We start from the raw sequence: 144,179 nt of genomic DNA on the forward strand, positions 1-144,179 counted from the left end.
CTCATTTGTTCATTGCTGTTGTGTGACTATGACTGACACTCTCTTACCTCAGGGACTTTGCACTGGCTATGCTTTCTGCTAGTATGCTCTTTCTCCCCAAAACCACTAACTCAGTCTCTTGCCTCCTTCACAGTTTGACTCAAATATCAGCTTTTCATTGAGGCCTTCTCTGTTTCTCTGTATATAATTTCAGAAGCCCTTCCAACTCACATACATACTAATCCCTTGTTCTGATTTACTTTTTTACTCTAGCACTTATAATTATCTAACTTGTTATATATTCCATCTACTTACTTTGATTTTTGTTTCTATCCATCACTGGAATCATGACCACATGATAAATACTCAACATACATGCCCCAAATGAATTTAAAAAGAGAAAGTTTGTAACACTTATGTGTCAAGAAGATCCTAATTATGACTTTATGATTAACTAAAAATAATAATTTTATTTTAATTTAACTAATAGAATCAGTAAAATTGAGATCTTGATACCAGAGGTATGTAAAGTGTATGCATGCGTGTGTAAGAGAGAATCTTCTGATATACTTAATAGCATTTTTGCATTTTAAAATCAAAGCCTTTAATACGCAAATGCATTTATTAAATCCCTAGAAATAACTTTAGATATCAAGTTCCATTATCCCAGTTTATTTACCAAGTGAATCCATTGTTCTCAGAATGCCAGTTTTAAAGGGAAAATAACAGTCTGAGAGCTTTTCAAGAAAATTGTCCTGAATATGGAAGAATCCTCTTTTTCAAATAATTTCACTTCCAATTTGTAAGAATAGAGATTGCAAATACTAAACAAATGTACCAATAGCATATCAGACATTGATGATAATCACAGTAATCTTCCTGGCTTTATCTCAGATTTGGCCTCAGAGTCATATTAATCACACTACTAATAGTTGATTAGAGCTGGTATGAAGATGAAACAAATTTGCCATGCCAGTGGTCTTAACTGTACCCCCAACCACAGTGTAGCCTCAAACTTCATTTAAAACTTACCTGTATATAATTAAGCCATACTGATCAAGTTTTTCTATACGTACACTTTCATTCCCATGGAACCAACTCAGAATCAATGTAATAGAGTGAGATTTCTGCTCTAAACATCTCATCATCTTATGCAAATGGGCCCCATTCTTTGCAGATCAGAGGGTCATGCTCATCCATCACTGCTGAGCTGAGCATGATTTCTCTGGATTCGCGCTGCTCATCACTGTTCCTTACATTCTGATTCACCTACGCTCCGTTCTCAGAGCCCTGCACACACTTTGCATATTGAAGGTGCTTAATATCTTCCATGTGGCTGCCTAGTAAAACTGTAACAGTAACTTCCTATTTGAATATTATATTCTAAACCTCTCTCTCTTTGAATCCCTTTACATATCTGCAAAGCCATTCAAAGCTGGTTCCATGTAATACAAAGAAAGTTCTCAGCGTGTACTTCAAAAGGCCACTTTGATCATTTGTAATTTTTATGCTGTGCAGTTTAGAGTTTTAGTTATATAACCAACGATTTTATTTTATTTATTTATTTATTTATTTATTTATTTATTTATTTATTTTATCATTCTCTGGCCTACCACCTGGGGGAAAAAAGAAAATACACATTATCTCAACCGCTCTTCTTGATTTCTTCTGGTTACTTTCATGTAGATAAAGCCCATCTCACTTGGATTATAAATTCTTAAAGATAGTAGCAAGGTTTTCCAGTGTATTGTTCCCCACTCAGCCAGGACAGACACTTTCTGTGAGCTGTGTAAGGAAGCTGCTGAATGTCTGAGACTTAAATAAGCTTGAATTCAGCCTTAGGTAAATTCTACTAAAATTTGAATATGAAGATTTATGTGAGCCTATAGCATATTCACAATGTGAAACTGCTCCACAGAAAATCAAGAAACCAAAGGACCTTTAACACCACTTTCGCAAAGTGAATATGAGTCTCCAGATTTGCAATGTAAGGATCTTTCGATGTGGAACTAAATAATTAGTCAGCTGGGCCCTTCTAGATACTAGACATCTTTAGCAAACTATCCCTCTCCACAAGAATATACAAAATATCTGTATTAACTCTACACAGCTCTGAACTAACTTTGCCATGAACCAAAACATAGTGAAGATGGGAGAAGCTATTGTGAAATCACACCTCTGCCTCTCTCTACCCTTCTTTCCATCAGATCCTGTAAGCAGGTCTGATAAGGCCTGTTCTACAATCCAGCCATTATCATCCACAAACCTCCAACCATCTCAACACAATATAACCAGGACCCTTAAATTCTGTAACTTTCTCCACCCACAAAGAATCAGGCTGTAATAATGGCACATCACCTTCTCCAGGGTAAGATAAACATTTTGTTATTTTTCAAGACAGAGCAGAGAATTATTGTCCAACATTGTGTGACAGACATGTTAAAAAATGTGAATACAAGATCCATCTAATAATCACTTTTATAAATTATTTAGGTTGACTCAGAACCAACTCTATACTGTCATGCCGACGTGGGAATGTATGATATACAAAATTGGATGAAACCAATAAAAATCACATAAAGTTGTTTACATCTACTTCTATAAACTTATCCAATTATGTTGAGCTATAAATGCACTCATGCTATTCTAAAAGAATAATATTGAGCTCTTTAAGTCCTATGCTGATAAATTAAACTATTAAGAGAACATTAATAAGTAGTGATTTGTTAAAAAATAAAATACAGCCCCAACCGGTTCATTAGTTGAACATTGACCTATGAATCAGGAGGTCCAGGTTTGATTCCTGGCCAAGGCACATGCCCTGGTTGAGGGCTCTGTCCCCAATGTGGGGCCTTAGAGGCGGCAGCTGATCAATGATTCTCTCTCATCATTGATGTTTCTGTCTCTCCCTTTCCTTTTCTCTCTGAAATCAATAAAAATATATTTAAAAAATAAAGTACATATAAAATATGAAACTTATTTTATATATTTTGGAGGCAGGTTGCCTTTTCTTTTCTTTCTCTTATCTTCTTCAAATATTGATGAGGAAACACAAGCATTTTCCATCTAAATAAGTTTCCTGGGAAAAGCCTGTCTCTAAGGTTTGATTAAAACCAGTTGAAGAAACATGATAAGCCCTGTTTCCTAAAAGTAAAGAAGCAGTGTGTTTAAACAGTCATATTTTAATTATCCCTTCATGCTTCACTCTGGAGAAATTTGCTTGGAGGAAGCAGTCGGGGGTTCCTAGTTTCAGACAAATTTCTTCATTCTCCCTTTGCTTTCTAAAGGTAGCTCAGTTGTTTTTTAAAATGAGCATGTGAGAAAAGAAGGAGATAAAATATAAAAAATACTACATAATATCTTCCTGCAATGACCTTTCAAGGGTACCAAACTCACTGAGGTAGATTCAGGTCTCCTCATGATAACAAATATCCCAAATTATGAGTAAATGCACTGTAAATATGTTGATGCTCTGCCCTTTTCCAATATCTTCTTTCTGCAAAGAGCTTGCCTGTAACTCTCCCATGTGCCTTACTATGAAGTCATTACACCAAAATCTGCTGTACATTCTCTTTACTTTGAAAAACAAGTTCATAATGGCATGGAAATGATGGTGACGAAATGCTGCTTTTCATAGTTACCACACAGCTGTTCAAGGACCAGAAACCCAGTGAGCTCTGAAATTCTGCACAAAGAGAGCGGAAATCCACTCCTGAGTCATCGATAGTAATTTTATATAACATTTATATTTTTTGCAAAAAGCTTGAAGACATAATACCAGGCATATAGTAGACATGAATGAGGTTTATTGAGTTGAAATATTGGTGTGGTTATCATTAGATGCCATTGGCATTGCAGATATGCTGTAAGAACCATATATACGCAAGGGCTGTAGGTGATCAATCTCTACGAGGTCAAGGTCATTAAAGTTGTGGTCCGGTCCACACACCTGTTGGACACTCAAATCACAGGCAAGTTGAGTTCCTAGACTATCGTCTGAGATCCTGACTAACACATCAAGGATTACACAACAGTCTTACACATGAAAGTAAGTCCCCAAAAGATTACATTTGACTTTAGCAAGTAAATTGTTGGCAGAATAGCCAAGTTGCCATAGGTGCAAACATTTGCCCAAATGGCCTTAGTGACAGTTTGGGGAAGTTCGTGGAAGTATGCTTTTTATCTGGTGAGCTTGTTTTGAGGTTGGTTCTCGGAACAACAATGTGGCATCTAGGCAGAGAGTGTGCACTGCCTGGAGCCCTCTTTGCTGGAGTGGCAGCAGGAACAATGGGGTGCACCTGTGCCCTTCTGAGAAGCAGCAGGTTCTGACCGGCAGCAAAATGGAAGAGCATCAGGAGAAAAACTAAATACTTCTAAGTGTGTTGCTTATTCATTCACTCACTAAGTACTTACTGAGTATGTACAGTGTGCCAATGCCAAATCTTGTTGTAGGCACTAGGGATAAACTAGTAGACTCAAGTAGTCTACAAGAGTGCAGGCAAAGCTCTTGAGACCATTAATTTTAGGGGGGCGGGGGAGGAAATAATAAACAAGTAAACAAATGTAAGCTGATTCAGATAGTGAAAAGTATTTCAAAGAAAATAAAGCAAGGGTTCCAACAGAGAACTCTGGGACAGAGTAGATTGAGTGGTTAAATAAAGCCTGGCCTGGCCAGTGTGGCTCAGTGGTTGAGCATCAACCTATGAACCAGGAGGTCACATGCCTGGGTTTTGGGTTCAATCCCCAGTGGTGGATGTGCAGGAGGCAGCAGATCAATGATTCTCTCTTATCACTGATGTTTCTTTCTCTTCTCTCTCTCTCTCTCTCTCTCTCTCTCTCTCTCTCTCTCTCTCTTTCTCTCTCCTCTCTCTCTCTCTTTCTCTCTCTCTCTCTTTTTTCTTTCCCCCTCTCTCACTCCAGACAGAAAGAACAGCATGTATAAGCTAGACATATTCAAAAAGTAAAAGAAATAGACAGAGATGACCACAGCACACATACCCATGGTGTATAGGAGTGTGGACAAGGCGAGGACAAGATTGGGTAGAGCCTTCGGGGCTGTGGTTAGAATTAGGGATTCTACGTAAAACGCAATGAAAACTCATTGGAGAGATTTAAGCAGAAGCATCACATGATTGGTTATGTTTTTAAAAGCTCACTCTGCTGCTGTTAAAGGAATGTGTTGCTCGGGACTGTGGAGGAGAGACCATCTGAAGGCTTGTGTGGCCGTTCAGGTGAGAGAGCACAGAGGCTCTTGGGCCACGTTTATAGCAACAGAGAGAGGAGAAGTGGGTGAATCGCGGATATATTTTGGAGGAGGAGACGACATTAATTGGATGTGGGGGTAAATAAAGGAACAAAATTAAGAATTTCTATGTTGTAAACCTCAAGTTAATATTACATTATATGTCAACTGTCATTGGAAAAGAAATTAATAAAAAAGGAGAGAAAGGGGAAACAAGGGTGACCTAAATTTCTGACTTGAGGAACCAGGTGGAACCGTTTGAAGAGGAACAGGTTTGGAGGAGGTGGATAGCTCTACTTCTGAGCTGTCTGCTACACATAATAATAGTATCCACCTCACACAAAAATAAAAAAGCTTATGCCAAACAGGTCCATACCTAGCATGCAGTACTTGTTCACTAAATGTTCACTATTAGTTACTCTTCAAGCAGAGTTGCAAAGGCATTGAGAACACAAAAGCCTTCTGGGAGCAATCGGGACAGATGCTCCACAGCTAGGGTTTTGGAGAACTCAGTGCTGCGGACAGCTTTTGGTGCATCATGGACCAACCCTTTGGTCAAATCCAACAAAAACGAATTATTTTACAAACAAAATAAAACGTACAAAGCGCAAGGGACTAATGTGCATGGATGCTCGGGCAATGTCAAATTGCTATAGACGTTCCCAACTTTTCTCTCCATTTCTTGCATGTCTCTCTCATTACAGACCAGTAAGGAACCATTTGCAGAGCACCAGCTCAGGAAAGACACTTTGAAGAGCACTAGGACTCATCATGTAACTAGAGAAAGAGGCCCTGGAGCAAACCCTGACACAGACTGAACTCAAGGGGGTAAGGGGCAGGGGGGAGGTGCAGAAGGATGTTCGCTAAAGGAGTCTGAAGCAATCCTAACACAGTTGGAATGCATGAGCGCACCAGCAACGGAAAATCGTATATATTTACGAGTGATCGGTTTTAAATAGATATAAGGGGCGGGGGGGAGCCTAATCATCCCTGCCAGGAACTCACTCCTCTTCCCACAGATGACACATCCGAAGAGAGCCACCCGCTTCCGTCACTCTCCCTCACACAAACACTTCAATCTAATCACGGGAGATGCAATCTAGCGCGCAGGACGCATTAAGCATCCACAGCCTTGGCCGCCCAGCGAGGCTCCGCCTGCGAATGGAACAATCCTCAGATGTGAGCTCCCCTGAGTCCCTGCCCCTGTCCCTGAAGGATGCTCCAGGCCCCGGGCGTCAACACCTCCGTCTGTCACTCTGGCTAGACTCTTACCTCTGCATGGCCATCCCTGTCAAAACTCTGGCCACCACAGCCCCACCCGAAAATAAACCTTAGGGGACGTGTCCGCTTTCTGGGGGAGGACGTCTACGAAGTCAAGAACTTTCCCCAAAGTTCAGCCTCTGATAGGGTGCTTCACGTCCCAAGTTCTTGACGCCCCTCCCTCCCCACTCCCATGCCCCTACCCCTCCCGGACCCGCCGCTGTGCTGCCCCTTAAGCGGCGCTCCGGTGCCGGGCGGCCACCTAGAGCGCAGGACGGAATAACGGGCTGCGGGGGAACTTGAACTTGGAGCAGCCCGGGCGCCAGAGCCTCTCATCGGGGCAGACGCCCAGGTTTCCAGGTTCCGAGAGGCTCTGGCCGGCGTCTCCCGGGGCCGGATTCCCCCCGGAGACCCTCCTCCCGCCACCCCCCCCAGACCCCCGCCCTGTGCGCGCAGAGCCGGGGGAGCGAGGGGGCCCGGCGGCCGGGGCAGGGGCGGGGCGTGACTCACGCGGCCCCACGCGGGAGGGCGGGGCGGGGGGCGGGGATGGGTGGCGGTGGGGGGATGGGAGTGGGGGGATTGGGGGGGGGGAAGAGGCCCCACGGACCCAGCCCGGCAAGGGGCCGAGCCCGCCCGCGAGACGCATGCGCGCTGCTGCCCGGGCTCCGCTCCCTCCTCCCTCCCCGCCCACCGCCGCCGCCTCCCGCCTCCCCGCCTCCCGCATCCTCGCCGCCCTCTCCTCTCTCCTGCCCGCCGGGTGCTGAAGTTGGAGGACGGATGGCAGCGAGCGGGCTCCGCTAGGAGGACCGAGCCGCCCGCCGCGCGCCCCGGAGCCCCCGCGCCCCCGCCCGCACCCCCGGCGCCCGGGTAAGCGGCTCCCCCGAAGCCGAGGCGTCCGTCAGTGACAGCAACATGTCTGCTGGGCACCGGGGGTGCCTGTGGCAGAGGGGGTGGGGGAGGGCGGGAGGCGGAGGGGCGCCCCGGGGGGCGGGGAGGCGGCCGCGGGGGCTCCGCGGCCCCCGGGCTGGGAGTGGGGTCCCACGTGGCTCGCCCGCCGCCCCCACCCCCGGGGCTGCGGGAGGGGGCCCGGGAGCGCCCTGCCGGCCCCGGAGCCCTCGGCGGGGTCCCTGGAGGAGGGGAGCGGGCCGGGGCGGGGGCGCGGGGTCCTGCGGGATCCTCCCGGTTGCAGCCGGGAGAAGCGAATGGGAAATGAACGGCGTCCGAGCGACCGATCGCCGCCTCGGGAGGTCTTTCTTCCTTCCTCTCCTCTCCTCTCCTCACCTTGGGGGAGAGGCTGCTCAGGTGGGGACGGTGGAGACAGGAGATGCCCAAAACGCACGGCCCGCCCGCCCCGGGTGCCGGTGTGTGCGGGGCCGGAGGTCTCTTTTGTTCCTCCCTCCGCCGGTGGATGCAGGGGGAGCGCCCGCGGGCTCGGCGAGGGCTGGGCTCCCAGCCGCCAGGGGCCCGAGGAGGAACGTCCCCGACCCCCGGCCCCGGCCGCTGCCCGGCTGCGGGCGATCCTTCCAGGCGGGGATGGCTCCCGGCTCCCCGGCCGCCTCCTCGCCCGCCCCTCGCCCTCCAGCCGCGGCGGAGGCTGGCTCCCCCTCTCCTGCCGCCTCCGGGCTCCGGGGAAGGGGAAGATGTCGGAGGGAGAGAGGCAGGGCTGGAGGGTGGCGGGGGCACCGCGGGGGCCGGGCCGAGATGCTGGCGGCGCCCGGAGGCTGCGGACCCCGCGTCCCGGGCTGCCCGGGCCACCCCCGGGGCGCGGGGCTCCCGCGGGCAGGGCCGGGGTCGCCGGGCCCCAAAGGATGCCCGATGGCCCGGACCCGCCCCGTGGGACTCCCTCCTCCGGCCGGGCTGCCCTGGCGCCTGGCATCCTTTTCCGAACTCCATGGCCCAGTGATCAGTGCTTCCTCCTCTGAGAGCCACGGGCTGGGCTGAGGGGCTTGTCTTGAGAACTTTGCAAGCTTCCCACAGCTGTCTTCGTCTTCTCATTGTTTTCCGGCGAGTGTTTTCCTCCCCGCCGTGGGATAGCTGTGGCAGATAACACAGGGAAGTCTCCTGGTGGGGTTCCCAACCAGAATAAGCATCTCGGAGGCTGCGTGTCCTCCGCATTTCCGGCATTCATCCATCCAGATGGGTTTGTGCCGGGCGGCGAGGAGCTCCTCAGAAGAAAATCATGTACTTGGGGAAAGGAGAAACCATTTTTGCTCTTGGAAAATAACGTGTTCCTCCTAGTGTCATAGCCGCTAGACACTGTGTCTGGGTTCTGAAAACTCCGAAACTAAGTAAATAGGTGTTTCTAAAGTCCTTTGTAGTCATCGCAGCAATTATCCGTGACATATACATTACAGCATTAAAATCTAATGAAAAGGCGATTTGTATTCATTAATTTTAAAGAAATGAAAGGTTTGACCTTCTCCAGTTAAGTTACCGTTATTAAGCTATTACTTCTGTTAGCATGAACTAAAACAGTGATTAGCATACTGGAGGGAGAGTCCATTTTTAAAAAATATATATTTTATTGAATTTTTACAGAGAGGAAGGGAGAGGGATAGAGCTCGAAACATCGATGAGAGAGAATCATCGACCAGCTGCCTCCTGCACACCCCCTACCAGGGATGTGCCCCCAACCAATGTCCATGCCCTTGACCGGAATCAAATCCGAGACCTTTCAGTCCACAGGCCGATGCTCTACCACTGAGCCAAACCGGTTTTGGCAGAGAATCCATTTATTCACTATTTTTATAGTCTTAAAAACTATATTGAGGGTCATGTAGTTGTGATTTTCGGAGAGGAGAAAACAAAAACAAGTGCGTATGACTACAGAGGGTGGTATCATGTTTTAAATAAGATGAATCTCCACGGAGGGACACCCAACCTCAGAACCATAGCCAACACATCCTTCCTCTTGAATCTGTAGTCTGAAATGTTACCAAGCTACTCGATTCACAGAACAAAGGACACACATTGTTGTGCCAATGTCTACCCTTTTTGGCTCCAGTTCCTCAGCTCTTCCTTGGTATTTCGTCCTCATGAGACAGAATTCACAAGGAGAGTTCGTTGAACCTTACTGTATCAGCTGAAGCTAAATCTGAGTCGGTAAAAATTCTAGTTGACCTACCTCGTAGCCTACAGTCTCAGATACAGTGGCCTTGGCATGAGAAGTCAATCTGCTGAGAGATCTGAGCTTCTCTAGAGCAGGAGGAGGTGGGCTTGGCCAAAGACTCAGGGAGCCAGAGGGCAGGGCCTCCTCCCAGCTGCCTTTCTGCTGAGAACCCTTTTCCTGGGAGTCAGGCGAAGATACTGCACCGCCCAGAATGCAGGCGCCCGGACCACTGTGTCCCCACGGAGGACAATAGCACTGTGGGAGGTTCCAAAGCATTTGTTTTACCTGGTCGGTTTGGGTAGGAATGCATTTGTTTATAGGTTTTAAGTTGTATGACATTTCCAGAGGGATGTCTGGGAGCCTCAGACATATTAGAAGTTCTTGTGGAAGGCTTAAAGACGGACACAGTCCTTTGATGTAGGGAGCCAGAACCTTTAGGGCTATGCTGATGGATACTTTCTCCTGCCCTCTCTCTCCCTCTGTACACATCCCTCAAAGACTTTCCCGGCTGTGGCCTTCGGAGAAAGTCCTTCAGACAGCTTCCTCCCATGTGCCAACACCTAGCACGTTACCCAGCAAAAAGCAGGTGTTCAATAAGTATTTCTCAGATGAATAAATTTTGCACAATTTACAAGGCTCACAAAAGTTTTCCAAGACTTAGGATTATATATATATATATATATATATATATATATATATATATATATACACACACACACACAATATATATATAATTTAAAGAATGCTCAAATACACCAGCTTGAGATCTTAAAGGTCATGTTCATGGTCCTGCATCTTTTGAGGAAATAGTCTTCAGAATTGTCACTTTGTGAATATGTATAGTATTTTTAGTATAACATTTATATTGTTGATTTGTTTCCACATTATAAAAGCGATATGTGCTGATTTTAAATCCCCTAGACCAGTGGTCAGCAAACTCATTAGTCAACAGAGCCAAATATCAAGAGTACAACGATTGACATTTCTTTTGAGGGCCACATTTTTTAAACTTGAATTTCTTCTAATGCCACTTCTTCAAAATAGACTCGCCCAGGCCTATTCCAGTATTTTGTGGAAGAGCCACATTCAAGGGGCCAAAGAGCTGCATGTGGCTCGCGAGCCGCAATTTGCCAACCACGTTGCAAACTGCGAGTGTCTGTGTGCACTGTGCCTCCCTAGACCAATGAGATATTGTATAAACCTGAGAGTTTAAGTGACCTGTGGGGAGGCATGATGTGATGAATGCTTTGGGTCAAGCTGACCTTAGCTTGTGCCCTGGCTCCTCCATTTAATACCTTTGTCACAGAGGTCCTGTGAGCCTCAGTTTCCTCAGATGTCCAATAGAGATAAAGATCTACCTCCTAACATGTGTCCAGCAGGGACTGAGTACTTCTAACTATCCCAACCCCATGCCTTAAGAACTGCTATTGAAAATACTGGTTGCCAAAGCCGGTTTAGCTCAGTGGTAGAGTATTGGCCTGCGGACTGAAAGGTCCCAGATTCGATTCCGGTCAAGGGCATGTACCTTGGTTGCGGGCACATTCCCGGAGGGGGTGTGCAAGAGGTAGTTGATCGATGTTTCTCTCTCATCGATGTTTCTAGCTCTCTATCTCTCTCCCTTCCTCTTTGTAAAAAATCAATAAAATATATTTTTTTAAAAAAGGAAAAAGAAAATACTGGTAGTTTACCACCAGTTCATATTCTATGCATAAATGGACTTTTTTTTAAGTTAGAATCATATTGTAGAATGTCATACTTGCTTTTAAAAAAATTGCCGAGACCGGTTTGGCTCAATGGATAGAGCGTCGGCTTGGGGACTGAAGGGTCCCTGGTTCGATTCCGGTCAAGGGCATGTACCTTGGTTGCGGTCATATCCCCAGTAGGGGGTGTGCAAGAGGCAGCTGATCTATGACTCTCTCTCATCGATGTTTCTAACTATCTCTCTCCCTTCCTCTCTGTACAAAATCAATAAAATATATATATTAAAAAAATTAACACTTTCCTGGTGTTTCCCAATAAAATGAAGCTGGTATTTTTTTTTAATATAATTGAGTGACTACAACATAATTCATCTTATGGATGACTTAATTACTTAACCATTCTTTTATTTTTGAAATTTTATTTCTAGTATTTTGTTGTTGTAACTGATGTACATCCTTATGCTTAGGTTTGGTTTGTATTAGCTGTATGGCATTTTTCCCCCTTTTACTGATTCTTAGGACATTTGGTACTTACCAACATGATATCATCTTTTAAAAAACCTGTGCTAACTTGATAGGTGAAAATTATACTTTTCAAAATTTTACTTCTTTGGTTACCAAGAATGCTGATTAAAATTTTGACTTGCTTATAAGAAAAAAATTATAAGGATGGCTTAAGTCTTTTGCCTTTTTTAAAATTGGTATTCTGCTATATTTTTCTTATTTATTTGAGTGCTAATGCTATTTTTTAAATATATTTTGATTTTTTTACAGAGAGGAAGGGAGAGGGATAGAGAGTTAGAAACATCGATGAGAGAGAAACATCAATCAGCTGCCTCTTTCACACCACCTGCTGGGGATGTGCTCGCAACCAAGGTACATGCCCTTGACCGGAATCAAACCTGGGACCCAGATCCTTGACTCTGCAGGCCAGTGTTCTATCCACTGAGCCAAACTCGTTAGAGCATGTTATTTTTTTTTTTTTAAGGCAAAAGAAAACAAAGGAAATGCTTAATGACAAAAAATATGTGTGGCAAAGACTACAGAGTTCATGTATCTGAACCAGGCTCCACCTCGGATGGAGCAGAGCAAATATCATCAGAGGCTGGAGATGAATGAGCCTTGGGGTTAGGGCGCCTATGTGTCTATTCCTACAGCCACCTGCCCCGCTGCTGGGCTTTCCCAAGTGCACAGTTCCTTTCAGAAGCCCAGAATTGCTTCATGGTTGGGGGAAGCCATTTTCTGCTTGGGCACCAGTGTACACACATTCACACCTTACTCTGACAGCATGTACAATATATGAGGAGCTCCCAGATTTTCATGGAGTGTTTCTATTAGTTACCAATATTATAGACTAGTGGTCAGCAAACTGTGGCTCATGAGCCATATGCAGCTTTTTGGCCCTTTGAGTGTGGCTCTTCCACAAAATACCATGGCCTGGGAGAGCCTAGTTTGAAGAAGTGGCATTAGGAGAAGTTTAAGTTTAAAAAAATTTGGCTCTCACAAGAAATTTCATTTGTTGTACTGTTGATATTTGGTGCTGTTGACTAATGAGTTTGCCAACCACCGGGCTAGACTTTTTGAGTTTTCTTGAAATAAATGAAGTGGAAAGACAACATGGGAGTACATGGAGGTCCTATAAAGCATTAATTGCAATGTCTCGTCAGAATGAAACCAATTACATTTCATTATAAAACCATGTCAGATAAGAATCATATCTCCAATTTTAAGATAACGTGAAATTTAAATACTTAAAAGGTAAGAATCTAATCTAGTGTCTTAATGAGGTCTGTGTCTATAGTACCTCACCTAACTCAGTGCTCTTGTAAGCTCCTGGTTTTGACAGTTTTATTTCCATGACTTTGGACAAATTTGGTTTCAATAGCTTAAATATTTAGCTTGAGAACATTATTAAAACCCCTTAGATATTAAACTACCTAGACAATGTAACATTTTATAATTATTGCTAGTTTCAGTTTATCCAATGTAGTAAAGCCCTCGGTAATTCAGAATCCAGAGCCTGGAGTTTATAGTGAATGGGAGGCTCCAAGAGAAGCCCTGAGTCATGGTGGAACTCAAAATCTCGTTTCAAATAGACCTGGATTTGAGTTCTTGCTCTGCTGTTCACTAGATGTGCAGGCTTTTGAAATTAAATTATATGAGTGCTTCCTACTTGAAATTCTAGCATGAGTAATAAACATCTAAAATCTCTTTAAAATTTGTAAACGTTGTGCCTGAGATTTTTAAAATAGCGCTGTGTCAATACACAGTTTTATTATAGACAATGAATTATATTGTTTCACAAAGCAAATATTTACTTCCTTGTATTAGGTCACAGGCTCTTCTCAGTATTGCTGATTGGCTATTGAAATACAAAGGTTATAATTCAAGAGCCATGCATTACAACAAAGCATTCACAACCCAAGGGAAATTATGACATACATGAAATGAGCAGGTAAATTTATTTCATTTCTTCAGTTAGTTCAGCTCTTCCTAACGGTATATTGGGATAAATTTTATGGAAAAATGTTTTGTGAAAGTTGACAACACTGTCCCTACTTATTTCTAGACTCAGTGAGAGTTGGGAGCTTGTTTCGGGTGTATTGTGAAAGACTAATCTAGAGATTTTTATGAGCCAGTGTTGGTTTGGGGAAGACTACCTTATGAACCCATCTGTTTCCCTCAACTCCCTCCCCTGCTTTTGCCAGCTTCAGTTAATCAAGATCGACAACTATCCCAAAGTCTTCTGTGTGAAAAGTAGTATTCTACATGATTTAATTTAGAGACTATGAAAAAGACTATGGAAAGTTGTCCTTGAAAAAAAAAAGGGACTTTAAAAGCAGAAAAAGAAATTTGGTTTAAAAAAAAAAAAAAAAAAAAAAGCCCAATTTTTGGATTCGAATAACCAGGATTTAGCTTTTACTTTGTTGAGCCTTGGTATCATCATCTGTTAAATCAAAAACTGTATGTACCTCAACAATGTTGAAGGATTCAATTAAATTTGGTTTATAAAAATACTTCCTATACATGCAGTCACTGTGAGATTGTTAGATAATATACAGGAATTAAGTGATTAAATCCAAGAAACCCTATGTAGGTGGTGTGCTCAAAGGGGTTTTAATTTCTTGCTAGTATTTGTCTTAACTAATGGCCCTTACTAATGTTGAAGTTGCCATATTATCCTTTCTGACCAGCTTGTTTAACCGACCAGCCACCGACCAGTCACATGACTCATTCATAAAAATTCTGAGCACCTACTATGTGTTAGGCTCTGAGATATAATTTTGCATGCAAAATTTAATTAAATATGGCCTCTTTCCAAAGGCTTCTTCAACTTACTATTGTTTTGCTTTTATCTAGTGAGCACTGGTCTTCTAACTTTACAAGCCATAACTAATACACCTTGGGGGTAATATGCAAAAAGGTCTCTTTAAAATTTAGCATTTTCAGGCGAATTGGTCTACACAGACCTCTACAGGTCTTTGCCCCTGACAAAGGCTGCTAAGCAGAGATTCAGATAAGGGGAAGGGAAAGCAGGAAGTGGTTCAGCTGGTGGATGGCCTAGCAACCACCACCACAGACAAACAACAAAACACCTGTGACATCCCTCACTGTCAACCCAGCCCGACTCCCACTGCTCCCTCATTACTGTAAAGAAAACATATACATACACTGTGTCTATGTGTACTGTGCCTCCCCCTCTGCGGGACCATTATAATTTGATTGGTTGATTTTATTTATTTGTTAACATATATTTTATTAATTTTTTACAGAGAGGAAGGGAAAGGGATAGAGAGTTAGAAATATTGATGAGAAAGAAACATCAATCAGCTGCCTCCTGCACACCCCTTACTGGGGGATGTGCCTGCAACCAAGGTGCATGCCCTTGACCTGAATCGAACCTGGGACCCTTCAGTCCCCAGGCTGAAGCTCTGTCCACTGAGCCAAACCAATTAGTGCTAGGGACCATTATAATTTAAAGTATATTAAAATGTTTGGGTATGGGTGAGCCAAGGGAAAGAGAAAGAGATACCCCCACGCTTCCTTAGGATCCACAATTCCCATGCAATAAAAATATTAGTTTTCTTCCAATACTATTGCAGTTGCTTCTTTGATGATAATCTTTTTGTACTAGAGTAAACTGAGCAGAAATCCAAAGTACTCTCCACAGATATTTCTTTTTTCTTTTTTTTAGAGAAAGAAAACCATTTCCACGCCTACTTGAAATCACTAGGGTGAACTCTAATTCTAGCAACTGCCAGATTGATTGTGATATAGGAAGATTAGATATCACTTATAAAATCACTGTAAAGACTTCGGTCCTTCCTAGCAAAAGGCTGTAATATACAGCTGGTTTAGCTAAATGCAATCATGAGTTAACTTGAAGGTAAGCCTAACCCTCCTTTCAGCCACTAAATTCACTTGCTTATCATGAAACCGCTGGCTGGACTGTTCAGAAAGAACTGTACTTGCTAATTTGAGGTATGAACCTATTTCTCCATTTATTTCTTCCTCTTTGTTTTTTGTGTTGTTTTTTGTTTGTTTGTTTGTGTGTGTTTTTTTTGTGTGTGTTTTATTTATTTATTTATTTATTTTTTAGTTTTTGTGAGTTTATTTGAGCCAAACTGTCAATTGACCTCTTCGTTTATTTCTACTCCACACTACCATACAATACTTCACCTGTGACCTGTGAGGTGAATATGATCAAGACTCACTAGATAACAGCAAAGGAAAACAAACAACCTTTTACGAGGGCACTAAAGCACAGACATGATATAAAGCAAAAGAGTGACCTATGTAATTTGCAAACTGTTATGACTACCCGAATGCTGTATTTTGAATTGGAGTATTAAATACTCTAATTTAGAGCATTAGATACTTCACTGTGAACTGGAGTTTTATTCTTTTCCTACCTGTTCTGTGGGGAAAGCTTCATGCTTGATTTTTCCTTTTCTGTCTTTTTACTAGTAGTATTATTAATATGTGTATTATTTCTCAAGTAAATTGAAAAGAGTATCAATTCTTTTTGTGCATCTAACATTTTACATAAACTAGGTGTTTGTGTTATATTTTTATAATTTTAGGAGAAAAATTTAAGACACATCAGGAATTCAAATATTATATCTGTCAAGGAAAAATTGCTGTTTTATCCTCTTCTGGTAGTCAGAAATAGACTGGCCCGATTGTCATATTTCTTCCAAATTATGAGTAAACAATATTGTCAATTTTTATTCAAGCTATTGAATCCCATGTTTTCCTTATCTGCTCATGTCTGGTAGTCTGCATTTTTACTGAAGAAATATTTTGGACCAAATTGCCTTTAGTAAACTCAATATCTAATGACTCACCGATATTTAAATAAATGATGGGTTTAGTTGAAGAATATGTTTACATATCATTTCAATGTTGAAAACAAAGAGATAGAAAAAATCCTTGTACACTAACATTGCCTCCAAAGTTTATTATTTTGAAAAGAGGATTTTGTGTGTCAATGTCTGAGTGTGTGTGTGTCTCCCTATGTTCGGGGGTTGATAGCAGGAAACAGCGGACTGATGCCTGAGTAATTCTAGCCAAGCGTATCGAAGGGAAAGGTGCACCCTGGAGGGGCGGTTCCAGTGAGATATGAGGAAAAGCCAAGCAAAACGCAGGAAGGCTGGGCTCAGGACACCAGACGATTAGCTTAAAACTCATTATATCTAAGAGTATAGCATCACTCAATGCATTATTATATAACTCTGCTGTATTATGTAACCACTTCCAGTTTTAGGAATTCATGTGACCTAATCTTAGGAAGGTAATTTTTTCCCATTAATTCAGTAATTTCATTGACTGAACATCTGAGTAATGCAAGTGGTGTTTTGTGAAGTAAAATTTCATTAAATAGATGTTAACTCCAGGAAGCAAAAAATGTGAGGCACTTTCCTTGACCTGACACAGGTTATGGTAAATAATTAAAAATTCTAGCCGAAACCGGTTTGGCTCAGTGGATAGAGCATCGGCCTGCGGACTGAAGGGCCCCGGGTTAGATTTCGGTCAAGGGCACGTCCCCGGTAGGGGGCGTGCAAGAGGCAGCTGGTCGATGACTCTCTCATCTATGTTTCTAACTCTCTCTCCCTTCCTCTCTGTAAAAAAAAATCAATAAAATATATTTTAAAAAAAATAATTAAAAATTCTTGTAGGTGATAACAAGATTCGATCGCATTGATTTAAAAACACAAAAAACAATCGTTCTAAATATTTTTTAAAGTGTAATGACTCTTAACTTCATCTTATAATAGATAAAATCTATTTGATTTTTGTGTTGTACACAGACTTCTGTATTTTGCTTTAAACTACCAGTCTCAAATAAATGCAGATGCTAAGCTGTGTTTTATTGAGCAGTGAGGCAGTTCAATGACTAAATGTCTAAATTATTTATTTTATTAAGACTTTGCCCTGGCTGGTGGTTAGAGCATCGGTCCTCAGACCAAAGGGTGCCCTCGGTTGCAGGTCCCATCCCTGGCCCTGGTCAGATGTGACATTTCTCTCTCTTCTTTTCCCCTCCCTTTCTCTCTTTCATTCTCTCTAAAATCCAATGGAAAAAAAATATCCTTGGCCCAGCCAGTCTGGCTCAGTGGTTGAACATCAACCTATGAACCAGGAGGTCATGATTTGATTCCTTGTCAGGGCACATATTCTGGTTGCAGGCTCAATCTCCAGTAGTGGGGCATGCAGGAGGCAGCCCATGAATGATTATATCTAATCATGAATGTTTCTAACCCTCCCTCTCCCTTCCTCTCTGAAATCAATGAATATATATATATATTTCAATATATTTATATATCGGGTCTAGTAATAATTAATGTCGTTTTTCAACATTCGTTTAAAATCTTGCTTGGCGTTGACTTGTATTGACATAACCTTCAAACACGTGGTATCTACAGAACATGTGAAGTGCAATTAACAAGTTTTGCTTGAAAAAGTTTGTGTTTGGTTTGGTTTTTGTTGCAAAACTAGGGCTAAGAAGATGGTGGATGAAGAGCATATTCGGCACTGCATGCTTTACGAGTTCCAATTAGGAAGAAAAGCAAGTGAGGCTGCAAAAAACATCTGTAGTGCTCTTGGTCAAGATGCAGTTAGTGCCAGAAAATGCCAGCGTTGGTTTGAGAAATTTCGCGAGGGAAATTTTTCGTTAGATGACAAGAGTGGTCGAGGCCGTGTGTCCAATTTTGATCAAGAAGCTCTTCAAGCTCTTTTGGTGCAAAATCCTCAAATTACCCAACAAGAGTTTGCGACAACTTTAAATTGTTCACAAGAAAAACAATTTCCAATCAATTGCGTGCACTTGGCAAAGTCCAAAAGTTTGGAAAATGGGTTCCTCATGAGTTGACCGACAACAACCGCAATCAAAGAGTCACAATTTGCAGTTCCCTCCTCTCTCGTCAAAACCGTTTGCCGTTTTTAGAGCAAATTGTTACCGGAGATGAACAGTGGGTGCTGTATGTTAATTTGAAAAGGCAGCCTCAATGGTTAGACAAAAATGAGGCTCCACAGCCCACGCCAAAACCTGACTTGCATGCGAAAAAAGTGATGTTGTGTGTTTGGTGGAATTTTAAAGGAATTCTTCATTATGAACTTTTACCATCTACCCAAACCATTACAAGTGCAGTGTATAGTGCCCAATTGGAAAGGTTAGCCCAAGCTTTAAGAGAAAAAGAACCCGCGCTGATTAATCGGAAGGGCGTAATTCTTCACCACGATAACGCACGACCGCATACTGCAAGAATCACTGCTGAAAAACTGCGCCAGTTGGAATGGGAAGTTCTCCCTCAACCTGCATATTCTCCTGATATTGCCCCTTCCGATTACCATTTGTTTCGTTCTTTGCAAAACTTTCTTCTTGGAAAAAAATTTAATAATGAAGAATGCCTCAAAAATCCATTGACCGATTTTTTTGCATCAAAATCACAAGAATTTTACAACAGAGGGATTAAAATGCTTCCTGAGCATTGGGCACAAGTAGTAGAAAACAACGGCAACTATATTGTTGATTAAATTTTGTTGTATTTTTTAAATAAATTCGATTTAAAAAAGTATTAGAAAACGACATTAATTATTACTAGACCATATATATATATATATATATATATATATATATATATATATATATATATATATATATATATTTTTTTTTATTTTTTTTAAATAAAAGAATGCATCCTTGGGTGAGGATTATCAACAACAACAAAATAGAGTGATATGTATATGTGGAGAAGCTTGTCTGCTAATTGTCATGGAGATTCCTTTTAAGGGAAGGTAGATTTATTGCTCAGCAAGGTCACTGAAAGTAGTTACTCAATAAAGCTGCTGATTCCAACCAAAACCAAGGTTGGCTCTTGGTATGTTGGCCTCTCACCACTGGCCCCAGGAGAGTTCTAGTCTGGTTAGACCTCAGGGGAAAAGCACGCCCTGTGCCTGAGAGCAGAGCCCAGAGGGTACAATCCAAACATTAAGTTAGGGGCAAGCAGAGCAGAGGAAGGAGAGCGGGGCCTTTCTGGTGCATCTGGAACCATGGCCTGTTGGTCTGATTTCCCAAGTGTTTGCATTAGATTCCCATGTTTTCTCCATCGCCTCTTTTGTTTTCTACTTTCTCCTTCATCATTCATGCATCTCGCTGGAGCCCTACTCTGTAACTGGGAAGAGCAAAATTAAATAAGACATAGCTAAGGCTTCAGGATCCTAAAAGCTAATTGAAGAAAGAAAATACAGATGTAATTTGCTATTACTGTTCTATTCTAGGAGAAAAGTAAAGCGCTGTGAGAACTCAGGAACTTCAGACGAGTTTTAGATGGTCAGGTCTGGCACAAGTTTCATAGAGTTTGTGACATTTTCTCAAATTATTGAAAAACAGAAATTTGACAGGCAAAAAAAAAAAAAAAAATAAAAAAAAGTCTCCCAGGCTCAAGGATAATGTAAATAAAGGCACAAAACTAAGAAAATTAAAAAAAAAATACTTGATGTGTAGTTTTCCAGGAATATATAACACATCCAGGAAATCCTAGGATGATCAGGCCAGAAAGGAGACAGGTGCTGGTGGGTGTTAATAATGAGATGAACAAAATAGATCCAGAGGCATAGAAGCATGAAACAGACTGATGACTCTCAGAAGGAAAATGGGGTTAGGGAGTGTGGAGGTGGGTGGGGAGAGATTAACCAAAGAATGTATGTGCATATATGCAAAATCCATGATATAGACGATAGTGTGGAGAAGGAAGGAGTTGGGATAAAAAAATCAATGGGGAGGGGGGGAAACGGACATCTGTAATATTTTCAACAATAAAGATAAAATTTAAATAATAATAAAAATAATCCAGATGAATAAAAAGAGATAAAATATTAACACTAATTATATATATATATCAAGGTGAATAGCTAGAATTGCCCTTGGTAGTCATGGAGTGCCATGCATGCTATGTTGGTAGGGATCATAGCCTGAGATGAGTGCTCCCTCAGGTCTGTGCAGTGGGCGGCCAGGGTGGGGGCAGGAACAGAATTTCAGCTGTCCAGGCCTGACCTGGGAAGGTCCAAGCTAAGGCAGTAGGAAGATGACCTTGTGGGAACTTGGTCTGACTCAAAGCCCTCTGGATTTGGTCACCAGTGAGACTTAGAAGATGTAAAAGGACCCTTAAAGTTCATGTGGAGCATCTGAGCCTGCATGTCTGGTTGCTCCAGATGCTGTGAAGATCGGGAGAAACCGAACTGATGAAGAGGTTAGGGAAGAAACAGTCCGAGTTCAGTTTGGGAAGCAGTTTGCCCTTCCGTCAGAGTTCTGGCAGATGGTCAGCAGGCTGTCCTTCAAAAGTCTAGTGGGTTTTGTAGAAAGCAGCAGGTGTGGTTTTAGATTGTTGACAGAAACACACCCACCGTACCTAGTGTAATTGGTGACAGTTTGGTTCTATTCTGTGCAGTCAAACCACAACGGGAATGTTCATTTGAACTGTGTTTTGTTATTTTTTTTTTTTTACACCATGGTTAGAGGTTTTCAATACAGATGGTAAAACTTACAAAGAAACAATAATTCATAGCAGAAGTAATTGGAGGAATGTGTACTTTCTGAACTTGGAATAGAGTCAGTTCCTCTAAAGCAGGGGTCTTCAAACTTCTCTCATTATGAGAATCACCTGGTGGAGGTGTTAAAACACAGATTCCTGATAGCACTTCTTATAGATGGGATCCGGGGATCTGTGTTTTAACAACTCCACCAGGTGATTCTCATAATGAGAGAAGTTTGAAGACCCCTGCTAAAGAATACGAGTGCTTCGCCACTTGGAGAAGGGCTGTGTGAAATAATTAGACTAATATTAAGTTGTCCCAATGATATAATCTATACTAATATAAGGGCGATATGCTAATTAGGCTGGGAGACCTTCCAGGAGACCTTCTGGACGTTCTCTGGACAAAGCCATGGTGGTGGGGCCGAGGTAAGGCAGTTAAGGGCCAAGAGGGGAGGGGAGATTAGCCCAGGATGAGATGGCAGTTGTGGGTGATCAAGGTGGTGGTGAGGTGATAAGGCTGGCAGGTGGGGGGTGGAGGGTATTGAGCAGGCCAGCAGGGGGGCAGATGAGGGGGGCAGTTGGGGGCGAGCAGGCCAGCAGGCAGAGTGGTTAGGGGCAATCAGGCAGGCAGGCAGGTGAGTGGTTAGAAGCCAGCAGTCCCGGATTGCGAGAGGGATATCCAACTGCCACAGGGATCAGGCCTAAACCTGCAGTCACACATCCCCCGCAGGGTCCCAAATTAAAGAGGGTATAGGCTGGGCTGAGAAACATTACCCCCCAACCCCTTGCATGAATTTCGTGCACCGGGCCACTAGTAGGAATAATAAAACTACATGGCAGGCTTGTCAGGAGATCATATGGGCAATGCCCCTGGTACACATTTGGCATTTCATGTGTCTCAGCTCTCATCCTTTCTCTTAAGAGCATTAAAACCAGTGGGCACACATCAGAGAGATAGATTTTGCCATTCTATTGGAAATAGGTTTTTACTCCTCAATGCTGACTAGCTAGGTGGGCTGCCTTGAAAGGTGATAAACTTGCTGACCAACACTTTGTGGACAAGAAATGGACAGAGATGTGATGGGGTAGTTTAAGGACTGGGAGGGTAAAGAACTTGCAGGTGCCATCTGAACGCTGAGCTTCAGATGGTTCCAGGGAATTTGGAATGCGAACTCCAGAGACAGGCTGGGACTAGAAATAAAATCTGAAAATCTTTTCCTGAGAGGTGACAGTGGCAGGTGATTGCCAAAGGAAGACGTGTAGAGAACACCCAGGCCTAGAATAGAATCCTGGGCATGCGGGGAAAGAAGGAAACTAAACTACATTATATGCGTGGAGATACTGTTGTATGCCATGAAACCAAGGAAGGGTTGTTTTTCAACCATTTTATTCATCTGAGCGTTAATTTTGCAGAAGATGTTGGAGAGGAGAGACAGACTTAAGACAGAAGAGCAGCTGAGCTTTGCCATGCGGCAGAAAGGGTAAAAATAGGACCAAGGCAACACGCTGGATTTTGCAATGAGGAAGTTCCTTGTGATTGTCTAGAAAGCACTCATGATTAATGATTTACACATCATCTATTCCCAAAGGGTTGGGGCAGCTTAATAAAAGCACTCTTCACACAGGGCAATGAAAATGAAACAAAATAAAGATAAGCCACAGACAGAAATAAAAGGAGGAGGTGGGGAGTGGGGGCGGGGTTTGAACACAGCACAAGCCATGGAAGGTATTGTTATTGTAGCAGGAGCACAACCTTTTAGCTCTGGGGTTCCAGCAGCCAGAATAAAAGGATTACAGGACAGGTTCCTTACTAATTGGTTCTCGAAAGGAGACAGATTTTCAGAAGCATTTTTGTTTCTTGGCACTAAATTCTATGGAGTGTGGCCCATGAATTTTTAGATAAGGAAGGTGACATATTAGACAATTGGGTCTGCAGTGGTCCTGTGAATTTACAGACTTGCTTCTTGCTTTGAATTGCTTTTTCTTTCTGAACCCATTGAAGATCAAATGTGAAGTATTGAAATGAAGGCTGTGAGCATCCGACTACTGCTGAGACTGAAATCTCAGCCTATAAGACAGCCTGAGAGAGGAGGACATCCTAGATAGTATATTCCAGGGTACCACCAGGAGCTCAGGGGAGAGAGGACACCAAGGACCTTGCAACCTCAGGTCCTTTGCACTTGCTGCTTTATCTGCCCCCTGGTGGTCAGTGTGCATCATAGCAACTGGTTGTTCCGCCATTTGGTCGATTTGCATATTAGCCTTTTATTATATAGGATCAGTGTCCCTCCTCCCACATGGTAGAATGTAAGCTAGTATATCAAACAGTGCCAGAAGCAGAGTAGGAGCTTAGTATGGGTAAGGAATGGATAGTTTATGTATGGGGAAGAGCTCAGCTCAGGGCCCATGTGATAATTAAACACATGGTTGTGCTGAGGATGGAGTTAAGTTCTCCCTAAAATGTTAACTGGGCAGAGGATGAAGATTCTGATCATGAACAATTTCATATTGGGGATTTAAAACCATTTGGGTTGCCGAAACTGGCTCAGTGGATAGAGCGTCAGCCTGCGGACTGAAAGGTCCCAGGTTCAATTCCGGTCACATCCCCTGTAGGGGATGTGCAGGAGATAGCTGATCAATGCTTCTTTCATTGATGTTTCTAACTCTCTATCTCTCTCCGTTCCTCTCTGTAAAAAATCAATAAAATATAATTTAAAAAAAATAATAAAACCATTGGGGTTTGGAAGAGGACCACACATTCTCCATACCTTTTCCCTTTCACTCACAAAGATACTATTATAATAGGAATGATAAGTTTATGGATACTCATTGATTAGGTTTCTAAGGGGTGGAGCCTAAGTGGGAAGAGTATAAAGAACCCCACATTGTGGCAAAGGCCCTTTTCTCTCCTTTTGGAAATTTTGTTTCTGATGACCCATGAAATGTTGGAAAATGGCTATTTTAACATAAATAATGTTGCAGGACTCATTCTAAGAAGAATTTGCTCTTAGTTGCAAGTCCCTTTGTGATCCCTCCTGGCAGCTAACATTAGAACTCTATTGTGTTAAAATGTATGTGTGTGCACAAGCTAGTGTGCTGTGTGTTGGTGGTAAGAAATGCATCCAAATGGCCTACAATCTAAATCAAATCACTGGCACATCCATAGAAAATTGGAGGTACCAGAGGAGAGAATACCCTTCAAGATGGCGAGGAAATGAACCAGCGGTTTGAGACAAGCCAGGAGTAGGGCAGCCAGAGGACACTGGGTGTAGACTGGTTGTTGAACAAACTATGGGGAAGTGAGGACTCAACAGAAGAGAGGTGACAGCAGCCTCAGGTGGGGAGCAAAGCCAATAAAAGCTTTTGTTAAACATTTACTTTAAGTTTAGGGAAAAGGAAATTTGTTGGCAATGGGAAGCTGACTCATCAATGGAGACATTGGGGGGAGGGGGGGAAGTGCCGCGGAATCAGCACCAATTGTATTCATTCTTGAGCAATTGTACATGTTTCTTTATCAAAATTAAAACAAATGTTAGGAAAAAGCATATGCTATTTACTTTTTATTAATTAATTCATTCACTTATTTTAGGTTGGACCCGGTGCTTGGGAGAAATTTTGATTAATTAGGCCCTATTGTGGGCTTTGTCTGCAGACTTCAGGATACAAGTTAGCACTTCAGAGATAGTGGAATTCCCCAAGGCTATGGACAGGTAAGGCCTCTTAGAACCATTCAGCCTCATATGCACTAAAGGACCTTGAAACCATCTGACTCCACAAAATAATGGGTCCTTTTCCCCTCACCTCCTCATTATTCACATTTTAACTCATCGCCAGAAAAGAGATGTTTTGGGAAAAGTATACAAATTGGGGTTTTTTTTCTAATGACTCTACTGGAAGCATCCAAAATGACAAAACGTGCTTTCCATTTAGAAGAAGACAAAATTAAAAATAATGTAGTTCTTTTTCTATGCTGAATGAGGAGATCTGGTCATAATAGTAACTGAATTACTTGTCAAATGGCCTATGGTTGGCGGTTAAAACAAACCAGGAGGGGAAAAAAAAACACAAAACTCTCCTGATGACACTGTGTCACATGGTGCCACAAGAGGATGTCCTATCTAATGTGTTCCTTTGTGTAATGGGCAAAAAAAAGTAAACTACCAAAGTTTCAACCTTGTAAGAACGTAAGTTTCAAAAATGGAAGTGAACGTTAAAAAGGAAAATAACCGCCTCACGCCTCCTTTGAAAAAGCAATCTTTGAATTCCCGGTGAAATAAGGTAGATGTTTATATGCTCGTTCTCTTATTTGAAGGATGAATAGTGAACTGTCACTCCACATAAGGGGGTAAATTGGAAATGGAAGTGCAGATAACAAACATGAAAGAAAGAAATCGGTGTTTAATGGCAAATCTTTCAAATCGCGAAGCAAAAACTCAATTCATAATGCGATGTTTTATTGTTTGTTTCTGATGCTCCACTGTACTTGGCTTTTATAGCGACGATCTGGGAATGGAGAAAAAGCGATTTGGAAAACAGTTGTAAGTTAAAGGGCTTCTTGCTTACTGTTTGAGAGAGAACATTTTTGCGTATGGTGCATCCAGTGAAATTGCTCTTTTAACAAATACTTATCAAGCACCTACTATGTGCTGGGCACTGTTCTGGAAGGTTCCAACTTATTAATGGACAAAACAAAAATGCCTCCTTTCGTGAAGAATCTATGTTTGATCAGTGACTTTTTTTTTTTAATTGGCTTGTAGGGGGAATCCCTTTGTACAGCACTTAGCGTCCTTGGTGAAACAGCTATTGAAGATAGGTAGTATCCAAATTTCTGGGCCCAAAAGGGAGAAGTAGGCTCATGTGTCTCGGGCTGGAAATCTGACTTCCCTCCAGTCATTTCCCAGGGAGAGCGCCTGTTTTATCTCCATCCCTTAGCTGTTTGCTGCATTTGCCTGCCAAACTCGCTTCCTCTTCCTCGTGATCCAGGCTCTGAGGCACATTTCTGAGAATTTAGAGCACAATTAGCAGAAAATTGAGATCGAATTTAGCAGAGGTAGAAAACCAAAGGGAGTGTGTTCCTGAAATGCGCATTTAGGCAGTCAGAGAGGAAAGTGGTTTTATTGCATCTAAGCCCTTGGCAAAAAAATTAGGTATGGAAGCTGTACACCGTGCACAGCCAGTGCGGCAGGGAAATGAATGAAAATGAAGGAAGCTGTAAAAGGGAAGAAAGGCAGAGGCGGCTTAAATTTACAAGGAAGGAAGGACGTGGTCCTTCTTTTTGTTGTTTTTGACAGGCGTTTAGCAGTTTGCCCCGTAGCAGCTGACGTGAGCTCAGATTGTATTATGGGAGAAGCAGGATTTCCTGGAAGAGCTCATCTGTGTTACCTGTGATCTGTCTCGGTTCCTAAGGACACGGACGGAGCTCAGGATGGCTTTGTTTTCCAGGGCCGCACTGAAGCAAAAAATGATGAATTATCAGCGCTGTTAGGGATTCGGTGGTTGCCAAGGGGAAATGAAGGGGAGAGATGTGAATGTATTTCAGGAAAATACTTAACTGTAGCTAATGCTCTGGTTTGTATTTTTTTTTTTCCTTATGGACTTGAAAAGACATTACCAGTATCCCACCACCACAGGCAATAATTTCAGACTAAGCCAAGCAATTGATATTTTTTTACAGCTGAGACTTCTATTTTATATATATATAAAGTTAAATTTACAAAGTTAAATCCAAGTTATGTATTATTTGGATAGAGTTGAAATTTTTATTATTACTGTGTCTGATCGGCTAGACAATACAGGATAGACTAAAAGTTTATTTTACTTTATATATTAGCATTGTGAAAAATTCATTACAGAATTTATTTCGTTCAAATTAAAAGAACAATGAATGCTTCATAGTGAAAGGAAATCAATTTAGATAAAATGTTAAACTTGTTTTTTGACACTTAAAATATAACTAATGTGTTTGGAGGAAGAAAGAGCAGTGGTCATGAATAGTAAACTACTAACACGTCTGCTTAGTCTTGAGATGGGATTCAGGAGAGCTGAGTTCTGGCTAGAGCGGCCCAGCTGCTCAACACCAACCAAGTGTAGTTGTATGAGATCACTAGCAATACTAGCAGGACATTTATGGCTACTACTACTATTAGTCACCTAAGGATGCCAATCAACAGTGGGCCTAGGTGCCTTCAGAAACAGTGAATTCCCTTTCTGAAAGGAGGATTTCAGATGCAGACTCCTCAGCATCCAAGGACCATCCTCTTCATCCTTTCCTCCACTGCTCTCCTGCTTACAAAGACCCATGTCGTTACCCTGCCATATCTGTGCCTTTGTTCATTTTTTTTTTTCCTGCCTGGAATGCTGTGTTTCCTTCCCTTCTCTATTCCACATCCTGACCATCTTTTAGGTCTAAGGTAAAGCCCTAAGACCTCCAAGAATCTTCATCTGGACACTTCCTAGTGATCCCCTCCTTCCACTGAAACTGCCTGCATCAGAACAATGATACTTGTTTTCTTGCCTTCTTCATGAGCAAACCTTTTCCTTCCCATATTCTTAGGGAAAGATGGCATCCACACAGTCACCCATGCTGGACCACCACAGTCAACCTTGACTCACCTCTCACTCACACACTGCTCATCTCATCTTTCCCTAACCTAGGATTGGTCCATCTCTTGGGTACTTCTTATCTCTACCCCATTTTTCCATTTCTCCTCTCCCAGTTCACCGTCATCATTTTGCCTGGACTGCTGTAACAGCCTCCTTGACTTCATTCTCACTTCACTCCACCTGTCCTTCACAATGGGGGTGGTAGAATGACCAAGCATGTGAGTCCGGATGCTTTTCTTAAAATATCCAGCACTGATCATAGGTCTCTAATACATGTTTATTTATTAGCTGTCTACTAATCTGGAAGCTAGCCTATCAACACGCTCAAGATAGGTCATGTTTTATAAAACAGTAACAAGGTAAACACAGAGTAACATCCATTTGCCAGGTAGCCCAAGACTAAATTGGACTGATGATGTAGACATACTTGGAAGGCCTAGAACTGGTTCATTCAAGCTGACCAGATTCCAAATTCCATGAGGCTGCTCTGCCCAAGGTCAGCATTTTGCTCTGTTCCGGTCTTTACATTGGCCTACAAGGCCCTGTGTGATTGATATGTCAGCACACCCACTTCACCCTATGCCCCCAGTAGTTCTCTGACCTCTTTAGCTGCTCCTGCAATAGACCAGCACATTACAATTCGGGTCCTTTGTTCCTTCTGCCTGAATGTTCTTGTCACAGCCGTCCATGTGGCTTACTTCTTTATTGCCTTTATCTTGGCTCAAATGTCACACCTTTGCAGGGCCACCTTCCTTGGCCACTATTTGAAATTGCAAGCTCCCCTTTCCTACCCTCTCCTACCTTATTTCTCTCTATAGAAATTAGAAGTTCCATGTGATTTTTGCCTTTTATTCACTACTCTTTAACAACCTACATCAAAGTAGCCATTCAATAATTCATTGAATAACTCAATAAATTCATCTGACATGTGCGACATCTCTTCTTAAATGTCCAATATATTTCTCTTTGAATAATCTTTATGCATGTGATCTAATTTCAAGCGTGGTAGCTGGTTAATGTCTTACCTTAGTCAAACATGGTTTGCATGAAGAGTCATTTATCTTGGGTTTCACTCCTGGCTCTGACACTTTCTAATTATGTGACCTTGAGTGAGTCATTCTGTCTTCCTGGGTCCAGCTTTTCTCATTTGAAAAACAGGGCTGATGATGCCTAGCAGATTACTAGGCCTATGACAAACACGGCAGCTATAAAGTTCTATAAACATGTTAGTTGGTACCTATTTTTATTTCTTATCTGTACAAGGAACTGCAGAAACAACATTGCATAATGAAGAGTTTGAACATAATAGTCAAGCAAATATATACTCGAGTTCATTCTGTCTTTACTTATTAGCTAAATGACCCTGAAAAACTTACCTCCTTTTTACATCCTTTTCTATAAATAGGGAACAAGTTTTATCTCAGAATTGATCAAAATTCTGAATGAGGTAAATAGTGTGTTATTTTAATAAATCCACAACACACACATTTTTCACCTTTTAACATTTCAGAAATCTGTATGTCTTTTGCAATCAATAATGTCTTCTGTTAAGTGAAATGTGATATCTACTTCCAACTTTTTTTTAAATATATATATTTTATTGATTTTTATAGAGAGGAAAGGAAAGAGAGAAAGAGCTAGAAACATGGATGAGAGAGAAACATCGACCAGCTGCCTCTTGAACACCCCCTACCAGGGATGTGTCCCCAACCAATGTACATGCCCTTGACTGGAATTGAATCTGGGACCTTTCAGTCCGCAGACCGACGCTCTACCACTGAGCCAAACCGGTTTCAGCTACTTCCAACTTTTTGTATGTGACACAAGATGGTAATTATAATTCAGGATCTCTCAGATCATTCTGACAATTATAAAGACATTTTCCTCTCTTCCACTGGGGAAAAAGAGTGGCTTTCAATGAATAATAATAAGGTGGTGAATTGTCCCTTAATAGTTTAATACCATATTTTTTGGCAGGTTGTCATTAAGAATTGTTTTTCTGATTTCCCCTCAAAGAAAAGTTATACGTTATGTGAAAGCATTAACCATGAAGTTACTCTTCAGTGTATTTCTTTGTTAAAGAGGAGGGCACTCTGTTTTCCTGGGTCCCCATCCCTGTGTCTTCACTCTAGTTTGGCTGATACCCGTATTTTTCGGACCATAAGACGCACTTTTTTCCCCCCAGAAGTGGGGGGGAAAAGTCCCTGCGTCTTATGGTCCAAATATAGCCTACACATATACTTTAAAAAAAAAGTTTTTTTACTTGCCCGGCTCTGTGTGGTCTCTGTGTGCTTGCCTGGCTCTAAAATGGTTCTAAATGCTGCTGTTTACAGGGTTGATTACATGTGTTTATGACTGTGATGTTGGGTTTTAATGCACATAAAATATTTTAGGACACTATTTGTTTTAGAATCTTTTTTTCTTCATTTCCCTTCTCTAAAAACTGGTGCGTCTTATGGTCCGGAGCGTCTTATGGTCCAAAAAATACGGTACTTTCTCTTCTCTTTGGCGTGGTCGTGGAGGACAAGAATAGAATAATATCCTGGCAACCGCAGCAACCACACTTTAGCAGAACTCAGTTGCTAGGAGCAAGGGGTAGTAGCTACACTCAAGAGGTCACGTGGCACTGCCATCCCAGAGGAGCCAGTGGGCTGTGGCAGAAACCCACAGCCCCGAGCAGCATTCTCCACCCCGCCTCATGCGGGAGTGCATGGGAATATAACCATCCTATTTGCCTGCCCCAGGGGGTGGTAATATATTATGGCCCTTTTAAAATGAAATATGTACACAAAGGGAATTAAAAAGTTACTACTAAAGAAGCCATCATAAAGAAATGTAACATTTCAGCCCATTATCCCTTAAGCACTCTTCTATTAGACGGAGGTTACTAATGCCGTGTTATGAGCTAGTAATGGGTCATTACTCTAATGTGACAGCCTCCTATACATCTTGTGGTTTGCTACAGTTTTTGGTTAAAAGAATTGGGGGGAAAAGTAACTGAAGAATGCTCTGTGGGTTCTTACAAGAAATTCGACACTCCTTAACCATATCCTTTGTTCACTGAACTATAAAAGTTCTGAGATGGATGTACTTAGCTTCCATAATGACTTTCAATAGAGAAAACTCATTGCACAATTCATTTCATGCATTCAGCAATTAAACTAGTAGTTGAGATTCTACCCAAGTGCCAGCCACTGAGTACCAGGGCCACGGCCAAAATTAAATGTTTTAGGATGGAATGCATAAAGCAAGACACGTACACCGTGACTATAGAATGCCTAATGTTTGCACTGTACTTTTCCTTTTTCTGAAGAGGGCACCACCATGTTTTGGGCTCAGCTCTTATTAGCATTTGAAAGACAGTAATCAGAAAATAAATTATTTTTTGATTCGTTCACATAGGCCAGTCCTCTGCTGGCCCCTGTGATTAAATTCTGCCACATGCGCAGAGGGTCTGGAGGAACACTAAGGGCCCATCACTGTCTGTGGCCTTGTCTGGTTTATAGCCACGGGAGTGAGACAGGCGACAGAAGATCGATCCCTCTCCCTGGACAGTCTTAAGCACACTCAGTCATCCATTCCCTACTCTTTTCATTATGTGCTTAATGGGTTCTGGACAAAGTCTACGACTCACATATACATCTGTTATGTTCTACGTCTACATTTCTCAGAGTAAGGAACATATGATTCAGTTCATCTAATTGCAAGGCCTGTGTAATTCAGCTACCCTCATTTTCCCCTTCTCTGAAGAATTGATTAACAGATTGACACTTAGGAAACCCTTTTATCTCATGAGCCTATGCCAACTGATTCTTTGATTCTTTTTTTCCCTTTGATCTGAGCATTAGAAAATGAGATCACTGGCTTCCATTTGAGTGTACTTCCAGCCAAAAAAAAAAAAAAAAGGAAATAGGTTATAGAGTGATGTGTCTCTGACTTCAGTTTGGAACTAAAAAACATTATTATCTTTGACTAGGAGAGTACAAATTTATATCAAACAAAAAGTTCCAGTATAGTTCATCATTCTACTCCTTTATCATCCAAATCACATCTCTAGGATGTAACAACTACGGAACTAGTCTTTCTGTGTGTTCATGTATGTTTGTGTCCATACACACACAGTATCTTTTCAGTTTTACTTCACTTGGAAGATGTGTGAGATTGGCCAGTGTGTCTCTGGCATGCTGCCTTTCCTATCCTCCCAACTGGTGTCCCACCAAACATGTGGCGTCCACTGTTAGGACTTACCACAGGAGTTGGGTGATAAGTCTTAGTAGAAGGCTCTCAAGGAGAAGAATGCCTTCAAAGCACAAAGGCTAGTCACCATACTGATGAATTAAATGCCAGAGAATGAGTTTGATATCTTGCTGGTAGTAACCACTTCATAACCACCCGCCACCAATATTCACCAAGGGTGGCATACTATTGACCGCTAACATCAATCCTACCAGTTTCCATTTCCATTTTATGAAGAAATTTTGCTGTTTATGGAAAGGAAATCTATCAGTACTTTTAAGTCAATAACATGCAATAGAGTCATGGATTTGGTAGGGTAGGATAAGATAGGATTGGATTGAATAGAATAGGATAAGATAATAGCATGTAATAAAATGGACATAAATGTTAAAGTCTATAAGACCAGATTAAAATCTTAATTCCAGTGCTTAGAATATGGGAAAGCTGCTTAAATTTTTTGGAGCTCAGTTTTTCATTTTAAAGTGGGGGGGGGGGGGGGCGGAAACTTTACCTAATAGAATTATAAGGAATAAACTAAGTAAAACATCTAGCAATAATGTCCAGCATATATTAATACTTGAACTATTATTTCCATTCCTTTTGCTATCTGAATTCTAATCTCAGGATTCTAGTGAAAGATCAAGATGAAGAATTACATCCAAATATAAAAAATTACCTAGTAGAAATAAGTTTTTAGAGGAAAGAACAAATAAACTGTGACAAATAGGAGCTTAGTATTGCCTCTTACACAAACAATATATAATGTCTACAAGAAGAATGTGGCCATGTATGGCACATAAATAAAAGCATTTCATCTTTAAATACATATGTTGTGTCATATTACCCTCACATAAAAAATTTGATTAATCAGAACACCCAGGGAATAGAACTATGAAGTAAATAATCCACCAGGTTAATTAAGGTTCAACAAGTCTTAATTTCTTGGGGGAAATTCTTGTCAAATTGAAAATGCTTTGATTTACTTTCCTGCCTCATCAAGAGAATGTCCTGAATTTGATTTAGAATGTCTTAAATCTTTGATTTAGAAACTTGGAGGAACTTGAAAATATTTTTCAAACTAGTTTCTCTTGAAGGACTATAGATTCAAAGAGAAGAAGCTAAAAATGAAGTTGCCAAGGTATGTTTGAGGCAACCCTAAGTCCTTTCAGACATATTTTTTTATTTAATTTTCTCAAACACTCTAAGAAGTGTCATTCCTCTTGTGGAGTGAATTTGGGTAATATACTCACAGTTACTGAGGTAGTGAGTGGCTCTAACAGAATTCTAAAGCAGTACTTCTGATTGAAAAGCTGAACCTCTTTTCTTTTCCCTCTCCAACACCTCCTTCTTGTTCTTCACAAAGCGACTCGTGAAATCCAGAGTCACTTGGATTCCAGGAAGAGAGTAACTGAGTACAAGGCATACTTCCACTAGGACGGACAGGCCATCTTTTTTATTTATGAATAAATTTTAGAAAGGAGTTTTTCTCATAGTTATGTTTCTCTAATAATAGCAGGGTGGAAAAATAATTCAAATTGAGTCAGGATTATACTTATTCGAACTTCATTTTTCCCACAGAGGTATTTAAAATTTAGTCCAAATTTCTCCACTCAATCTTTTTTTTAAAGATTAAAAGTTCTGAGTAGCTGAAACCGGTTTGGCTCAGTGGATAGAATGTCAGCCTTCGGACTGAGAGGTCCCAGGTTCGATTCCGGTCAAGGGCATGTACCTTGGTTGTGGGCTCATCCCCAGTGGGGGGTGTGCAGGAGGCAGTTGATCAATGTTTCTATCTCATTGATGTTTCTAGCTCTCTATCCTTCTCCCTTCCTCTCTGTGGAAAATCAATAAAGTATATATATTTTTTAAAAAGTTCTGAAAGTAACTAAATTTAAATTAATAAATATTAAATATTTTTTAAAAGGAGACAAAATCACTTTTCACAAACTCTGCTGGAAGAGAAAAAGAAAGAAAGGTAAGAAAGTCTTAGCTTCATTTAAAAAGTGAGTGAGGGCCCTAGCTAGTTTGCTCAATGGCTAGAGCATCAACCTGCAGACAGAAGAGTCCAGAGTTTGATTCCGGTCAAGGGCATATTCCTGGGTTGCGGGCTCCATCCCCAGTGGGGGGCGTGCAAGAGGCAACTGATCAATGATTCTCATCATTGATGTTTCTATCTTTCTCCCTCTCCCTTTCTCTCTAAAATCAATTTAAAAAAAGTGTGCAAGGGAGTGTAGGGATTTCACTTTTATTTCCATTAACTGCTGTGTGTGTGCGTTTACAACTAGTGTGTTCGTTTTCATTCTGCAGTCCATTATGTCTAGAATGATCGTATAATTTATCACCCAAGTCAGTTTCACATGAGAAAGTGAAAAAGGCACCGGCAACATTCACCTGAGCTAAGAGATGTGAATCTGAACAATTCCATGCAAATAGAATGGACTTCCTAACGGTGGCCCCAAGAACCTTCCCTCTGGCATTTTTGGTCCGTCTTCCTCTTTCACTCCCTCTGTTCATCTTCTTATAATTATTCCTTGGGACATTATTGCTAGCAGTCCTTCTTGCTCCCTATTGCCCCTTCTAGACCAATCTCTCTCCCTCCTCCCTAAAAATCTCCTAACGTAAACCTCACACCACTCATTGTTGCTGTCATCTATCCAATTCCTGGCCACTCTCCCTCATTTCTCGCCAGGCTGTGCTCTGGGCACACTGTCCCTCTCACAACCTTACTCCTATTCTTAATGATATCTGAGATGCATCCTAGCATCCCTTCACCTCCTCCTTCCCACTAATCTTATTCTTTATCTTATGCTAGACGTTCGTTCCCCTCTCATGCCTCCTTAAACTGACACATGATGAAATTCTATAACTCTTCCATAACTTCCATATTGGGCATCCCATTATCTGACCTTACCCATATTATTAACTCATCCTTTTCCCACACAGCTAAAATCTCCGGGACTACACAGGGACCTAAACTCTGGTAACTCATTGTCCTTCATCCCCTGGTGTCTTCTCACTCCTCCTGGGTGATAAATCTTTTTAAAAATCCATCTGTACTTTGCTATTGTCTAAACCACATGTGTCAAACACAAGGCCCGCGGGCCAAATCCGTCCCGCCAGGCCTTGCAATGTGGCCCGCACCGCGCCGTCATCACTGCACTCCGCTGCGTTTCCATCACAATGACAGTTTATGACTGTTCAGTAAACCATTCGGCCCGTGATTTAGGCTGGATTTTAGATTTTGGCCCCTTCTCTGATTGAGTTCGACACCCCTAGTCTAAACCCTACTAAGCATATAATAGTTGGTCAATAAACATTTGTTGAATTAAAAAAGAAAAGTTTGTAAAGTACGTGTTAACCCACAGGGCTTCCCCCCACCCCCACCCCTGCTTTTGCTCTTAAATTTCTGACCATTCTCTGTGCCATTATAATACATATATCAAAAAACACAAATACCAGCTGAGTAGTTCAGTGCTTTTTCCATAGTAATTTGTCAAGGAACAGATAAGTCATAGTGTCTGTTAAGCTATTACATTTTATTCTTAAGTTACAATCCAACAAGAGACTGAGTTGAAGCAGCCACAAAACAAATAGGTTCTAATCAGTCCCCCCTTTGCCAATATTATATTTAGAGGATGAAGCGCTGTTATCAAGAAGGGGCAGTCTCTACCTCTGGCCATGTTTTTCAGATACTTTCTATCATGTTTCTGATGTCCTTCAAAAAAAGTTAATTTATCTGAGACAAAGTCAGGGGTTTTCACTGTTCAGTGAATCAACCTGAACACACGAAGGACAGTGTTCTATGACTCTTATTCATCAAATTTAACACCTTAAATTTTTTTAATGGGACATTTTCCTTATATAAAAAATCATTCCCAAGCTTTAGGGATAAATAGGACATAGGAATGTATGTGGCAATGGCTTTTCAGCAATAAGAGTCTATGAGCTGCAAGAGACTTTAGAAGATCACCTGGTTTGATCCTCCTCAAGATATAGATAAGAACAAGGAAACCCAATGTGATTAAATAGCCATTTAAATGTGATGAGGTCACAAACCCAGGATGTCCAGTGCGCAGCAGCTCGTGCTTATTGAGTGTTCAAGTGGGGAGCAAACGTCACCAGCATTGCACACGCACCACACCATCCTCCCAATGCAGTAGTCCTATTATCCTCCCATCTTTTCCCAAATGAGGACGTAGCCAGAAGAAGCTAAAGACTTTTCTATGTTACACAGCAACTGAGGGACAGCAGCTGACTCCAGCCTCTTTGAAGTCACTTTTCCCCAGAGCTCTAGGCGCGTTCCTAACCCTCCAGAAGCTATGTCTGCTTCCTGGCCACCCGATTGTCTTCCCCTCACCGTTAATGCCCGCCCTATTGCAGTGATGGGCAAACTCATTAGTCAACAGAGCCACATATCAACGCTATTGACATTTCTTTTGAGAGCCGAAAACCGACTTCTGTGCATGGGCCATGAACTTTCAATCGCACTGTATTATATGTGCGTGCCCACACGTGGTATTTTGTGGGAGAGCCACACTCAAAGGGCCAAAGGGCTGCATGTGGCTCGCGAGCCGCGGTTTGCCAACCACTGCCCTATTGCAATGTCACTACTTTGGGAAGCCACTCCAGCCCTCTCTGCTGGATTCCAAGAAGACTTTGTTCATACTCCATCAAACTCTTGTGACAGGATGAATTATTTATTTATGTTTCTTTCTTCTCTCAAGACGGTTAGCTCCATGAAGACTCTTATTTTTCCCTTAGATTTCTTGGACTTCACATTTATAGATAATGTCTAAACCTTGATAGCTGGATGATGATAAGACAAACTATATGTTTTGGAGAAATGAAGCTGATATATTCAAGTTTTGAAAGCAGTTTGCATCCTAAGTATTGTTTGTAGTTATTTGCAAACCAAGCTATCCATATTTCTTACAGAATCTAAATTATCAAGTGCCTCCTTATGTGGAGAGTTCTGCATCCTTTTCACAAATCAGCAAATAGGAATAAAATGTAATTAAATCATTTTTTTATAATCTGTTAATAAAGTTGGAGGAATGGCATTCTGGTAACCAGTTTGAGGTTCTTCCTGTTAAAGTGTTTATTTCAGAGACTCATTTGCAGTAGTTTTAGAAATTCAATTCTGTACCTCTGTACAACAGTGCATATGATTTAAAAGTCTGCTATTCTACAGATTCAGCTATTAAGTGGATGGGTATTTCTAGAGTAAATACATCTGGTATTCAATTTCAAAATTATTTAAATTGCAGCATTTTCCAGAACACAAAGTAAAAATATCTAAAATGGTGAACATAACAGACCACTTCAGAAATGTATCTCCTGTTTTATCCATGCTGTATTCGTTTGATACTTCTTTTTTTTTTAAAAATATATCTGTCACGTGGTGGGCAAGATACACCCCCCTTATATTTCTTTTAACAGACTTTTTCATATAAGAATGTTTCATTATGAAACAAAATGATCTCTTTCTGCTACTCAAGATCTCTAAGTAATCTGCGAATGATTGAACAAAATTGAATTTTATTACTGTTGTCCACCCCCAGTGAATGTCCCTTAGATTTCTATTTTTTCCCAAATTATTTAAATTATTTTTCTAAAAAAAGTGATAATTATTAGTAATCAAAATTATAGAAGCAGAAAGTAGAATAGTGCTTGTTAGGGACAGAGGGGAGAGAGAATCTGGAATTTAATGGACATAGAGTTGTGGCTTCATAAGATGAAAAAAGTTCTGGAAAAGGATTATGATGCGAATAATACATTATGAATGTATTTAATAAAACTGAACTGTACACTTAAAATTACTATGATAAATTTTATATTATTGCATTTTGCCACAATAAAAAAATGGAAAAAATAATTGTAATAGTCACCTCAAAGTCTGTTCACCCTGGGAAAATGCCAACATGAAATACGAGTTGTTCAATGATATTTCACCAAATTGTTGGCAGATCTCCACTGAAAGCAATTCAAGAGCATGGTGCTCCAGTATCAGCCCTGTCACCATTAACTCAATATGTTTATTGAATGGCCACTATCCATGCAGCTTTCTGCTTAAGTCTTAGATGACAGTTACTATAAAACATGATATTTACCTCATCGACCACAAACTCCATGACAGGCACATTAATGGGAACATAGGAATCCATACATAAAAATAAATAGCATATCCATTATGTATGAATAAAAATGATATGAATATTCTAAAACATTATAATGTCTATTTTCAAAATTTCCACAAACACATACCAAACAAATATAAAACTCTTACTGGACCTATCTGAGGTATTGCATTGCTAATAAAATTGTTATGTTTTAGAGATAAATGCTCATCTTATTTCTTTTATTTATGAAGATTATGTTATAAATAACATAACATTATGTTATACATACATAAACCAGAAAGTAATACTCATTTGTGAATGTGGTAATAAAAAAAAAAGATTTAAAAAATTTTAATTGAACATCCTAATTCAAATATATTTTACTAGAGGCCCAGTGCATGAAATCTGTGCATGGATTGGGTCCTTAGGCCTTCCAGCCATTAGGGCCAATAGGGGCCTTCCTTCCCCCTGCTGCTGGCTGCCAGCCAGGACTTTCCTTCATTCTGCACCACCCCCTGGTGGTCAGCACACATCATAACAAGTGGTCAAACTCTCAGTTGGTCAAACTCCCGAGGAGACAATTTTCCTTTTATTGTATAGGATAGAGATGTTATTTATAACAAAATTGGGTAGTCTGTTTGGGAGAAGGTATAAAAACCTTCCAATGAAAATGTAGGGGTTGGCAAAAGTAGGTTTACAACTATTGTATGGAAATAATACAAAGAATATAATAATTAATAGATAATAATATAAGAAAAAACTGGGTTTCGTGTACTCATAACTGTAAAACCTACCTTTGCTCACCCCTGTATATGTCTGTATATAAATAAGGAGAGGGGCAGAAAGAAAGAAGAAAGAAAGGAAGAAAGGAAGGAAGGAAGGGGGAGGGAGGGAGAAAGAGCTGGGGAAATTTTGAGACCTCTGCCCTTCTCTCATGGATTGCTTATGAATTTTCAAGTAGCTATATATTGAAAACACCTCAAAGAACTACAGGAATTAAAAATTATGAAGTGAAACTCTTCTATTTCCTTGCAGCATAGAACCAACCTTCTTTAATGCGTTCAGTGTTCTGAATTTCCTATAATTGTTTTTTGTTTGTTTTTCCATCTCTGCAGTAGGTCTTGCTTTTTGTTTTTGTTTCTTTGTTTTGTATCAAGGTAGCATTCTCTCTCCTGATACAAAGAGAGCGGAAATTTAGTATTCTGAAGCTTTGATGATGTCAGGAGCTGGTCAGTCCATTTTCCCTCCTTTTCTGGTTTTCAAATGAAAGCAAGTCGTAGAGGGAAATTAAAACCATCACAGCTTCTCTAACACTTTGTTCCTCAGGGCACTTGGACTAAAAGGATCACGCAACAGCAAAACACATCTATGGTACAAGTTATATGAGTCATCACATGCTTTTTGTGTAATTCCAAAAAACTCATAAGCTAAATTGTACCGGGATAATTTGTGAGCAATGTTCTGACCTCTAGCTTTTCCAAGTCTCACTTGACATTGTAGCCTGGAGGCATTTTGATAAGTGATATCCAAAGCGCGTTCTGCCCCAACCCATGCATAATTGTACATTCTTTATTAAAAGGAAGAATGAGCCGAAGCTGGTTTGGCTCAGTGGATAGAGCGTCAGCCTGTGGACTGAAAGGTCCGAGGTTTGATTCAAGTCAAGGGCATGTACCTTGGTTGCTGGCACATCCCCAATAGGGCATGTGCAGGAGGCAACTGATCCATGTTTCTCTCTCATGGATGTTTCTAACTCTATCCCTCTCTCTTTCTCTCTGTAAAAAATCAATAAAATATATTAAAAAAATAAAAATAAAAGGAAGAATGAAGGAAAATGGGGTTGGAGGTTGGTAAAGACAAGAAGCACTCTGACGAAACAACCAGATTTCTGGGGCATTACTTTAGAACACAGATACCCAAATACCATTGTTTCTAGGAGAGAAACATCAGCTTGTGGTGAAGAGCACAGATTCCTGGGCTCTCATCTGGCATCTTTATGTTTAGTCTAGTGCAAGTTATATCATTAACCTTTAATCTGGTTTCCAATCCTTTATAGGATGGAGTTAAATACTAGTACCCACTTGTTGGTGTGTTTGTGACAATTAAAACATTTAATACTATATTCCATGTGTTTTGAATATTGCCAGTCATGCTTAAGCATTCTGAACTGAAAGAACGTAGCCCATCAGTAGGGGACAAGTAGGAGTGAGTGTTTCCCTCAGGGTAGCTGTACATATGTTTTCTATTCCAGTGATTGTGGCATTACTTCTTCCTCTAGAGATCTCCAAACAGGACTCATCATTTCTTTTCAGCATAATTGATGTGCAGGCTGATTTATAAAGTGGGAAATGAAGTCAATGATAATTTTTACCCTAATGATTTGATGGTAATTTTTCTCAAGCTTAGAATTAACTTTCAGATAGCCTATTAATTACAGAATACATTTTTTAAAGCACCTTACTCAAATTTGTCATTTGTTCTAAAAACCAGTTCCTATTGAGTATGGAGAATCATGGTGTCCTGCATTCTGCATCATTTTCTTTCTTTTTTCCCCCTCTCTCTCTCTCTTTAGTATTGTCATTTTCTCCAGGTTGTGGACCAAAAAGCAAAAACAGTATACAATTACCATGGTGCATTTGGTGACTAAATCCATAAAAGAATTCTAGAACCAGTTAGTTTAGTGTTAGTTAGGAATAGCTGAAGGCTGGGAATAAGTAGAGATATGATTATCCTTCAAAGGTTTATTTCTCTCAGGCAAACACAGACAGGCCTAAGAATTCTAAATTACCAAGCAAAAAGTTGACCAGGTTAAAAATACAGCCACTTCCTCAACACTCCACTTTCCTGTGGGACTCCCTCTAAATAAAGTCCTGTAAACCTGCACAGTAAGCTTGTCCTGTTATACTTGCAGCCCATGTATGTTTGCTCTGTTTCTGGAAGGTCCATATCTTGGGCACTTACATTATTTTGTTAATGAAGAAAATGTAAGGGTGATGAAGTCAACGTGGCTATGAAACTCCAACATCATATGTACTCGTAGGTAGAGGGAGAGCCAGACATTTTGGGAGTGATTTTTCCTCCAATTAGACCTGTGCTGCTCCAAGGCTAGACCATGGATTAAAGCTGGTCTATGAGCTAAGAGTCACAGAGTAGAATTCAGTGCATAGCTTCCCTTCTTCCTCTGCAAACCTCTCATCTTAGGGTGGACCAACAAGAAGCCTTTTACAGACTAGAACCTTGAGAAGCACTGAGCTAGAGTAGTGCAGGTTCAATCAGTTCTGCTAACCTACCCTCTGTCCATGTTAGGGTGCAGAGTCTGGCCTTGCTTCTACTGCTCATTTGCTGTGTGATCCTGATGGAATTATTGGCCTTCTTTGTATCTTGGTCTTCTTCATATGAAAAGAATATGACACCTGATAACCCTGAGGTCCTTTCCAGAGCTATAATTCAAATCTGTGCAATGACTGAGATTAGGTAAGCCATGGCTAGTAAGAGAGAAAAGGCAAAGTCAATTGTGGCAATTAAGTATTATACTATTACAGTGATGTCTGTGAATATTGTATAAGATAGAAACAAAAGTATCATAAGTGTAACAAACAGTGGGTTCTACACTATTTGCATGTATATTCTATTAGAGGCCTGGTGCATGAAATTCGTGCACAGCTAGAATCTCTAGGCCTGGCTGGTGATCAGGCCGATCTGTGCAGCGATCAGCTGGACAATCAGGGGCCCCCCGCTGGCACCCACCTTGGCTGGCCTGGCACTGCCGGCTTGCCGGGTACCCCCGCCCCTCCCCCCGCAACCCTTGCTACCACCAGTCACCTTTCTCTGCAGGGGCGACAGGCAGGGTGATATGGGGGAGCCCCTCCTCACAACTACCTTCACTGGCCTGGGGCCTGCAGGTTGGGGGCAGCCCCTGTGTTGAGCGTCTGACCGCAAGTGGTCAGTGCGCATCATAGTGACCGGTCATTCTGCCAGTTGTTCTGCCATTTGATCGATTTGCATATTAGGCTTTTATTATTTAGGATTGCCGCTAGTAAAAATGCCTTACAGAAATGACTGAGCATGACATTTTTTAAAGACATAATTTTAAAAACATTGAGAAATTGCCAGGCCTGTGCATTGATTTTTTTTCTATGTTATCTAAATTTTCATAACATGGTTATATTGTTCACATATCTAAATGAAAATAGCACATAAATTCAATTAAATGATACACCAATGATTTTGAGTCTTTTTCTATATAGCTCTCTGCATGTAACTTCTACATACTCACCATTTGGAATTCCTTAGGCCCATGGTCAGCAAACTATGGCTAGCAAGCCACATGCAGCTCTTTGGCCCCTTGAGTGTGGTTCTTCCACAAAATACCATGGCCTGGGCAAGTCTATTTTGAAGAAATGGCTTTAGAAGAAGTTTAAGTTTAAAAAATGTGGCTCTCCAAAGAAATTTCAATCGTTGTACTATTGATATTTGGCTCTGTTGACTAATGAGTTTGCCGACCACTGCCCTAGGCATTTTTCAGCTCCTCTTCTTGCACCAGTTAGAGCTCTTTCAGAACAAACATCTCCAGCCACTCCGGAGTTCTGGAAGCTGCACACTGGACTGTACCTACATCACCTTCTATCACATTCAAGGAGGCCCAGCTTCTCCTAAAGTGACCTCCGCGGGTCCTTTGTCTTACATCCTTACATCAGGAACCTGAAATTACTATCATCTTAGATAAAAATAAAACTTCCCTCCATGACTCTACATCCTTTCCCAGCTTTTCTCCATCATCCTTCTCCCCTTCACAGCCAGACTTTTCTGAGAGTGGTTTATGGCAGCTGGCTGCTGCCCTGTACCTCTCCTTGGTACCTCACCCTCCTCCCGTTAGCCCCACATTTCTGACTGTGTTCATACAGCCCATCCTCTGGTTGCCACTGACCCCCGTGTCATTGTCTTGATTTCTGTGTTCAGTCAGATATAGAATCTACTCTCGTATAAAACAGAAAATACATTTGTTAAGGGCCTGTAGGTAGCGCACAGATTTCTAAGGGGATCATGGACGTGGTATCTATACCTAAACATCCAGGAGCAAGGCCTGACAGGAATGCAGTAGAAAAACAATGCTGCTAATTCTGTTCTGGAGCTTTATCCAGGCTAGTGTGTGTGTGTGTGTGTGTCGTGTGTGTGTGTGTGTGTGTGTGTGTGTGTATGTGTGTGTGTGTGTGTGTGTGTGTGTGTGTGTTATGCCCAGGTTGTGGGTTCAATCCCCAGATTGTGCAAAAAGCAGCTGATCAGTGATTCTCTCTCACCATTGATATTGCTATCTCTCTCTCTGTCTCTTCCTCTTTCTCTCTGAAATTAGTAAAAATATATTTAAAAAGTAAAAGTAAAATAAAAATAAACCCTTTATCTGGAAAAGCATGTTGTAGATCTTAACATAGTAAAACTAACATTGTGTTCCCAGATAAGTTTTATGGTTTGCAGCATCAACAAAGATAAGTAATTTTGGGCACTTATTATTTTTGGGCACCTGTAATTTTAGCTTACAATATCAGGTTTTCTTTGTTACAGTATGGTTCTTTGAGTTTAAATTTAGGTCTTGTTGTAGCAGTTCTTATGTTTCAATTCCAGGATCTAAGGCTGGAATAATAGTTACTGGTTCTGTTTCTTGTTTGTTTCTCCTTCTCTCCTCCCCACCAGTATGGTCCAAGAATTAATGAATTGTGTTCATCAAAGATGGACTAATGGCCTTATTTCCATAAAAACAGACTTGCCATTCTGCCAGCTTTTCTTTCTGCAAACTTGCCTGAAGGAAATGGTCCATTTGTTAAAATTTTAAAAGAAATAAAACAATGTTTATCTCCCAAAAATCTGATTATGGCATAGACCTTAAGCTGCTTTTGTTTTACCAGAAGAGAACTTTTGTAAAATCTGTGATGGAAACTGTAATCACCTATCCCCTAAAACCTAATGGAGGAAACTTACTTTCTTAACATCCTGACATATTCATTGTAAACGAGACATATGTTTTCTGGCCATCAAAATTCAAATGAGCTATTAGTGATACAAGCTTACCTTGGGGAAGATGGAGACTGGAATTTGTAGGGGAGGTTTCTAGAAAGGAAGCTATTTTTTCAGATAAAGAACTGCAGAAATCGCCCTAGCTGGTTTGGCTCAGTGGATAGAGTGTTGGCCTGGGGACTGAAGGATCCTGGGTTCAATTCCAGTCAAGGGCACATGTCTGGGTTGCAAGCTCTATCTCCAGTAGGGGGTGTGCAGGAGGCAGTCGATCAATGATTCTCTCTTATCATTGATGTTTCTACTTCTCTCTCCCTTCCTCTCTGAAATCAATAAAAAATATATTTTTTAAAATGCATGGTTCAAAAGTCATAACCATGTACAAAGTGATAACCTGAAAAATCTGACTTCTAGTTGTCCCTATTCCCTCTTCTTTATCCCTGTCCTCCCTCTCACGAAACCACGATCACATCTGGCTTGTCCTCCTCTTGTCGCTCTTCTGTAAAAGTACATAACTATGTATGCACATACATACATGTAGGTATGTGTGTGTATCACATTCACATGTATCCTATTTCCTTTTATACACCCACACCAAACGTGATTCTGCCCGTTTATTTCCTCATTTAACACAGATGTTCTAGAAAAATTATCTTATCTCAGTTGCAGAGATAGTTATTTTCACAGGTGCCTTGTTTTCCGTTTTATACATACGCCCCCTGGTGAGTTTTCCTAACCATTCAGACCCAAAGACAGGAACCCCAAGGCAGCCCCGTGTTCCTCTCAGCAGAAGTCCATAGGGGAGGCTAAGCTGGTGAAGGCTCCAGGGCAGCCCAGCAGCCCATTCCCACATGGCACACCTCAGGGCAGGGAGAGGAGAGCCACAGCAGGTGGCATGGGAGGAGTGAGGGGGGACGGGTGGGGAGGTGCCATGTTCTCAGGGAGCCAGTATCTCTAATAACATCTGCATAGACATCGTTTTCAGGGTCCCCATAAGGCAGAAGCTTAGTTACAAAAGTCACCATCCTCAGAGAAGGTATTTATAATTTATTTACAATTTCCCTCCCCCCGCCACCAATCTAGATGCAGTTTACCAGCCACGGGTCATTTTCATCAGAGGCAATATTGTGGGGATATGTGGGGATATTTATCAAGTTGCCAGGAGCACCAGTAGTTGGACAGTGAGCCAATCCTCGAGCAGAAGGGAAAAGATTTGACTAACACTTTATCCACAGAATGTTTCCTAATTTATCCTGCAATGGATAAACTTATAACTATGGATTATAGTTATTAGTATGGATAAAATAATAACTATCACTGTGACTGACACGGCCCATCTTCATAGACATTTTGGTTGCTTCCCATCTTTTTTTTTTTTTGCTCTGAATTACATTGCAATGTATGACATGCACGTGTTGTTTCATTTTAATAGAGAGGAATCTTCACTGTAGATTTTTGAAGGTGGGATTCGCTACATAAAGTATAAACGTAAATGTACTTTTGTTGGATATGGCCAGATTACCCTGTGTAAGGGAAGAATGATTTTATTTTCCCTCTAGTAGTAGAGGGGAAGTAAATCTTTCTCCATTGCTTTTTACTAAGTGTAAGGTTAAAGTTTGTTCTCTTATGTTAAAGTGCAATTCTATGTTTCTTTTTAGTGAACCATATATGTATATCTTTTGCCCATTTTACTCAGTTTTTGCTTCTTTTTAAAAAGAACTCTTTATGTGGAAATTAATCATTTAAGCTATAAATTAAAAATATGTTCTTCCCATTGATCATCATCAGTCTATAGATTGTGCTCATGGTGGTGTTTATATTTGTTTTCCGTGTTTTTCTGCCATGCAAATAGTCTTTTATTTTTTTTCTAGAATTTGATAATCATTTGCCAGACTTTCCCTTCTCTTGGGTTATAAGATTTCACATGTATTTTCTTTACTACTTGTATATTTTTAATTTTTTGCATCTATGTCTGGAATATATTTAGAGTATATTTTGGTATATATTTGGAGAATTTAATTAATTTTAATTTCTCTCTAAATAGTTATTTATTTCTTCTAACACTACTCAAAAGAATCCTTTCCTTGTTGTTCTGTACTAAATTTCCATTTTCTCTGTATTTAGTATCAATATTGAACTAGTTTACCTGTGAAAAACAAATAAGAATGACCTTTTACAAAATAAGTCAAATTATTTTCCATTTATTTAAAGCTAAATTACTTAATTTGATCCATGTAAACCATCTTTAAAGAGAGCATAGGATGAAATGCCTGAACTCATTTATTTGTATTATTGCTCACTCATCACTTTGTAAATTCATGTAGTTGAACTAATCAGCCTGATTCTGCTCTCTATTCTGATCAGCATCCAAGCCGGGCAGCTCGTGACTTCATGCTGAATTCCACGTTCTGAGGAGCAGGCCCTGCCTCCCCACGCTTCTTTTCTCTTAGCAGAGTATCTCAAAAGGAGAGCTCAGAGAATGGAGTTGGGTTCTTTTCCCAAGCTGAGGTTGCTACATCAAAGGAGAACAATCAATCAATCAATCAATAAATTATCTTTGATACTAGATTGCTGTATATGCAGAAATTCTTTCTTTTTCCCATTTCTTTTAGAGGAAGGTGAGGGAGAAAGAGATAGAAACCTCAATGATGAGAGAGAATCATTGATTGGCTGCCTCCTGCTGGAAATGGAAACACAGACATGTGCTCTGACCTGGAGTGGGTCCCTGACCTCCTGGTTCATGGCTAGATGCTCAACCACTGAGCTACACTGGCCGGGCAGTACAAAATCCTTTCAAAATGTTACCGACCCAATTAATGATGAAATTAAGGGTTGCTGACAACATCTAATTTGCTAAGGCTAAGGAGGAATTTTTAATAAGTCGTATCCTGTTTATAACAGCTTTATGCCTGGTCACTGGAAAAGGCAGCCTTTTCTGGCCAATTATAGCATTAAGGAAACATTCCTTTTTCCCTCCACTCCACAGTCGTTTTCAATATGGTAACTAGAGAGTTGCAAGGCCTTCTGATATCTATTCTGCTTTTAACAGGGAGCTTTGTTGTGAGGAAGCTGTTGAAAATGAATAGCGCTCTTAAGAACACGTTTTATGTGACAAGTTTAAACAAGGGATGCAGAGCTGAACACAATGAAGGGGGTGTGTTATTAGGAGCAATACTAGTCATGTTGAATCGATTTTGTCTGCCTGGTAAAACCCAGAAACACCAGCCTTAGCTGTGCTGATTATATGGAATTGAACAGCCAGAAGGAAATTATTATACAACAAAGCCACTGAAAACACTGTCGGCTCTCAGCTTCGGAAATGTAGGAAGTGTGTAAATGTCTGTCACCAGGAGGGACAACTCTTTTCTTGGGGTCCGTGAGGCTCGTTTTTCTCCACAGTCATTTTTATATGCTGGGGGGGGGAAAACACTCCTCATTATATTTCAAGAGTGACATGAGACCCAGCTTAATATTCCTAAAATACATATGCATTCTAACACACCTCTTGAGTTTCATTTCCATCTTATTTAACCTATATGTTTTCAACTCTGGATCAAGTCTCTCATAGTTCATATCTAATGGAAACAAAGTAATGTCAATCTATTGGTGTAATACACCACCAGCAGGTATTTAAATAAGTACTTAATCTTAGAATCTCCCTACTGATAGAGAAATTTAGCTGTAATGATTCCAGGTCACTTTGGGAATGTATAGAAGCCTACACCATCAGGAGAGATGGACAAAATCCAGTAATTATGTGGAACAGAGCGATGCAAGTCATTTTCCCAACAGCATGTGAATGGCTTACACTTTCTCACCCTCCTGTGCATACTAATATTTCTAATAAACCAATGTAATCCACATTCACTGGGTGGCCAGTGACAAGAGGGTTCTCTCTTAGATGCTGCAGATGCAAATAATTCTATAAGTCCCCGTATCTTCCAAACACTTGTACAGAAAAGACAAACACATAAAAATAAGGATAATTAACATAAATCGAGAGGTTGCTGTGTTTCCAGCACTATGCTTATTACAAGGATCTTTTCATTTAATCTTCACACATCCTGGTGAATCAGATAATTCTATTATCTTCATTTGATAATTAACTGGCCCACAGCATATGAGGTAGAGCTATAATTTAAACTCTCAACTACTATATTAGACTACAAAATGCATTTTCCGACCTTCAGTACAGACAATGAGTATTAGAACATTGCTACTCAGTGTGTGATCACACGCGATCCATGAGCTGATGGCCAAAGCCTTTGTTATTGATCCATGACAAAGTAAGTAATGACATTGAGGCCAAGCAGTTAGAAATGTTAAAGCAATTTGACGGTAATTTTATGTCTATTAAATCTAATAGCAAAAACTAATTGGGTCTTGTATATTCCATGGAGTCTTTTCATTTTGTTATTTATTTTTATTGTATGTAACCAAAGTATAGCTCCATGGCTGCTTGGAAATTAAAAAAAACAAAACAAAACAAAACACACACAAAAAAAACCAACAAAAACACAAGATAAAGCAAACCCTGGTCCTTTACCACCAACAGTGCATCCAGAGCATTAGTGTGATAGGAAAGTGTCATAGATTAAGTAGGAATTATGATGACAAGGAAAATAGCTGATGATCATTGAGTACTTGCTATGTGATCATCATTGTGCTTAGTCTCTCTCTCTCTCTGTATGTGAGTGTGTGTGTATATGTGTGTATACATATATACTAGTACACATATACAACATATATTTATATACATATAAACTATATATTCAATATCATAAATATACATATATGTATATCCTGTATAATAAAAGGGTAATATGCAAATTGACCAAACAGTGGAATGACTGGAACTGGCAGCTCCTTGGCCCGCCCCCAAGCGGACACCCAATCAAGGGCGGGGCCAGCCAGCAAACTGCTTACAGCCCCTTGCCCCAGCTTGTCCCTCGCCCAAGAGGGTGCCCCCACTCCGATTGGGGGCGAGGTCAGCAGGCAAATCATTCACAGCCTCTCATCTCAACCATTGGGGTGGACTGTCTGGACACCACCAGTGCACAAATTTGTGCTCTGGGCCTCTAGTATATATATGAAAGGCTAAGTGACCAACCATATGTCTGTCCAGCTGACCAACCAACTGGCCAGTACATATGACATGCACTGACAATTTAAAAGTAAATGTTGACTAGCATATGCATGATATTTGTCCCCATCTGACACTGGCCTCCTATTTAAATTAATTCAAAGAGTTTCCTGTGATGCTAGCATTTGCAATAGCTATTAATAAATCACAAGGACAAACTCTAGGCAGAATGGGAATATTTCTACCTGAACCCATTTTCGGACATGGTCAGTTATATATTGCTTTCTCTCAAGTTCGAAGAGTGTGTGATGTTAAAATTAAAGTTGTAAATACTTCATCACAAGGGAAATTAGTCAAGCACTCTGAAATTGTTTTTATGTTTAATGTGGTATACAGGGAAATATTAGAATAAGTTTAATCAATTCATCAGTGATGGTTTGTATCCATTTTTTTAATTTCATGTTTTTGTTGTTTTTATGTTATGTCTTTGTTGTTATATCATGTTGTTATTGTTTACTTATTAATCAATTTACATATTATTTTCATATACGTTTTACTAATTTTCTTTCATCTCTGACATTTCTATTATAGAGAAAGGGCGAATAGCAATATTAATATATTTCTTCTAATTAATTTCCTTTCAATGTGCATAAATCCATGCACCGGGCAACTAGTACATATATATCTGTGTGTGGAGAGAGTTATTTAATATCTCACAACAATTCTAGAATTCTGAGTACATATTTATTATGCCTGGTATATTTGATTATGTTCTGGATATTACTGCCAATATTCACTTCTCCCCCAAGAGTTACTTTTTGAAAGAAAACAAAAACAAAAACAATAGGATTCCTTATATGACCAACTAGAGGCCTGGTGCACAAAACTCATGCATGGGTAGGGTCCCTAGGCCTGGCCAGCCATGAGGGCCAATCAGGGCCTTCCTTCCCTGGCTGCTGGCTGCTGGCCAGGGCCTTCCTTTGTTCCGTTTCGCCCCCTGGTGGTCAGTGCACATCATAACGAGCAAGAGAACTCCCAGTCTCCTGGTCAAACTCCTGAGGGGACATGTTGCATATTTGCCTTTTATATAGAGAGATGCTTTCCATGCATACATAAGGGAGGAGAACACTTATGGTTCCTTAACCTACACCCCTCCCCCTTCCAGAAAAACAAACAAACATAGCAACCTATCATTTTAATCCTTAGCCTTTTCTACTTTTCAGATAGTACTTAGTGAGAAGTGAATAGCATATCAGAGGCTTCTGGGTAGAGCCTTTATCCCTTCATCTTCCCACACAGCCTTTCTAATAGCAGCTCCCACTCTTCCTGGAACGAGGAAAAACGTTTTACTGTGTGAGTGAAGAGAGCTGATTGAGTGGACTGCATCGCTTGTGTACTGTCTGGTGTATTTATGAAAAAAAGGGAAAAGATTGAGCTGCTATTAACTTTATAACATGGGCCAGTTGGCTGAAAACACTTATCTGAAAAGCAGATGGAAGGGAAGTAATAAATTTGGCGAAACAGACATAATAATGTGCTCTAGGGAAACATCCCCATAAGTCCTCTTTGACCATTTTTTACGTTGAATAGAACATGGGCTTTGGAAGGAGGTTCCCGGTTACGTGATTATATCTTTAAATGCTCTCTTTTAGATGTCTGTTGGTGTAAGACAAACTATACAGAATGTAGCTTTGGAAATAATAGGCTACAAACTCATTCAGACTCGGAATATACCTGAGGAGGTGGCATGTGAAGATCTTCCTCGTGTAGAAAGTACCATGAAGGGCAAGTGCAAATCAGAGGCTTAGTTGTAGAAAAAGACTGAAGAGCATCCAAGGATATTGCAATGAACACAGACATAAATGGGTTATTTTTGCGCTTTAGCTCCTTCTGGGGATACTACCACATAGTATTAATCTCTATCCCCATTGAAGGAAATATTTATATGAACATTTTTCTGTAGGAAACTTCCACAACAATTATCCCTGATTTTGTAGCTTCCTTAAATCTGTGTATGAATAATTATTATTGAGAGAAATGGTCTCTGGCACACCCTTTTTCAAATACTGTGGTTTTGTTCTCTCTTCTAATTTTTTTTTCTTTTCCCATTTGAAGTCTTTATTTATTTTTTTTTTCTTTTCTTTCCTTATAGTAACATGCTTAACTTTATGTGAATTAAAATCATGAGCATACCTACTCTCTGAAAAAGCCGTTTGGTGAACCTGAAAATGAATATGTCATGCAGGTGGATGTGCAGTCAGTACTTTCCTGAGTAAACATGTATGGCTCTCCCCTCATTGTGGCATGTTTTAGAATGGACAAGGAAAGTCCTGGGGTTATGCATTGTCCCCAGGCAGTGGTTATGCCAAAGAGTGCTCCTACTGTAAGGTATTTTGGGTCCAATTTCTAAAACATTTACCCTAAGCTAATGCTGCCTTTCTAAACTAAAGCAAAGAAAGGATAAGCCAGGTAAAAATTGGATTTCTGAAAGGCTCTACTGTATAAGTATCGGTCTTCTTGACTCTCTAAAATTGACGTGTATTTGAATGACCTTCCCCTTTATCTCAGGGCAAATGTGGAGTCCCTGAGAAAACCTGTGCTAGAAAAAAACCCTCCATCACTCTCATTTCACTCATTTAGCACATATTGACTGAGCTCCCTGGTTCTCAGGCTCATCCATGCGATAAAGTTCCTGGAAGTAATGTGCTTTTGTACCACGTATCGTTTTGATGCCATGGCCATCCGAGTGACTAATTTTGTATGTATGTGTACAATTACATAAATGCTGGTGTATACGTGGTTCCAAACTGCAGAAACATTAGCAGATTCCAACATTTTCAGAAGAAGAAAAAAAAGTGATAAACTTTATGAGAGACATTTCTCCCCATTAAATGAACTTCTTTCCTCTGAGCAAAGTAGAGGAATGGTTCTCTGTGGCATAAAAGACTGGCTCCAGCTCACAAAACACCGCTGCTTGGCAGGAGCTTAATTGAGACACATAATTACCCCTCCATGCACCCTAAGAACACGAAGATGGACGGCTCGGCCTCCGCACTCAGAGAGGCCTGGTCTGGTAGGAAAAGCACACGAGGCCCAGCTGTAGAATCATATGGATTCCAGGTCAGAGATGATGGGACAGAGCCAGGTACCCTCCCACCCAGGCTGGGAGGGCCTGCGGACTGCCTGGAGGAAGTGCCTCCACCAGGTGCTGGGGACTCCAAAAGGGAGGAGACTCTGAGGGTCAGGGTTCAGTAATTTAAGCAGGCTTGTATGCAAATTACAGTAGTGGGTGCACAGTGCTCTGTAGCAGTGAGAGGATGCCCAAATGAGAAGAAAGAAGAAAGAGTAAGATGAGCATTGAAAGGGTAGAACAATGGTCCCCTCTTATCTGGGGGATACATCCTAAGGTCCCCCGCAGATGCCTGAAACTGTGGGTAGTACCAAGCCCTGAGTATACTGTGTTTGTTCCGATATATGCCTGTGATGAAGTTTAATTCATAAGTGAGGAACATGAAGAGATTAACAACAATAATTAATAATAAGATAGAACGATTATAACAATATAGTGAAATAAAATTGATGTGGATGTGATCTCCCTCCATCTCAAAATATCTTACTGCACTGCACTCACCCTTCCTATGATGATGTGAGATGAGACAATGCCTACGGACTGAGATGAAGTGAGGTACTCAGAACAATACACAATTTAAAATGAATGAATTGTATGTTCCTGGAATTTTCCATTTAATACTTTCAGACCACCATTGACCATGGGTAACTGAAACTGTAGAAAGTGAAACTTCAGATAAAGAGGAACTACTGTATCACAATTTTGAAAATAGCACATTTGCCCCGATTCCACCTCCCTCTCCCCCCAAAAAGAAGCAAAAACTGGTTTGGACATAACTCTTTTTGGCTGAATATGCTTGAGACAAGAAGTCACATTGAAAGCTTGCTTCATTGCAAAGACATATGCTGGCTTGGCTAAAGCAGAGTAGTTACCACACATGTAAGACTGAGCAGTGAGTTATTTCTGTTCAAAGGGAAAATACATCCCAAGGAGGCCTAGATACCTGTACCTGGTGACTGGCTTCAGTGCTAATGAGAGCCTCATAGGGTTGGCTTATTTAGCAAATACCTTTCGGTGGGCTAAACTCCAAATCAACAAGTAAGTATATGGCAAACTGAATGCTTTCACTAAACATGACAAGATGGCTGCAGTTATCATGAAGTTTGTTGGATAGGGAGTTGATTGTGGGTACTATGAGTCATTTGAGAGTCAGTTCATTTTACATGTGATAAAAATTGCAATGTTATGGTGAAATGAAAAACCAAGCCATCAGTCTTCTTTCATTCATCAAGACTTTGTGTAGAACCCTGAGATAGGAAGGTTCCACCCAATGGAAATAAAAACCCAATAAGAAGTAAATGACGTCTCGACAAAAAGACACTGGTGGGAATCTTCAACATCCCAGTCTAAAATCATTGTATCACACCAACTTGTTGGCAACATTATGAGTGATTCTCTCCAGTATTACCTTGAAATACACACACACACACACCACACATACACTAGTGGCCTGGTGCATGGATTCGTGCACATTGAAAGGAAAATATAAGAAATATTTTAATTTTTAATATTGGATTTTTGTATTCCACATAGTCCATGTACTATATTTGATTTTACAATTTGAAAAAGTCAAAGACACTGGTCTTCATTAGGAATTTCTGCCTTAACTATATGATCAATGTTGTTTCTCCCTTACATAGTGGTGACCAGACTTGAACATAACTATTTACCAGCCCAGAGAAGAGCTGTCACCACCCACTTATAGAAAAAAAGAAATGCTTCTAATAATACATTCTAAATTCCCATAAACTATGTTTACATTTTGTTTACAGTTGATTAATACTGAATTTGTCCAGGAAATAACTTAGAATTTCTAATATGCTTCTGTAAACCATGTTTCTCTCAACCTACTCATATGCAGTTGTTGTTGCTTTATTATACAAATTCATATCCTTATAATTAGCCTTTTATTTTTCAACTTGTTTTATTTTGTTCATTCCTCAAATTGTAAAGATTCTCTTAACTGAGATATAATTGACATATAACATTCTATAAGTTTAAGGTGTACAATGTGTTGGTTTAATACATTTATATATTGCAATATGATTACCATTGTAGTTTACTAACACCTCCATCATATCACATATTTGTGATTTATTTTTTGTGACGAGAATATTTCAGATCAAGTCCCTTAACAACTTTGAAGTATATAAACCAGTATTATTTATTATAACCACAATGCTTGTCATTAGATCTCCAGAACTTATTCATCTTCTAATTGCAAGTTGGTACCTTTTGACTAGGATCACCTCCCATCCCCCCAACCCCAGCCCTTAGTAACCACCACTCTATTCCAATCAATGATGAGGGAGACTCATTGATCAGCTGCCTCTTGCACACTCCCTACTGGGGATGGAGCCTACAACCTGGGCATGTGCCCTTGACTGAAATTGAACCCAGGACCCTTCAGTCCACAAAGTGACATTCTATCTACTTAGCTATACAGGCTAGTGTTAATTCACAATCTGCTTATGTGCCTTATTTCATTTAGTATAATGCCATCAAGTGCATTCCAAGTTGTCATAAATGACAGGTTTCCTTCTTTCTCATAGCTGTATAATACTCCATCACATTGCAATGCATAAATAAAAGGGTAATTATTTTATATTTCCTAACTTTAAAAGGAAAAGAAGGTTCTCATATCTTCCTTTTTTTTTTTTTTAAATTTGTCAATCATAGTGGACTATCCTATATAATAAAAAGCTAATATGCAAATCGACCAAATGGAGGAATGACTGGTAGCAATGAAGCACACTGACCACCACGGGGCAGACGCTCAATACAGGAGCTGCCCCCTGGTGGTCAATGTGCTTCCACAGGGGGAGTGCTGCTCAGCCAGAAGCCAGGTTCAAGGCTGGTGAGAGTAGCAGTGGTGGCAGGAGTCTCTCCTGCCTCCATGACAGCACTAAGGACCCCTCAGGGGTCCTGGACTGTGAGAGGTTGCAGGCTGGGCTGAGGGACACCTCCCTACCCAGTGCACGAATGTTGTGCACCGGGCCTCTAGTTATTTTATATTAGTTTCAGGTGTACAGTGTAGTGATATCATATATAGACACATATATCACTTGAAGTGATCCAGAAAAGACTGATAGTTGCCAAAGTAGATTTCAGCAATGATTTAAGAAATAAATCAGTTTATATATCATAAATCATCTTCACTCTGGAATTTGCATTTTAGCTCACTACAAAACTATAGGTGATGGTTTTCCTCCCTCAGCACATGGAAAACACTACTCTCTTCCTTCATCTTCTGGCATCTAGTATTGCTCCTGTCCTAACAGGCTATGCCCCAGGGGGAATAATTCAGCTTACTCCTTTATCTTGCAGTTCTGGGGTTCTATTAGAATGCATGTAAATGTGGCTCTATATTTTATTGGTCCTGGGCAGCATGTCATGTGTTCTTCTAATGTGAGGCTTTGTTTTGTTGTGTTTTCTTTCAATTCTGGAAAGTTCTCAGCCGAATTCCCTGAAAATAACACTTCTTTGGTAATCCGTGAATTTCCTGCTTATGATAAAAATCTTATTGGGCATATGTTGGAGCCTTGGACAATGCTACACTGTACTTGTCTTCCTTGCGTTTTATCTCTTTATCTTTCCCTGGATTCTGGGCACAGCACTGTCTCCTATTCTCCCTGGGAAGATATTATTCCCTTTGAATATTTTTGATGACTATGTGTTTTTGTTTTTACCTTTGTTTTTCATTCTCTCCTTTTGTTTTCCTGCTTGTCTATACTTGTTTTTATAATTCATTGTTCTCTTGCATGAGTAGCACCAATGTTCTCATAGTCTTTCCTTTATCACATTGTTTATGTTAAATGTACGCATATTAAACTAGTTTTAGATGATTCTGTTTTTGAATTTGATTGGAGATGCAGCCATCTCCTGGTTGTTGAGTTGGCTCTCTGTTTTTCAGTGTTGTTTAGATTTTTTATTTTTAAGAAACACATCAAGTGAGAGGTATATTTTTCACTCTTACTCGCTCTTCATAATGTGATGCTTTTCTCTTGTCCCCACTAGTCCCTCAGAAGCTTCTTTCATCAGCATCTCAGGATCCCTGCTCTCCACCCCCCATCCATCAGTGGTTCTGGACAGGTATCTAACCCATGTCACTGAGCCTGTGGGCTACTCTGCCCAGGGCAGGGCTGGATGCATTTGTCTGTATCCTCTCCCTCCTGCAGCCTGACACTGGATAGTGTTTTCAGCATCTTTTTGTGAGTGGCAGACCCACAGCCCCTGACTATGCAGGTGCACTAGAATCTGGTCTCCCAGTGGAGAGCTTACAGTGGAGCACTTGATACCACCTGGGGTAAGGGGCCTCTGCATCCTTTTGTTCCCACACCTGAACTGCAAAATGTCTGTGGCTTTAGCCCTCATTTACTGACCATTTTGTAAGTTTTCTGGACTAAAGAGATCCTATCTTGTTTTCTAGAATACAGTAGTTTTAAAAAGTATCTATCATTGCATTTAGAACTAAAGATGTAATGTATAAAGTATGAGGTCGCAATGCCAAAATAACCTGAAGTGCTTTACATTCTCCACATGTGTTGCTCTCAGTTACACACATGACCATGTGTGTAATGTGATTTACATACATTGCATATATCTGAATATACTGAAACACCATTCAATAGAATTCATCCCTTTTCCAAAGAGGTCATAGTAAATTTGATATTATTGTACTAAAACAAATTTTTTTTTATCCTCAACTAAGTCCCAGATCAGGGTTGGGCTTATACATACAAATCAACTCACATGATCTACTATTTAAGGTCACAGGTATGGTACTCGGTACCCCAATGGTTTTCTTGTTTGCCATGATATGTAATATAAGTTCCACCAGAGCAATTCTTGATTGGATCCCATTTTATCTTTTCACAATTCTCTACAAAATGAAAATATATCTGGGTGGTGAAGGGGAAGGAGGTGATGTGTTTGCAACAAGGTTATGTAACAGAGCATAAGGTACGTGGCCAATATTATTAAGATTAGCCCGGGAAGGTGCACCGGAAGTGCCAGATAGGAGACTGAATGTTTAAAAAAAAATGTGAGAGTACACCAAAAACACACTTGATCTTCCACACAATGTTATGTCGTTGAAAACCTTGTATAGTGGTTTATGGAACTCCATTAACCTTACTGTAAACATCAGTGGAGACATGAGAAGTACACACCCCCTTCAATCACTTAAAGGTGTTCACGCTGGAAAGCAGATGTAATCATTGAGCAAAGAAGGAAGTTAAAAATACACTTTCAAGCCTCATATTTACCTTCCCAACTGATTCTGATTAAGTGGCGATATTGTTGCTATGGTTTTATGCAAGCAGGTCATGATAGAAGTTGGTCCCCAAAAGCTTTTAGGATATCCTCTTAAAACTCTTCTGGAGAAATTTTAACTTGACAGCCCAGGCCTATGTGTTTTCACCTTTTCTTCCCTCCCTCACCTTTTAATCAAATTGTGCTTCCTTACTTCCTTATCTTTATTGTGATTTTTTTCCTCCCTACCTTATGTTTTCTCTCTCTTTCAGCCAATCCGGGACTACCGTAGCTGAAATGCGAAAGAGGCAGCAGTCACAGAATGAGGGAGCACCTTCCGTATCTCAAGCACCTGGAAACCAGAGGCCCAACAACACGTGTTGCTTCTGCTGGTGCTGCTGTTGCAGCTGCTCCTGGTACGTCCTGTTATCTGTGAGATACCCTAGCTGTGTGCGGTCATAACGTCATGTCAGTTCTGAGGGTCATACAAACATCTCAATCTGTCTTCTTCCTTTAAAAGTAAAAAGTAATAGAGAACATCTTTACTTTAATGCTAACCTTTCTATATGCAGAATGCATTTCCTTAGAATCTATCCTTAAGTTGATAGTAAGGAATGAAAAATGTATCTTATATCATGTGTGAAAGTAAGATTTTGGTGGTATATTTATTTAACAATAAACGGTGTTCTTTAATGTTACAGAAGGTGCAAGAACATTGAGTTGCTATCTAGTAGTATTGGATGTGTGTGTTTTAGTTTTATGTGATTGTACAGGGTGTTGCTCATTCAGTCCCAGAGTCAGAAAACTGAGTTCGGGTGGCCGCCTCAGCCTCAGAGGCCTGACAAAGGCAGGAAAAGGAGTGTCGCAGACGCGTGCTGACAGCTCTACAGGCCAGGGGCGATGATGGGCACGGAGGCCACATCGGTTAATTAGAAACTCTGCACTCAGAGCCAGAGAATCTGCTTTCCGTTGTGATTTTATCACTGACTGGCTCTGTGACATTCAAGGTGTAATCTCTGCTCCTTGGCTTCCTTGTTGGCAAAATGATGAAGAGTTACACAAGTTGAACCCCAAGATTCTGTCTAGTCCATGATTCAGGCACTTCAAAAAACCTGCTCCAGTTCCAAATTCCCAAAGGTTCTTTAAATAAGAAAAGCAGCCAGGACCGGTTTGGCTCAGTGGATAGAGCATTGGCCTGCAGACTGAAGGGTCCCGGGTTCGATTCCAGTCAAGGGCATGTGCCGTGGTTGCGGGCACATCCCCAGTGGGGGTGTGTGCAGGAGGCGGTTGATCGATATTCTCTCTCATTGATGTTTCTAACTCTCTATCCCTCTCTCTTTCTCTCTGTGAAAAACCAATAAAATATATTTAAAAAAAAAGAAAAGAAAAGAAAAGAAAAGAAAAGCAGTAAGACCCCGAGTCCCCAGATTTGTGCAGATGCGTCTTCTCAAGGAGAGGTGAGACTAACAGAACTTTCCAAAGAACTATAGGTTTCGAAGTCCTCTAAGACCCAACTCACCAGGCGACCTTCTGGGTGAGCAGTGGTTTTCTGGAACCATCCCTCTCCCCTTCCCCCGAACTATTTCAAACACTAGAGAAAGGGCCAAATGTCTGTATGATCTCCACTGGTTCCCAGCATCCATTCAGGTTATTGTTATGATGTAGTAGCCTGTTGTTCTAGCATTGTGGCCAAAGTAGAAGATGAAATGTGTCCCAGTGCAGTGGTAAACTTGGTGTAGAACAAGCTCTGGCCATCGAGAAAATTTTGTTGCAGAAAACCATCAGATATTGTGATTTGGAAGATTTAAAGTAGGTGTTATAAATATCTAAGTTGCTGCCCAGATGATGATTCTTTGTTAGGGAAAGTAAAAAAATTATTCCTTTTATTCCATTCTTAAGCCTTGACTATTTCAGATGGAGGAAATAGAGTTCTAGAGGAGAGAAATATTTCAATAAAAACGTAATTTTTATTTCTGTATCACTCCTAAAAGAGATCACCAACCTCTGGTCTTAACCCATGAAATGCAGGGGATTATGGCCTGGTGCAAATGAGACTTAATATGGTGGCTCTGAACTTGAACTGCCTGGGTTCAAAACGCATCCTCATCCATCATTCTGCTTGACCTTCAGCAAGTTCCTTAATGTCCTCAGATTCCTCATCTGTCAAATGACAGCAGTAAGAATCCCTACCTCATAAGGTTCCTTAAACATTAAATGAAATAAAGCACTTAGTAGCGGAGAACAGTGCTTGACACATTTAAGCATGCATTTAATAAGAGTTAGCTCACTGGGCTATTGAACACTTCATATTGGAAACATAAAATCTCTTTAAAGAGGAGTTGGTTTGAAAAAACATCAGCTTGGCCCTAACCGGTTTGGCTCAGTGGATAGAGCATCAGCCTGTGGACTGAAAGGTCCCAGGTTCAATTCTGGTCAAAGGCATGTACCTTGGTTTCGGGCACATCCCCAGTAGGAAGTGTGCAGGAGGCTGCTGATCAATGTTTCTCTGTCATCAATGTTTCTACTTCTCTATCCCTCTCTCTTCCTCTCTGTAAGAAATCAGTAAAATATATATATATTTTTTAAAAACAAAAAACATCAGCTCGTAGTTATAATACAAAAATACATTGAAAAGGAAAGCTATTTTATTTAAATTCTATATAAACATCTCAAATACATTGCTACACATTTCTGAAAATTATACTTCTATTTCTCACTTGTACCAGACCATGTTCCAATAATTAGTATCTGATTTTACTTGCCAAATTCAATTCTGAATTGCTTCATGTTTAATACACCAAAACAGCCCTAGCTGATTTGGCTCAGTGGATAGAGTTGTCGGCCTTTGGACTGAAGGGTCGTGGGTTCTTTTCCAATCAGGGGCACATACTCAGGTTGTGGGCTTGATCCCCAGTAGAGGGCATAATCAATAAAGAAGGCAGCCAATCAATAATTCTCTTATCATTGATCTCTCTCTCTCTCTCTCTCTCTCTCCCTTACTCTCTCCCTTTCTGAAATCAATAAACACACACAAAATACAAACAAAAAACAACACCACCAAAACAGATCAAGTACTGAAAATTCATTGCACTGTATTCATTTGCCGTCAAACAGATATTTAGCAAGACTTGCTTTTATTAATTTTAAACATGCACATTAAATAACAAAATATTCAACATGAATCTGTGAACATAAGATTGCCGTAGAGCACAGACTATGGATCTAGAGCAGCTTTTGGAAATTGCATTAACTCTGCATACCTCTATGGTGAGATGTATGTAAACCCCAAACACATGGTGCATTAGGTGAGTTCTATTAGTTCTAGAGAGTCATTGTCAAGAACTGTGTTTGTTAGCCAGGAACCATAAGCATGTGAGCGTAGGCTATGAGATGTATAATCTATACATTTATAAATCTTCTATCTATCTATCATCTATCTATCTATCTATCTATCTATCTGTCTGTCTGTCTGTCTATCTATCTATCTGTCTATCTAAAGTCTAAGCAACCATAATGACCCAATGACCGGAACAACTGGTTGACCTGTTGCTGTGACATGCACTGACTTCCAGGGGGCAGACACTCACTGCAGGAGCTACCCCCTGGTGGTCAGTGCACTCCCACAGCCAACCTCCTGGCTGGCCCCGATTGCCCCAATCAGAACCTCCCGCAGACCCTCCTTCCCCCCCCTCCACCAGCCAGCCTCGATTACCCAGATCAGAATCTCCCACCGGCTGGCTCCTTTCTTATTACCACCACCAGCTGGCCCTGATTGGGAATGGGCAAGATGCCCAATTGGCCCCATCGCTGGCCAGTCCAAGGGACCCCACCTGTACACAAATTCATGCACCGGGCCTCTAGTATATGATAAAGAGAGGTAATTTCTACAGTAAACAACTTGATGAAGAAAATGAAAGTTAAACTGTCTTGAACTATGGCTGTTATCTCATTGCAAATGAAAATGTCCTTTAGGCCGGGACCAGTTTGGCTCAGTGGATAGAGCATCGGCCTGGGGACTGAAAGGTCCCAGGTTCGATTCCAGTCAAGGGCATGTACCTTGGTTGTGGGCACATCCCCAGTAGGGGGTGTGCAAGAGGTAGCTGATCGACGATTCTCTCTCATCGATGTTTCTAACTCTCTATCCCTCTCCCTCTCTGTGAAAAATCAATTTAAAAAAAAAGAAAAGAAAATGTCCTTTAGCCGAAACCAGTTTGGCTCAGTGGATAGAGTGTCGGCCTGTGGACTGAAAGGTCCCAGGTTCGGTTCTAGTCAAGGGCACGTACCTTGGTTGCGGGAGCATCCCCAGTAGGGGGTGTGCAAGAGGCAGCTAGCTGGTCGATGTTTCTCTCTCGTTGACGTTTCTAACTCTCTATCCCTCTCAATTCCTCTCTGTGTAAAATCAATAAAATATATTAAAAAAAGAAAAAAAAAGAAAATGTCCTTTACACATGCATTTTCAAAAAATTATTTTTTTTATACTTTGAGTTGAGGGGGGGGGGGGGGAAACTCGCAAAGGCTTATTAGAGTGAGAAGGAACAAGAAAGAAAGAAATGCTCTTCAAATTTTCCAGGCTAGGTCAAAGGAACAGAACAAAAAGAAACACTAAAAAATGTAATTTACGGACCAAAAAAAAAAGTTAGAAATCAAAATATGAGTAACTGTCATTTGTAAATAGAAGCAGTTGTCATGTAGCTGGCTTTTCCTCCTTTTAAGGAAAGAGAGTGCTAGGAAAATAAATGTCTATATCTAGTAATAAATATAAATACCTCAACCTAGGCTCACATGTTACATTTGAAACAATACAGCATTTCCCTCAAATTGCATTTCTCTTAAGTAGTCAACTCTTCTCCTATGTTTAAAGTTATCCCTTTCTTTATAAAATTACCACCACACTTTATTGGGGGGAGAAGGGGAAGATATATACAGAGAGAAAGTGCATAGCTGCTGAATATTTCCAGTTTCCTTCAAAACTGTAAAAAGTTGGGATTCTGGTCACAGTGACTGATTAAGTTGATCTGCTCTCTGCCCCTGTCCAGGGGCCGCTTCCTTCACCAGATTGGTCTCTCTGTCTCCTTCTTCTCCTCACAGCCCTTGTTTCTGGAAGAAAAAAACAAGGGAATGAGGTGTAGACCATTTTACCTGTGTTACATACATGGGTTATGGGAGCCTGAGTCTTGGCCACAAAATGAAGACTCTATTGTACATTTGCAAATTCTATACGATAGACCAAGCTTTTCCTGGAGACGAGGTAGTTTAGTCAGGACTTGTCTACAGATTCAAGGTTCATTGTCAAAACCTAATGTTCCTCTTACATCAGGATTCAAACAACATGACACCTCCTCTTCAGGTGGTTAATGCTTTTCCCCTTCTTCATGAGAAAGGAACATTTGCAGGATGACGGGATCATCACGGGGACAGTGTGAATTGGGAAGTCATTCAGATAGTCGCACATGGAGAACAGTGTGAAAGCACCTTGCAAACCAGAAACTGCTGTGTGCTCACAAAATAAGGTGCCTCCGGTAGGACATGAGAGGTGGAGCTTTCAAAATAAATTATGAGCTTAACGCTAATTTCCAAATTGTCCCCAGGTCCTCTCCAAATATCAGAGGATACATTAAAATAATCCAGACTATTCTTTTTTTTAAAATAACGCTTTAGGTGCCAACCCATCCCTGTTTTAATTCCTTGTGGCTCCTAGTGATGTTTGATCAAGCAATAAAAAATTCACATTCAAGAGGTTTCAGCTACTATCTCTCCCACTGACTCTCAAGCTGCTTCCTGGGGGTGAAGAGAAAGTTCTGGGGGAGTGGGGGTGGGGAGACCCACCCCTTGGCTGACCACAGTCCTGGGCTTTCCCCCCCCCACCCCCCTCACCCCCCCCCACCCCCGCCTTCGTGCAGTTTCCAAGGGAATTGTTCTGTCTGTAACTATTTTACATATTAGACTTAGCTGTGAGCTTTTGTTTGGAAGAAAAAAATACCCTCATTAAAAAGCTGGAAAATGCTACATCAACCTTCACAGAGAAGGAAACGGAAGGCTTGCCTCCTGTCCCCAGGCCTGTCCATGAGAGAAGTGGGGCTGAAATGCAAGTCCCTGAATACCCATCCCTTGTTTTGTCCACTTGAAGATGACACTTCCACATTTTTCATTTCCAGATTTTATCTGAACCATGCCCCTAGCAAACTCTTCAAGACGGACATCAAATAACAGCTTTTCCAATCGAATTCACTATCACATGCACTAATGTACCATTCCTGTGCTATTTGGCCCACATCAGATCACCTTCATCCTTCTCAGGAGAAGTTGGTCACAAGCTTAGTTTAGTAAAGGATCCCTGTGAAAGCTCCAGGCATCCATCCCCCTTTGAACACATTGGTTCCCAGAGTTCCCAGACCGTGGATAGGCCCGACTCCGCAAATGTTAAACTCTTCATAAACATGCGTTTGGTTGTCCCTCTCTCCATTTATAACAATCACCGCAGCCTCTATAATTCAAATCTGCAAAAATAACGTCCTATTTTATCCTCTGACGCTGTCACATTTTAGCTCCCTGCCAATGGAAACACGACGATGCATGCTTTAAAAGCCAGAGGATATTTTTTGAAAGGAAAAACAAATCCCACGTCTGCTCCATGGTAAAGAAACCACCCTCTGGAAATAAATCTGCTCACACAGGCACGATGAGTCATTCCGTCCAAAGCACTAGTGGACGGAGTCTCTTCCCATACCTGTCCTCCTCAGAGACCCGATCCGTCCCACACAGGAGCAGAACGTAGCTGCATAGGACTCCACAGCACTTGTAACCAGATCACCGTAAATGCCATTTACAAAAAAATTCAGTTTTGAAACGCTATCTTGCGTGGCCTAGATAAATTTTCTTTTTTTAAGTATATATTTTATTGATTTTAAAGAAGAATGGAGAGGGAGAGATAGAAACCTCATTGATGAGAGAGACTCACTGATGGGCTGCCTCCTGCACACCACACACTGGGGGTCAAGGCTGCAACCTGTGCATGTGCCCGAACCAGGAATCGAACCGTGACCTACTGGTTCAGAGGTCGACACTCAACCACTGACCCAAACCAGCCAGGCTAGATACATTTTCTTAATAGGTTCTTTATAAATTTTTATAAAGATTGTTAGAGAGAGACCCAGAGATTAGTTGTTCCACATTGGTTCCCAGAGTTCCCAGACCATGGATAGGCCCGACTCAGTAAATGGAGGTTGTCCCTCTCTCCAATTATGCATTCATTGCTTGATTTTTATATGTGCCCTACTGGGGATTGAATTTGCAACCTTGGCATATCAGGATGACACTCTAACCAACTGAGCTAACCCAGCCAGATCTCCTCAATAGCTTATGGAACTTACACAATCAAGTTATTTTGAAACGCCATTTCACCATTGCATAGATAAGTTTCCTTAATAGTTTCTATAACTCACACAATGACATCTACCAAAATGAACCCAGGTTTCCCAGGCCGTGTACACAAAGCCAAAAAGTAGACATTAAGACTATAGGCCTGTGTGTCTAGAATTTGTGAATTCACTCATTACAATGTATTGCCTGGTACTGTTGTATTTCTTTAGATTTCACCAGATTCTCCCTGCCTCTTATAGGGATAGGTAACAGATTCTCAATAAGTAATGGGATGTTGACATGATTATTGGGTATTACTCCCCAGGTTATTCTCTAGAAAAGCATAGTATTCAAGCTGCCTCTTGCCAAGTCTGTGTTACATATGACCAGAGTGCTTCCTATTCGGAGACTGGTGGATCTAGAAGAACTCCTTGACCATTTTCCATTAAGGCAACTGGTACTTTTGACTGTGTTTGCTGTAAATGCTCGTTTTTTTATTTTTTTATTTTTCCAAGTGTCATATTGCAGTGTTTAGAATGATCATGAATAGAAAAATAGATGAGAAGAAAACAAAAGGATAGATTAAAATATAATACTTGGGTTTTATAAATATTACAATATACATATGGCATAATATTTTCATATAAGTGGGAGTGGAGAGATTACAGATTCAAGAAAAGCATAGGGTGTGCCATTAAGAATTTGCAATAGGTGAGAAAGAGGAGGGAAGCATAACACCACATTGCTTGCTCAAGTGGCCAGTTGACAGTGATTCCATCAAATGGGAAAATGCTGAAATAGGAGGTCACTTAGCATAAGGGGATGCGTTGGACTTGCTCTGTTGGAAGTACCCAAGAGTCAGTTGTAGAAATGGATTTGAAGCTCGCCAGGCAAGTTTTGATTAGATGTATCCCTCTGGAGTCATCGGTATGCAGTATACAGGGGATGAGAGTGATGAACTGACCCCTCAGGAAATAGCAGCTTTTAATGAGAGAACCGTGGAAGCACTGTAACATGGGACTCAGAGGAGAGGTAGTTGGAGAAGTACAAGCACAGCATCAGAGTCCAGTCTCACAAAGACCGGAAGGACCAATATGGTGCATACACCAGGGAGGCCCACTGGGGTGAGGACTGACAACATCTGACCAAACGGGAGGTAAGCAATGAACTCAGAGAGAATCAAGCTTCTCCTTAAAGTGTATAGGGAGGGATAGTCTAGAAAGAAAAGCTGCAGACAGAGAAAATGAGTGTCCCCCCTTCAAAGGTCTGGGGACGTCCTGGCCTTTCAGGGTGAAAGTTCAATTTTGGGGAAGCTGAGGTTCCCTTCTTGACTTAAATCGAAGCAAATTATTTCATTTTTAAAATAATGCGAAGTTCAGTCCTTCCAAATCCAGGCCAAATTTACTAGCTATCTGGATGGCATTTAAGAATGTCCCCACAGCCTCTCTGAATCAATAATGATACAAAAGATGAAGTTATGATCTGGTGCCACCGCTTTCCTGTTAATAAGATGTCATGGTTGTACTATCTGATTGAAGAGAACACTAGCATTTTACTTGTGTCCCTCTCATAAAACTCTTCATAATTTGTTTTAGGCCTAGCTTACACTCTTGCACGGTGTAAGCCTGGTAGACCCATTAAAAAGCCTGCTATTTTAGGATGTCCCTCAAGAGTGATTTGTTTTCTTGTCAGAGCGATGAAGAAATCCACTTCTCTTGAATATGGAGTTGATTTTTTAATAATCTGCGTCATTGGGTTTGATAAATATTATAAAATCTGGTGCTGTGAAATTCATATTTTTGTTTAAGCTATCCATATACTACTATATATTAAGGTACATCTCATGTACAGGAACATGAGTTCCTAAGTAGAGAGCAAGTTTCTGCCATTGCTGCTTTTTGTATAAAGCAATATCCTATATAATAAAAGCCTAATATGCAAATCAACCAAACAGCAGAACAATCAGTCACTATGATGTGCACTGACCACCAGGGGGCAGATGCTCAATGAATGAGCTGCCCCCAGCCCACAGGTCCCAGGCCAGCCAAGGCAGGTGCCAGTGGGGCCCCCTGATTGCCCTGCTGGTTGCCTCCAAGGTGAGTGTCAGCAGGGCCCCCCCCCATCACCCTGCCAGTCACCCCACTGGGAGTGACTGGTGACATAGGCAGGGGGTGGGGCCAGCGAGTGGGTGGCACCAGGCTGGCCAAGGTGGGTGCCAGTGGGGGCTCCCCAATCACCCTGCTGGTTGTCCTACAGATTGGCCCTGATCATTTGCCAGGCCTAGGAACCTTATCGTAGATTATATAAAAGTACAGAATTTTGTGCACCAGGCCTCTAGTAGATTATATAAAAGTACAGAACCATTTTAATTAACCCACTTTCTAATAGCGGAATGATAATTCCATGTGATCCATTCTAAATAGATGTAATCTTGCCATATTTGAAGATGAGACACAAATTCTAATAACATGTCTTCCTCATATAAAGCCTATTTCCAGAGGCAGCATGGGGTAGGGAAGAGGGTGATATTGGCATTACACAGATGCATCCTTGTTTCATGATATACACTTTGAAAACTCAACCTCTCTAAGCCTCAGTTTCTTTACTTGTAACATGGAATTAAGAACATATATACATCAGTTAATTTGAGGTTCAGTACATTGTCAGGGCTCCAAAAATGCTATAATTGATATGTATTATTTTTGACCTCCTCAAAAATCTCAGGCTGGAAGGAAATTAGCAGACTTTATAGGATTTGACTACTATATGCTTAGCATATTCTATTTATACAAGAGGCCCAGCATATGAATTTGTGCATTCAGGGGAAGGAGTCCCTCAGCCCAGCCTGCACCCTCTTGCAGTCCAGGAGCCCTGGGGGATGGCTGACTGATGGCTTGGGCACACCACCTCCACTGCACTCGCCAGCCATGAGCCCAGCTTCTGACTGAGGGTTGCTCCCCCTGTAGGAGCACACTGACCACCAGGGGGCAGCTCCTGCATTGAGCTCTGACCCCTGGAGGTCAGTGCGCATCATAGCAACCAGTCATCCTGCTGTTCAGTTGATTTGCATATTAGCCTTTTATTATATAGGATGTTGCCAGTGAATGTAACAGAATCTGTTTCTGCATTCTGTATCCCTGGCCCTTTTTCCCCAACTCTCAGGTCAACAAGCACAGGTATCACCACTCAGCATCTTCAGAGCAGGCACCACACAGCCCCAGGATCCCCAGAGCATTGTAAGGTCATTAGATACTGAGGCCTTTCCTGGGATCATTGCCCTCAAGCCCATGCATATTCACACTCACAGGAACTAGAAAATGCCAGGAGAGAAATGAATGGCTGGATGGAGAGGTGACTCTTGTAACTGTCAGATTTTTTCCTGAGCATCAGCTACTACAGTCCTAAAGTTTTCATTCTGGTTCTTATGTTAGGGACTCATGTTAACTAAAACCAGAAACTTGAGCTCCAACTTCACAGATGTCTTTAAGGACTTGGATGAGCCCATGCCATTTTAATAACAGTGTCTACTAACTAAATAGAAGTCCCTCTGGCCTTTTCACATCCAAGATATTTTCTTTCCCACAAAAGCATCCTCTAACGTAATTATGACTTACAGGGAAAATTACAGTGGGTTGAAGGAAGAGCTCAAAATAGGATTTCAATCAACCTGAGAACTGAAATAGATTCTGATGATTGGTGTGTGTTATATGAAGTACATCTAAATATCAGTCCTATAATTCTCTTAAATTTAAAGGGGGGAAAGCCTTAAATGCAGTTGGCATCAAATCAATGTGTCGATGAACCTGAAATACACAGCTTGGGGTTTAAATTAAAAATTTAATATCAGTAGAAAAAGGGAATGTTTGAAACCCATCTTTTTAAACAGAAGCAAGTATAAAAAGGTAGTTGGTAGCAAAGAGAGAGTATGAGAAAATGAAGAGAATTCTTTTCCGTTTCTACACATTAAAAAAATAATAATAACATTTACATACAGCCTTGCCCCTGTGGTTCAGTGGTTGACTGTCAACTTATGAACCAAAAGGTAATTGTTTGATTCCTGCTTAGGACACATGCTTGGTTTCAGGCTTAATTCCCAGTGGGGAGGATGGGGGGTGAGGGGCAGGCAGGAGGCAGCCAATCAATGATTCTCTCTCAGAATTGATGTTTCTATCTCTTCTTCTCCCTTCCTCTCTGAAATCAATAAAAAATATATATATATATTTTTAAAAAACAACATTTATATACAACCTGGACAACCAGCCAGAGAAAGACAAATACCAGATGATTTCACTCATATGTGGAATTTAATGAAGAAAATAAGCAAAATAGAAACAGATTTATAGATACAGAGAACAGACTAACAGCTGAGAAAGGGGACTGGGTGGTGGTGGTGAAAAGGGTTAAGGGACAAATAGCATGGTGATTACCAGAGGGAAAGGAGGATCAATGGTGATGGAAGGAGACTAGACTTGGGGTTGTAATATATGCACCTGAAACCTATATAGTTTTATTAACCAACTAGAAGCCTGGTGCATGAAAATTCATGCACTGAGGGGTGGTCTTTCAGCCTGGCCTGCCCCCTCTCACATTCTGAGAGCCCTCAGGGGAAAGAGGTGGCCCGGCAATTAAGGGATGGTGATGCCCCAACACACCTGTGCTGCTGCTACTGCTGGTAGTGCAAGCCTCGGCCAGCCCCGGTGACCTGCACCTCGGGCTGGCCCTGGGTGGCTGGGCAGCTTCAGTCTGAGGCTTACCTGCACCTCAGGCCAGCCCTAGGTGGCTGGGGGGCTGAGGAGACTGGGGGCCTCTGGCCCTGCTGCATCCCTGCTGCCCTGGCAGGGCTGAGGGGTCTGGGTGCTGCCATCTTGTGGCTATGGGCACTGCCATCTTTGAAGGCGGGGTGGTTAATTAGCGTATTCCCTCCTTACTGGCTGTGTGCACCACCATCTTTGTGATGGTGTGAGAGTCAGTTAGCATATTCCCTCTTTATTAGATAGGATGTCACCCCAATGCATTTAATAAACAAGTAAAACAAACACACACAAACATTTACATGCAAACCGAACGGGAACTGAAATTGCTTTTCAAAAACATTTTAATAAAACAAATGCTTTCTGCCTGTTGGTAATTAACCTTTTTAAATTAATTTGCTCCAAGAATGTATGACCTAAGATTCATGTTACCCAGCAAGAGACATTAGAATTCAAAACAATTTATTATTGTAACAAATAATTACTATGTTAATAGGATTATGCCTGCCTTTTAAAAAACAAAACAAAACTGAAGTATTACTTCTAAATCAAATGATTTGGGGCCATGGAATATCCAGAACATTCTCTAAATACCAAAAAGGGAAATGGATGCTATTATGCACACCTCTCAAGATTAAATTTGTCTCCTTCTAGTTTGATTTCACTCTCAGAAAAATTGAATGACTTTTTTCAAATGCTTTAAAACATATAATTATCAAAACTTCACACACATAAGAATAGATTTTCTCCCTTCCCCAAATAAGGGTAATTACTCCCAGAAATATTTTTTTTTCAATTTTATTCTAAGTAAAACATTATATTTATAAGGGCAACACAGCCATCTAGTGGACAGATTTTTCAATAGCAGATATTTTAATTTTGAGAGAGGTTCAAGTTTATGACACAAAAGCTTAAGCCGGTTGAAATACTTGTTTTATGACACTTGTCTAAACCTTCTCTAACAGCCCTCGCTGGCTTGACTCAGTGGATAGAGCATTGGCCTGTGGACCAAAGGGTCCTGGGTTTGATACTTATCAAGGGCATATGTCCTGTTTGCAGGCTCGATCCCCAATATTGAATGTGCAAGAGGCAGCCAATTAATAATTCTCTCTCATCATGGATGTTTCTCTCTCTCTCTCCCTCTCCATTCTTCTCTGAAATCAATAAAAACATACTTTTAAAAAGCACACAAACAAAACATCTCCAATGTCTATTGTATAGAGGGTCCTCTGGGCACTAACTCCCCTAGACTGATGGCTGTGGGAAAACACTGATAGAGGGGACATTTGCCCTTAATACACTGGTTTGTGATAGGTTTAACCTACCCAAACATTTCAAAGCAACTGATTTTTGTATATAACCGAAGAGGTAAAATTCCATAGTTAATGTTTTCTATAAAGGGAAGCAGCATTGCATAGCGAAAATAAGCATGAGACAAAGAAGCCAGAAGACACAAATGCTAATGCCAACACTGACATAGGTTGGTGTGTGCATTACTAGCATGTACGTCAACCTTGGGAACTGTTTCCTACTAAATAAAATAGGAATTATGAATAACAAACCCCTGCCTACCTAACAGGACAGTTGTGAGAAGTAGCAAGGCAATATATGAGGAAGTATTGTATAATAATGGCAAGGTGTCAGCTTCTATTTCCTCAGGTTGAGGTAAAAAGTGCTTTAGAGGAAAAAAAGTTCTTTGGTAAAATTGGAATTTTAATATGCAGATAGTTGGCCCTCCCATTCAGTTAAGTGTGTGTAATCATTTGCCCTTTTGTCACAGTTTTTAGTCTTTACTTTGTAGCCTTGTGTAGTAGGGCACTCCAATGGTCCTCATTATAAACGAGGGAAATAAAGCATGGAAAGCCTAAATCATCTTAAGAGAGGTATAGTCTACACTGAGTGGCCAGATTATTATGATCTCTGAATATATAATAATCTGGGCACTCAGTGTATATTCTATATAATAAAATGCTAATATGCAAATTGTTCCCTAGACCAGGAGTTCAGCCAACAGCTCACACTCCCTCCCCCTGGCCAGGCTGGCCAGACCCAACCATGCACAAATTCATGCCCTGGGCCTCTAAAAAAAGAAATATATATATAGACACACACACACACACACACACACACACACACACACACACACACACACTGAGTGGCCAGATTATTATGCATTCAGAGATCATAATAATCTGGTCACTCAGTGTGTATTTAGAGTATCCTCCTTGTGTTCTACACCTCACTGTCTATTCTAATTTATTGCTTCCACCCTGAAACACCTGATCTCTCCATTTTGTCCTACATTTATAACATTTCTTTTTCTTTTGCAACTCCCAGCCTCCATACATTCCCCCCTCTACTTGGAACTCCCTTTGTCCAAGTCTCTATCCGGCAAATGCCCATTCATTGTTCAATCCAGTTTAATCATTACCTCCTCTGGAAAGCTTTTCTCAGTTCTCTCATGCAAAATTGTAGCCACTGCACCTGTGTCTGCAAAATACCCCATGCAAACCACTGTCTTAGCTGTCAGTGCAATGCCATGTGATGCTTACTCACCTGCTAGAGCTCCTCGATTTCACAGTCTGTCTTATTGATCTTTCTTTATTGAGTTGAGAGCGAGAAAGAAGCATCAATATGTTGTTCCACTTATTTATGCATTCATTGCTTGCTTTTATGTGCCCGAACTAGCGATCAAACCCTCAACCGTGGCGTACCAGGATGATCCTCTAATTAACCGACCTACCCAGCCATGGCTTCATTGATCTTGAATTTCCAACCCAGGCATTGTTGCATAAACCAGGTGTCTCAGACGTATTTATAAATTGTTGTCAACCACTAAACAAAGCTGTTGTATTATTTCACCATGATATTTTGATTGAGGAAAATGCAACATTTCAAGGATAACCTACCGATTCTCTTTCAGAAGCTGAAGGGTGTTGATCCTGTTTTTGCATTGGGAAATTTGAGGCAGAACCTGTTAAATAAAAAAGGAAACACTGAAATCATGATGTGAGCCTTCTAGAATATATGCCTTAGCAATGGCAGGGGTTCCTTCTTGAACCTTCATTGCATTGTGCATTAAATGTAGGCATCTTATTGATTCCCCAGTTGAGTTTTTGTATGAACATGTAGTTTTGCGCTCAGCCTCTATGCCAGAGTTACCATGGCTACTTCACTGTCTTCACTTATTTGCCCATTTCAGGGGTTCTCTCTAAGAACCAGTTGTTTTCTCTTCCAAAATAGGCCCTACATGTATCCATGATGACAAATCAGTAGGTAAATGGTATAATGGGCAGTCAGCGATGTTAGCCTCACCCCACTCTCCAAACTCCCTGACAACAAATCAAAAAGTCCATCTATGCACAAAGAAGGCATTATTTCCTGATTTTTCAGAAACATACCAACTGCATTTCTCCCTTCTCAGAGTCACCATCCTCCTAAATGTCTAATGGGATTGTAAGTGCTTATTTGTGCATATTTAGCCTGGGTTATTGGCATCGTCTTCCATAAATATTTAAGCTCCATCAAGACTCCCACCATGAGCACTGCGTATGCATTCTGCTCTATTTATGGGTTTAGTTGTTTAAAACATAGAAAGTCCATTTAAAATGTTACAAACACTGTTAAAGTAAAATGTCTCCACATGATTTCTCATTACTGTTAAATTTCATGTTTTCCTTTTAGAGCTTTTCTGGAGCACATACAGCATGTATATGTTGATCTAAAGCAAATTTATCTTAACAAAACCCACTATACTACTTAGAACAAGACCAAGTGAAATTGGGGACAGATATTCGTCATTCCCAAGACATAAATGGCACTCTAGTAGCAGCTCTCCTATCATTTTCTCCATTTCTTTTTACCCTAAAATGGCACTATCAGTGGTTCTTGACAAATAAAAATTTGAAACTGGTTTTTCAAGAATTGGCAAGACACCGAAATTGGTTTGGCTCAGTGGATAGAGCGTCAGCCTGCAGACTGAAAGGTCCCAGGTTCAATTCAGGTCAAGGGCGTGTGTGTACCTTGGTTGCAGGCACATCCCCACTGGGGGGTGTGCAGGAGGCAGTGATCAATGTTTCTCTCTTATTGATGTTTCTAACTCTATCTCTCTGTAAAAAAATCAATAAAATATATATTTTTTTAAATAAAGAAAAAAGAATTGGCAAGTTGATTAACAGGACACTTGTCAGTTTCTCTCTACAGGACAATTTTGTATCCAATATTATATCAAGAAATTGAGCAGTGGGCGGTTAAGCACTTATTAAATGTCTATTTTAAGTCACTTTGGTACATATGTGTGTCCATATTTTACCATCTGTAAGAAATGGAAGATATAAACACAACCCAATATTTCATAATGATCACTCTAAAATGGTGGCATTTGGGGTGTTTGTAAATATCACGAAAACAAATAGGAGAGCCAGAATTCATGTTCAGAAACGTGTCAATCATGCGTGTGGATTCCAGATTAAATATTCCACAGCAAAGACACCAAAGAGAAAAAATGATTTTAAGATGTTGCATAAAGTGGAGGATTCTTGCATTTGTGTGTCACTCTGCACTTGTGTGGAAATGTAACAAAAATAATTTTTAAATGTATTGTTTAATCAACAAAAGCAAGCTTTCTTTCCTCTACTTTTTATAGTACCTTACTATGTGTGCACGCCCATATAAGCTCAGTAAAGCTTGGCAGAATGAGCATTCATTTCCTATTTAAATATGATCTTCCTAGAATGTATCAAACATTTTCATATTTTATACATTTGACATCATTAATTTCTCCCAGGAAGTTTCACAGAATAATGCCAACCTCCTCCCACCCATTTTTCATAAGTTTTGGAAAGACATCAAATTCCAGAGAAGCACTGCGTCAAAGACACTTTGAGAAGTCAGTGACTCTTCTAAACACATCCCTGACCTAAGTGTCAGGGCCACGGAAGACTGAGGTCTCCTAGGCTACTTCCATCTGCAAACACATTCCCGTCCCCACACGCGGGCACACAGACAACTGTACTGCCCTCTCTGAATCCGCTTTGCTGTATCCCCATGGCTCTGGAATGGCTCTGGAAGTACCCCGAAGGCTCTGGAATGGCTGCCTTCCCAGGGGCACAACTCCGTTTGCTGGTTGTCTGAGCAACAAGCAGCTGTCATTACTGCTTCCCAGAATTCTTGGGGCCACACCACTTTTGTGGAGGGTTACTCTTTTCTCGCCATGGTCCTGCACCAATAAATCTGTCACTCTCCCTAGAAATTGTTAAAAGAGAACTTAGTTTTATTCACTTTTTTTGTTTTGTTTTGTTTTTTCATTGATGTGTCCCTTTTTCTGAATAAAGAATCCTTTCCAATTCTTACTGGGTTCACTTTTCTCCTGGTAGTCAACTTTCTCAACTAAATGTCCTTGGCTGGTCTCACTTCCGTTGTAGAGGGACCTCTCTTCCTTAAATTCTCCCCGTTGCTCCATTCTCTCCACCCTCACCCCTGCACCTGATCATGAAAGGAGGAATCCATGAGACATTGTCTCTGCTTCCCTTGCCAAATGCCAAACTTTGCAGATTAAGAAGAACTCCTTGTTGGAAGCTTTCTCCCACTAAACTCCTTCTGTCTACCACAACCAGATTGAGTGACCCTTTTCTTCATTCACGTTGTGAATAGTTTGTTGGGTCAGTACCTATCAGGGAGTATGATGGTTACTCAATAAAATCAGCAAGGTCACTTGCCAGAATTAGGTTCAAATTTCAACCATACCCATAGTAAGTATCTGACTTTTGGCCGAGGTAACACACAGCTCTGTGATTCACTGCTCATCTTTAAAATGAGGATAATAAAACTGAAGGTAAAAAGACAGTGCCTGGCATATAATAGGCACTAGAAAATAATGGTTCCCATTCCTTCTCGTTTGAAAAATGAACGAGTAAATAAAAGAAAGAAATGCTGTCTGAACTTTTGTTGTCTGACAGGCTCCCATGAAGCTCCTCAGCTTCTGCATAAAGGGATCAGTTTGCTAATCCAGTAGCTTGACTTTTCCAAGTCTTCCTCCCCACCTGCTTCTTCCTATCGGCCCCAAGTCTCCCTCATATGTCTAGTCTGCATCTGGAACCTTGGGCCTTCCACCCCAAGGCGCTATTCAGCTAGAGAGCCTGAATCCAATAATTCTTAGTCTTATTCTGAACTATTACTGTGCATGGGATTGCCCTGGCTCCTGTAATCCTATAGAATTCCTGAATTTATGTCCAGAGACATAGATTCCTCTCATCCAATGCTCTCCTATTCAGAACCTCTGGAGACATCGGAAATTGATTAACTAGGATGAAAGGACAAAGACAGAATCAAATATAAATCCAGCAGTTCCAACTTGAGTGGATTGAGGAAGGTTCATATCAGGGGGGGGGGGGGGGGGATAAAGGGAAAACAAACTATGAATAGCACTAACAAAAACTCAAAATGGAGTTATTACAAAGAGTGGCATAAAATGTATATCAGATACTATCAAAGCATATAATCATGTAGGTATGTCAGGGATTTCAGGTAATTTAAATTATGTAAGGATGAAGTCAGAATGTATAGCAGTATCCATTTTTGAGTTCTGATTTATTTTATAATTTGATTAAATTGTGATTCTCTTTTCCTTAGTTGAAAGGGGCGTATCCTGTCATTTAAAAATGGTATTGCTCTTTTTTGTACACTAAATAGTCTCACATAGTCAAAAGTAAAATTCTTCCATGAAATATTTTCTTGCATTTTTTTTCCCTTTCTTTCAATACTTGGTTTTCCCTAGACAAAATAAAGTGTTGTGCTACATTACAGCCTCACTGTTAGGAACGAAGAGAGAGCAGAAACTGCGGGAAGACCCACGCTCACCACCAAAATGGAGAGTATCCAGGTCCTAGAGGAAGGGTGAGTGACTCACATTATAATTGTGTCTTGTATTCAGATACTGATTACCTCAACTCAGTGCTTAGGTATCAGTTCTCGCTTCCTGTTACTCCTCAAAATGGTTTGGTGAAATGAATCTACAAGCTGGGAGATCTTACTCTGTGATTGCAATTGCTTTTCATGTACTTTCTATTAGCTATGTGAAGCTATCAGTTAAATATTGCCTGACTTTCTCTTTCAAAAATAATGATTGTTTCATTAGTTAGCTCCCCAAGTTGCCCTATTTTCTGACTTCCCTTTTCTGAAAATCTTTCTTTAAGTTGTTCTCTTTATGTGGTAAGAATGTAACACACATACACACACACACACACACACACACACAATATGGAATTACCTAAGTCTGTCAGGAAGGGCACCCATCTGGCATCTGGTACCATGTCCTTCAGAATAGACTTTACCCAAGTATTTTATCCAAAATGAGAAGTTGAATGCAGAACTGAATCTATAAAATTAAATCAAAACACAAGTAAAATATTCGTAAAATTATGGTGCTTTTCTCTACTTATGAGAAGGTTTTAACGTTGCTGCTGCATAGGGATTTTTTCTTCTTTTAAATTTGTTTTAATGATTGAAGAAGTTCAGACCGGTTTGAATAGCAAAAATCTTTAAAATACTTGCTAAAAAATGTATGTATACCTTCTTTGGAAACTTATTAAATAGATCAATGAATGAGAAAGCAAGACCAATCCTATATACTAAAAGGCTAATATTTAAATTGACTGAACAGAATGACCAGTCACTATGACATGCACTGACCACAGGGGGAATATGTTCAACACAGGAGCTGTCTCCTGGTGGTCAATGCACTCCCCCGGGGAGAGTGCTGCTGGCGAGTGTATTGGTGGTGGCAGGGGCCTCTCCCACCTCCACAGCAGTGCTAAGGATGTCCAACTGCTGGCTCAGGCCCCCTCCCCATGGGCTCCCAGACATCCCCCGAGGGCTCAGGCCGTGATTAGGGACCCCCAAGTGTATGAATTCGGTGCACCAGGCCTCTAGTTTAACCATAAGAATCTCCAGTTCATTTCTTTCACTTCTTAGATGTATAAGCAAAGGGAGTAATAACTGGTGGTTTCTGCAGGGAAGTAGTCACTGAAAACCTGAATGTAGATCTCTAAAAAGTTCTCATTGTCATTGTAAGGGCCCTGTGCTCTGTCGCTGTGATATCTCCATTCATGGGTAACAATGCATTTATAATACAAGCTAAGCAAAAGTAGGTTTACAGTTGTGAGTATGAAAAACATGGAGTTTATTCTTGTATTACTAATATTTATTAACTAGAGGCCCGATGCACAAATATTTGTGCCAGAATGGGCCTTCTTTCCCCTGGCTGCCAGCAGCATCTTCTCTCTGGTCAGAGCTGCCTTTCCACCTTCCCTCACTGCCCAGAGTCCCAGAGCAGCTGGGGTGGTGCATCCGCCCCATCCCCAGCCGCTTGGCGCCAGTGTATGCAAATTAAAGCACCATCTTTGTTGGGTTGATTTGCATACTTGCTCCTGATTGGCTGTTGGCCATCCAATTATGGTCAATTAGCATGTTACTCTTTTATTAGGTAGAATCCTAGAGGCCTGGTGCATGAAATTCATGCACTGGGGACGGGAGAGGGTCCCTTGGCCCAACCTGCACCCTCTTGCAATCTGGGTCCGCTGGCTCCTAACCGCTCATCTGCCTGACTGCCTGATCATCCCTAACCACTCTGCCTGTCTACCTGGTCTCCCCTAACCACTCGCCTGCCTGCCTGATCACCCCTAACTGCCTCTGCTTGCTTGCCTGATTGCCCCAACTACTCTGCCTGCCTGCCAGATGCCCCTAACTGCTTGCCTGCCTGCATGATTGTGCCTAACCACTTGCCTGTCTTGCTGACCACCCCTAACCATTCTGCCTGTCTACCTGATTGTCCCTAACCACTAACCTGCCTCTCTGATCATCTCTAATGACTCAGCTGCCTGCCTGATCGCCCCTAACTGCTTCTGCCTCAGCCCCTGCCACCAGAGCTTCATCCTGAAGGATGTCCAGAATGACATCCAGAAAGTTGTTTGGTTGTTTGTTCTAATTAGCATATTATGCTTTTATTATCATAGATTGTATTGTTTTCCATAGGAACAACTGTAAACCTACTTTTGACCCACCCTGTACTTAATAGTATAATCACTTAAGTTTAGGAAAATATGTAACAAGAGCACACAATATATTTTAGATCCAGTGATAAATGGAAAGAAAAAAAACCCTACTAGAAATGAAAAGAGAAACTGTCTTGTGGCCTCAAAATGAAAATGGACTGTTTTTACCAACTTGCAATATACAGGGAGTCCCCAAAAATGTGTCTGCACACCTCAACAGCTGACAACTCAATTGGTACTTCTTTCTTTTCAGCCAGACTAAGCTTGAAACAAAATAAATGTATCCTAAAATGCTACTGGAAGTTCACAAAAGCAGTTGAAGTACAGACACTACCTTTATAATTATTGAAAGTGTGTATACACGTTAATAGCTGATAGCTCACCTAATTTTCATTCCTTCTCAGGTTTAACTGATTTGAAATAATGTATTAAGCCTGACTAAGCTTTCAACAAAGAAAATGAATCCACTAGACTTTTTATGGGGATGCATAAATGATAGTTTACTGTACAAAACCGGCAACAGTCGACAAATACTGAATGAAATGATGCTTGATATTTGCAATTCCATTGCTTCAAGTTATCAGCAGTGCCTGGACCAGAGCGGTCATCAGTGTGAAAACAGGCATTGACAAAAAAAAAAAAAAAAGCCATTCATTTCTGTTGATTCTTTTAAGTATTGAAAATAAACAAACTGTATGTTCATAAATACTGGCTTTATAATCATTCAAAGTGTGTATACATTTTGAAGGGCATCCTATAATAAGGTTAAACATTTCCAATCTCCATGAGGAATCTGCTATGACCACGTGCACAGTGTGTAGAGCCACTGGCTGTTGGAACACGAGGCTCCCTGACATGCAGCTGGTTGGTGCCTCACACTCACCCAGAAATAACTCACCTGGTTCTGGTGGCTGATTTGCCTGAGAAGACCGAACTGAGTGACAATGACCACTAGATGGCAGCAACTGACTAGTTGTTCTATTTGCTCCTCTCCCCCCATCTGGGTGACAGTCACCTTTGATTATGGGCCCATTCTTTCTCTGCAGCCAAAACCCCACGACAGATGAAGTCTTGTCCTGGTCTCAGAATTTTGACAAGATGATGAAGGCCCCGGCGGGGAGAAACCTTTTCCGAGAGTTCCTCCGAACAGAATACAGCGAAGAGAACCTGCTTTTCTGGCTTGCCTGTGAAGACTTAAAGAAAGAGCAGAACAAAAAAGTCATTGAAGAAAAGGCCAGAACGATATATGACGATTACATTTCGATACTATCACCAAAAGAGGTAAATAAAAAACCCCAAACTGGCAAATACTGACCTGAGTTTCCTAACACCCAGGGTGAACCTAAAGGCCCTTCTGTCCAGGTCAGGTAGTGAGTGCATGGGGTGTGGGCAGGTGAGGAGGCTTCTCTGGGGAGAGAATGGGCAGTTCGTTGTGAGGATCTCCCTGCGTTTGTGTTTGAAGGCTAGACTTCCTCACTATGCTTTGGTCATTTGTCTCTGGCTGACTCTGTGGTAGTCTCATTGCTCCTCAGAACTAACACTAGGAAGCCAGTTGAAAAGACAACTTGCTGTGACTTGAGCTAAAGTGGAAAGGAGTTTGCTTAGGGGCAGTGTTTCTCAAAGTGCGATCCCCACATCACCTGTCAATCACCGGGAGCATTTGTTTGAAAAGCAAATTCTTGAGGCCTACCCACGACTTCTGAATCCGACACGCTTGAAATAGCCAGGAATCTGCACTTTTGTCAGTCCACACTTGGATTTTTATTTCCACATAACGATGAATTTGGAAACCTCTGGTAGAGGGGCTCAAAAACACACACAAACATACCACGTTTGATGATACTTATGATACAATATTTACAGAACTGAAGAGTGATCCATTAATGTTCTTGAGCAGAGATGGGGATGGTAATTGTACTTACCTAGTTTTGCAGCTATTAAAAGCACAAGCTATTTTTCCCATTGCCACAGCATACCTAAGATATTAGGAGCATTTCAAGCAAACAGATGAACACTTTTTCCATTACCTTTATGAAAATTAATTTGCCCCTGAGAAATGTTCCTGCTGTTAGAGTTCAAGGCTGTTGGGGAGGGAGGAGTGAATGCTCTGCCTCCCATGCTGAGCTCCAGAGGGACTTTCCAGATCTGAACTCAGAGGTTCCTAGAAGGCCTTGTCTTCTCCACTCCACCCTCTTAGGCCACTGGTTTTCACCTGAGCACTGAAATGTCCTGACCTCATACTTTCCTGCTCCCAGAGTTTAGCCTTCAACACTTGATGGGGCCCCAGCTGCCTTACACTCTTACCTTGAAATCTATAGAATGGATCAGTGTCTACTCTAGCAATCTCTATGCTTGAAAGTCTGTATCAACTACTTCAACTCTAATGTATACCTAAAGAATTCACTGTTTTATTAGATTATAAGTGTCATTGATAGTCCAGAGTACTCCAATCATATTGTGTCTTAAAGATGAGAAACCTTGAACTACATACAAAAAGATTGTTGTTGTTGTTTATAAAATTATTTCCTGTATTAACATGAGAAAGGTATTCATAGCAACAAGGTGGGGAGAGTTATTTCTGTAGCCTTGATACATTTATTCCAGGTGCCTTTGTATTTCTAATGACATTATAATTCTGCATCCTAAAAATACATTCTTCAGGCTTCCGGTCTACCCAGAACTTTAGCATTTAATCAATACTGCTTGGATTTTATTAGCACAATAACTTTTTTTTCTCGTTTTTAATTTAATATTTCATTGCATGGCAAATATATCAAATAATTAAAATGAGCCCAGAGGCATGCTTCTCTTACCCACAATCTATGTAGTAAAGCCTACCTATCCTTATGGTAGAATGACTGGTCGCTATGACATGCACTTACCACTAGGGGGCAGACGCTCAATGCAGGAGCTGTCCCCTGGTAATCAGTGCGCTTAGCCAGAAGCTGGGCTCACTGCTGGTGAGCACAGAGGCAATGGTGGGAGCCTCTCCCGCCTCCACTGCAGCGCTAAGGAGCTGGAGACAAGCGGTAAGGAGAGAGAAGATGGGCAGTTAGGAGTGAGGGTTCCCGGATTGCAAGTGGGCACAGGCTGGGCTGATCTCCCCGCCCCTCCCCACCCCCCCAACACACACACACAAACACACACACACACACACACACACACACACACGCACACCAATTGTTCCTTCTAGTTATATTATACATAATTACAGAGCCTTACCCAGTCCATTTCTCTTCCCAAAATATGTGTCATCTTAAAGTGGTAATTGCCTAGATTATCAGTCCATTCCTTCGTCTTATCTAGATGTCATCTTAAAATGATGACTATTCCATTTTAAAATAATGTTAGTAGGAAAAAAAACACACACATAGTTTCTGTATTAAGTATATATAGTTCTTCTACTTTAGTCAACATTTTCTAATTTTTAGTTTTTTATGGGAAACACTTTCCCATTGTCCTCACAGCTCCTGATTCCCATGTGTCACTGATGGAGCTTCGCAAAATACTTAATTTTCACAAAATTACTTCTTCTTTGGGCCATAGTTTAGGGAAATCATAGTTATTGATTATTGAAAGATAAACTATAGGATTTTCATTCTCTTTGTGAAAGAAATGGAGTTTTGTTCCAGCCCAATTTAGACTTGAATTTTAGTTTCCCATAGCGGTCATTAAAATAATATTTTCTGATCACAAACACAATCTTTGCTAAATTAAATAGACTAGTATTTAATGTAATAGTCATATCTATGTTCTCCTTTATTTTTTTAACACCTGTAATTGGGCCATACTCACTCTCTAATATCCTGAAAATACTACAGAGAGAAAGGTAAAATTCAAATTTTTATTACTGTTACTTGCAAATATGCTGATTTGTAAAGAATATAACATAGAATCTAAGTTTGGGACTGTATGAACAGCCTTTGTTTAGCCAGTTGATTGCTTTCCTATCAACATGCTAATCATACAGGGATAGTCCCAAGGAGGTTTACAGTTGTGAGTTCAGGAAACACAGGGTTTATTCTTGTATGAATAATTTATTAATTATTGTAAATCTATTTTTGCCCACTCTTGTATTTGATTATTGTTTTGCAGCAAAATCAAATAAACCAAAACCACTAGATATTTGCCATTATAAAAGACAATTGTTAACAAGTTATGTGTTGAGCCAAAGTGTAGACATAGTATAGCCATGTCCAATGGCTTAACTCACTGATACACTTTCAGTATAGCATGCCCTTTGTAGCTATCCTGGAGCCCTTTCCAATCTTACATCTCTCTGACCTTTCTGTGCAAAAACACATCAACTGTTTCCTAACAAATCCTCCCGTAATAGCATCCCAAGGGTGTATCAGTCAACCTAGTTCCATGTGGACTATAGAGCTCAGAGATCTGGGGACACCAGAATGTGAGGTCCATCATTTGGACTGAATCCAGCTCTGGGTATAATTGAAACAGTGGATGGGACAAGAAGTCAGAACAAAAAAGCTTGTGAAAGATAACTGTGATGAGACATTTAGGTATAAATATGAAAGGTTTGTATAGACTTGAGTACATCATGAAACATAGAACTATGGATCAGGGTGCCCTACTACTTGTAAAAACAGTAAGGACTGAGGAAATCAGTCAGGACTCAGTGATGGTTTGCCTCTTTTAGGGTTTTGCTAATATATCCTTTCAGGGCAGAGCTTAGTTCTGTTTCACTTATTGAGATTAATTTTTCTCCACTTACCTTACCAACATGCCTTACCAGTTCCAACAAGATTAGCATTTGTGAGGAAAAATGATAACAGAATCACTTACAGAATTTCTGTATATTTTTCAAATGACATTATATTGATTAATGAGTTTTCTGAATTCCTATCAATATTTATGTTTCTCCTTTCAAAGATTCCACTTTAAGCAATTATCCTGCCTTTTTGTTTTTAACATTTAACTGTTACTTTACTCATATTACTGCGTTTAAGTTACATGAAAGGACAACCAAGCAGTTCTGCCCCGTTTCAGGAAAAGTTATCCATCAACACCAAGTACATGGTGGCAGATATCACGGAATGGTGACAGCTTTGAGTCCAGAACAAGGGAGAATGGGCTTTGGTGCTCTGGTTCATCTCCAAGAAGAATATAGCACAATGACCAGCACAAGCCATCCTGACACTCAACCTTTCACCCTGATCACAAATTCGGATCGCTTCTCTGAAGCTAGTAAATCAAGTGAAATAGTGGGGCTTAAAAAACATTTTAAGATGAAGCCTAGATAAGATTAAAAACCATGCTCTTGACACATTTTCCTTTCAAAATTTACATAAGACATACTTTCCCACTCTAATAGACTATTTTTCCCCCTCATGTAGTCCACCAGGTAGGTGCAGATAGACTATTCTGCCTCAAGATGGAAAAGTAGGGGGAAAAACTAATAGCATCTGCATAATATTCTCTCTACACACTGTTGTTGGGTGGAAAATAGAAAATTTTAAAAAGAAAGGAAGAAATGTTCCTTTTTAGGTTCTCATAACCTCTTGTTTCATAGTTCATGAATCCAACTCTGATGCTAAGGTGACAGTGTATAGATGAAATTTTTGTTTTCAGGGAAGGAGACTAGGGCAGAGAGGAAGTTATCTCTTTTTCTTCAAGAGTTATCAGATGGCACCTGCTCCCGAAGACCCTCACTGTCTCAAACTAGAGCACGCTGTAGGACCACAGGGCCTTCCTTATAAGCTGGTTGCCTTCAGTGGCAAACTCACAGATCCAGCTCGGTTTGCTCTTGCAGTTTTTACAGCTCATATCTGGAACTCTATGATAGCCAGTGAGCATTACCTAGTCTTGAACTTTCCTGTACTGAAGGCTAATTCCCTAACGAACTTGTTAAAAAGAAATGCTCTGCCCACTGACCCCTGGGAACTGAGTGGAAATGAGTTCTGAGTGTCAGTTTGGAAAAAAAAACACCAAAAAACCCAGATGGGTACCACCAATATGACCAAGGAAAATTCTGCCCATTTTTATAGTTGACATTTTAAAGACCCTGAGGTCACTTCAGGATTTTGATTTGTCAAGGAGACCGTGAGTGGATGTGCAATCGGCAGCTGCCTCTGCTTAATGTTTAGTACAGAGATCTTTGCTTGTATTCTGATGGGAGAACTGTATGATAGTTTCCTAGGCCTTGCCAAGTAGACCTAAGGCATAAAGAATCTCTGTTGTGCTTCTGCTATATTAGGAACTTCCACATTCCTGGTTTTCTACTCTTGACAAAGAATAACTTGGAATATGAAACTATAAGCATTGGGTACAGATGTCAATGTTTTCCAGAGAACTATGCTTTGCAAGGTATCTACCTTGTTCCATATAGAGGGTCTCTCCCAATGTCACATACTAGTAGGAGGGAATTCTCTGCTACCCCAACAATAAATATAAATTGTCAAAAATGATGTTTTGTTTTGTTTTTGTTTATTTGTTTGATTTTTGTTTTTTAGTTTAATTTTTGAAGGAGAATAGTATGCAAGGTTATATAGCCTTAAAAAAGATAACCTTAAGATTTAGATTTAGGTAGCTGGGTTTACTCTTTGGAATTTCTCTAATGTGTCATGAACCTCTAGCTATTTGAGAAAATTTGAAAAAAATATGATTTAATGTATTGCTCTTATTTCTTTTTAGGTCAGTCTTGATTCTCGAGTTAGAGAGGTGATCAATAGAAATCTGTTGGATCCCAATCCTCACATGTATGAAGATGCCCAACTTCAGATATATACCTTAATGCACAGAGATTCTTTTCCAAGGTTTTTGAACTCTCAAATATATAAGTCATTTGTTGAAAGTACTGCCAGTTCTACTTCTGAATCTTAATTTTCATTTAAAGAAATCATTTTGGAGGGCTGGGATGGGAAATAAAAGTTGTCATATAACACCAGACACGGAGTTCCTGGAGGACGACAGTTTAGCATTCCTCGGGCTACTGTGAAAATAAAACCATATGGTCTTTGTCTCCATTTTTACCAAGGTTATCCACGGTTAACTTTGGAGAAAATGCCACATAAGACAACAAATTGCCAAATTAAGTTTGTTTTACTCAACACTCATTCTACTTGCAAGCAAACTGTATTTGTAGTCCTATGAACAGTCTCCTAGTGTATTTCCAGAGACTGCATGTGCAAAGTCAAACTGCTTCATTTGCCATGTAGTTGTTGTAATATTTAATCCAATGACATAACTTATATCTGTATTTAAGGACTTTTGTGCAATATGGTCTTACAGAAATAATTGCCAAAAAAGTTGGCTGTAGTTTGCGTTTTTAAATATAACCTAAGACAGACAAAGCCAATTTTAAAATTGTAAACAATAGTATTCAACATGCTATCTACTGTGTTCAGTACACTCATTTTGAAGCCAATATATCTGTACATGAAAAAAGAGCTATTTATCTCTGTTTGTTGGGAAATCCCAATGGGGCATTCCTCTGGTTGTTCACTGCCAAAACTGTGGCATTTTTATTACAGAAGCATTTGTTGTGTAAAAAAAATAATAAGATGAAAAGAGAAAAAAAGCACAAAATAATTTGAAGATCTTCTATCTCAATGACAAATCAAAGAGTGATATTGTTTTTAATTGTAACAGAAGAAAATGAATCTATGTATATATCACATGTCCAATACTGTAATTAATTTATTAAAGGCTGGCTCTCCAGTTCTAAAACAGTTGTGTAATGTATGTACTTTAGCAGGAAAAAAAGATAAGCTTGATAACTTAGTTTTGAAATATAAGGAAAGGAATGCCTACATGTAGCATAACCAAAAATGTTGATGAAAAACATCTATCCCCATGGCATAGTTTCCTTGAAAGTGAAAATCTAAGTTTTTAACCAACACAAGTTTTATAAGGGTTATAAAGAAGATACTAGTAATTCTCTATTTCAGACCTTAACTGTTTTCACATAGTCTCTTAAGAATTACTTAATTTAAAAATGTTGGAACCAAACTATTAATTCTCATCCATAATTGAAAGGCAGTACAGTGCTCAAATCTTCTAGCTGCCATATTATTTTTTAAAGTATCACTAAATCTTTAAGACAAAATACTTGCCTGACATTGGCATGCACTTTTGACATTCAAGAAACAGTATCCTATTGTGCACCAACACAAAAAAGTCAGAGTCAGATTTATATCAAGACATTACATTTGAATATTAATATACCCTGGAGGCTATTTTTTTAATGTTACACTTATTAAATATAATATTGAGTAACCTAAAATGAAAGTTTTAAAAATATTTATATCCAATGAAAATACTGGCCTTATATTAAGGATGATATTAAAATTGTAGGTTTTCATTGTCATTTTTAACTACCTCTCATTTTTTAATTTATTAAACATTTAAAAAACAACTTTGGGGTTTCTTTTTAAATTTTATTTTACTTGAACGGTTGGCATTGTAAGTTTCTTTTTCCATAAACTTAACACATTTTAAGAATTGTTTTTTTAAGTGAATTTAATTTTCTAATTTATATAGGATTCAGGAGATAAGTTTAAAAGGGCTATTATCTATTCCCTATGCAAATATTTTAACTGTTGCAGTGTTTAACAAAATGGGATTTAAAAAAATGTTTGAAGAGTAGAAAACAAAAATGTTCTGTTTACACTGGCGTTGCTGACTATCCTACCGTATTCAGCACTTTTAAACACATTATTTATGAAAATGTACTTAAAATACAAGATAGGAAATATTTATAATGATAATTTCTTTTAACAAATGCCTGTTTTTGTCTGAAAGTGTTAGTGTGTTTAGACATACTTTATCCTTGTCAATTAGATATTTGCTATTTGAATAATGGTTTTCAGTAATATGTTGAAAAATGATAAAGATGTTTACAAAAAGTCATATTTTTTCCTAAAGAGTGAAGAAAAACCTAAAAGAATCATCACTTCTATTGTGAAGTTCTATTGTTCCTGAATTATTTAATTTTTTTGTTAGAATTGAGTTTATTATGCTACTATGATGTATACACATATATGTTGTAATATCATACTTGTTGCTGTGTTTGAAGCACAATAAATTGGTGCACATGACTAGAAAATATGTACTATATTATGATATATTGCATGCATCAATCTTTTAAATGTACACTTTATATTCTTGTTGTTACTATATATTATGGTGACCTGCTAGTCGTAAGTTATCTTTATAAGATACTTTGGGTTCTTAGATGAATTGTCTGTTTGACAATACTTTTAATATTTTACCAAATGTAAAAGATAAGGGTCTTTATAAAGAGTCCTGATCTATAACCTGGGCATTTGTAGAATACAGATTTTGAAGTTAGTATATCCTTTTGAAACCTGATTAGGAAGTTGTTTTGCAAATGATTCTAGAGTAGCTTTTACACATCAGATATTGCTAACCATGCTAAGTAGCATTTCTGTGCTAAATTTCTACTTTGGGGGGAGGGGAGGGTTTCTCATTTAATTTTAAAGTTTCTAAGAGTATGTCTGTATATTTGCAACTCTACAGATTTGCTTTAATTACAGAGCTATAATAAGCAAATAATAATAATAATAATAATAATAATAATAAAATAAATGCCCTCAAATGGTGTCTATGCTACCATTCCAAGAGCACAATATTTGTTTTGGTAGAATTAGGCTTTCTTAGTGAGTGAATTCCTTCTGGAGGAAAAATGAGCACTTTAGAAGGTACACACGTGTTTCAGATTGCCAAGAGCTTTGTATACTGTTAGAATCTGCTAATGCACACACAGAGAGAGTAATGCTTTTTCTATAGTGCCTATGATGGAAAGAAAAGTAGAGGATCTAGATTATATATAAATATATAGAAATAAATTGGAGAGCCAGACGTGGGTCTTGTACATAGATCACACTAATAATGGATGGATGACACTTCTTCCTTACTATAGAGAATTATTAAGTTATCCAAAGGTAAGATCGATACCCCAACAGTGTTACAAGGCAGCTGTAAGCGTAGTAAGTGCACTGGCCTATGAACAACTATAGCAAAACACAATGTTGATGTCAATGTTATTCAATGGAAAAATCAAGACCATAATATGCTTTTTTTTTTTTTTTGCTTTTTTTAAATCTTAAAATCTGTACATAGGATGACCAGTTCTGATATTTGGTTATGGTGCATGGGGTGTTTAATAGTAAGTATCCTTTAATGTTGCCTAGATTCTTACTAAAAGAATGAAATGTATATCATATTTTTACCCAATAATTCAGTTTTGCAAAAGGACTATGGAAAAAGGTAGCTGATGTTTACTTATTAGGGGCAAAAATACATTTTCACCATATTAAGCTGATTTAAAATAGTATCTGATTCTTAGTTTTTAATTTTATCTATTTTCCTATGCATTTTTCAACTTATAAGTCATGATAATTGCGGCAAATTACATTTTCAAAAAATACAGTATATCAGATGCATTGAGGGGAAAAAATGTACAATCAGAAAATAAAATAAGAACCTTTTGAGTGCCACCTCAATTTCCTAGGTATAATGCCTTTAACTAGGACCCTATAAAACATGAATTTTGAAAACTTTGCACTGTGTACAGTGGCAAATTATTGTGAAAGGTGGTCAAGCTATTTCCAGAAAATTTTCCGGCATGTGTATTTCTATTGATAGTTATAAGGGTTAATTTTCAAAGAATACTTTTGCAAATGCTCCTATTTATGTCCTCTTTTCAGTTCTTTATAAATTTCTGACCAATATACAATGTTAGTTCTCCTGAGAAAATAACATTAAATCCGTAAAAATTTTAGTTGTTCCTCACTTGCCACAACTGAAAATATTTATCAATGAAACTGATACCAAAAACTTGTTTCAGATCTTCCCTGAAATATTCTTAATATTATCCTTGCAACACACTATAGGTTGTTGAGTTTTATTTACAAATATGAAGCTTTAATTACAAAGTTGGTTTCTAGCTACATTTCTGTCCTGTATGACTGGGCAAACCATGTATCCTGAGCATGTTTCCTCATTTTCAAAAGAGGAATGTTCTCTATCAGATGATCATAGAAAGAAATGAAATGGATAAAGTGTTATTTTAACAAATTCTCCAGCTCAATAGTAATTCCCATTTTTCAAGAATGTATACATTAAATGTCATTTTAATGCACTTCTATATATTTTTTCAAATCATACTTTAAAAGTATTATTTAGTTATTCATCCAAAAAATACAACCAAGATTATTTTTAGATGGAAGAATGTATGAATGTCATGCTTTGTTCAATAATGTAATTCAAAATCACTGTTTTCAGTTCACTAACATCACTCTGAATCTACAATTAAGAAAAAAATCACACACATGGATCTATATATGGCTAGATGTGTGTGTGTAATATTAAATATGAATATTAAATAATTTGCCAAATAAATATGGGGGTGTAGAACTAAAATTGTTATGAGATTGGCCATTAGCAAACATTGCTATCAACAGGGACTAGAAAGCATTTTTAATATTAGAGTAGTATGATTTTAAAATTAATTTTTACTATGAAAATAAAAGAATAAATATATTTGCTCATAAAATTTAGGATTAACATTTTATTTTTGAATAATTTCAAGTTTACAGAAAAACAGCAAAGATAGCACAGAGAGTTTCCATGTGCAGCACACCCGTGAGATAGCTGTCACCTGATGAACCAGTATCAGCGCATTAAGTCTATGTTTCAAGTTCCCTTAGCTTTTACCTTTCTCTGTTCCAGGATCCCATTCAAGATACCACATTACATTTAGTCATCTTGTGTCCTTCAGCCCCTCTTAGCTGTGACAGTTTCTCAAACTTTTCTTGCTTTTGATGACTTCGACAGACTTAAGGAGCATGATGGCTTAATGTTTTGCAAAATGTTCCTCAGTTGGAATTTGTCTGATGTTTTCCCCATGATTAGAGAGGTGTTACCATTTTGGGAAGGAAGACCCCAGAAGTAAAGTGGCATATATATCACATGTCAGAAGAGGTAAACACCGACTTGATCATCGGGCTGAGATAGTGTTTTTCAGGTTTCTTTACTGTAAAGTGATAGATTTTTAAGAGGTATTATTGCATGTAAATTTACTGGACATTTATACTGGGCTAAAAAAAAAATATGAACAGATTCCTCAGCAGTGCTGTTAGTTTCCATTAAATGATTGCTAACAAGTACGATGAAAAAAATGCAATGAACTGAAAAGTGAAATGGAAAAATTCCAAAACAGTGTTAGCTTGAATATTCATTTAATGGAGGGGAATTTTTTCCTTTAAAATAGTATAATTACCTTAATCCTCTACATCTCCCTGATAGTAAAGACTTTAGTCTTACTAATTGTCAGAGTAGCTAATTTAAACTGATAATTATTTTGCTGAGTTTTTTCTATACTGCCCTCCAATGAACAATAAACACTGAATATTGAAATAAGGTAAAAAAAACTTGATCGTTTCCCTTGCTTTAACTTATTTGACATAAATACAGTTTCCTGTATATGATTTTAGTATATCTGCTGAGTATAAAAAATAATTTAAATGTGATTCGTTCTGTAAAATTTATCATATTGAACATGTCATTTTTTACTACTATGTTCACTGTACTTAGTAATCTATACCGTTATTTTGGACCCCACCAATATTAGTTGGCCATAAATCAATTGTGAATGCATGAATACAATTGAAGAGATACCATGCTTGGCTATTTTGTAATGCCAGAGTAACTGTAGGTATCTACAAACTGAACAGATAATCCAGATTATTTTCCTCCCATTTAACTTTTGGGTTTTGTTCCCTTTTTCTTGGGTCTATTTTATCATTTTACCTATGTACAATAGACACTGAAAATGCTAGCATTTTCAAATGTAATAGAATTTGAGCATGACAATAATGTAAGAAAACTTATAAGTCTCAAACTATGTATATTTGAGTTTTCAAAGTAAATCAAATTACAGCTGTTTTCATTGGACCATATTGTGTGAACCTATGGATATTATTGTAAAATGCACATGCATTACACTGACTTTAAAATGTCTTGAATCAATAAAGAATCCACCAATATATCCTTAACAAGTTACTGTTTCCTCATTGGTGTAACATTATAGGGTACAAGGTACACTTATTTATATTACTTAAATTGCTTACACATCCTTGGGAAAATAATTTGACTAGATTCTTTACATTGTTCCTTAAGGTTGATTGAATTTTTGCACCTTTTATTAATATAAATCTCTCAAAATGACTGAGAATTTAGCTGAGAGATTTATCATGTTGAGTTCAAATGACTCCCATTTCTATGGTTAAAAAAAACACAAAACTCAAAGTTTTAATACAGATATGAGCAATTGTGTCAGTCCTGCTGTACATCGGACCAGAATTACTATGGGCTTCCACCACTATCTTAAAGGAACACAACTTTATCCTGTGGCTTGAATACACATCCAAACCGAGACACACAATTAAGGTGATTAGTTGGAGCTTTGAAGTGGCAACACCTATTTTTGCCTTGCACTTGAGATGCATCTACCTCTCCCATTCACTGTGCATTTGTAGTAGAGCTAGAGAAGGAATCGAGGCATCGCAAGCCCATTTCGTAAGAATAAGATAGTGGAGCTTCCCAGATTGAGTCCTTGCAAGCCAGGTATTTCACTCCTTATATCCACTCCTCTGGTCGGTGAGAAAGGAACTTTTGAATAATGAAAAGCATTATGTCCATGAACATTCAGCACTGCGGCCCCAATCCGCTTTGCAGAATTTTGGGGGGAGGTTTGGGGGAACAGGCCGCAGGGTCAGGCTCTGAAGGCTTTGCTCCCTGTGGGTTACTGGAAGGCGGCATCGCAGCCTCCTTACAAAGTCGCTAAGGAGGAATTTGAAGGGACCCGCAGGAGATCGGGTGAGGGAGGAAGGCCTTTGGGAGCAAGTTCCCTGGCAGATAGGGGACCGGAAGGAAGGTGTCGTGAAATCGCTCCTGGGTGGCCTTCGAAGCACACCAGTCATGTCCTAATTAGCATGAGCCTCAGGCGCCGATGGAAAAAGAAACGGTCCGCTTTCGCCCAGTTTCCAAACAATCCGATCTTTGGAACGCAAGGCCGGCCCGGCCCCGGCAGTTCCTTCGCGGGGACCTCGGCCTCGGAGCGGACGGCAGACTGCGCCCCACGCGGTGCCCGGAAGCCCTCGCGCGACGCCTGGGAAACAACCCTCCACGTCTGAAGACCGAGCTGCGGCCTCAGGCTTTCCCAGTCGGTGAAGTTCCAGGAGGCGTTCACTACCCGGCGTTTAGAGGAGGGGCCCGAGGCCTCCCGGACCCGCCACCACCGATTTCCGCTCTGCGCCCCCAACTTCCGGCCTGTGCGACCATGGCGGCGTTTAAAGGCTTGGCCGGAAGTTCCGGGAGGCCCTTTAAACCGGGCGGCGGCGCGTGTACTGGGCCGGGCTCCGTCAGCTCTCGCCCCTAGTTCCAAACCCCGCGCGGTGTCGCGAGACTCGCTCCGGAGGGCACTTCCGGCGTCGGTCCGCCGTGGCCGGGTGTGCTTTAGCGATGCGGCCCGGTCTTCTGCGGGGCGCCGTGCGGGGCCTCTGGGCGCGCCCGGCAGCGGCCCCGGGCCGCCGGCACCGGAGCGGAGGGTGTCTGCCGGTGGAGGAGCTGTTCGCCCGCGGCGGGCCGCTGCGCAGCTTCCTGGAGCGCCAGGCGGAGGCTCCGGCCCCGGTGCAGGCCCGCGGCCCCGAGCTGGCGGCCGCAGCCCGGCGGCTGAGCGAGAAGGAGCGGGAGCTGCGGGAGACCGAGCCCCTGCTGCACGGTGAGGCCGCCCCGGGGATCGGGGTGCAGAACAGGCCCCTGACGCGGCGTTGGCATTTCCCGCTGAGCTCCGGTCAGGTGTCTGCACGGTCCCCGGGGTTGCAGCCCTTTTGGGTTTTGGATCAGAGGCCTCGGCACCGATGAGTGCATTCTGAGCCTCACCCTTGTGTGCCGCGGACACAGCCCCCCGCGGCGCCGCCCACGGTGTGGTCAGAGGAGCCCCTGCAGTGGTTTCGGGACAGGCGCCTGGTAAAACCAGACATGTGACTCGGAATCTGAGACATGTGTGTTTTTCACAAGTTTCTCAAGTGGCTAGCATGCATTCAGATCTGGATGGAGCTTAAGTGTCTGCCTTTCGATAAGCTCTCAGGGCTGCCAAACTATTGTCTGGTTCATGGACAGTTCACTGGGTAGCAGGGCTCTCGAGGGGGTCACCGTGTTATTTGGGGAAAGAGAATTAAGTATAACACAGCTAAAAATGAGAACAGGTATCGGAATAGACCTAGAGCAAGGAGAACTTCTTGGGAAGGCCTGTATGCATAATCCATGGACACAGACTATGTGCGGTAAAGGCCTGGGGAGTGTGTGTGTGAGGTGGAGGGGTTCAAGGGGGAAAACGGGGACGTCTGTAAAACTTTCACAATGAAAATCAATTAAAAAAAAAAAAAGAATAAAGGCCCATCCTTAGAGGACATAATGTAGTTTAACCCTTATGGATCCTTTACCATACATACTCCAGGCTTGGCTTAGCTTTCCTGAGCTATTCATTCATCCGGTTCATATAACAAACCAGAAGGTCGGTACTGTTGGCCTCTGTGAGAGAAGAGGAGCCTGCAGCATGGAGGGAAAGTAGCCACGGAGATTACACAGCTTTTTAAGGAACAGAGTTTGGCTTGGAATGACTCCAGATCCTGTGCTTTTAATCACCGGACTCTTCCTTAAACCGCGGGAGAGGCGAGGCTGTGGGGGCTGGAGGATTGCAAGGGAAGCATCAAACACTAATGCAAAAAGGTTGGTTTGTCCTGTTGGCTGAAGGGAGCCAGCAGAAGTTTTTAGATTGGGGAGTGGATGTTCAGAATAAATTGGTGGCTCAGGAAGCTGGAAGTGGCGGTTTACAAGCCAGCCTGGAGAGGGTGAAGGTGACGTGAAGGCTAGTGCAACAGTCAAGGTCAGGGTTAAGCAGAGTCCAATTCAGCGATTTAGGAGAAACTCAAAGAATATTTGTTAATATGAACATTCCATGTAGGTAGAATTAAAGATAGTTCAAAAGCTTCTTTATATAGATTACCTTTTTTTTTTAAAATATATTTTATTGATTTTTTACAGAGAGGAAGGGAAAGGGAGAGAGAGTTAGAAACGTCGATGAGCGAGAAACATTGACCAGCTGCCTCCTGCACACCCCACCGGGGATGTGCCCACAACCAAGGTACATTCCCTTGACCGTAATCGAACCCGGGACCTTTCAGTCCGCAGACCGACGCTCTACCACTGAGCCAAACCGGTTTTGGCTAGATTACCTTTTATTTTTTCATTTTATTTAATGCTTTATCAGCAAAATATTTTTAAAGCTACAAGTTTATGAAAACAAACGCATAAAATGCTATTTGTCATTGCAGTTATTAAAAGGATAAGAAAGGTATTTTATTTTTTCCATTCAGCTACAACAACAATAAAATTATTTCCTTAAATTCTGTTGGCAATTTAGCAATAATTAAAGAAAACTTAACCTACTATTGCCTTTATCTCTTAGATGAAAATGAAGACCTAAGGAAACTTGCAGAGAATGAAATAGCTTCCTGTCAAAAAGAAATAGCTCAATTGAAGCATCAGGTATAGTATTTATACAAAGAATAAAGTAGCATTAGTAATGTTATTTCTAAAGACTTTTATTAGATGTTAATAAAAACAACTTAGGACTTAAATAGTTTATTGGTATTTAGAAATATAAGCTGTTTTTTAAAGTTGGAAAAAGGTATTTTTATCATTCTAAAAGAATTATAAAACTCTGGCAGAAAGATAAATGTTCATGAATAGAATTTGCCAAAAAGGCAAGGTAATATTGTTATTCTATATCCTCTCTCTTGTTTATATAAAATAGACAGTGAGTAGAATATTTAACCAATCATTGACTTTTGTTAACCTCATTTTACAGGTGTAAAATGAGGGAATTGTACCAGGTTTTCCAAGGGCCTTTTCACTTCCAAAATTGCAAGTTTCTTTTCCACTTAAAGATTTTTTTTTAAATGCAGTTTTTTTCTATCATACTAGGTTGGACATTTCAAAAGGATAGATTCTTTTGCTTTCTTCACACAATAGTGTTCTACTCACAGCAAGTACTTCATCATTCACTGAATAAAAAACTAAAGTATACGTGAACACCAAAAAAAAAAAAAAAACCCTGTAAGTTTTAGCTGAACTTAAAACATTTATAACATAGATGGTAATATTAAAATCCTGCATTTAACCATTTACCTCCTTTTCAAAGTTTTAAGTAATGATTTATTACAGAAGGGGTGGTTTTTTTATTTTATTTACAGATTATCTCACTTTTGGTTCCCTCAGAAGAAACAGATGAAAATGATTTGATCCTGGAGGTAACTGCAGGCGTTGGGGGTCAGGAGGCAATGTTGTTTACGTCAGAGATGTTTGATATGTATCAGCAATATGCTGCTTTTAAAAGATGGCATTTTGAAACCCTGGAATATTTTCCAAGTGAAATAGGTCAGTGAACTGTTTAATTTGTTTTGGGGAAAGTGTAGCTTTATCTACGTGTGACCTAAGAAAAGAGTTGGGAAGTCTAGGCTTTCGAATGTATTTGTAAGGATGCTTAAGTAGTTTTATGCTCATCATTTACTTAAATAAGTTTGAATGCAAATATGTCAAGAGCCTAAAAAATGTTAGTCAGTACTAACCACTGAATGACTGTCTTTTAAAAGTGGTATTTTAGATGTGTTATTGAGCCAGTAAACACCATAAATGCTTTAGGGTAGCAATAAATATATTACGTATTAAAACACCATCATAGACTTGTTCAAGTTTTTCAGCATATTTTACCATCTATAGGTTGTTTTGTAGCTTTTTAAAATATGTCTCAAAATGGTAGAAGTGATGGTCAGATGTTAATAAATGATAAGAATAAAGAAAGGATTCTGTTTTCCCCATGCTTTGAAGGGGGGCTTAGACACGCGTCTGCCAGCATTGGGGGTGCAGAGGCCTATCGGCACATGAAGTTTGAAGGAGGTGTGCACAGAGTGCAGCGAGTGCCCAAGACAGAGAAGCAGGGCCGCATTCACACCAGCACCATGACCGTGGCGATACTGCCCCTGCCCACCGAGGTAAGGATCACAGTCCCCTCTCCTGGGAACCATGGGCCTAGCACAGCGCTTTGTCCCAGAGTGACACTCACTTGACTGAATTGTGTGTCTCCTGGTCATATTTGGCCTTCATCACAGACTTTGGGTTAGTTCTGGAAATGTATATCAGTCCAATAAGGATGGCTTTGTAACAGACCAGAGACCCAGTGCACGGGGAGTGAGCCTAGGGCCCTAGGCCGTCAGTCAGACATTGTTAGTGCTCCTGCCACTACTGCTGCACTCACCAGCCGTGGACTCGGCTGAGGGTTTCTGAGCGGTGCTCTCCCTGTGGGAGCTCACTGACCTCCAGGGGTTAGTGCCGGCATTGAGCATGTGCCCCCAGGTGGTCAGTGTGCATCAAAGCAACCGGTCATTCTGCCTTTCGGTCGATTTGCATGTTAGCTTTTTATTATATAAGATAGGACCAGGAGCCTGATGCACAAAATTCACACAATAGGAGGCCTTCCTGCCCTTGGCTGCCGGCACTGGCTTCCCTCTGGCCACCAGCAGGCACCCGGGACCCAGGCTTCCCTCGCAGCCCTGGCTTTGTCTGGAAGATCATCCGTCTAATTAGAATATTACACTTTTATTTTTATAGATGGGAAGAATTAAGGATATGTAAATCATCAATTTGTGCACTGTCTATTAAGTTTTCTCTACTGTGAAGTTTAAAGCAGTTATATTGAGATCATCTCTTCAGGAGAAATAGTATTAACCTAATTTAATTAGAGATTAAGACTGTATGACTTTTGCTTTGTGTTGATTGGTTCTCAAGAGTATCAATAGCAGGAATCCTGTTTCAACAAGGTGACAATTACTACTTCATAACCCACTCACATTAAAATGGAAACATATTCTTAATGTTCACAATGAGTATACTTTCTTCTCACAAAGAAAAATCTCAGTTTTTATAATATTTATAAAATAGTGGGGATGTTCTGTATCACATCTCTTCTGCTGAAAAGTGATAAGAAATATTTGACTTGTCTTTCAAAATGATATGATTTGAGAAGGAAGTTTAATTAAGGGTTTCTCTTTATTAATTGGGGATGAAAGTGCTATTTGACTATGTAACAGGAGCCATATGTAGATACTAATCACTTTGGTTCAAGCATCTTGAGGATGGAAGAAGAGAGTTTTCCAGAAAAGGTGTAAAGTGAGGTCCATGAATCATCTAATTCTTCTAGCACCTTGTAGAGAGGAAGGGAGGGCTTGTGGATGGCAGGATTCTTACTGGTAGATTGTAGACATGGTACAGAGTGGTCCACGGTAATTCATGAAAGTTTTTTTAATCCAGTGCTTCTGATGGTGATTCCCAGGACAGAGCATTAGCCTGGCATTGGATTTCAGTGTTTTTATGAATTGAGTCTTGGCTTGGCAATTTTCCTTTGCCTCTGCCTCCAAAAATATTTAAGTCCTCCTTTAATTAAAAGTAAACAAAATATGCCTTTCCCATAGTTCTTAAGCTAGCGTTGTTTTTCCCATCTGCCAAAGTCTTGAACTCAGAAATATTTGGCAAAATCTCATTTCAGCTCAAATGAGATTTCTAATTTACATTTCTAATAGTAACATAAGTTCTGCTGTTCTTATGGTTAGAAGAGGATAATTTATAGAGAAGTCCAGTTTCTGAGTATTAGGTTTGTTTTATAGTATATTTTGATCTGCTACTCTTCCAAAATGAAAAGTTTAAAAAATTGTATCCTTCTAACTACCTTCTATTAAATCTTCTAAATTTCATAAGTTCTATACATAACATGTATTTCTAAATGGCTATTTCATTCTTTTGAAGAGTTCATATATGTAATACTTTTAACACCAGATTTTCCTCTTATGTACAGATTAATCTAGTGATTAATCCTAAAGACTTGAGAATTGATACTAAGCGAGCCAGTGGAGCTGGGGGGCAGCATGTAAATACCACTGACAGTGCTGTCCGGATAGTTCATCTTCCAACAGGTATGTACTCACTTCTTCAACACAGAATATTGAAGAAAGAAATCAGGGGATGTCAGACTGCCAGTTTAGGCCCAGTCCCATATGGATCAGGCCTAAACTGGCAGTCATAGACATCCCTCTCGTATTTCAGGACTGCTAGCTCCTAACCATTCACCTGCCTGCCTGATCACCCCTAACCACTCTCCCCTGCCAGCCTGATTGCCCCTAACCGCCTCTGCCTCAGCCCCCATTACCGTGGCTTTGTCCAGAAGATGTCTGGCCTAATTCGCATATTAACCTTTTATTAGTATAGATGCTCTAATCAGGGGTCCTCAAACTTTTTAAAGTGGGGGCCAGATCACGGTCCCTCAGAGAGCTGGAGGGCCAGACTATATGAACTACTAATTCCTACTGTAACACCTCGGCTGCGCTCACTGCCCAAATAACCTGGCGGGCCGGATCAGACTCGTCTGCAGGCCGCATGTGGCCCGCGGGCCGTAGTTTGAAGACCCCTGCTAAATCACTAGTTTTTAGCTTTCTTTAGTTTTAGATTCTTTTGAGGAAATGAGAGCTTGGATCCCTTACCCAGAAACATGCATTTATGCAAAGTTTTCCATATAATTTCAGGGTCTTCTTTCCATTAAGTCCATGAACAGACCGTCAGGGGTTCTAATAGTTTAGCATTGGAGCTATATAAATACTTCCTGAGCCTGCAGTATCCTGTTAGGTAGAACTGCAATGATTCACTTGTAATAAAAAGCAGATGGAGAGCAAACCCGAGTTATCTAGAAAGAGAATACAAGACTCTCTTACAGTGACCTTTCTCTAACAGGTATAAATCCCATTGACCAGTAGTGGTTATGGGAAGGATAGTTTGATGTACTTTTATATTCTTAAATATGAGGAACTTCTGTTAAACTTTAAGATGATGTCTTATTTATACATAGGACTAGAACAAAAAAAAATGGATGGAAATATTGAAAACCATTAAGAGTGATGATCTCTGGTAATTAATAGGATTAACTTTTTAATATATGTTTCTATTCAATATGTTGAAATTTTTTAAATTATGATACCTCCTTGAGGGTATAAAGAAGCAATTCATATTAAATTATTAGTTTTTTAAATCATATTTGAGCATTCCTGACAAAGCAAGGCCTGGGTGAAGCCACCTGACTGCAGTCCCAGGCGCCAGCGCCTGTGGCCCAGGAGAGAGAGAAGCTGCTCGCCCATGGTCCCAGGTGCCTGCAGTTGTGGCCCATGCAAAGCCACCCATTCATGATCCCCTGAGGCTGTGGCTAGCCTGGGGAGAAGCCAGCCTGGGTCCAGGTGCCTATGGCTGACCAGAGGGAGGGAAGCCCAGGTACCTGTGGCCAGCTGGAGGAGGGAATCCTGGGTCCTGGGTGCAGGGCTGAGGGAGAGGCAGTTAAGAGCGATCAGGCCAATAGGGGAGCAGTTAGGGCCGATCAAGCAGGCAGGCAGGTGCCAGGGGTCCTGGATTGGAGAGGGTACATGCGGAACTGAGGGACACACACACACACACACACACACACACACACCCCAATGCACAAATTTTTTGCACCGCGCCTTTAGTCTTTCCATAACAGGCAGTTCTTTAATGAGAAGGGACCTCATCCCAAGGTTGACTCCCTGGGTTTCTAACTCCCAGCCAGGCTAGAATATCCTTCTTTCATCAGAACAAGGCAATCAGACTTAACAGATCATGATTAATATTTCCTATAACCATAGCTAGTCCCCAATATTCTATGTTTGCCCCTAACATTTACGTCACAAGAACAAATTATTGCTGCCTGATTCTCTGGAACTGCCTCCCTAATCTGGCTCAGTTCTTGATTTATCCCATGTATAAGTCTAGAAGTGGCTTTCAGAGCTTTTACCATGCTACAAGCCAGGAGATCTCTGTTGCAGTCTGGTGCCATGGCTGTGAGAAGGACACTTGATTTGGACCATGTGATGTTTCTGGGGCATAAAGATGGTCATTCGTCCTAAGAAACAAGTCTCTCCCTCTCCCCTCTCCCCCACTCCTCAGCGTCCTTTGCAGGACTATATGAATAAACACTTCTTCATGTATCAGAAACTAACTAGTTAGCAGCTGGTAGTATGTCCTTACTGTAAGGGAGGGTGAAATTCTCAGAACAATTCATACTGTAGTTACTAGATACTTAAAGACAATAACTATAACACCTGGTAAAAAAACCATATTCACCACAGGAAGTTATTGCAGAACCTTTAGAGAAAACATCCTGGCATCCTTGTCCCAGACAGGGGGTCCCCATGTAGAAAGGTCCCATCTATGACTTTTTTCCCAAAATGAATAGAATAATTCTGTATGTTAGCAGGTGTCCCAGCTCCTGACAGGCAAAATGTAAAGGTCCATTCTTCATGGTTGCCTCCATTGCCAGCTTCAGAGCAGTTGGAGTGGAGAGACATGTCTCGGGGTCTTAATTTTTATTGTGTAGTATGTATGCCTTCGATATGGAAGTACTTTGTGCTGTAGTTCGCACTTAAATTTTGAGTTTTCTCATAACTAAAAATTAAGTCTTAGAATCCTGTTTGTCTCATAAAGGAAGACAAAAAAGGATGAGAAGGAAAAGGAGTATTCCTAGGTAATTTTTTTTAATTAAAACTCTTTCAATTCTCATAACACTATTCAGGTGTTGTTTCTGAATGCCAACAAGAGCGATCTCAACTGAAAAATAGAGAGATGGCTATGAAAAAGTTACGTGCAAAACTATACAGCATGCAGCTTGAAGAAGAAACAAGTAAAAGATACAATGCTAGAAAGATTCAGGTAAAACTGCAGTGAAAATACTTCTAAAGGATAAACACTTAATTCTGTTTTTATAGTAATCTTATACCTATGCAGGACGTTTTTCTCAGACTTTTAATCACTTACTAAAGATGCATGGCATCTCCATTCTGAATATAATGAGATGGAAAGCCAACTGAACTTTCTTCCTATTATTTAATTTTTAACTATAGAGACATTTTATTCATACTATATTAATGGGAAATACATCACTTGGTCATCACGGAAGATAACTATGTAAATTAACTCACAGATTCTACATAGTTACATGTGAATACTGTGCCACCCTTTATGTACACATCATCACTGTGTAGTAGGTATTATTTGTACTTTACACACAGGGAAACTAAAGTGTAGAGTTGAAATAAATTGTCTGAAGTCCTGGCGCACTGAAGTGGCAGAGAGGATTCAGAACTAATCTGTCAGCCTTGACAGCCCCTGCCCGTTTTCCTCTAACATGCTCCCTCCCACGTTACTGGAGGAATCATGTTAAAACTTGGTTCTTACTTTATGTTTCATATTATAAAGCAAGAGTTTAATCTCCAGTTATGTGAAATTTGTAGGTTTGGTTGCCCTGAATTTAACTATCTCATCTTTTTTTTCTGTATATACAGATTGGAACCAAAGGAAGGTCAGAGAAAATAAGGACATATAATTTCCCACAGAATCGTGTCACAGATCACAGGATAAACACGTCAGTTCATGATCTTGAAACGTTTATGCAAGGAGAGTACCTACTGGATGAACTTGTACAGTCATTGAAAGACTATGCGGATTATGAATCGTTAGTAGAAGTTATTTCCAAAAAAACTTTAAATTGATTTGTTATCAGAGACTTTTACAACTAATGAAAACTTCTACTACAGCAAATCAGGTTGTGTGTAATCACCAATACTTGAAAAACATGAGTTAACACAGAAGCAATATACATATTTTTAGGACGGTTTATATAAATAAATGTATAAGTAAAAACATACATATAATACAATCATGGCTCTGGTTATGCATTTTAGACATCTTAAAAAGAAATAGACAAAGGAAAGTTATTGTTTTATGTAAAATATTTAATTTAGACTGATCAAAAATTAGTTTATTATAAAACACTTCAAACATATAGCAGAAATAAAACAGTAAATACTGTATTTGTAGTTAAGGTCTAGTCAGGAAACAGAAACCATACCATTAAAATTTTTTTGAGGGCTTTTACTGATTTTAGAGAGGAGAGGAGAAGGGAAGGGAAGAGAGAGAGAAACATCAATGAGATACAAATAAACCACTGGCTGCCTCCTGCACACCCCCTACTGGGAGTTGAGCAGACAACCAGTCAGTGAGCCCTGACTTGACTGGGAAACCTGTAACCTCTGGGAGTGGGATGAAGCTCCCGCACTAAGCCACACTGGCAGGGCAGTCCCATTACTTTTAATGGGGGTGATTTTGATAAAATGTTTTAACTGATAGTGGGATTAGCTCTTGGGGACAACTCTAATACACTAGGACTGAGGTTATCCAAGGAAAGAACATCCTTGGGAGGGGCTCCCCTTCCCCCAAGGTCAAGGCAGGCCTAGGGGAGAGGGTGTGGCTTCAGCTCAGGAGATGGCAGAAATTTTCCCTGGGTTAGAGCTGGTAGGTTCCAACTGCCTCCCAAATAAAACTGATTCTTAAGTGTGCAGAGGTCCACATCTGTATCCAGCATCATTTCAAATTAGCCCGTTTTACACACCACCCCCTTATGTCTTATCAAATAGCTTATTTTTGTTTTACAAATAAATGAACCTGATTTATGCTTTCCCTGATTTTGTTTTTTTATGCCATGGAAGGCTTCCTTCCTTTCCATTCTCTCAAAACACATCCCCTACACTCGTGGCTCTTCTCAACAGGCAGTCTTACCCCATAAGGAACATGTGACAACAGAGGAGCATCTGGCCTAAAATGTCAAAGATATTGAGGTTGAGAAACCCTGTCAAATACAAGTAACTCCACCGTTCTATAAAAAGTTTTTGACTTTTTGATGTATTTGACTACTCAATGTTCCATTATAGCTATATCTTATATATTGCTATCCCCTTGTATCCCATGATGCTTTTACTCGAAGAATATCTACTGAGCATTTCATGTGTATGAGGTGACAGGTACCATGACCCAATTATTTTCATAGAATCCCTGAAGTCTCAGAAGTTGTAGACGTTAATAATTTGCTGGAAGAACAAAGGCAGTTCCTCTTCACCTCATTTTGCACCTAGAACTACAGTCCTGACTGACACAGATTATGTAAACTCTCTAAGGCCAGAACTTCTTTTCAACCCAGGCTCTGTAATGGGAGACCCATGATTAAAGGGGCAAAATTTAAGAGGCTAACTGCTCTGCCTTCACTTTGTCTCACTAATAAACCCTCACTTTAAATTAAAAGGCAAACTAAGGAGATGCCAAATTTTCAGTAACCAAAAAAAAAACCAAAACAAAACAAAAAACTAACATTCTAAAAAAAAATGCATGCAAAGAACTAAGATGAACTCATCACAACTTTACATAAAAACGGCTCCACCCTGCAATGGCATGACTCATCCAGATCCCGCAGGCCTCACAGGACTAGCCAAGGCTTTAACGGAGCGCTAACTATAAGCCAACTGTTAACTCTCCTTGAGGCTGCAGAAAAGCAAAAAACAAAAACCCACTGACACTGCCAAACACAAGGATTCGGACTTGGAATTTATATGATGTGGCTGCACTGCGCTGTAGCGGGAGCGCAGACCAGGGACTGCATTGTCCCTGCTTAAGTCCCCAATAAAAAGTGACAAAAGGTTCAGCACGATTAATAACAAAAGTGCAAAAAAAATGATAACAGTGCAACTTGTCATCTAAGCCTTAACAATCAGCGTTCACCCATCCCTCCATCGCTAGCAAACCACTCCTGGGCCGGAAGCCCAGAACTCCAGGGAGTTACTGTTTGGGAGCAGGGTTACTGTCGCGCGCTCGGCCCTAGAAGGAAGGAAACAAACAAACAAACTAGATACAAATTTAAAAAGCTGAAGGCCCGCCCAAAATACCCTAGTGCCACGCTTACAAGAAAGAAGTCCCGGTCTCAACCCTACACTCGCCGGAAGGACGCAGGGGGTCGGGGCTCCCCGCCTTCCGCCCCCGCGCCGGCGGGAGCTGAGCAGGTGCGCGCGCCAGGAGGACGCACCCAAGGCGCACGCTCCGCTCCTTCCCCCGGAGAAGCGCGAGGGACCCCAGCGCGCAGGCGTCAACCCGCCAACGCCGCCGCCACCTCCCGCCAAAAGCGCCTGCGCAGAAGCACTGGGCCGGGAGGAGGGGCGGAGGTAGGAGTGGAGAGGAGCGCGCCCAAATCCTAGAGAGGCGGGCCGAGGAGGGCTCGTCTTCCGGAAAGCCTGCGTTCCCAGACGACCGGAGGTGCCGCTCACCAGCCTCCCGCCCAGGAGATGGCCGCAGAAAGCCGGCTGCCCTGTGTCCGCATCGGAGATCCTCAGAGAGGGGCCCGCGCCGCCTTGAGGATGAAAACGGGACTCGCCGGAGGCCGGTTCCCACCGCCGCCGAGGGAAGCTGGGCGCGTGGGCGCATGCGTGGTAGGCTCCCTCCACGTGTGGCTGGGCCGCGGCCTCCCCGCGCTCCGAGGCCCCGCCCAGGCCCCGCCCCCGGCCTCAGCATCCTTCCGGGCGCGGAGAGCCGGCCCGGAGGAGGGCGGGGCGGCCTCGCGGCTGGCCCCGCCTCCGAAGCCTCCCATTGGACTCGGGCGAGGGCGTCCCCTCCCACCGCCTTCCAATTGGGACGCGCGTGCGAGCGGCGCGTCCCATTGGGCGGTGAGGATTTGGGCACCAAATTCAAAGATTTTAAAAGTACCAGCCGGCGCCTTTTAGGAGGCAGAGCTCGGTGCGGCCGCAGCCCGCCCCTCTCGTGCGCCAGCAGGTCGCTCACCTGAGGAGGACCCACCCGGCTCGCACTGCCATGAGCCGGCGCGCCTGCAGCTGCTCCCCCTCCAGCTCCTGCTCCAGCTCCTGCAGCTGCAGCGCGGTGACAGCTCCCAGGCGCCCCGCTTCCTTGAATAGTGAGTGAGGGGGATGCGGGTCCCAGGAGAGGGTGCGGGTCCCAGGAGAGGGTGCGGGTCTCAGGAGTGAGGGCATGCGGAGGGGAGAGGGGATCTTACCCCGCCATCCGGACGTGCGGCCCCACGCTGGACCGCGGGGGCTGGGTGCGGGGGTCGCTGGAGGGGGTCCCGGGGACCAGGAGGCAAAAAGAATGCGGCTTTCCGGGAAGGGGAGCCAGATGTGCTGATGCGGGATGGCGGGCCCGGATCCCGCCTGCCACGCCGAACCTGCAGCCGGCTCCGAGGGAGGTGCGGGTGGAGGCCTCCTGGGGCGCCCTTCTGCCCTCGGATGACTTGCCTCCCCACCCGCTTGGAATGGGCGCCAAATGCCCCTCCCCTCCCCCACCGGATCCGGGGCGCGGGCTCTGCGGGGCGGCCCCCGGGGCCTGGCCAGGTGCCTGACTCCCACTCCCTGAGCCCCTTCCCCCTGGGGGACCCGCACCCGCAGGCCCCAGGCCCATCGCCTCGGGCTGGGGCCGCCTGGGCCTCGCTGCCGGGCGCGGGAGATCCCGCTCCCTTATCTCCCGCCTCCTGCACCCGCCCGCGCCCTCGGGGCCACCCCGCCGGCCCCTAAATCAGCATTCCCAGGGTCTCCCCCTGCCACTCCCGCCAAATGCAGGGACCCCCCCTCATGGAACCGAGGTCTCCAGGGGTGACCAAACAAAAACGTCCAGTTTCTCTCCTTTTTTCCTTTACCCAGCAGCTCAGTCTCAAGGCCTGGAATCCAAGGGATCGATTTTTAAGGGATACTAGTTTTTAGGACAAAACCATGAATTTGGCCATTTTGAGATGATTTTATGAGAAATGAGGAATCGTGGTGTGTGTGTGTTTTTTTTAACCTGTACTCCTGAAACAGTGGGTTTTTATTCCAAACTTGGATAGGATGAGAGGCGCCCAGATAAACGCTTATTTTTATTCTCTTTGTTGCTGTCTCCAAAAGAGATGTAAACGCATTTATTTTAACTTAGAAATGATCTACGTTTTTTAAGTAGCAATTTGATAGTGTGATATTTGGTAATCCCTGGGAGATCCCCATTTCTCTAGAAAAGGAATATGAAATAGAGGAAATATACTTTTTAGATGTCTCCATTGTGAAATTCTGAAGCTTGATGGCTTTAAGTTGTTGGGTTGTTTAATTCCCGTTGTCTCTTTACCATCTTATTCCTAAAGAGGATATTTGCACTCCTCTTGAATTCTTTTCCTGTTTATAAATTTGGGGAAATGAAATTTTAAAATTTATTGAGTTCCAAAGTTTTTTAAATTTCCTCTTATGGACAATGGCTAATAGGCAGGTAAATGGTAGCAAAGTTTGGGCCTCTTAAATTTTTGGATTAGCCCAGCCTAGTGTGGAGCACATGGTGGTGGTCTTATGGGTACTGGAGATTGTAGAACTTAGTTATTTAACCTTGGAATAGTTACTTAACATTGGAATAACAAAGGTTTTTAAGCACTGTAGTCTATTTACCTAATAAGGAGTGTCAGATCTATATTGAAAAGTTAAATAGGTTACCTTATGAAAGTTAATTAAGAATGTCTTTTTCATGATTGTACTCTAAAGGAAAGGTTTAAAAAATGCAATATGTTGAATCTACCAACTCCACGAGGTAGATAATAATAGCTCTATTTAAGAGAAAATGAAAGATTAATTGAATGTTCTAGGTCACAAAAGCTAGTCAAAAGGCTGAGCAAGGATTTTCATTTGAAACTGGATCCCATTCCTAGAACAAATATATAATGTGGAATGCATACATCTATCTCTCTGTCTGGGGAATAGTTTACTACTTATAAAATGTTCATGATATACAGCTGAAAGAGTATGAAGGGATTTGACTTAGAATGTAATAATTAGACTTCTGTAGATTCTGTTGATTAGACTGCACATGACAGGAACTGTGTCCTAAATTTAATTCAGTTTTATTTTCTCACCCCTGTTTTATAGATCGGGAAAGAGTTAACCTTAGTTTTCTCCCAATTTGACAAATGACACTTTATAACTTAGATCTTAAAACTTTAAACCCTAGTGTATTTTTTACTCCAGTTTTCCTTCATGATCCACATCTAACACATCAGCAAGCACTTTTGACTTTACTTAACCTCCTCAATAGATCTCTTACCTGTTCAGTTATCTTCATTTCCACAATGGCCATCCAGTGTGAAATTTTCTGATATACATTTCTAACTAGCTTTCACTCACTTGTACCTTCCTACAATCCATTTTCCACGGCTGCTATGATTTTTTACATTTATTTATTTATTTATTTATTTATCCTCATCTGAGAATTTGATTTTGGAGAGAGAGAAACAGCCATCGGTGCCTCCTGTTCCCACCCTGATCAGGGACTGAACCCATAACCTAGGGATGTGCCCTGACTGGGAATCGAACCCACAACCTTTAGGTGTATGGGATGACACTCCAACCAACTAAGCCACCCAGCCAGGGCAGCTGCCATGATTTTTTAATAATGCAAACCAAAATGTTTCTACTTAGAACTCTTCAAAGCCTCTTTACTAACTACATAAGAATATAATCCATCCTACCCTAAAAATCCTATAGATCATTCTGCCTTTTCAACCACCTACCTCACCAAGTTGCAGTCTTACAGAACTTTCTATTACTTGATACTCAACACTTGTCCTTGCTTCTAGTACTTACCTCTGTCTGTAGCTCACAGATCTTAACAAGGCTTTCAGATTTCAGAATGTCACCTCAAAAAGGTTCCTCTCCACACCAGGTCACTAAGTAGGATTGGATGAATGAACGAAGTGACAGAACTAGACTTGGAACCTTCATCCGTCTGATTTCAAGATCTTGTGATATGTTTCTCCTTTTTGAATACTCAGATCAATTATATCAATTATAGAAATACATAAATTTCCCCATATTGTTTAGTAGGGATATTTGTCTTGGTCATTGGAAAGCACTGAATTAGTTGAAAGACCAGGAACTAGCTTTTTACAAAGTCTGCTTTCAGGTTCCCTTCATATAAAAGAGTGATACTTACCCTTTATTTTGTAGTATTGTTAAAGTATATTACATAATTTCACATTTTAAAACTAAATCTACAACTAGCATCTAGATTCTGGAACTAATAAATGAACGAGCTTCTTAGAAATAACGGATTCTAGGGCTAGAAAGTAAGGAAAGTTACAAAAACAGTGGAAGTGTGTCAAATGGACATGAACTTGCAGTGGCAAAGCTGGAACAACCCCAATTATTGGGTTCTAAAGACAAGCAGAGTAACAATGCCTTTGAAAAGAGGTAAGAGTTTCTGAAGTACAATTTCAGGCCTCTTCACTTTAGGCAGCTAAGCAAAGTAAAAATTGGCTTTATAGGTGACTTCTATAGATTAAATATGGCCATGTGTAATTATACCCAATTTTTTACTTGAGACAAAATACCCTTCTTGGAATATTTTTCTTTTTCTGGGTGGGAGAGAAGGATTCAAGTTAGTGTTAATTTGGGTAGGTGGGTGTTGCTTTAGGATTGATTGATTTATTTGTTGTTTTTTAAAAATATATTTTATTGATTTTTTTTTTTTTACAGAGAGGAAGAGGGATAGAGCTAGAAACATTGATAAGAGAGAAACATCGATCAGCTGCCTCCTGCATACCCCCCACTGGGGATGTGCCTGCAACCAATGTACATGCCCTTGACCGGAATGAAACCTGGGATCTATCCACTGAGCCAAACTGGTTTTGGCTAAATTTTAGGATTTAGTACAAGTTTTATGGGGTCTTAGAGCACATACTATGTCTTCCAGTGCGTTAATCATTTGGAATTTAAAGAGTCCTTACCTATAATGTTACTCTCTATCAACATGTCCTTTGGTGCTTTGACTTAAAGGTTTTGCTCTAAATAAAGATGGTAAAATTGTTATGACAATCTTACCAATATTTAGTGTAGATTAGACATACTGGTTTATTCACTTAGTTATAGCAGTGTTTTTCAACCTTTTTTGGGCAAAGGCACACTTGTTTCATGAAAAAAATCACGAGGCACACCACCATTAGAAAATGTTAAAAAATTTAACTCTGTGCCTATATTGACTATATATAAAGTAATTCTCTTGAATAGGAATCAAATAAACACAAAGAAAGTATTTTATAATAATTACTTTATTATGAAATATTAAGTAAACAAAATAGTGAAAAATTATAAAATTCTTGTCTTGTCTGCACCTACGGCACACCAGGCAACATCTCGCGGCACACTGAACAAGGATAAGTGGTTAGCTACTTACGATTGGCTTGCGTTGGGGAGAGTAGGTGGGAAGTAAACATGAAGCATCTACTCTTCATCTGCCCTCAATAATGCTAAGCAGTTTTTTCTGAACCCATTACTATATTCCTTCCCACTGTAGTGCCCTTGCTCACGCTGTCTCTGAGTGCTATTTCCAGCCTCTACTGCCCGAAAAAATCCTAATCTTTTCAAGCAGTGGTTCTCAACTGGATGATGGGGGAGACTTCGCTGCCACTATCTTCCCACCATTCTCAACATTTGGCAATAACTGGTGACGAGACATTTTTCATTATCCTACCTAAGGGGTAGGGCCTGCGAATGGCATAAAAGCTACTAAGTATCTTGCAGTGCATGGGACAGCCCTCACAATGATTGAATTATCTTGTCCAACGGTCTTTGGTGTACACCTTTGAGAATACCTATTTTAAAGATAATTTAACTGGTTTCTAAGGCCTTTGGCTGATAGTACAACCTTAAACAAGTGTTTGCTTTTTGGAGCTGTGCTCAAGTAAAGCTGACTAGTGTCATTTCAAGTCCATGGTATAAACACTGGTTCTAGAAGTGTTGGATTGCTGTAAGGGTATCTGACCCGAGACCCCACTCTTGATGCCTCACATCTCCTTATTTTTTCCATCAGCACAGATATTAGTTAAATAGTCCCCCTTTCACTGTTTTTTACTCCGTCAATATGGATTCTAAAAGTCAAATGTGGTTAGCTATACACATCTAAGAGCAATCTGTTTTGAAGTACCTTTTTAAGAATAAGATATGTATATATAAAATAATATTTCCTCATATTGTCACATCTCCATATAATTAAACTTTGATAACTTCACAGCCACTTAGACAATATAAATTGCTAAGAGATGCAAAGTAATCAAATTTTATATCCCAATTCAAGTAGTAAGGATGTGTTGAAATTATGTTATTAAGAAGTAAATATGTTCTTTTTATAGGTTGCAGAGAAACTTCTCTTTCTATCAAAATGAAGTGTGATTTTAACCATAACCACGTTCATTCTGGAGTTAAGCCGGTAAAACCTGATGACAGTGGAAGGCTAGGTTCCTACACTTCTCCATGTCTGAAAAGTTCTAATAAAGACTGCATTAAAGACTATGAAAAGCTATCAGATATCGGGTCACCGATTGTGAGCCCCAGGATTGTAGAACTTGAAACTGAGAACAAGCCCTTGCATAACAAGGAAAATCAACATGTGCAACAAACACTTACTAGTTCAAATGAAATAGAAGAACTAGAAACCAGTGGACCTTACGAAGACAGTGGCTATTTTTCATTTTCCCAAAAGAGTGTCCTGGGTGAACAGGAAGAAGCTAGCCTTTCCCTGGAAGAAAATTGCAATGACAGTCCACAGTTTTGCCTACCTCAGACTCAAAGCCCAGGCCAATATCCCAACAAAAACTTAATGCCAGCTCTTCATTTCGCAAAAGTGGTTTGTTCAACATTAAAAAAGAATGCCAGACGAAATCATAAAGTAGATTGGGAGAAGCTAAAGGAGTATAATGTAGATTTTAGGCTACAGACTATAATTGGCAGAAAAATGGGCCTAGAATATGTAGATATTCTCAGTGAACTCTTTCGAAGGGGACTCAGACATCTCTTAGCAAATATTTTAACACAGCTCAGCGATATGGACTTAATCAAGTAAGTGTTGTTGCTTTGAGCGTATCCGTATAATACACTAATGCAAGTTAAGTTAGATTGGTATCTTTATTTCTCTGGGTTCTGAAATTTTTGTTATGTAAGCTGCATCTTTTCTGGCTTAAGTATAAAACAATGTCTAGTTCTAGTGTACACATCTAATAAGCATTGTGACTTTTGGTGCACTTGAAATAGGAAATGATTTCTGTCTTTTAGGCCATTTTTAATGTAGGGCTCTTCTAGGTTTGATAATGAAAATATGACTACCCTCAAATGGATCTGATTGTGACTATTTTTTAGAAACCTTAAGCTAACTAACTACCCTTTCCTATTCCACCAAATAAAATCAGGATGAGGTGACTGTGAGAATTAAGATGATTACACAGACTGCTGAGTTAGGTTGAATTCAGCCCAACTGGGGTCTTTTTAAGTTTTCAGAAGTACTCTTTGCAAATGTTTTTACACTGGTCTTTATGTAGCTAAAGCAAAACAGATAAACATATTGATTTTTATTGTTGGCTATCTTCTTAAGGATAACCAACATCACAAGTTGATTTCTCCTAATAACAGTGTGCCCTAAAGTACTTTGAAATCTGACTACAACTTTTAACAAATAGCTAACAAATAGTAAGCAGTGGCTACTTATTTGATGTTTGCAGATAATGTGGGGGGGAAATCCTATATAATAAAAGCCTAATATGCTAAGTGTCTGGTCGACCAGTCAGCTGTTCAACCAATCAAAGTGTAATATGATAAGGCTGCTCAACCACTCACTATGACATATACTGACCACTAGGGGGCAGGAACTTGACCAATGGACCAGTTGCTATGATATGCACTGACCAACGGGGGGAGACACTATGGTTGGTTGATTAGCTTGCTGCTGGGGTCTGGCTGATTGGGACAGTGAGTAAGTTGGGGACACACCCTGGAGCCCTCCCATGGTCCCTCCCTGGCTGGCCAACCTCCCGTACCCAAATTGTACATCGGTGAAGTCCCTCAGCTTAGCTTGTGCCATCTCGCAACCTGGGACCCCTCCAGGGATGTTGGAGAGCCATTTCAGCCTGATTCCACAGGCCAGGCCAAGGGACCCACTGGTGCACAAATGCATGCACTTGCCCTCTATTGAAATATAAATCAGTAGTTCTTAAGCCTGAATGCACTTAGAATTACTTGAGAGGGAACTTTTTAAAAAATACAGAACTTTGTATCCCATTTTAAGTGTCCTGGACAATTCTAACGTAAAGTTAAGTTTAAGAAACAGTGCTGCTGAAACCCGTTTGGCTCAGTGGATAGAGCATTGGCCTGCGGACTGAAAGGTCCCAGGTTCGATTCCAGTCAAGGGCATGTACCTTGGTTGCGGGCACATCCCCAGTAGGGGGTATGCAAGAGGCAGCTGATCGATGATTCCATCAATGTTTCTAACTCTCTATCCCTCTCTGTAAAAAATCAATAAAATATATTTTTTTTAAAAAAGGAACAGTGCTAATAAAAATTTCTTTTTTGCACTATTAATGTTTCTGTAGTATATTCATCTGAGCTCTTTGTGATGCTTTGTGTATTTCATAATCATTTATTTTTCCAGTGTGTCTAAAGTGAGCATAACTTGGAAGAAGATTCTAGAAGATGATAAGCGGGCATTGCAGCTGTACAATAAAGCAATACAAAGAATTACTGTAAGTCTTTGAGTTGATGTTTTCAGCTTAATAAACAGTAGCTAGTGACCTTTACCATTAGAATTAGAAGGGGGAAATAGAGAAGATAACAGGTAATCTGGAAATCTGTTACATTCAAAAAGCATTTCAAACTTGACTAGAACTCATTATAAAATTTATAGGGAAAGGCGAAGGAATCCCACTTCAATTGTTTAGTCCCATAAATGGAATGTCCAAAGGGAAAATTACTCAGTTCTCAGTGTATGTTTGTGATACAGCTAATATAGGTTGCCATTTTGTGTGTATTTTTTCAGTTACCAGATATATAGTAAAATATTTATTTATTGAAGATTTTTAACGTAGAAAAGAATTTACTTTCAGAAATACTTCAAGATCAATGTGTATTGAAAATTTCGTTGGCAGAGTTAAGTCCAAATTTTGGTGCTGCTATCAATACTTACTAGCTGTGTTGCTCTAGATTAGTATTGCTTTCATTCTTCAAGTTTAATTTCTTTATCAATAAGTTGGTGTTAATGGAAAATTTTCTAATGTAAAAGGTGATATTGAATCTTTTCGTGACACTGGAGTGACACCTAAACATGACTATAGCCCTCTGCTGTTGGTAGGAAGAATTACTCTTCTGGCAGAACTTGATAAATCATGTATTCAATGCTATATAGACTAAGCATGTCAAGTACTCACAATTTGGTTTATATTTTCTGTCAATAAGTTAGTTAGCCTTGAAATGTTTGTGTGGATACTTTTGTGTGGCTTTTTTTTTTTAAACGTGTAGATAAATTGAAATCCTATTAAAACATTTTTTTTTTTTTTTAATTAGGAAAAGAACGTTAAGTTTTCATCACATGCTTCAACCAGAGAACATGTTATGTGTAGAACTGCATTGGCCTCTGTTCAGAAATCAGCAAGCCAAACTCCTCTCAAAAATGATCCTCGAGACAAGTTATCTGATCCAGCTGATCAGAAAGGTTCTACTTATAGTTGGCACAAAGAATTCTCTGAGGTAATTCTTTTGTTTATTGGTTAATTAGTCATAACGGGTACTTATTGTTAAGAGGACTTATAGTGAGAAAGGGAGAACTTTAGAAACTCAACTAATATTTTGGGAAAGTACAGAGTTACTTTCTATGATAAAAATAATATATACTTGGCATTATTAGACAGTTTAGTGATGTTGAAATTTAATTAAGGAATGCTAAGAAAATAATGGAGACTCTTAATTTTAAAACACTGCTATCTAAGAAAAACAGGGCCAACTTTCAGAAATTCCTGGCCTCCTATTAAAACTTCACTTCATAATTATCCATGTGAGAACTTTTATAATACACATTACAAAAGTTCTCACATGGATAATTATGCTAACTTAATTTAAAAATCATAATTAAAAGAGGATATGTTTTGAAATAAAATACTGACTTCATTTGTTGGTCAATAAATATAAATTGTATGTAAAGAAATTTAGTATTCTCTCTTTATACTCTGATGCCTGGTAAAATGTAAGTTTATTCCAAAGCACTTTTTGAATATCTGCTATCTTACTGGGTACTGCATAGAGAAGAAAACATGGTAGTAACCTCCATAGCCTTAAAATCTAGAATGAAAGATAAGGCATTAAAGAAAAGATATGTAATATGATAGGCACTTTAAGAAAACATAAAACTAGAGGTAAAAGTGCAGCCAGCTCCTGAGTGATACTAGGAACACTTCACAGAAAAGGTGCCTATTTAATTTAGGCCTTGATATTTGAGTAGCATTCGTGAAAGAAAAGAACATATTTAGAAATAGCATTAGGAAATTGCTACTGAGCCAGCTGATACTCTCTCTCGTTGACAACACCAGGGCGAGGGTGCTTTGGGAAAGGAGTTCTCTTTATGTGTGACATTGACTTTCTTATGCTTGTATTGTGGAGAGTCCAGATGTGCCACTCTTGTTCTTCCAAAGTTACATTCAAGTCAGTCTTCACTAAAATTCTTTTATGGATTTTCTTACTAGGTTGCCACGACTTTGAAGAATAATGAAAGCCTCAAAGCCTGTATTCGCTGTAACTCACCTGCAAAATATGATTGCTATTTGCAAAGGGCAGTCTGCAAACGAGAAGGCTGTGGGTTTGATTACTGTACCAGATGTCTGTGTGATTATCATACCACCAAAGACTGTTTGAATGGCAAGCCTCTAAAAGCCAATTATAAAATGTGTCCTCTGCCTGGTACTGTGAAAAGCAAGAAGAACTTACGACGATTGTGATATCTTATTAATATCTGTTATAGCCGATCATGAAGGTTAGTCAGAAAAGTTAGGTTTTAATCTTAAAAATTAAGAATATATATTGTGATTTTCAGTCTAATGTTGAAATGACTATCCTGCAAGGGATTTCTGCCCTCCTTCTAAGTAGAGGATGTAAACCTCTTAAAATATTTTAAAATTTAATGTGAAAAAGTTCAAAGTTCTCAGTATAAATCAGGAAATTTAAATATTTTTTAAAAAATTAAGTCATCCGATTTTTGTTTTAGAGGTAAAATAAAATTGAATTTTTTAGTAAAGAAGCTTATGTAATTTTACCTATACAATCTTAGCTAAATTTTGTTTACCATCTATTAGTATTTGAGACATTTTATTTGCCTTATCAAATTAATATCCTTTGAAATAACAACTCTGGAGTCTTAATTTAAATGTTTTGTCACATTTCTTTGATGTCTTTTTCAGTGTGTATTTTTCTAAGTGTCCTTTGTGAAATCCTTTATTTGTAAAGTCTGTATGTTTGCTTTATTTGTAAAGTCTATATGTTTTAATATTTTTGTAAATATATAAATATTTCTATTTTTATGTAAAGAAAATAAATGCCTTGTACATATATGTAAAAATAAATTTTGTTCCTATTATAAATAAAATTACCACAAATTTAATAAATACTGTGAACTTTTATTTATATATCTTACCTGGTAGAAGGGATTTAAATTTTTTTCAGGATGCAGATTTGCTGGTCTTTAATCCTTTACATGTCTAAAAACATTTAATCTTTTTTGATATGTAGAATTTATTATGTGCCAAATGGTATGTTTTGTTTTGTTTTTTAATCAACTGACCCAAGTAAAAATCCCTGAAATTCCATTCCCTAATATCCCTAGCTTCTGGCATTCATTAATCAACTTTCTATCTATAGTTACCTATTCTGAGCATATTATATAGATGAAAATATACACTTAGCATAATGTGTTCAAGGTTCATCCATATTGTAGCATGTGTAAGTATTTCCTTTTTTTTGTAACTGCTATTCCACTACACAGATATAGCACTTTTTTTGTTGTTAGACATTTGAATGATGCTTATATGAAAGTTCATGTAAGTTTCTGTCTGAATATTATGTTTTATTAATTTGGATTTACCAAGGAGTGAATTGCTGAATGGCATGATAATTCTATATAATTTTTTTGAGGAGCTTCCAAACTTCACAGCAGCTGCATTATTTTAGTATTGTCTAGAACCTCCATGGTGAAAAGAAATATTAAGAGTGAGCCTCTGACTGTTCCTAAACTTGGGACACTCCTCTACCTGTGCAGCCATTGTGAATTGGGTGTTTGGGAGACACCAATTTCCCCTTTAGTGTACAAGTCCTTAGCTTGAAAGAAGCCATACTTTAATTGTATTTCAGGAACATACCTCAAAAACCTCACCTGTACCAGGGTCAGATTTCTGTGATGAGATTCTGGGTTTTGAGCTGAAGCTATAATGTAATGAGGTTTTCAAGAGTTTAAGGAGAGGCTAAATCTAATTTTCATGTGAGAGGGATGTGAATTATGGGAGTCTGGGCACAGTGTTAGCCTTTAAAATGTCTTCCAATGATCCCAACCTCAGTATTCATACCTTTATGTAAACCCCATGCTGTATTAGGTTTGGTCTGTGTGAGTAAGAGAATACAGAGAAAGTGATGGCATGTCATTTCTGAGACTAGGTTCTAGAAGACATTGATTTCTATCTCAGGTTAATCACTAGGGAAAGGTCTATTGGGAGCAGCCTATACAGAGGCCCAAATTAAAAACCTAGGTCTTTGGAAAGTCCCCCCCAAATAATTGATGCTTCCAGCCAAATGATAACTGGGAGTCTTGTAAGGCGTCTTCCAGTCAAGCTCTTAAATAACTATAATCTCTGTGGACATCCTGAGTACAAACTGAGTCACCCATATAAGCTACTGCTGAATGAATTCCTCATCCCTCCCCAAACATGTTTTAATCCTCTAAGTTTGTTAGACAATAAATAACGAATGCAAAGTGAGCACACCCTTCTTGGGGCATTGGGCAGGAGAAAGATGAGTAGAAATCTTTCCTTGCACCCTTTGATTAGCTGCATTAATCCATACATATATAAAAAGGCTAATATGCTAAGTGTCCAGTCTGACCGGTTGCTATAATGTGCACTGACCATCAGGGGGCAAACGTTCAATGCAGGAGCTGCCATGACATGCACAGAAAAATAGCACCATGGACCTGGCACCCACAAAGCAACACTTGGCTTCCCCTATGTAGGACACAGGCCCTGCCACCACCCCAGAGCTATAGCCCACCAAATCAGCCAAAAGGTGGCCCACAGCCCAGCCCAGCCCACAAAAGGTGGCTGTGGGCATCGGGTGATGATGTCACGTTTTTTCTTGACATTCTGAAGTCAAAATTGTGGACAGAGTATGTCTGAAGACCAGCTATTGCCACAATGTACCTCTGAAGCCAGAAGAAAGCCATGTCATCAACAGAATATGGCTGAAGAACAGTCATCAACAAGTACTACCATTACTGGTAGAAACTGCCTTCATAGCAAACACAGTTATGGTGGAATGACTGTTACATGTCAATTTGCCTATCCCTAAATTTCTCCAATGAAAAACCACCTGATAGAGAATTTACTCGATGTGGTAGCAAAAGCAAAGTTTGTCCAAATTATATAAATTTTCCAGAATACCCAGCATATTTCAAAAATTTAATGATAAACGAAGATTCTGACAGTAAATATTTCATGGAAAATATTCATTGTTATATCATATTATTGTTTTTTATTAATCAATTTATATATTATGTTCATGTACATTTTATAATTTTCTTTCATCTCTGACACTTCTTTTATAGAGAAAGGCAAATAGTGATATTAAAATATTTCTTCTAATTAATTTCCTTTCAATGTGTACAAATTTGTGCACCAGGCCACTAGTCTTAATATGATTAGGACTTCCCCAGGACTACACACACATGTACTAACTTGGCCTGACTTGCCATCAGTCAAGATTCACATTGGAGTATTATCTGGTGCCCAGAGTTGAGCATGTCCATATCCGGTGGCTGGGAAATTGTCATGCCTATTCACACAGCTTGAGGACCTGCCAAAACAGACAGCATATAACAAAAAACAATGATAGTTCCTCTATTAAAGTAATTTCTTGCATTCATAATCTGACCCTGATTGCGAATATTCCCCCTTTCCTACAATGTAAACAACATGCCACAAGATGGTGCTCTCATAACACCATATTTTTGAGTTTGTGAAGTTACTGTAAATTGTGCTGCTATGGACATGGGGAAACATATATTCTTCCTGATTGGTGTTTCTGATTTCTTAGGATATATTCCTAGAAATGGGATTACTGGGTCAAATGAGAGCTCCATTTTTAGTTTTTTGAGCAAACTCCATACTGTTTTCCACAGAGGCTGCACCAGTCTGCATTCCCACCAGCAGTGCACTAGGGTTCCTTTTTCTCCACATCCAAGTCAGCACTTGTCATTTGTTCATTTGTTGATGAAAACCATTCTGACAGGTGTGAAATGGTAATTCGCCGTTGTTTTGATTTGCATCTCTCAGATGATTAGTGACTTTGAGCACTTTTTATATATCTGTTTAGGTCCTTTCTTTGCCCATTTTTGATTGGATAGTTTATCTTCCTTTTGCTAAGTTGCATGAGTTCCCTATCAATTTTGGAGATTAAACCCTTATTGGATGTATCATTGGCAAATATGTTTTCCCATGTATGTAGTGGGCTTTCCTGTCACTTTGTTGAAGGTTTCTTTTGCTGTGTAGAAGCTTTTTATTTTGTAGCCCCACTTGTTTATTTTCTCCTTACTTTCTATTGTCCTATGAGATGTATGTGTCATGATCATGTTTTTGGGTTTTTTTTACATTCTGGCAAATTTTTTTTTTTTTTTTTTTTTTATCAAGATTGTTTCTAATAACATTGTAATCTGATATTTATCCCTTGAGATTTTACCAAAAGATCCCTCCACACCAACGTCACTCTGCAGGCTTTGCTGTGTGTTTACAATGTTAACCATCTTGAATCATCCTCAGCAGTCTCACATTTTATCCCTGAGAGATTTCCCAGCCATTTTCTCGAGATTAAGAGCAAACTTTTGAAGAGCCCAGAATGTCAGCAAACAGGGCTTTTCTTCCTTGTGCATCTAACTTCCTTTTCTTTCCCTGCTTTGGTTTTCCACCAGAGGGCACAACAAGCCCATCTAATACATACTTAGGCACAGACATTTTTAATACATGAATTTTTTTGCACTTGGTTGGACATCTGTTATACTCTCAACAATAAAAGTAAAATTGAAGAAAAATGGGCTCTAATTTCATTACTCCGAGGTGCTATAGTTAAGAGTAGGGTCTTTGGAGTCTAAATCCAGATGCCGGGTCTGTTATCCACCAGCTCTGTGGCCCAGAAACTCCTTCATGTCCTCCCTGTGTCTCAGCCTTGTAAAATGAGACTAATAAACTGCTTCAGAGGCTTGTTCTGGGGATTGAATGAGTGTAGACACCTGGTAAAGCACTCAGACCTGTGCCCGGACTACAGTGAGCGCTAGTCAGTGGGGGCTGCCAGGAATGGATGAAAGTGGCAGTTCTCCTTCCCTAGGAGTTACGTGGCTGGAAAGAGTCCGAGTTGGAAGCCACAAATACAGCTCATGATTACCCTCCTGAGAGTCAGGAGTGTGTCAGGCCTACTTATACACATTTCCACCCAACAAACACAGGAGGGAGAAGTCTATGTCTCTTTGTTTATGGATCCACCTCAAGGGCTACAACAGCGTCTGGTGCACTGGAGGCGTTACTTCAATGAAAGTAAGAGGATTTTTACTCTATTTACAGGTAAGAGACCAGAGGCTTTGGACGTGGAGGTAAGTTGCCTAGGATCACACAAGTAACTGGATTCTGCTTTAACTGCACCTAAATCCTGCCCTAGCCAGTTTGTCTCCGTGGATGGAGTGTAGGCCCGCTAATTTAAGGGTCTCAGGTTTGATTCTGGTCAAGGGCATGTACCTTGGTGCAGGCTCCTACCCAACTCATGGTGAGGCTGCCTGCAGGAGGCAACCAATTGATATTGCTCTCATTGATAATTCTCACTGTCTTTCCCTCTCTCTTCCACTCTCTCTAAAAATCGATGGAAAAATATCCTCAGGGGAGGATTTAAAAAAAAACCAACCACATACACAACTAAATCCTATCAAAAACCTGTCTTCTTTCCAGGGGCCTTTGCCACCTTGGAGAAAGGTTGAGAAGGTTAAAGGGTTGAAGAAAGTGAACTTTCGGTTGACTTTCATAACTGAACTGTCTGGCTGCATTTTACATGGTTAGTGGGGAGAACAGAAGGTATTCCTTTGCTAATGCCTTTTGAGGACTCTTTTCCCAGCGTCTGGATGATGCTTAGCAACACATTAATTCAGGGAAAAATTACTTAACTATTCTCAAGCAGGTCTTGCAAATATCCCTAACACGTTTCCCTAAGGCACTTTGCGACCTATTTCCTATAACTAAAATGGAAGCAAGTAATAAAGAAAAAAGAACGTCAGAAGCCTTCTTACATTGAAATCTACTTTTTGGAACACCATGGCTGGTTCACACTCAGTATGTAAATGCCTTCTCTGAGTCTCTGCCCAGACCTACTGAATCAGAATCAACATTTCAATAAGATCTCCAGGTGATTTGTATGCATGTTAAGGTTTGAGAAGTGCTGCTCTCCTCTTCAGTATGGTTAATTAAGGAAAATACATGATGGGTTTCCATTAACTAGTTAGTTAACCACTTTTTTATTGAACATGTTTTAGAAAGCAAGGGACTGAGAAAAAAACAATGCTAGGCACTATAAAACTACAAAACATGCTTTTGAGGGGTGAATAGGAACTCTGTATGTTAAAAGATGAAGACTACAAACATTTATTTTTTTCCTTTTAGAGACTTGCAAGTACCATGTCAATTTAGAACAAGTTTCTCTAATTTTACAAAATGATTTCTTACACGGATTACTTGCATGAAAGGTTTGATTTCCCTTTATTTATGGGTCTATTTTATTGTCGATATTGTCTTTATGCTCTATCTATGAATCACCAAAATGTGTTTCTTAAATCCAACTTGTTTCTTAAATCCAATAGTCAAGTGAAAATTTATGGAACTGTCTCCTTCTCTGTGACAGATGCCTCCTCTCTTTTCTACCTATGAAAAGGCAAGGGCTGGATTTGTTCTTTTCAAAATATGAACATACTCACCAACTCATATGCAATATAGAATATTTGAATTAGGTTATCTCTGAAATCACCTCAAGTTTGAACCCAACATCAAAGTGATTCTTTCTTTTTGAATCTCTCTGATTCTTAGAATCATAGATTCTGTATCTCTAGTGTTTGTCTTTACTTCAAAATCTAATTGAATGAAACAGCAGCCTTAGCTCCCTGTTCACTGGAGGACTCTTTCCTTTCGTCCTAAAGAGAAGAGAAGGAGCCGAAACTGGTTTGGCTCAGTGGATTGAGCATCAGCATGTGGACTAAAGGGTCCCAGATTTGATTCCGACCAAGGGCATGTACCTTGGTTGCAGGCACATCCCCAGTAGGGGGTGTGCAGGAGGCAGCTGATTGATGTTTCTAACTTTCTATCTCTCTCTCTTCCTCTCTGTAACAAATCAAAATATATTAAAAAAATAAAATACTTGAGAGAGAGAGAGAGAGAGAAGAGGAGGAAACAAAACGACACGGTGGGCTGCTCCAGAGTGCTCACCAGGAAGACATTGGCTCTCATCATTTATTTCGGCAAACAAGGGCTTTCTTCTCTGAAAGCCAGTTTGTTCCTGTTTGTGAAGACAGCTGTGCCATGTCCTCTTTCTCTCTCCCTCTTGCATACTATTATAGGCAACGAGTTCATGGAAACTCAAAGGGCTTTGGCAGTGCTTTAGCGATTATTGAAGCTATTTGGAAATGTAGCCAAATTGAAGGATGTCCTCAGTAACAATAGTTTAGGTCATTAGCATAAAAAAGCATGTTTGAAGCATAATTTCCGTTCTATTTAAATATACATTCCTAGTTTATTTTTGTGGAAGACGGTGTAGGTGTCAGAATATTATGGAATTCACTGTCAAGATTCCAGTCTTATGATTCACTATTCACAAGGAAAGGGAACACCAAATAGAAGCATAGGCATATACTGAATTTTTGTGCCAGTTAAATATATTCCATGGAAATTGGATCTCTGAGGATTAATAAACAAAGCATTTTCAAGTGACCAGGTTTTCACAATGCTCAAAGAGATGAGTGGAGAATGAGTATTTTCACTAATAGCAAAACTACTTCAAGACTTCTTACCTTGACTCCTCTATAAGAGTGATTTTTATAAAAAGTAAATCTGATTATGTGCTAGGAGCTCCTGAGACACAAACATTTTAGAAGAAAGCTATCCCATCTCCAAGGAGTTTCAATTCACCTGTAGCTTCTGGAATGACCTAGTCAGGGCCCATCTCATGAGCCTTGACCTGTGTAGTCACATTGTGTTCTGCGCTCAGCAGGTCTAGAATGGCTTACTGCTCTGCTCACACACTCTTTATTTTTTAATATATTTTATTGATTTTTTTTACAGAGAGGAAGAGAGAGGGATAGAGAGTTAGAAACATCGATGAGAGAGAATCATCGATCAGCTGCCTCTTGCATACCCCCTACTGGGGATGTGCCCACAACCAAGGTACATGCCCTTGACCGGAATCGAACCTGGGACCCTTCAGTCTGCAGGCTGACTCTCCATTAAGCTAAACCAGATAGTCTATTTTTTTAAAACCATTTTTTTAAATGCATTTCACTTTTAAAAATATATTTTATTTATTTTTTTTTTTTAAGAGGGAGAGGATAGGAGAGGGAGATAGACATAGAAACATCAATAAGAGAGAAACATCACTTAGCTGCCTCTTGCATACTCCCTTCTGGGGATCGAACCCCAAATCTGGGAATCAAACTGACCACCTGATGCATGGAATGATGCTCAAGCAACTGAGCCACACTGGTCAGGCTGTATTTCATTTTTTTTTTTTTTTTTAAGTTTATCATTAAGAGGGGAGTTATCAGCAGTGAGACAGACAGGAGCAGAGCAAGCTCAATGGGCCAGATTCAGGAACTCACCAGGCAGAAAGCCCAGATGCCTGGTAAGGGACAAAACTGGGAAAGCAAGGACCTTGCCCCCAGGGTAACCTCTCCTCCCTGGCTGATCATGCCATGTGGGACCCCCTGACCTTTTCCTCCCTAAGGATAACTTGTAGGCCTCAGCTGTATTTCAGCCCCGAGCCCCCAAATGGCAGCAACACCAGACAGGTGCTGCTGTGGCTGCCTCAGGACCAGCTGCATTGACTAATGACCCCCTGCCCTTGTGCTGACCAATCAGTGGAGACCATGACCTGAAAGAGCACACCTGGAAAGATGGTATATAGTCATCCTACTGAGAGCCTTCCCTACACCTCCCCTGTGATTTCCATCTGCAAGAGAGAACTCAGTCTGCTCAGGACAAAGGCCCAGCAATGGCTCTCCCCAAGGGGGGCACACCCTGGGCCATTCTCTTCCTCCTTCTTTCCTCTGTGGAACCCCATGAGACTTGTAACCAGGGGAGCAGTGGGCAGCACAGCCCATCCTGGGCTAACTGCCTGAACCTGTCTCCAGGGCCCCTCTCCTCTGACTTCCCAGTGAGCTAAGGCAGCCCAGCCCAGGCTCACCTCCCTTGTGTCACTGTCCTAAGAATATCTTTGCTGTGGCCAATAAATTCTCACTTTGCTACACTTTGTCTCTTGACTGAAATCTTGCCTTCAAGAAGACAAGAACCGAGGCCTCATAATCTCACCGGTAGGTAACTTGTCCTTTTAATTCTTTCGAGCTTTATCTATGGTTCTCTTCCATTTTTAGATGGCAATTTTAGCATTTAACTTTTTTGGGGGAGCTTCCCTTTGCCTTCTATATTATTAATTCTGACAATGTTTTTCAAATTTTTTTTTTCCTTTTTGTTCTTTGTATTCTTGTCATTATCTGGTTCTATTCTTTTGGGGGTAAAGAAATTAATAAATAATTTTCAATGTGGTTATTTTTTAAACATTTACAATTAGGGCAATGCATTTCTTTTTCAGTACTGTATCAGTTGTAGGCCTCAAGTTTTAATATGTATTATCTTCACTGTTATTACAAATGTTTTCATTTTTATTTTTACCATTACTCTTTAGTTTCAATCCAGAAATTATTTGTAAATAAACTGAAATTTCTACATAAGTAGAATTTTAGGTGCACCGTTTTGCTTTAGATTTTTAACCTAATTTAACTGGAAAATACAGTGAGAAGGTAGTAAATATTGTTAGTGTAAAAAAAATCATTCAAATCTGTAAAGAATTTTTGTGAGTTTATTTGAACCAAATTGTCGACAATTGCCAGGAAGCAAAACCTCAAGGTAATGGGTTGGATAAAAAGTGAAATGATGGACACATGCTTCTTTTACACAGGGGGATACAGGATAGTTAACAGCCGACAATTTACATGATAACAATAACAATGAGGGTTCTGTGGTCTCCACTCTGGTCCCATTCATTGATCCTGAGGGGTCCTGAAAAAGGGATGTTAGAAGTTACCCAGACATTTCACAGGGGTGTTATTTTAGATGCAGGAAGACTGGAGGCTGGGTAAAGGTCAGAAGTTGATCTTTGTCAGGGAAAATACTGGCCTAGGAAATGACTACCTACTATAAACTGCTTTTTGTTAAATTTTTAATTTTAGATCATCCTTTGTGGTTGCTTTAGGTCTTTGAGTTTGCAAAACCGCCAAGCAGGCCTTCCCTGAATTAGTCAGGTTAGCTTGTGGCTTTTTTCCCCCCACCCATAATATGATATTGATTTTCTGAGATTTTCTTTGGGGACCGGTATGTAGTCTAATTTTATAAATGTTTAGTGTTCGGTTTCAAACTATGTGTATTCTGCAATTGGTAGGTATAGACTGTATATCCCTGCCTGTTAATTGTATTATCCAAACCTAAATCCTTACTCTTTTTGATACTTTGATCTCTCAATTCTCATATAGGTACATTAACACCCCTTGTTTAGATTAGGAATATGTCCATTTCTTTATAATATTTGATTTCTAAGTTTTGAGGCTAAGTTGTTTTGTGTATACAGTTTCAGGGCTTTTGGAACTTCCTTGAAAATCATCTCTTCTATCAGTGTAGTGAATTCATACCTATTAGTGCGTTCATACCTACTATTGATTTCAGAGAGGAAGGGAGAAAGAGAGAGATAGAAACATCAATGATGAGAGAGAATTATTGTTCAACTGCCTCCTGCACTCACCACCCTGGGGATGGAGCCTGTAACCCAGGTCTGTGCCCTGACAAGGAATCTAACCTTGACCTCTTGGTTCATAGGTCGATGCTCAACCAGGCTGGACAATTCCTATTCATGCATTTTAATATTAAATACCATATTATCTGATGGAAGTATAGCTGTATACTATACTATATCAGATACTATGGGCTGGGTTGTGTTGCCCCCAAATTCATATACTAAAGTCCCAAGACCAGTACCTCAGAATCATATTTGAAGATAAATTCTTTAAAGAGACAATTAAGCTAAAAGTGAGGCCATTAGGATGGAGCCCTAATATGAGGTGACTGTTTTCTATTATATAAAGGAAGAAGAGGGGACTCAGGGATGTGCATGCACAGGGAGACAATACTGGGATGAAGGAGCAAGAAGACACACATCTTCGAGCATCCTCAGAGGACATCATAGCTGAAAACACCTTGACCTTGGACTTTAGTCTCCAGAACTGTGAGCAAATTAATTTCTATATCTTAGGCTACCCAGGCTATGGGATATTGTTCTGACAGCCCTAGCAACTGATAAGCTTGATTTCCTTTCTTAACATTTGCCTGACATATCTAGTTCTATCTCACTACTTGTGACCTTTTGATGACATTCCACTTTAGGTATTCCTGCTCTAAATGTAAGTACTTCCTTTATAGTATATATTTATTTTTTTTTACTTCATCATGTAATTTCTTTATTACAATACGCAATTTTTAAGTGTGGATTAATATCTGGCTGAGATTGCATTTTTTTAAATGTGTAACTCCTATGAACTCGTCTTGAAAAGTTTCTTTAGAGCCCTTTTGCATTGACTTCTGCCAAGTGCCCAGAGGTCTGCTTTATTTGCACCAGGTTTAGGCGAAATGTTTCACCTTGGATTCCTACCCCATACAATACTTTAAATTCCTGCTGTCCTTTCATTCATATTCAGGACTAGGGTTTTGAGTGACATAAACAAAAATTTTACTTTGCTGTTTTGGTTCCCCTTATGCCACAAGACCCAAGCATGGAAAAGCTTTCCTGCCACATATCTGATCTGCTAAGCAGTTTTCTTGCCCCTTCACATGGAGGGATAGCTCTATTAAAGTTAGTCCCTGCCATATTGTTCTTAAGGATATCTCTCCTTAATTTGGGATAAGTACAGGACACAAGTAGAGGGACCTGAACTATACAGGAAAGGCTGGGTGAGAAGGACAAGAAAGAGACTCTGAAATGCCTGCCTTTAGAATCTGATGGCCAAGAAACCAAAATCCAATGAAAACATGTATGTGAGATATTGCTATAGTCTTCGGTGTCATATGATCAAATTAAGTTGTACCCAAGGGAAATATAGCAAAAAGCTGGCTATCAAATGATTACCGTAGTCTTGCTTACATTAGAGTTCACCAAAAATTCTATGTAAACTACAATTTTTTCTCTTGGCGCCCCCCCCCCCCCCCCCACACACACACACACTCCTGTTTATTTATGGAGGCAAGAGGTAATTCCAAGACTTGGGTTTGGAATTTGGGCTGAGGATTGGAGTGAGACATGGCACAGACTTTTTCTGTCTGTTTTGGCATTGTTATGTAGGCTTTCTAAACATAGCAATAATTTATTTTCCATTTGGTCTAAGCTAACTTAGATTTGCGTACTGGGTCTAGGGACTCAGAACTCAACTGAAGGCAAACTCTGGTTTGCTTTCCTTTCAGTTTCTTGAGATATGTTGAGTGTGAATATTTTACTTCACCTAAAAAATAACTTGTTAACTGAAATACATCGTCTTTTTCCTTAACCAATAGTTCCTTCAGGGTAAGGAAAACCTTCTAGAGAAACCAAATTGTTTTCAAAGGGGTTCTTGTGATTATTTTGTTGGTTATTAAGCTGTGAGAGCATAATTCACACTTTTCTACTCTTGGGAAGTAGGGTTCCTTTTTAATGGATTTGGTGAAAATACCGAATTGTCCAATTCCTTATTGTTTGGACATTTATCTGTAATCTCTCCAGCCAGTTTCTTACATGTCACAATTTATCTTACGCTTATTACCCCCATAGAGAACCTCTGAGGGGCTTCTGTACCCAGTTCCACATGAACTGGCATCTCTAAGAGTGCCCTGTTTCTATGTTGTCTGAGGACTCACTCCCCCATATTCTAACCAGAGTTTATGGTTTATTTAATTAAAAGCTTTATTCCTACAGGTGCATTAACAAAAGCACCACTGTATCAAAATCCAGCATAATTTGCATCCTATTTTAGACCGCATATAACTTTTATTGAATTGGATTGCTGTGAGAATAAGACCTTCTGCAGGTTTCCATGAGGCATCAGAACAAAATGCCTTTCTCTTTCTCCCCGCAATACCACAGACTGGCTCTGCGAACAGCCTTATCAGTAGGTGAATGCCTGGCTGAACAACCATGAGACCAGAGTCTTGGGGCAGGATGCAGTCTGCGATGCTCTGTGACCTGATTAACGTTCCTTCGTGTCCTTTCCAGGCACACAGCCATGCACACCTGATTTATCTGCCACAAAAAATTTTCTATTTTAAGAGATAATTACGGTAACTACCATCACTGAGTAGTACTCTCTGTGTTAAACTCTAAGCTAACATCTTTGGTGGTACCAACTCATTTGACCCATATAACTCCCTTCTTCCCTTCAATCTCTGTCCCCCAATTGATACTTTTCTGAGTCTTGCATTACAAATGCTTACCTTGGTACTTACAGAGGCGAGGGAAGTCCAGGTATATCTGACTCATGAAACTGTTCCCTTTCCTTTAACTCCACCCGTGTTGGATACTTAGGAACCTTGTTTCTTAATCCCTCTTCTCTATCTTTCTATTACAAAACCCTTACAGCTAGAAGGGTTTACTTGGATAGTAGTCCTCATTGTAAAGTTAAGTCAAAGTGGCATGTGTTTGAAGAGCTCATATTTTTGGTCTTATCCCTAACTAAAGTAGAAGAATATATCCTGCAGGATGAATTTGGGCATGGAGGAGTAGGTATGTTAGGAACCGGAACTTGGTTTGTGCTTCTGAAGTCATACCCCCCCAGATGTCCGCCGCCTTATCTATGACTAAGACTGACCTTTAGAGGGACAATTGGTTTGTTGCTCTCAACTCCTGGAGCTATGATTGCTATCTTAGATGAAAAGGAAAAAATGAAGTAGAAATGAATCATAAGAAAAAAGCGATAATGTGATAATGTATCTATCCCCGGATAACAATTCTATTTAGAATTATATATCTTCCATCAATTCCAGGGAATGGAGAGAGTTATTCTTCTTATTCCTTTTCAAAATACTTCAACATACTTCAAACATCTTAAGATAGCATTTTAATAACATTATAAGATAAACATGTCTGGCATAAAATTATATTTTAAATGTGATTTAACATTATGTAACTGGCTTTCATATGGGTATTTCCCTTTTGCAGGTTTACACATAAACAATATGTGTCAAGTTAGGAGAGGCAATGTCTATTTTTCATTTTTTTCCTTTAGTTTTCATTTTTATACCAAGTTTATCTTATATTTTATTTATTTTAATATATTTTATTGATTTTTCACAGAGAGAAAGGGAAAAGAATAGATAGCCAGAAACATCGATGAGAGAGAAACATCAATCAGCTGCTTCCTGCACACGCCCCACTGGTGATGTGCCCTCAACCAATGTATATGCCCTTGACTGGAATCGAACCTGGGACCTTTCAGTCCGCAGACCGATGCTCTATCCACTGAGCCAAACTGGTTTCAGCAGTTTATCTTATATTTTAAATGCTATACCAACTGTTCTTTAAATTTACTCAAAATGTGCTTAGTATAATCTTTTGTTCTGTGACTACTGATTTAGTAATTTTTATAGGAAAAACACTTTGAGGGGGAAATAATTGATGATGTTGAAATTTTGAGCATTTATTAAAAGTGACAGATGTATTCAAGAAGATTGAATAATGCAAGCATGAGTGAGATCTGTGTATTATCATCAGATAACCTAACTTGAAATAATTCAAACCTCAGTTATCATTAGAGTTGAAAAAGAAATAATTTTAAAGTCCCCCAATTCTCTCAATTAGCCTATTTTTTCTTTTATGATTATCCTATATAATAAGAGGCTAATATCCAAATCAACCAAATGGTGGAATGCCTGGTTGCTATGATGTGCACTGACCACCAGAGGGCAGACACTCAACGTAGGAGCTGCCTGCTGGTGGTCAATACACTAGAAGCCGGGCTCACGGGTGGTGAGTACAGCAGCAGTGGCAGGAACCTCTCTTGTCTCCATGGCAGCGCTAAGGATGTCCGACTGATGGCTTAGGGTGCGCAGGCGTAAGCCTTCAGTTGGACATCCCCTAAGGGCACACAGACTGTGAGAGGATGCAGGCTGGACTGAGAGACCCCCTCCCCCCCGCCACCCTGAGTGCACAAATTTTGTGCACTGGACCTCTAGTAATGTAATATCAAACCACATTAGTTAAATAATTTTAATTACTATTTTTCATGTGCTCACTGAAATCACATAACTTAAAAAAAAGAACTGAAAAATAATAAATAGGTAAATAAATAAAAATATTATATGTAGACATGATACAACATAGATGGAAACATCTGATAATCTGCCAAAATATATTCCTTCTTTCTTTCTGAATTTTAAGTATACATTTACTTTTAAAATATGCATTTCCAATTATTAGAAGCTACTATATACTATATTTCTGTTTTAAAATGTTACATTAAATTGAATTTAAAAGATAAGAGCCATAGAAGACTCCTTTTATTTATAAGCATTAGATGGCATTGGCTGGTTAGATGATAATCAGGGTGATTACCAACTTGATGCAAATTAAACTTCATAAAATATTTGGCTTCAAAATACCAAGAGCTATGGAAAACGTTGACGGAATGAAGGTTGGAAAATGCAGTCCCAGTATTAAATAATAATAACCAAGTGTGATGGGTTTTATAGATCTTTATATCCCCACCTTACCCTACCATACACCAGGGAGACTGCTATAGACTGACTATTTCTGTTGCTCCAAAATTCAGATATTGGAATCTAATCCCCGGTGTGATGTATTTGGAGAAGGGGCCTTTGGGAGGTGATTAGGTCATGAGGTCAGAGCCCTTGTGAATATGAAAAGATAGCTATGAAAATGGCCCCAGGCCCTTGTTCCACTCTTCCACCATGTGAGAGCACAGGGAGAGGATGGCCTCTGTGGAAAGGAAGTGGGCTCTCACCAGACACCAGCTTCAGAACTGTGAAATTTCTGCTGACTATCTGCCAAGCATTCCTCACCTATTTTCCATTGCTCTGAAATAAGAAAGAGTGTTAGTTTAACATTAAATTTGCCCGTATGAATAATACTAACCATTAAACAACTAAAATTATAGTTTTTATTTTATTTTCAGTATAAATTTGTTTACTAGCTTATAGAATCCATACTTCATAGACAGGGAAGTATATATGAGGAATAATCATTTAGTAATATCTAGTAAGGTAGAGAAAGAAAAAAAATATTAATAAGTATTAGCAAATATTAGTACTTACTATGTCACTTCTACTCTACCTAGAGCTACAAATGAAATATCAAGAAAGGGTGACTCTCCTGAGGTCACAGGGGCTATGGACTAGAACCCTGGGATCCTGAATTCCCTATTACTTTTCTACAACTTACTAGAGTTAAGTCAAACCTGGTGTCTGGCCTTAACTCATTTGGTTCAGTGGAGAGAGCATCAGCTTGGGGGTTCGATTCCAGTCAAGGGCACATGCCTGGGTTGTGGGCTCCATCCCAGTTAGAGGTGTGAAGGAGGCAGATAAACAATGATTCTCTCTCATCATTTATGTTTCTATCTCTCTCTCCATCTCCCTACCTCTCTGAAATAAATACAAATATATATTTTTAAGAAAACCTGACTAAAAGATTATTATAGAATGCAGCACTTAAGACCCCATGATAAACTTTAGCTTTTGTTCCATAGGCCTGTTACTGTCAAAATGAGTTTGTTTGAAAGGAACATTATAGGAAATAGATTTGTGTTTCTCTTCCACTTCCACCTTTATTTACCTAAATGACACTTATTTCAAGGTTTCCTTTTGGTGCTTACAGATATTCTGTTAAAGGACAAACTAAGGACATTGCTATATTTTGTTACCATTTTTCTGATTATCATACTCTTAAGAAGTATAAGAAAGTTGGATCCCATTAATAGAAACCTGATATGATAAAGTATATTTTCTTACTATTGTTTACACTTCTGTTATATTCAGCATTATTTTCCAGTGCTTAAAAATAGTGATTTATACATCAGAGATTTTCAGCACATTGTGTTGAGAGAAATAACCAGTACTGACAACTTTTAGTATCTTTTGTGACATTCTTATTTATTATATAAAAATAGCATAGAAATGATCTTTTCCTAGAAGAATAACAGTAAAATATTTTATTCCAATGTCAAGAGGTCCAAACACACTTTGTGACATCTTACTTGAATTATTATTTATGTTTTACTTTGCCTGCTACCAAAAAGGATTTGAGGCAGCTTGTCAATAATTCAATGGTGCAAATCAATAAAAATGTGTTACCGTCTTCTATGTGCCTGGCATAGCATATGTCAAAGTGGATATCCTGTGTTCTCTGCACCCAAGAAGTTCACTGCCTCGGGCAGGCCAGCAATTAGCAATAACATATGAAGTGAATACTACAGTGATAATCTGAGCAAAGTGCTCTAATACAATAAGAAAAGGCAAATGCAATAAAGCCACAGAACCATTGCAATTCTGATATAAGAATAAGAGTCCTGCATTGGATGGAGGCAGATATAAAAAGGAAACCCAGGTTAAGAAAAAAACTATTATAATTGAGCTCTCATCTAGTAAGGGGAAACAATAGACTTTCTTAAGAGAATAATCTTATTATTATGACACTGAATTTATCATGTTTGTTTTGATATGAGCACAATGAGAAACAAAATCGGCACCACTGATATAGTTATACAAACATGGAGAACTTTTAGTGTCTTCTTCTTACATCAGTATTTGATAATAGCTGATGATACAGTTCTATACTATACCTTCATGAGCACAGTCCCACAGGAAATAAAGAAATGTTGTCAGGCTGAGCATTTTTGGATTTCTTAAATTACATTTAAGACATTAATTGTGAAAGATGGATTGTGAAAAATTGAGATAATAAAATCTGAGCAGATTCTGACAAAGCTGAGAAAATCAAGCCCTAAATGATGCCAAGCCTCCTTTGCCAGTAGAAGCATCTGTTCTCTGCAGTCTTAGAGAGTTCCTGTTCCCTGCCTGTAGAAACTACCATGGCCTCCTGCAAGGTAGCTGTCTTCTGATTCCCTTCAAGGTCTACCTCCACCACCACACAGATCTGAGTAAAATCCACAAATGAAAGCTCCATTTTTAAAAAATATATTTTATTAATTTTTTTTCAGAGAGGAAGGAGAAGGATAGAGAGTTAGAAACTGATGAGAGAGAAACATTGATCAGCTGCCTCCTGCACACTCCCTACTGGGGATGTGCTCGCAACCAAGGAACATGCCCTTGACCAGAATCAAACTGGGGGTACCTTCAGTCCGCAGTCCGATGCTCTATCCACTGAGCCAAACTGGTTAGGGCCCAAATCTCCAGTTTTGTGCAAAACTCTCAGCTTTTTGTTCTATTTCTATATGATCTGATAACCTAACTCACAATAATAATCTACAATATTAAAGAGAAAGGGAAATAAGAACTGAGCCTATGGAGTACATAGAGGTGAAGGAAAAGAAGTACAAATGCATAGATTATGCCTAAGGTTGAAAAGTTAGGGTCTGGCAGTCTAAATATTTTATGCAAGGGTGACACCCCATAGAATTAAAATTCTTGCCTGGAGGGTAAGGTGGAGGTGAGAGGTCTAAGGAAGCTATGCTTTCCTTGGCAAGTCATGTAGAACTAATCGAGTCCTTAAAATAAGTGCTTGAACTTCATAGAACTGTTTGAATGTGTGCATGGATAGCACTGATAAAAGTTTATAAAATACACAACTTATTCATGAATAATTAAACATTTCTGATCAAGCCTAAATGAGGTTTTAGGAAATTAACCACAAACCATGATAAATGAGTCGATAATTAAAATCAAGTACATTATACTTCACATAATTTAATCTAAGTGGTATTTATTTTAAACTCAGTACTTTTAGAATGAATCATTAATAATGTGTAAATGACACCAGAAAAGAAGGAACTTGTTTGTTAAGTCATCCATCATTTTTTTTTTTAGTCTGATTATGCGGAGAATGATTTTTTCAGACGTCATCATTTGCTGTAGTCTGGTGAGGTGCTTGCTCTACATCTTGACACTCAGGACAAGGTGGATATCCCTAAAACCATTCTCTAGCTGTGTGGGTTCCATCAATGTTTTTACACGGCATTTTCCCATTCCAATCAGTGGCATTTGAGCAGTCTCTATAGCCTTTCTTTTCTTTTCCCTATAAGTGCATGTCCAGCCTGAAAGTCAAAACATAAAGAGTGAACGTCATCGTGTGTTGGAAAGAAAAGCTACCTGAAAATGGTTATTTCCCCCCCGCCTCATGTATAGGTTCTTGTGAAAACGCTCCTTGTTATTTTTAAGACTGCCTAAGACAGAAATAGTTTCCTCATTGAAAAAGCTATGAAGAATGAATATGTGCAGGTCAGGGTCAACCTGGCCCTCAAAGAACTCCTAGTTTATTTGATTAACTTCAGCCAGAAGATACATTATATAGTTATGTGACATCTAAAAGTCACTCTGATAAAACTGGGTACATGGTGACCTGGAAACCTTTAGACTTTGTCAGATAGGAGCAAGAGTGACAATGTGAACCCCTTTCTCCATGGTCAGTACTCACTGGACCAAAGCAGCCATTATGTTAGCTCTGTGCTTCTATGTGCCTGGGCTCTTTTCTTCAATTAAATGCCCTTTGGAAACTTCATTTCCCCCTGTTCAGCTGTGATTCCTACAGAGGACTACTTTTTGGCCTAGAATGTCTTATGTTCTGTCCTTCCATTTGGCAGTAAGAGAAACAAAGAGAACTTTAACAGAGATGTGACTACTCATGTTTCCTACAGTAGTGACTTGTAAATTTGATGTTTTTTGTTTGTTTATTTATTATTATTTTTTTTAACAGTTGAGTTAGGATTTATAGTCACCTTTTCCAAGATGTGTCAAAATAATACCGTGAGTCCAACCAGTGTTGCTCAGTGGTTGAGCATCGACCTATGAACCAGGAGGTCATAGTTCTATTCCGGGTCAGGACACACGCCTGAGTTGCGGGCTTGTATTCCAGGAAGCAGCTGGATCAATGATTCTCTCTCATCATTGATGTTTCTATCACTTCCTTGTCCTTCCTCTCTGAAATCAATAAAAAATAACTTAAAAAATAATAATACCTATAGAAGTCTAAAATTAAACAAGCTTATCCATTCTAGACTTCAGTTTCTTAGCAAGCAACATACTTAATAGTCTTAACTCTATGTGAAGACTATGTAACTCTAACAAGGTGATAGAACCTTTTTTTTCATGTAGTCCTTTCTTTTATTCACCATTACTTCTCTTTTTCACATTTAGAAAGATGTTTATTATAGCTAACATAGTTCACAAAGATTCATAATCTCAACTATTTTCTATTTTTAATAAGATGGAAGAGACTTGAGAGGAATGTGGAGGGCCATTGAATACTTGGTGAATGAGCTAACTTGTGGAGGGGCAGGACTGGATTTCCAACTCCTGTAGTCTTATGCATGAACACTAGGTGGCAGACGCTCCTCAGTATGGAATGTAAAGGAACTTTTTGGCCTTCGAGAATAAATCTACTTTATGATTTGGGTGAGGCAAAGTCCAATTTTCCTTCTGTTCTATGACACTATACACACTCATAGTTTGGGGATAATATTCAGTGGCGAAGTCTTTGGTGAGGTTAGCTGTGCTCTCTGCCATCTATTACTTCTTACTGCATATTTTGGTTGGTCGAAGAACACAGAGCAGAATGCCATTTTTTCCTTTCACAGCTGTAGCATCTTTGCCTCTATTACAAAGAAAAAGATCCTTACAAAGGCATACACGTTGTTTTCAGATGCCCTGGTTGTAATAGTTTCTATTACATTATGTAACATCTAATTAGTCCGTTCATTAAGGTAAAATCCCAAGCTTCTTTCTAAATAGATTTAGAGGTTAAAATGATACCTTCATTCACAGCAGAACAATTCACTTAATAAAGCGGTATCAAAGGGTGAAAGAAAACGTTATATCATAGGTTTGGCTCTTGTTCCACTAACTTGTCTTTGTTTCTATTAGACGTAGCTTTAAATCATTTGGGAATTTTCATTGGTGAAATGAGTTCTGTGGGACTAATTAAAGTAAGAAAGATGATTGCTTTTCTCAACCTGGTCAGAATGAGAGAATATGATTAAAAGAACAGGAATAATTGAAAACATTATTTTTTTATTATGCAGAAGTAAATATTAGTAAAATGTTCAGAATAATTTAAAAAATTATTTTCTACACATATGAACAATTTGGAGCAATGCTGATAACCCCATGATTTGCTTGATGTATTTATTGCCCGTGTGAGCAAAAGACAGTGAAAATGCTTTTGTCCTTGTACTTGATGCAAACAATGCATGTATTAATATAAATTATCAGCTGACAGTCTCATGAATACCAACGTTTTAGATATATAACATACCATAAGCTAGAGTTGATTCAGGAAAGGATCAATAATATAATTCACACTTCCCTGAGTACAGTAATATTTTGAATTTTACTTTATAGTCCACAGTGTTCTATGAAGTTGTTTCTCATCAATCCCAGTACAATGTTCTATTAACTCTAATGGAACTAGTGGAGCACACATTTCATTGTCATGAGAATTCTGGGAGATCTAAGAGGGAGACAAAGCTTTTAAGAAGCTCCTCAGTAACGTTTTCCTCAGGCATATAACTTTCTCTTTACTCTTTACTTGAACACTGATTTTAAAAACTCATAAAATTCTCCATATTTTATTCAATAAATAATCCATTAGATTAAGTTTCTCAAGAATTTGAGACTTCATCATCACCGGGTGTTACATAAAAAAGTAAACAATTGTATCTAATGCTAATTCACAAATTTAAGATTCTTTGCTTCATTTAGAAAAGATTGAGCTCCTAGGATATTCAAGTCCTGTGCTAGTAGCTGCTAAGTGGTAGATAGGTCAGGTGCAACTTTGACCCTCTGGTCTGTAGGATTCCAGCATTTGTTATTGATATGTGTCCGAAATGTGGCATGCTACAAACTAAATGTGACAGGATAGGCTTGGATGCCTCCACTGAGGTTCAGGTTCAGGGAAGAAACCCTCTCCCCATTGTGATGAGAATGCTTTGAAATTTGCAAAGCTTTCACAGAGTGGGTATTTCAGATGGATCTTGAGGGATGCAATTTATATACAGAGAGAAATATATGAACATTTTAACTGACCTATTTAGGTATTCTTCTTACATGTCATTAATTAGGGAAAAGCTCCAGATTACTCCTGTATTATTTAAAAGTAAATAATATAACCTTGCTACTTGATATAGGATAAAAATATAACATGGTAACAGAGAAATTTTTCTCAAATTTTCTCCTGAAAAGTCATCTTCATCTGCCTGAAGCCAACTGTTAAACCAACTTCAAGAGTATTTTTTAAAAATATATTTTTATTTATTTTATAGAGGAAAGGACAGGGAGAGAGATATAGAAACATCAATGATGAGAGAGAATCTTTGATTGGCTGCCTCCTGCATAGAACCCACTGAGGATCCAGCCTGTAACCTCGGCATGTACCCTAGCCAGGAATCAAACCATGATCCTCTAGTTCCTAGGTTAATCCTCAACCACTGAGCCATACCAGCTGGGCATAACCAACTTTATTGGATTCAAATTAAATAAAATATTTCTCATGAAAGATCAGGCCACCACTGTCTTTGCATGTGAATGGGAAGACAACCTCTAGAACAGGGCCCCATCTATATATTATATAAAAGCCTAAATAACCATTGCAACCAAATGACCAGAATTCAGTCAACCAGTTGCTATGATGCACACTGACCACCAGAGGGCAGATGCTCAATGCAGGAGTTGCCCCCTGGTGGTCAGTGTGCTCCCACTGCGAACCTCCCACAGCTGGCTGGTGGTATTGGTGTCCAGTGACGGTCACCTTCTCTCCCAACTCCACTGGAGCTTTTGGGCCCCAGGCTGGGACAGAGAACTGGGGGTGGATGGCAGTGGACACAACCCCTCTCCCAGGGGGGCCGAGGGCTGGCTCCCTCCTTGGGTTTGGTGCCTACCTGCCACACCCTGTTTCTCCCCACTGGCTAGCAGGCCCTGATTGGCCCATGGTCCCTCCCTTTGTCCCTCCTCCTCAGCGGCAGGCAGGCCCTGAATGGCCTGGCCCTGATCAGCCCTGGTCTCTGGGTAGGCCTAGGGACCCCATCTATGCATGAATTCGTGCACCAGGCCTCTAGTGATTGATGAAGGAGGAAAAAATAGTAATTATGAAAAGGCGATTTTAAAGTAGTCTTTTGAGTGCAAGTGCAATAGAGCACGTGAAGCTTCATTTTGAGTAGCAAAACAACACATTTTGGAAACTAATTTTTTTTTACACAGGCAATTTCTCATCGTGTTGTGGTAATAATGGCTACTAACTATAAATTTGGCCCCGGGAACAGCTTGAATTAGCTCCTTATCCTATGTATTAAAACAAACTTTTAACTCTGTATTTTCTCTTTCCCCCTCCCCTAATTTCTGTCTTTTACATATTCTTAGAAGTCTTTTCCAATTCTTTGCCCAATATAAAAATATTAAATACATTTTAATCTTCACTAAATTAGGACTCTATCTAGATATGTTGACTAGGTATTGAAAATCATATAACCTCTAACATGTAACACTTTCTAGCACATGCATGAACGATTGAACAAACTGTCTTACAATTTTTCTTAGATGACTTGTTGACTTGTATTCCAATTTCTATGTCAGATTTTTAAAACATATTTACATAATTCTTCCTCACTTCAGTTCTTGGCAGTTGTTATATGTTATAAATATAATACATAAAATATATATGATGTATTATCAATATTATTATGTTAATTATTCAAAAGAAAATTTAGAGAGCTTTACTTATTATGAATATTTTATTGAATGGAAAGCTGTTCATGAACAGAGAGACTTATTTATGATGATCAGATGTTTACAAGAAATAATCCAAGTTAATTTTCTCTTATGTTCATGAAATAAACTATATTTAGTTTTCTTTACATGGACTAAATGGATTTGTCTGCTTGGGAGATTTTCAAGTCTGGTCTCCATTTTATTTTATGTTGATTCTATGTCATCTGCCATATGCTTGAATTCAGGCTGCATTTCAAATTATCTTTGTCATCTTCACATTTATGTTATCTGGAACTGTTCTTAGGAATGGGGCCATGGTAGACAAATACCATAAAGGGCATGGCTTAGTTATTTTTCTTTCCTCACCAGTGCATTAAGTATGGGACTGCTATATTTCACATCAATATATTTATGTATCTTTACAATGTTTCTGGCATCCACTAACTGAATGATCTTGAAGAGTAAATGATGGCTTTCGCAAAAGTTTTCTTTTTTAAGAAAGAACTAAATATAGCCCAGCCAGTGTGTTTCAGTGATTGAGCATTAACCTAGGAACCAGGAGGTCACAGTTCAATTCCCAGTCAGGGCACATGGCTAAGTTTTGGGCTCAAGGTGGGGTGTGTAGGAGACAGCCGATCAATGATTCTCTCTCATCATTGATGTTTCTTTCTTTCTCTACCTCTCCCTTCCTCTCTGAAATCAACAACAAAAAAAAATTAACAAAAGTAAAAATAACTAAATATAGCTGGTCTGCATGACCAGTGGTTAAATGTCGTTGACCTATGAACCAGGAGATTGTGGTTTGATTCTCAGTCAAGACATATGCTCAGGTTGCTGGCTTTTCCCCAGTGTAGGGCATGTAGGAGGCAACTGATTAATGATTCTCTCTCATCATTGATATTTCTCCCTCTCTCTCCCCTTTCCTTCCTCTCTGGAACCAATAAACATACATTAAAAAAACACTAAATATAAATATTCTTTTCACTTCTTTAGTGCATTTTTTTCTTAAGTTTATTGAACGTATATCTTTTGCCTGGCTTGGCTCTACGTTGTGACTAAGTCCTCTGTTGATATGTCTACATGTTTAAAAAACTCCTTATCTTCTAAACATAAAATTTTAAAATAATTTCACAGCTACGTTACCCTCACTGTCTTAATCATTTCACCTTTCTCTCAGGAGACATAAAAAACTTGTGTCAAAGGTTTGCTCAAGAAAGAAAAAAAAAAATCACAATCAAAGCTGAAGTTCTAAAGGACAATCAGAAAGACAGAAAGAATGTGAGATAATGAAAATTGCCAAATAGAGGTGTGGGTCACTACTTCTATATCTAAATCTCGAATCTGCCACTCAGTAACTGATGAATCTAAGTTTAAAGTTTCCTCACCTTTCTCTAGGATAATACAAACTATTATTTCCATTCTGAGATGATATTGTTAAAGTCCTAGCATGTGCATGTGCTCAGCACTTTACAAGATTCTTCAGTACAATTCAGCAAACAAGTTTTTTCATTTACTTGTTTTTGTCAGACAGTGCCTGGCTCTAGAAAAATGAAAATATAGATTTCAACCAGACCCTGGTTCCCCTTCCCTTCAAATCCTGGCAACCTCCTACTGAAACAAGGAATGGCAATGAGTGATGATCTCAAAATCTTTTGGAGAAGGTCTTGATGTGAGGTTACCGGATGAAAGCCTGTAATTTGGAGAACATTTTATGAATAGAACTGCAAGCACAGAAGGCCCAGAGTCCCGTTTAGGGACAGTTTTCTGAACCACATCCATGGCAGCTGGTGCTTACGGCGTGGGCTTCCCCAGGGGAAGCAGGAATCAGGTGGCCTGGCTCAGTTTCAACTGGATGGCACCCCCTGCAATTGGACAGTACTTAGCACCAATTAGCTGATTTTTGAAACAGATTATCTTGTGATTCTCCTGTTTTTTCTTTATAAAGGAGGTTTCATCTGCTATAAAACTTATAATTCTAGATCACATTTGCTTTGGTGTGATTTATCAGATAAAGATACAATTAAAACTAACATTATAGGAAAAATTTGTTTGAAAAATAGCATAACGTGGCATGAAGCCATGGAACAACTAATACTGCCAATTCTGTTTGGTTTAAATTAACAACCTTTAAAATATCAGAATAGTTAAAGGAATAAAATCTAACCTGATTTTAAAAAATAAAATAAATTAACATCCTATTCAACACTGCTGTGTGCTAATAGTCACTGCATGAAAAAAAATTCTCAAATAGGGAGAAATCTCAGTGATAAGTGAAATTTATATTTATTTGTTGAGATGGAGTAAGAGAACAGGGCCAAAAAGACTTTGAACTGAAGCAAGGGAATGGGTAAGAGGGATTTTTATCGGTATGCCAGATAACTATTTTATTAAATATATTTTTTATTGATTTTTTTTACAGAGAGGAAGAGATAGAGTATTAGAAACATTGATGAGAGAGAAACATCAATCAGCTGCCTCCTGCACACCCCCCACTGGGGATATGCCCGCAACCAAGGCACATGCCTCCAACTGGAATTGAACCTGGGACCCTTCAGTCCGCAGGCTGACGCTCTATCCACTGAGCCAAACTAGTCTTGGCATGAGATAACTATTTTAAATACTCTTACAAAACAAAACAACAACAAACCTCAAGGCCTCTTTGTGTTGGACATCTTTTGTTGGCTACAAGACTTGGAGAACTTTGAAGGTAAAATTTGTTCTGCTGTGAAGTTGTTATGCAGCCAGCTTGTCCACGGATTCTTGTGTTCTCAGCCTCTTCCCCTGGATTCCAGTGATAGGCTCAGTCATGATCTTGGGTTGGCTGTAGTTGTCATGATGGCAATGGTCAAGGAAGAGACGTATAAGGAGTCCTTGTTTAGTGCTTCTTAAACCTGAAGAATATCAGAATTACCTAGAAGAGCTTTTATTATAGTAAATTCATATCCCTGACTCTATGCCAAGAGATTGTGACTTTGCAGGTCCATTGTGGGGCATAGGCACAGACATTACTATAAGATTCTTTAAGTGAATTTTATAATGAGCCAGAACTAAAAACTCACTAAAGAAAACGTGCTCCTGGTCTTACTTCTAATCACCAGGCCTCTGCCTTTCTCACCTTGTCCCCTATTTCTAGTCCCTAAATAAATCCTAGGTATGTTTTCCAGTTCCCAGGATACAGTTACCTAGAATACTTGAAAAGTTTGAGCTTTCATTTGTTCTTTCTTATTGGCTTTCTTCCTCTTTCGGTCTTCTGGACATTATTGCAATTTTCTCTCCTCTATGAGTTAGGATCTTGTCAAGGAAGAGAAACCACACCAGTTAATTTAATAAGATTGGCTACGAATGACTGTCAATTAGTACTAGGGAAATTAAAATTCAAATAGTCGCAACTAGTGATTCACAGAGGTCCAACTGCAGGAAGAAAGCTCACCCTGTAGCTCTCAGCCTCACAAGTTCCATGGTTCCTTCTTCTCAGTTCCCGGGAGTAATTGCAGCTGGGAAGCTCCTTCCTCATGAGCGTGGGTCCCAACACCACAAAGCTCTCTTATTAATCTCTAAATTTAACAATCCCAGTCTGTCTCCTTTATCCTAGCTGTAGGGGTGAATTTGTCATTTTAAATGTAAGAATGAGAAATCCAAGGAAATACTGAGCTATTCAGGAGATGAACTATTGAGTAATACATCACAATTATAAAACACACCACTTAAAATGTACTATACTGGCGTGGCTCAGTGGTTGAGCATCAACCTATGAACCAGAAAGTCACAGTTTGATTCCCAGTCTGGACACAGCCAAGGTGGTGAGCTTGACCCCCAGTGTAGGTTGTGCGGGAGGCCCCGATCAATGATTTCTATCACCATTGATCTCTCTCTCTCTCTCTCTCTCTCTCTCTCTCTCTCTCTCTCTCTCTCGTCTCTCTCTCTCTCTCTTTCACTTTCTCTGTCTCTGTTTCTTTTTTCTCTCTCTGAAATCAAATAGAAAAATAAAAATAAATGTATCTATCCATATTTTAAATATAATAATGTTCAATAACTAAACCAAAACTTTGTAAGTACTATGTGTCATGCAATTTACTTTAATTTACAAAAGGTCTAGATTAAGTATCCAACTTTTGTTACATGGTGAGAGCACTATTGCACATTCTGCTAACAATGAAATATTATGCAATTAGTATAAAGGACTATTAGAGTGAATTGAAGGGTGAGCTACATAATGAGAAGCTAATTACAGGGAGAGAATCCTGGCTGCAGATGTTGATAGAATATTTATTTTCTGACAATATGCAGAATAGTTCTGTGACATTTGCGTGAATCAGCTGATTTATGGGTTGGAATGGTGCAACAACAACAAAATGTTAATCCTAAATCAAAAGGAAGTGTTCTCTGTACCCATTATTTCATACTTAAATGTCATGTTCTTTCATAATCAACCAAAATGCAAATGTTGATTTTGTCTCCTTTGTGTATAAGCAGAGATGAGAGAGATTGATATGAAATTATTTTCCACTTGAAAGAATATGTCACTTGTGGACACTTAATGAATCATTTTTCTGACTCTTAAAGTTTGTAATTAAGTAATTTCTTGCCCATGAGGCAAAAAGGTAGATTCACAACTAAGTAAAACAGATTATATCTTCTTCCCTGTATTTAATAACTCAATTTCTGCTCTGTGTATCTAAAACATCTTCTGAGATATGACAATAGCAATACCCTCTACCCTCAGCTCTTGGCAACCACCAATCCATTTTGTCTCTATAAATTTGCCCTTTCTAGACATTTTATATAGATGAAGTTATAAAATATGTAATGTTACATCTGGCTTCTTTTACCTAGCGTACTATTTTGGGGGTTCATCTATGTTATGATATGTATCACTACCTCTCTTTTTAAATCCTATATAGATTTCATTGTATGAGTATCTATATTTTGTTTATTTGTGTACCAGTTGACAGGCTTTTGAGTGA

The 144,179-nt window shown here is 39.9% G+C and overlaps 3 protein-coding genes across 6 annotated transcripts; all 3 read left to right on the forward strand.

Moving 5' to 3' along the window:
* The first annotated feature begins 7,183 nt into the window (after window positions 1-7,183).
* RGS17 (regulator of G protein signaling 17) lies at window positions 7,184-88,559 on the forward strand. Of its 3 annotated transcripts, none has more exons than XM_036414862.2 (6): window positions 7,234-7,348; window positions 24,914-25,034; window positions 58,021-58,164; window positions 76,663-76,752; window positions 79,955-80,189; window positions 85,560-88,559. In XM_036414862.2, the coding sequence occupies exons 2-6, from the start codon at window positions 25,027-25,029 to the stop codon at window positions 85,746-85,748; spliced, it is 666 nt and encodes a 221-aa protein (XP_036270755.1). In that variant the 5' UTR covers window positions 7,234-7,348; window positions 24,914-25,026; the 3' UTR covers window positions 85,749-88,559. The 3 variants fall into 3 exon arrangements, with proteins under 3 accessions (XP_036270758.1, XP_036270755.1, XP_045429344.1); XM_045573388.1 differs by having other exon boundaries at window positions 76,675-76,752; XM_036414865.2 differs by lacking the exon at window positions 24,914-25,034 and having other exon boundaries at window positions 7,184-7,348.
* A 4,771-nt stretch (window positions 88,560-93,330) lies between these two features.
* Window positions 93,331-103,570, forward strand: MTRF1L (mitochondrial translation release factor 1 like). 2 transcript variants are annotated; one of them, XM_036414228.2, is made up of 7 exons: window positions 93,331-93,672; window positions 95,422-95,501; window positions 96,209-96,392; window positions 96,843-97,006; window positions 98,863-98,980; window positions 101,635-101,771; window positions 102,404-103,570. In XM_036414228.2, the coding sequence occupies exons 1-7, from the start codon at window positions 93,414-93,416 to the stop codon at window positions 102,608-102,610; spliced, it is 1,149 nt and encodes a 382-aa protein (XP_036270121.1). In that variant the 5' UTR covers window positions 93,331-93,413; the 3' UTR covers window positions 102,611-103,570. The 2 variants fall into 2 exon arrangements, with proteins under 2 accessions (XP_036270121.1, XP_036270122.1); XM_036414229.1 differs by lacking the exon at window positions 93,331-93,672 and having other exon boundaries at window positions 96,234-96,392.
* Window positions 103,571-104,478: 908 nt separating this feature from the next.
* FBXO5 (F-box protein 5) lies at window positions 104,479-115,937 on the forward strand. The gene is made up of 5 exons (XM_036414227.2): window positions 104,479-105,849; window positions 111,085-111,790; window positions 113,373-113,463; window positions 114,281-114,463; window positions 115,453-115,937. The coding sequence occupies exons 1-5, from the start codon at window positions 105,750-105,752 to the stop codon at window positions 115,702-115,704; spliced, it is 1,332 nt and encodes a 443-aa protein (XP_036270120.1). The 5' UTR covers window positions 104,479-105,749; the 3' UTR covers window positions 115,705-115,937.
* Window positions 115,938-144,179: the final 28,242 nt, after the last annotated feature.

Source organism: Pipistrellus kuhlii, unplaced genomic scaffold (genome assembly GCF_014108245.1).
Source record: "Pipistrellus kuhlii isolate mPipKuh1 unplaced genomic scaffold, mPipKuh1.p scaffold_m20_p_5, whole genome shotgun sequence".
Lineage (NCBI taxonomy): Eukaryota > Metazoa > Chordata > Mammalia > Chiroptera > Vespertilionidae > Pipistrellus > Pipistrellus kuhlii.

Bases quoted from the DNA above. Each gene is read 5' to 3' on its own strand.
- RGS17 (XM_036414862.2), top strand. The intron at 58,165-76,662 runs GTACGTCCTGTT...GCTACATTACAG, and splicing joins TGCTGTTGCAGCTGCTCCTG to CCTCACTGTTAGGAACGAAG. The intron at 80,190-85,559 runs GTAAATAAAAAA...ATTTCTTTTTAG, and splicing joins CGATACTATCACCAAAAGAG to GTCAGTCTTGATTCTCGAGT.
- FBXO5 (XM_036414227.2), top strand. From the start codon at position 105,750: ATGAGCCGGCGCGCCTGCAGCTGCTCCCCCTCCAGCTCCTGCTCCAGC. The intron at 111,791-113,372 runs GTAAGTGTTGTT...TTATTTTTCCAG, and splicing joins AGCGATATGGACTTAATCAA to TGTGTCTAAAGTGAGCATAA. The intron at 114,464-115,452 runs GTAATTCTTTTG...TTTTCTTACTAG, and splicing joins GGCACAAAGAATTCTCTGAG to GTTGCCACGACTTTGAAGAA.
- MTRF1L (XM_036414228.2), top strand. From the start codon at position 93,414: ATGCGGCCCGGTCTTCTGCGGGGCGCCGTGCGGGGCCTCTGGGCGCGC. The intron at 93,673-95,421 runs GTGAGGCCGCCC...TTTATCTCTTAG, and splicing joins GACCGAGCCCCTGCTGCACG to ATGAAAATGAAGACCTAAGG. The intron at 98,981-101,634 runs GTATGTACTCAC...AACACTATTCAG, and splicing joins GATAGTTCATCTTCCAACAG to GTGTTGTTTCTGAATGCCAA.